The sequence below is a fragment of the Pseudopodoces humilis genome, chromosome 2 (genome assembly GCF_049639895.1).
Source record: "Pseudopodoces humilis isolate 2021_Gansu_Grassland_sample_001 chromosome 2, ASM4963989v1, whole genome shotgun sequence".
In the NCBI taxonomy this organism is placed as follows: Eukaryota; Metazoa; Chordata; class Aves; order Passeriformes; family Paridae; genus Pseudopodoces; species Pseudopodoces humilis.
This window is the reverse complement of record NC_142201.1, coordinates 103,272,000-103,416,178: the sequence shown is the minus strand read 5'-3', so window position 1 is coordinate 103,416,178 and position 144,179 is coordinate 103,272,000. Positions and strand designations below refer to the sequence as shown.

The 144,179-nt window shown below is 37.2% G+C and overlaps 1 long non-coding RNA gene across 1 annotated transcript; it reads left to right on the top strand.

Moving 5' to 3' along the window:
* The first annotated feature begins 68,346 nt into the window (after positions 1-68,346).
* On the top strand, positions 68,347-131,291 carry LOC148184944 (uncharacterized). The gene is made up of 3 exons (XR_015771955.1): positions 68,347-68,401; positions 93,787-93,849; positions 130,407-131,291. It is a non-coding gene; the product is annotated as an uncharacterized LOC148184944 (long non-coding RNA).
* Positions 131,292-144,179: the final 12,888 nt, after the last annotated feature.

Sequence of the window (144,179 nt, the reverse complement as noted above, 5' to 3'; positions counted from 1 at the left end):
CAAATAATTTTGGCTAGGTTCATACTAAACATTACTTGATACCTTTACTTTTCCTTTTTCCTCAGGAAGAGGAAATGACGTAAGAATTACTTATTTTTATGGTGGATTCTGGTCATCCTTCCAGCTGATGTGGATATATAATCTCAGAAGGACATCAAGCCACAATGAAAAACCTGCTTATGAACAGGTCTTTTGAACTAAAATATATCTTGAGAACATCTTCAGTTCAGATGTCACTGATTTGGGATACTGCTTATCCAGTACACATCCATGTAAATGGGAATTGCATTTCAGTATTATGAGTGAAATATTCAGGAATATTGCCCTCGAGTGTGAAAGAAAACATAATTGGCTGCTTAATATTTAATTATTAGAATGTAGTAATATCACGTCTTGCATTATTTTTATGGTCTTTTCTTTCCATTACTGTACTTGTTTTGTATATCTAGAGAAAATTTTGCTCAACTTTCTGCTGAAAAAAAAGAACAACATAGGAATTAAAAAAGGGATCTGAATCCCTGCTTGTAGGATAGTGGAAGCCAGCTGTCCAAACAGACTGCATATTTGGTCATAAATTTATTGAGAAATGAGTGTGTTTTATTAATAAGAATGTGCACTTTTGACATTATCTTTGCAGTCAGAATAGAGCTGAATATAAACTCAGTTAATCAGTCTGAATACTTATATTAGTAGAATGGGAGGGAAGTTCTCTTTTTGTAATATAGGACTTTTTCTTCTGGAACATTAGAAGTTAAAGAAATAAAAAGGGAACAATATCTTTTAGTCAGAATAAATGGATGAGTTGCTGCTAGAGGTGGATATCCTACGGAGTAGTCCCCATCCACCAAATCACATTATTTTTATGGTGTCTGGACTATGTTGACAAAAACTTTCCTGGTTTTGCCAGTAGAAGAAATTGTCAGCTCCCATATTAAAGACAATTTATCTGGTGTGTAAAATAATATGTACTGGCTGCAATATTTTTGGTGTCGATTTTACCCTGGTATTTTATAAGTCAAGAAATCTGCACACTGAATACTTTTGTCAAAAAATTATGCACAATGTATTTATCATTTTGTCTCCTTTGGAGTCCTTTAGTGTTTTTATTCATTATCATACATGGTTAGAAAGTTATCCAGATATTTCTGTTTGGGAAATATTCTTGGAAAAAGACAACGATTGGAAATAATACCTGTACTTCTCCAATCTGATAAAATTATGGCATACAAAAAAAAACCAAAAAAATATGGATTGGTGTGTGTTTTAAAAAAAACTGGTAGGATATACTGATCAAAGTTGAGCTTAGGTATTAGTAGAACAGTTTTCCATTAAATAGGAGGAAACTGGAATAACCCTACTGTACAATTCAAAGAAATCATCCTTTCTTCTTAAGGAAAATCCCAAATATAAACATGCCATTGTTTGCTGTGCATGTGGTGACCAGTCCGGGTTATATTAAGTTGAAGTTAGTGCCATCTGGTGGGGAAAAGAGTGTTATATCCCAACAGTTGGAAGCAATTCAGTCAGGATTACATCCTCTGCACCTGTGTGGATGATGTGTGTGTGTGTATGTGTATAAACAGAGAAAAATACAGATATATCTACATACGATACTGATTCTGAAATAAATTTCAAATATTCAGTGATACAGAACCTGCTGAATCTGAAGTTAGTCAAGGGTAGAGAAGTGTAGGAAAGAAAATAAGGAAAACTTCATAGATAGGAAAGATAGATGTGTAATATTTGTGCTATGGTCCTGCCAGTGTGCCCATATTCCTGTAGTAATACTCCTAATCACAAACTTTGTTCCAGGAATGTTTCTTCACAGCTGGCGATTTTACACTTTTTGTAGTGTTTCATGTAGCACTTCCTACTATAATTTCATAGAATCATAGAATGGTCTGGATTGGAAAAGAACATTAAGATCATTTAGTTTCAACCCCTGCCATGGGTAGGGGCACCTTCCACTAGACCAGGCTGTTCAGAGCTCCATCCAAACTGGCCCTGAGCACTTCCAGCTATGGGGCATCCACAACTTCTCTGGACAATCTGTGCCAGTGCCTCAGCATCCTCACAGTAAAGAATTGCATCCTAATCTCTGATCTAAACTTATTCTGTGTCAGTTTGAAGCCATTCCCCCTTGTCCTGTCCATCCAGGCTCTTGTAAATAGTTTCCATCTTTGCTGTAGACTCCCTTATGTACCCCCTTAATGTACTAAAAGGCTGCAACTAGATCACCCCAAAGTCTTGTCTTCCAAGCTGAACAACTCCAGTTCTCTCAGCCTTTCCTCACAGGAGAGATGCTCCATCCAACCAATTAACTTGGTGCCCTCCTCTGGATCCTATCTTAGAGATGACCACTAATATTGCTGCAGAAACATCTGTGTTAATTCTGCCTCCATTCTTTGCTTAGACTTTCTCTTTGGTGCAGTGAGATTGGTCTTCCTTGAGTCTTCACATATACTTGTGTTAACTATTGCCTGTTTCTTGAAGGATCAGCCCAATAGGAATGGAATTGTATGAATAAAACATCAGGGGAGTCTGTGGGGCATTTTAAGCATATTACATTAATTAGGTTTTCTCAAGCTCAAGCTCTTACATAGGATGTAAGAATCAGTGAAGTGAATGATATGTGAAGTGGTAATAGAAGTGAGATTCAGTTGTGGCAGTATCAAATGTCTATCTACAGTAATAGATTCTTCAGTAACATATGAGAATATGGACACACTGGTGTCCAGAATTTGTTCTTGTTTCATCATTATAGTGTCTTGAATATTCCAAACAAGATTAGATCTGGTTTGTGTACAAATATTAAATAGGTTCTGTCCTTGTCATATGTTGTGTTTTTTCCTGGTGGAGAACAGTACAAGTGGTCCCTTGCTCTTAACATGCAGAATAAATTGCCATTTTCTCTATTAGGTTTCAAAAGTGTATTTTTAACCAGCATATTCAAAGAGTGAAGGAAAAGTTAAAGTGATCCAAGAGTCCCATGAGGTGCAGAGTGGCACAGCCAAACTCCAGGGGCAGAGTAACATTAAAGGCTTCTTTAAAGGGATAACTGAACGTTGACACCCTGTGCTTCTCATCTCTTATGATTCTTGTATATTTTGTTTAAAATTATTTTTCACTTGGTTGATCTTTGCTGCCTATTTCTGGCTTTTGTTTCTTTTTGTCTTCCTTTTTCTGCACTTTCTAGGAGCCAGAATCCTGCCCAGATAACATCTGTTGAAAGGAAAACCATTGACCTTGTCATCCTGTCATTCTGCTTTTAAGACTACATTTTACATGCAGGTGTCTGATTTCTTCATAAGTTTTAGAGGAAGTACTTTTTCATGAATTTGCCATGTAATTGCCTAATGGTTTTTCAAGGGGACAGACACTTTTCACATAGCAAGGTTCTTACTGTGAAGTTTTAACAGTAGGTAAATGCTTGGAACTCAAGACCACATCTTGAACCATCTCTGGCTCAGTCTAGTTAATTATGCAAGGCAGAAAAGCAAAGAGCATTCAGAAGGAAAATGATCCCTGGTTCTCTCTTCCAGCCTTCAACTCAACCTAACTTTTACTTTGAACTGTATTAAAGGAGCACCTAAGTTGATTAGCTCTTGATTACAATACTGGTTGATTTTTATTTTCACTGCTGCTGGTAAAATGACCCATGGTGAAACATTCTTTGAAATCCTGGTGACACTGAGATGCAAACTTTCTGGAGTATCTTGTTCTTTTTGTCTACTGGTGTACTTTTTTTTTTTTTCCCCTCTCTATCCCCTTTTATCCCCTGCACCAGCATAGCTTCACATAAGTATTTATAATCACCAGAGATGAATAAGAAATTTGACAGCTAGATGGTAATTGTGCTCTGTGCTTAGGATAGCTAAACCTTAAGAGAAGGTTTTGTAGGAAAAGATGAAGTAATGAGAGACAAATCTAGGAGAATGTATCTTCTGAACCAAAAATGAACATTTTCTAGTGTGTCTGTTAGGGTGAGATAGAGTTCAAGGTTATATGATATGAGTTATAAAGTCAGAGTTTAGAATTAACTGAAGTATCTCAAATTTCACTTCTTTAAATCAAAACTGGTTATAGAAATGTCCTTACTCAATGAGAAGTTGCTACAAAGATGAGTCCAATTCTTTGAGCTCATTAGGGAGGAAATCAAAACAGAGCACCACAGTGATCACAGCTATCTTTTAAAATCTATGGGGAATTGGATGCACCTTTACAGGAACACTCTGATTGATAGATGTGATATTTATATTTGATAATTACATCTCTATTCTTGGAAGTGTTCAGGACATTCCTAGATAAGCTGCTGAGAAGACCTGCTTCAGATAACTCTTAGATCTTCATTAACAATATGGACAAAGGGACTGAGTGCAGCCTCAGCAGGTTTTGCAGGTGACACCAAGCTGAGGGGTGTGGGTGACACTCCTGAAGGATGGGATGCCATCCAGAGGGACCTGGACAAGCCCAAGCAGTGGCCCATGGGAATCTCATGAGGTTTAACAGACCAAGTCCAAGCTGCTGCACCCAGGACAGGACAACCCCCAGTACCAATCCAGGCTGGGCATGAACAGCCCCAGAGCAGCCCTGGGAGAAGGACTTGGGGGTGCTGGTGATGAGAGGCTGGACATGCCCCGGCCGTGTGCGCTGGGAGCCCAGAAACCCCCCGTGTGCTGGGCTGCATCCAAAGCCCCGTGGGCAGCAGGGCAGGGAGGGGATTCTGCCCCTCTGCCCCTCTCTGCTCAGACCCCACCTGCAGGGCTGCATCCAGCCCTGGGCTCCCAGCACAGGAAGGACAGGGAGCTGCTGGAGCCGGGCCAGAGGAGACACCAAGGTGATCAGAGGGATGGAGCAGCTCTGCCGTGAGGAAAGGCTGAGAGGATTGGGATTGTTCAGCTTGGAGAAGAGACAGCTTCGGGGTAACCTAATTGGAGTTTTCCAGTACCTGAAAGGAGCCTAATGGAAAGATGGAAAGGGACCTGGGGTGACAGGACAAGTGGAAATGGCTTCAAATTTACAGAGAGTAGGTTTAGATGAGATTAGGAAGAAATTCTTTCCTGTAAGTGAAGGGAGGCCCTGGAACATAATTCCTAGAAATGTTGTGGGTGCTCCACTGCTGGAAATGTTCAAGGCCAGGTTGGATGGAGCTTTGTGCAACCTTTTGTAGTGGAAGGTGTCCGTGCCCAGGACAGGGGTGTTGGAATGGGGTGATCTCCCAGGTCCCTTCTGACTCAGGCCATTCTATGATATGATTTCAATATCCCTTCCAAGCTCATTTATTCTCCGATTCCATATGAAACCTAGCCTTCAGAAGAAAAGACTTTCCCAAAGAATGAATAGTTCAGTATGAGATCATACTTTTTATATTGAAGGTAAAATAACTTTAAAACAATTACCTTAATTTTAAGGTAGAAAATCATGGTAATGAACAGTTTATGCACACTGGAACTTTTTCGATTCTTTATAGAGCTTGTCTCCTCAGCCTTTCTAAGGGCTGTTTGGGGTGGTGGGAGCCACTTTCCTATGGAAATTCAAGTGCAAGGCACAATTCTTTTACATAGCTTTGTCTGTGACACAAACATAGTATATGTGTTTATTGAAATAATAAAAGAGAGGTAACCTTCCCAAAGCGTGATATTTTATACTTAGTTTCCCCCTTAGGGAAAGAGGAAATGAACCAACTGTGACAGACACTACTTCTAGTTCATAATAAACTACTGAGGGTACTTTGATAACCTGGTGCTAAAGGCAGTAAAAACACTCTACCTCTAATAGAACACTAAATATTTTTAATGGTTCTTTTTTTGTGTTTTTAAAGCAAATGAATTTAAATATCTTAGAGCATTCAGACTACCAGTGCTTTAATTGAAAATTCTGTGTGCTAGCAATCTGAAGATCAGTAAAATACAAACAATAGTTTCTGAAATCCTTATATCATCATCTCTGGTTTAGAGGGAACACCCTCTCTCTGGGGTAGAAAAGTAATTTAGTGTAGGACGCTAAGCAATTTTGGCTGCTTTTGAACAAATATCTCAAGCAAAAACAAATTTTTCTGTATTTCAAGCTGTTCTTATTCCTGTAATATTCAGGGAACTTCCAATCTCAAGTTGCTCAGGTTAGTTGAATTCAAGAAGCACTTTAAATTTACACCTTGCTTTCTACAAAGGGGATTAGGTTAAGTTCTAGGAAAAATAAGTTTCAATAACATGTCACCATGATGATATTCCTTTCTCTAGTGTTTGTCCTTCCATTTAGAGAGGGGTACACAACACATCTGACTTTAATTTTATTCAATTTTTAGTCTTGCATCTTAATCTAAAATTATCTTTATCCTTCAAATAAGTACTTTATTTATGTACTGCTTTAAAATTGCTGAACAGAAGATGTAGGATTGGTATATTTTATGCAGTTTAAGGTTTTATTTTGCTTGTCTTTCCCTGCACTCAGAATCACAGAATATTCCGAGGTGGGAGGGATCCACGAGGATCACCAAGTCTGATTCTTAAGTGAGTGGCCCATTCCTTTCCTTATTCTCAGAGTACCTAAGGGAGGTACTTGTAATGTCCAGAGCACACCTGAGAACTCTCATGACTCAGGCAGAAGACAACAGGGGGAATGTGCTTTGAATGTACAGAAATAGGTACTCTGAAAAACATCAGTTCATGAGAAGTTTGTTTCAGGTGCCCAAAATAAAGTAACCTTGATAGATTTCTGCCAGTTAAAGCGCAGAGCAATGATGCTTTCCCACACAATGGTCAAGTGTAGGGGTGTGCTGTGTTCTTCTATCTAAAGAGAAGAAGGTTTGTGGAGTACTTGGGTACGACAGTATTTGCCAAAAAACAACTTTCAGAAATTAATAATTGCATGTGAAGATTCAAGTAATTTGAAAAGTATCTTCAGTAAAGGAGTAATAAGACCAAAACAATGTGCTGAAAAGGTATTTAGACAATGACAAAAGTCATTCCTGGGCACAGAGCAATGTCTGCTTAGATTGTAAATTATGTATTGTCCTGGAAAGACTGTTTTGCAATAAGAATATAAACCAGAACTTACCATTCAGGATTTCTGGTTTGTTTGTTTGTTTGTTTTTTAAAATGTGTTTTCATAGTAAAACAGGTGTATGTATTATATATGAAATATATATTAATGTGTCTATATATCAAAATGCAAAGCCTCATATTTTGAAGCTACTTTGAGGTTACAAAGTTGAGCAGCAGAGAATAGCCTATAAATAGGCACATCTGAAAATCAACTATATTTACTATATTTTAAATTTCCTTAATATATTGAATGCTCCAATGCATAATTTTTCTTCTCATGAAAATTATATTGGCACTCAGACTTGGATATAAAATCTAAATTTTCTCTGTACATGATTACTGTGGCAGGATCCTTTGGAATATGTGATTTTCATCAGTTTTAGTATAAGGCTTCATTTTGACAATCTTCTTAGAAATGATGGTTGAATACAGTGTTAAACAAAAATTTGGAAGAAAACAAGTTTGTTTATTAGGGCTTTCAAGTCTGCCAGGAAGGTTATGTTCCTTACTGGAAAGTTAGTGTTTTGATTTCTGAATGGTTTTTAAAATTTTGTGATTTAATTCAGCTCAGCATAATTGTAGTGCAATGGGTGTCAGTAAAATAATTTTTAAGGGATGATTTCAAGGTCAACATGTTTATGTATATATAGGCTCTAACATCAGCACACTATTAAATCTCTACAAGTAAATGCCTCATCATTTTTTATCGATTTTTGCTTTATTCACTGGTATATATGGAGATATCATTGTCTTATTCCACAGTGATCTATATAATTATTATTGACTTGCCATTCCAACTTTGCAAAGGCAAAATGAAGGCTGACTCAGGAAGTAGGTCATGGAGAAAATTGAGGAACCATTAAAAGAGTAGGACATTAGATGAAAAATTGAAACATTTTAGAGCCAAAGTTAGGTGCTTCTCCTCCTTCATTTCATTCACAAGAAGGTCATAGTCCAAAAAAAATGAGAAAATTTGATTTTTTTGTCTGATTTTGCCGAAGAGCTCTTTTCATGGAAGACTACTGAATGCAGAGCTCTGAAAAACCAGATTTAAATGTAAACTAAATAATAATTAAATTAAGGCGGAAGAGGCCACACAGATGACCATGGGCTAGTATTATGAGCAGTCTGAGCATCCAATTGGCACAGTTGTTCTCTCAATTTTTCTAGTTTTGATAAACAAAAATGTTAAAAACGTGATATTTTGCTGAATCTCTAGTGGAAGACTGAGAAAGCAATAGCAGGCCAAAATATAGGTAAAGGTGTTTTTACAGCTGTAACTTCCTAGGACAATGGGAAGCATGTGAAGTAACAGAGAAAAAACTCAGATGGGTTTGAGCATAAGGGTTTGTCAAAGCCAGAAAAGGATGACATGACATAATTGACAAGTAATATTTCAGAATATTTGTTTGAGGATATAGGTGGGAAAGGCCATGCCTACAACTGATGGCATGAGAATCCTACCCTATAAAAATATAGAAGGAAATTCATTAGTCCTATCAGTGGAGGCCAGCCGTTAAAGGTTTAAGAAAAAGAAGATTTTATAAGAGGGACTTCTGTGGGACCAAGTTTTTAATTTTTATTTTAGTGACGCACAGCTTGAATCGATGGCCAGATGTTCATAGAGAGATAACTGGAAAGTAGCGTGTTTAATTTGGATAGAAAAATACTCATTCTGAAAGATTAAATATAATGTGGGATGGCATGAGAGTGTGAGTTGCAAGCTGGTTGTCTCCATGTATGCTTTACAGAGTTGAAGTGTTTTGCTTTTTCACTGATGTGAGTGACATCTAGTTCATTTTTTGATTGGTCTCCCTAGAAGCCAGGTGGAGTTTGAGACACATCTAAAAAAAATGAATTCATCAATACTTGTTTTATAAGCTAATAAATATTTACACAGACTAAAAAAAAAAAACCCTCCTAATGCTAGGAAGACCAGACAAGAGTTTTATAGAGGAAAGCTGTTTCCTTGAAGAGTAAAAAATAAGTTCTGAATAATGATAATGAGAAAACATGCAATGCATTGACTTTGCAATCAACTTTATTCTGAGCTGTTGGGAAATGGCACAGACAGTGAGATGTGGGTCAGGACCAGTGGCAGTTTGAAGGAAAAACAGAGCAGCCATCTGATTTACCAGCAATTCTGAGTTTTCGTGTAGATAACCAGTGCTGGGCAGAACAGGGAAAATGCCTGGTGCTGACATTTATTCATCCTCTCAAATGGAGTACAGAAGATTGCTGGGTTTGGGATTTTGGTTTTGTTTGTTGTTTTGGTTGTTGTTTTTTTTTTTTTTCCAGAAGACATTAGTGTAAATGTTAGAGAAGAGTTACTTGTCTATTTTCAGCAAAGCTAATTTTCCAGATCTGAGCTCTGTTGGCTTCAGTTATTGGAAATGAATACCAGATAACCACAAAAAGCACAAGAATTCAGTGTTTTATAAGAAATCAGTTCAAATTCATTTAACTGCATTTGGTTTCATTTAACTATATTTGAAAACTTTAAAGCTGAGGCTTTTAAGTATGAAACTTCAAGTCTTGTTCATTTATATTAAACATACATAAACTATATATAAACAATTTGGTTCGCTTTTTTTTTTTTTTTTTTTTTTTCCATTTTCCCCTTCCCCTTTCTCCCTTCCATCCAATATGGCAAAATATCCAGTTCTGGCAAGAATAACAAAAATTACTTTGTTTCTCATTATTGCTTGGCTATCCAAATTCACTCTCAGCATCCAAACAAGTTATTCCACTGTGGCAAAGCAAAAACAGTCTCAGCTGCTTCATTGATGTTTTTGTTTTCCTTACATTTAAGCAGATTTTCAGTATAGCTCCATAGAAATAACTGGATTTAATTTCTGTATTCTTGGGCGATTCTTCAGAAGGTAATTGAAGGTAGCTAAGGCTATGGACTGCTTTTATAGCCTCCATTTCATTTACAGAGGTTTGTTGGAAGTAGTGGGCAGTACCAGCACTCAGTAATTTTTGGGAGGTTTGGTCTCTAAGGCAAGTAGTATAAAGACCATGCTACAGAGACAATACAAACTGTGTAAAGTCGATATAAGATGTCAGTTGTATGAAAACATTTTTTCTAGTTCATTGTGTTGCTGTGCTGAGCTGTGATATATATTTGAGTGGGGTCATTTGCATCCCAGAAACCTTGGCATCAGTTTCTGCAGATCTCAGCCAGCTGCAGTCACATCAAGTAAGAAAGAGCAAAGGACTCTTGGTTCTTCTGCTTGTGGGCATTGAGGACATAAATGCAGAGACTGACTGAGTGGCAGATGTATTCTGGACCACCACATTTTATGAATATTGTATTGTTCCAATTTTAGTTGTCATCCCTATCTCCTCAGTGTTTTGATAGATGACAAGCATTGTCCAGAGGGACTTTGGAAACATACCTCAGCTTTGAACTTCGTGTTGAGTACAAGATGGTTATCTGAAGCTGCGTGTGTTAAAGCTTTGAGGATACTGTGTTTAAAAAGCGTAGGTAGGAGCAGTGCTGAAGAGGCAGAACTAAAATAGAAAATAGGATACTTCACTCAAGTGTAGTGAAAACTTGAAGCATAATAATGGCAATCATAGAGGAAGCTGCTGTTTAAAATTAACAACATCAACCTGTATAACCACATGAGACTAGAAGCAAAGAGGTTTTTTTTCTTTTCTAGAGGAAAAAGGTAGAATGGCAGAAATTCATCTTCTAAGGGAAGCAAGTGAAAAAAAACATTGACTACTGATACAAATGTTTTTAAAGCCTTCTCAGAGTGCCCTGGTAATTTACTGTGTGTTTTATCTTCCAGTGAAGGCTGGAGGTTGCCTGTTTTGCATTAATTAAGCTATTTATGATTTTTTCTACCTCTCTTTATATTAACTTATAGGACATGATTACTAGACCTATTTTATTGACTCACAGAAAAGGCAGAGAAAGAAAGAAACAAAGACACCAAAACTGAGATCTTCAAAGTACCCAAACTCCATCAGGAAAGTTTTTGGTACCTTGCTGGTTTGTGTATCTGTGTTGTCAGCTGACAAAGCAGCCTGGACTGGAATGAGGGGTTTGATCTACATTTACCATCTCAAGGCTGGTGCCATAACCAGTAAGAACTTTGTCTGAGTTTTTGTTGTGTTGATCATATATACTTCCTGTAAAATTAAAGTAGCTGGTGTGCCATAATAGCTGCCATCTGAATTGCTATTTGTTTTCCAGATAGATTTCACTAGAATAGTTGTAGAAGAAATTTTTTGCCAAAAGAATTAATTAAAGATTATGTCCAAACATAAATAAAGAAAAAATTCCAAATGGAGAGAATCTCTTTTCCAAAACAGATTTTGATTTTTTCATCTTCTTTATAGCTTCTACCTCTAATTATTATTTTCTTACAAGACCGCGTAATATTCATGATGAAATAGGTGGAACTACCTGACCTTTTATTAAAATCTGTATAATGGCAGCTTTTTTTATGGTTTGAGGGGAATAAAGACCAATTTTGCCACAACTTTATTTTCTGTACAAAGCATATTGTTAAACTCTAAATATCTGAACACCTGAATCCACTTTAAATTCAGATGGACCTCTTTACAATAATGGTGCCTTAATGTTTTAAGTTTCCTAGGGCAATTTTTCCTGAAGTGTGATCATTATGGATAATAATGATAATTATGAAATTTGTTATTTTTTAAACACTAGCTTGCTGTATGCAATGTTTATTAAAATATATTCTGTAGTATAGGTGAATCTTAAGGCTGAGTGGCATAACATACCTGATGGCTATTTAGTGGCATTTTCTGAGAGGAGATGTAACCACCTGAAAAGGAATGGTAGAATTCTAGTTTCCCTTGTTCATAAAGCTTATTTCCTAGAGTAAGATGGCAAAATTACTGCCATCATACTGTACTGCATTCCAATTAGTCTGTCTTTAATGAGGAGAAAAGGAAGGGTTGGGGCAGTGTGAAGAGACTTGCTGTTGCAGCAAGCACTGTTAACTTCTGAGATCTTTATCTAACACTTTATTCTCTAGCCTAAAACCTTCATAGCCATTTCTGGTGTGTGCTGCTTCGAGCAGGCATCTGAACTGCAAGCCTTCATGCAAACATTATAATGCAGAGCCAAGACCAGCTGCAATTAAATCAAATGCATGCTTTTAATTCAAAGGTACATTTCTGAAACCATTCAGCACAGACTGTGTTATGTACATCCTTTGCCACAGAGCATCTCTAACAGAAGAACACATTATATAATGTCTGTATGCCTGCACTGCACAGAGGATGAGTTCTGCTTTCAGATGTGTGCATTTGGCCTGCATAATGTAAGAAAATGTCTTCTCAAGACAAATATGCCACTGCTTGCCTTTTGAAAAATACTCATGGAAGGTCTGAAAGGGTACAGAGAACATTTTCCCAGCACAAACAAAATTCTTGTTATGTAATTTCTTTGGCTTCAAAAATCAAGCAAGCTGTTTGGTTCTATACTGGGATTTTGAACCTGCCAACTCTGACAGCTCCACATAATCATGTAACTGTTGTTTGGTGGTGTCACAGCAAACCTCTCTGCTTAGTTTGCTTTAACCTTGTCCTCCAGATGAGATTCAAAAAATGCTTCAAAGGTGTATCTGTCAGCAATTAATGTGAAAGTCATATCATCTGTGCTCCTATACAACAAGTTACATATGGTTTGTGTTATAAGTGAACAGTAGGTAAGATTTTGAGATTATGAATATAAAGAACAAAAGGAGAAGAGAACTTCAGGCTCTTTTGTGTAGACATTTTTGAGGTTTTGGTTTGTCAATATAGCATAAAAAAGATATTACTGAAGTATACAAAGCATTATAAAAATGTATAGTTATTTGTAAGTGAATTCAGATATTTTTATGACAATTACTCTAAATATTTTTGTTCTGAATCATGCATGTACCATCATTTCATAAAAAGGGCTCCATTAAAATACTTACATGTGGTGTTGGGTGGGTGAAGGAGAAACTTCTTATGTTTTACAAAATTTCCTTTTTTACTTTTATATTTAAAAGGTGCTGTAAGCAGGAGTTGTGTTACACACAATCATAATATTTGAGGCACCCCGCTATAGATTTCAAATAAATATCTCATTAAATGTCTTTTCCAACATCCCAACGCTCTTTTAAAAGAAATAAGGATGCTAAATTAGTATTGTTTTAATTTTTCTCATTCTGCAATTACCGTATTATTCTACATAATTTTATTTCTTCTAGATTATTTTATTTAACTTTTGGTCAGTATCCTCATCAGCACTGTTTAATATCCCAGGAGACCAAGTCCTTAGACCTACTTTACAATAAACACAGGGAAAAGTCCTTGTCAGCCAAAAGTTGTTTTTTGGTTGGTTCGTTTCCTTTTTCTTTTTCCAGTTTTAAACTGACCAGACTCTTCCCACATGGGTGTGCCTCTAAGTCCCTTCCAAATTAAACACAGAGATATAAAACCAGTATGCAAACAATAGCCACAGAAGTGTATCTTATTCATTCCTTCTTGCTTTTCTTCATGAGAATTCTTAAGCGTGGCCTTCAAACATTCCAGAAAAGAGAAATGCATGTAGATGCACATTCTTCTTTCTCATGTGACCTGTATTGATTAGAGTTTTAATTGTAATCATTTAACATTAGAGCACTGGTTCATATTCTTCCTTGAAGTTGTTGTTTTTGGAGGCATTTTGATAAGAAACATATTTTACCCCATCAATTTCTTTCCTTAATTCTGAGGAAAAAAATGTGATTCAACCTAAACTTTTAGAACTTTTGATCTCTAAACATATGTGGTTATGTAGCTTTTTCCCATGCTCTAAACTGGTCCTTTTAACCCCTTCCTCACCCATCCAGAGAGTATGTTGCCTATCTTATAATTATATTATTAAATAAAAATAATTTTCTCATAGTAATGATAGGAATGAAAATAAGACCTATTCCAAACCCTATAGAGCTGAACACATCATATAGGTTTTTATGTACAAGTATCATCCATGAAATTGTTAATTAACTTCAGGAGTATTAGTTTAATGTAGCTGTGAATTCTCGCTGCAGCTAACATCAAAGACATGAAATTAGTTGTACTATTTCTACATGTGTGCATTTGTCTGTAGGCATAAACACATGGCAACTGAAGGGTTCCAAGACTTAAATTACTGTTTTGGGAGCTTTTTCCTCCTCAAATGTGGGATGATCAGATCCTGTAATGTTGAAGAAAAGAAGCGAAAACCAGAAGCCTTAGAAAATATTGATAAACAGGTAAGAGAACAGGCAAGATTTATTTCCCTACCACGACCACAGTGATTTCCCAGGCTGGTACATAAGTAGAATTTTGGAAGACTCTTGGACAGCTGCCATGCGTTAAGGATAAAATCATTCAAGATGTGGAATAATCACAAAAATTATGCTAAACCTTTCAAATTATCTAGCTATGTTATGCTGGAAGGAGAAGGTGACTGTGCATTATAATATTGCAACTTTTTAACAGAAAGCGCCTGGAGCTGATGAACCAGATTGGTGGTTTTTAATGAAAGCGAATACAGTTAATCTGTGTGTACTTTCATTGACAAGGTTCTGCACTTAGGAGTACAGCACAGATGGTATAAGCAATGAATACTTATGTCTGACTGTAACTGATCCTATCAACAATGACATACCTTTAACTGGGTTGTATCACTTTATGTCACATATGGTTAATTAAGTAAGAAAGGCCCAAATACACTAAGGAGATTTTTGTGTTTATGCTTAGAAAAACAGTCTAGACAGGTGTTAATATAAATGAAGTTAGTACTTGTCAAAGGTGAAATTCTCCATATGTAGCCCTGCTTCAGTCTCCAAATAAATATAATTTGGCTATGTCTACATTAGCAAGTAGTGAGTAGTAATAGGACCTGATCTGCAGAGTGAAACAGTTGGTGCTGAGGATCCTGCTTTCCCCACTGTAGGGATCAGTGGGAGAATGGAGGTTCCCTCAGTCTGGTTCTATTCTGATCCCACTGATTGGAGGTCATGGCTGGGTACAGCCTTGGAGGGGGTAATTTGGCTTAGGTTCATTCCCTGAATTTAGTACCTTATGTGTATCTTGGGTAGCTACACCTTTTCATCCATAAAGAAAAGCTTGCCCTTAATTTCCAACATCCTTCAGCCTCAATAAGAAGAGCTTTGCTTCCTGAAATAACCCCCTCCTTGCATGCTTCCTGAATCACCATCACAGACATTAATTGTCTTTTGCTATGTGTAGATGCTTACCCCATGACAGTGTAGCACAACATCATGTAGTAGAGTTGGTTAAATTTTTTTTTTGCATGTGCTGCATATATTTGGATTTGCCCTCTGTTGGGTAGTCTGTCTCTTGTAGAAATACTATTAGAAAAATTACATGTCCTAAATTTTTTTATGAACTGTATTTTCTACTGCCAAGCACACCTTCCCTTTGCTTTGTCCAATATGGAAAATGATATCACAAAATACAGCTTGAAGTGATCCAATTTTGGTCCTGGAGGTCTCCATAGGTACAAATTCTTTATAGCAAAATTCTCTAATCTCTGTATTTATCTTATTTCTGCTCTACATTTGAAATGTTTTACAATAGTTTTACCTGCAAGTCACTAAATGTGTAGTCCAACTCACATATCAGAATCCACTGGCCACAACTGGGTGTCCCAGAAGAAAATCTCAACCATTTTCTGAGATGCACCTACAGTAAATGTTTTTGGCATTTAAATGACTGCTAAACTACATAGCCTTGTTGGCTGATTGTTCTTCCAACAGTTATTAAAACAATTATTCCTACAAAGATTCTTTGCTTTATAAAAAAAAAGGAAAAATTAATCAAACCCTTTCAGGCCTTATATGTACCATTCCAGAAAGTGTAATGCCTCATGCCACCCAGTTCTTTTTAATATCAAGGTAGGTTTTTGTTTTACTTTCTTCTTCTGGACATATGTTTTACTTTTGCTTTTCTCTAGTAGGTTCCCCTTTTTTTTGTAGAGTAAATTCCTGTTTCTGTCTCTCTTTATTCTAAGCCAAATTATATGTTCTGAAAGAGATCTCTTCTGTACCTCATGAGATTTTTACCAGTTTCCCCCACTTGAAAACATTGCAGCTGGTTGAAAACCTTAATTTGTCACTCCTGAAAAACATACTTTGTGGATGTCATGTCTGAACTTTCCCATCCATCCCAGGTGGCTGTGTAATTTCCACATTTTGATTAACATCATCAGTTTTGAAAACAGAAATGTTGATGTCATTCTTAAGCTGACATTAACTTAACTGTGAAAACCATTAGTCTACTGCTAATATTTGACTGATCCGATGTTTCTTTAAACATTGTCAATGTTATAAATTGATATGAAGAAGTTGTGCTAAAAATTATGTTACTAACACCTTGAATTTAGCAGTCTGCTTATTTTTAAAGTGAAAACATGCATAGTTGTTTTGGTTAGGATTGCATTCAGTTTTTAAGTATATAATATCAAAAGCATTATGAAATAGGACACACAAGATTATTGTGCAACATGGGATCTTGTGTATACTGGAGAACATCAAACACTTACTGAATAAAAAGTCCAAACTCCTTCTACCCTTTATGAAAATGAGGTTGAGTAATTATGATACTTAGCCCTGTCACAGAAAGGACTTTTTCCCTAGAGAATATAATTTAATATGTTGAAAAATCCTTGGTTGTGTATTTTTCTTTAACTTAAAGACTAGCTTAAACATCACAGAACATTGACACAGAATTTAGAAATAAAAGTAACCCCTAAAAAGGGAATAAACTCCTAGAGGCACATTTTCATTCCTGCTTATTGTAGACTGTTTCAGATTTAGCTCTTTTATTTCCATCTGTATTTTTATGCTTAAAATTAAAGCAAAAGCTCTATTTTTCTTCTTCTCTGTAAAAATAGCTGGCATTTTGTCAAAGCTTGTACATAGTAAAAGAATAGCAAGCATAGCAACCTAAAAAAATGGACTGAAGTAAATTAATTCCAGATTTAATGGGATGCTTTGATATACAGTCTGGAGAAGAAAATGTTTTGGGGTAACCTAGTTGTGGACTTCCAGTTCCTGAAGGGAGCCCAAAAGAAAGATGGAGAGACTATTTACAGGCACATGGAGTGACAGGCCAAAGGGCTTCAAGCAGAAAAAGTTCTATGAAATTGTTATTTTTTCAGATATTTTTCAGACAGCTTCTAATAATTTCTTATTTAGACTGCTTGCATACTATAAAATATGCCTTAAAGTATCTTGATAAACCAGTTTAAATTGAAAGGTTTGGGAAGCCTCTTAGTAGTGTCTGAGCTCTAAGTATTTCAAAACAACAACAAGTTCTATATTCTATGAAACACTTCTCTATGTTGTGTTACTGCGGGGTCAATCCTTCTGTGCCTTGCTCCCACTGAAGCAGCATCTCCATTGTAAGCTTCCAAATAACTTTAGGAATATTCTCAGCCAGAATCCTCAGCACAGTGTAACACTATTTCTGAAGGAAAGGTGCATGTATGCTCATAAGAGGCTGGCAGTAGGGCAGAAGGGAAAAAATTAGTCTGGGATAATTTTTCTTCCACAAGAAGTACTTTCTTTTCTCTACGTGAAGATGACAACCTAATTGACAAATTCTTGTGAGTTATGATCTTTGATACAAAAAATAGGTTTGTAGATAGATCAACAGACATCTGGGACAAATTTCATATTTATGTTAGCTATATTATATTAGAATATATATTACATATATTTTTATTAGAAGATTATTTTATAATCTTCAAGATATAAAATATTTTGTTCATGAGTAGCTAAACCACTCTCCATGTATATGTTGTGCTAGATGACACAAAGAAACAGTAAGAATGTTATCAAATCTGAAACCAAGCGTTATCAACCTTGCTGCAAGATTGTCTATGCAGTGCAAAGAAAATGCAAACAGAGAAATTCAATGCAAAAGTACAATCAGGAATGAGAGCAGCAGCTTCTGAGTTGAAAGTCTGTGGAGGTCATTAACAAGTAGAAGCAAAAAACCCAAGCATATTTGTCTATTAAGCAATTATTATGATTTATTTGGTGCAATATGATGCTTGTGTTCCTTGGACTCAAGTGAGAAAGAATGAAAATCTGGAAATTACATCTATTTTAGGAAAAAAAATGTAGGATCAGGTAGTTTGGCTAATCTTAAATACTATTCCATGTATCTGTTAAAGATATTGTTGATCTGATATTTACAAAATCATGAATTTTGCTTTGTCATATATTCTTGTTTTGTCCATTCTGCTCCAGTAAAAATAGAAATATTTTCACATTATTTTGTGTGTGTTGATAAGTGAATAACTGATAGCAAAATAAGGAAGGCTTCTATTTATTGTCATGAAGTTGCATGTGCAGTTTGCTTTTAAATATCATTCTATGAAAACATCTTCCACCTAATTATTAAGGGATTCACACTGTTTGAAAGGAGAAGATTCTGTAAAGAATTAAAAAAGAAAAAATATAAGTAAATAGAAACAATGTTAAAAAGAAATATCTATAGGGCATTTAACATTTGTAGTTATTTCTCAGCAATTCTGTCTAGAAAATAAAGAAGCTGATTACATGTGGAAATCTAAACAATTTGGTTAAATATGAATTATTAACTGCTTAGCAGGTTGAGGGAAGGGCAATATAAAGCTTCAAAGATAAGTAACATTTGCAAACATCTTATCTGTATTCCAACAAAAATATTTGTTAGGTCACTTTATTGTCAATTTAAATGGAAAATAACCCAAACAAAGACAAAACAAAACAAATTTCCAACATTTCCTAACACATAAAATGCTGAATAATAGTAAATGGTTAAAACAAGATTTTCTCAGAACTTGAACATGAAATTTCATAATTTTTTAGAAAGAATTTTTTTTAAGGTTGCCACCTTTACTCAGGCTCCACATCCACAGGCTTTTTCACCATTCCAGCTTCTCTCCAGCTTGAGTCATTGTACCTTGCTTACATTTTCTGCCTTGCTGCTGCAAAAATCAGTACCTCTTTCTCTGCCAGTACCTCCTACCCTCTGCTCAATTCTCCTCCATTAACAAGAGTTAATGTGCATGTTCTTGTGCAGCAAGAACCTACAACCTCCTCTTTGAAATACTTTTAAACTCACCTATAGTAAAGCCTCCACCAAAATGCGTAATCTCATCATGAACATGAAACTGCCATTTATTGCAATGTTTGGCAATTATCTGTGCTATTAATTTCAGAGTGGTAAGTTCGAAAGCTTTGTGATTCACAAGGAATAGACTTAAATTTAATGAGTAAACTGAAGAGCCAAGCAAACTAAACCTTTTTTTTTTCTCAATTTCACCGCTAAAATTTTAAATTACTTGGTTTTATTGGTCTTGATTGTATTCTGTGACTTAGTGATCACCATGAGCTCTGGAGCCTGCTTTACTGTGGTCTATAAGATGGTCTTCCAGGTTCTTAATTTCCAGGACAGTTTTCTGTGTCAACCACCATGCTGAAAGAGTAAATCTGATGAGTAATAAACTATCACACCATGTTTATAAGATTTAGTGAGGAATGAATCAACCCTGGCAATGCCTCTTTTATATATTTTCCAAATGATGAAATAAAAAATTCTGGCCCATATCAAAGAAAAGGTGCTCTATAAAAATGAATACTGAGGTAGATAGTCCTCAATAAATGAGCAAACCCCTCTGCTGCCTCTCCAGTTTGAGGAGGAGCAGGTTTATGGACTCTTTCATAAAAATCTTTTTCATAAATCATATAGAGCTGACTAAATCACTGAAGTTACAGCCTCAGGACTTTCTTTTATGTATGAAGAGAAGTAATTTCACCTATTATGTTCATATTTCAGTCGTACGTGATTCATCTTCTTTAAGTGTACCTGAAATAACATTTTTCATACTACAGTAATCTTTTTTTCCTTTTTTTTAACATGAAAATAAAGACTAGTATAATGCAGAACTCAGTACAAGAAAGAACATAGTAATGCTACATTTGGAAATTGAATTTACAGTTGCTACTTTTGTCCCACTTCCTCCTTTCTTCTCTATTCATCCTCCCAGTCACAGTTATGGTAAACTCTTTATTGTTAGGTATAAAATAAAACCGTGTTTATTATATATAAACTTAAAATATAAATTTAGTGAAATAAAACATCAAGAAAAATTTAGGAAGTCACACTTAAATACATTAAGATTAACAAAAAACCTAAAAAATATGTTTTCCAGAACTGTTTGCTATTTTTATCTTCTTGTCATTGTGTGTTGAATTCTGTTTGATAGAACTATCAGAGAACTACTTTCTTAATTTTAAATATTTTTTTTTAATGTTAATTGCTTTCATGTAGAATGGTTTTGGTGGAGGAAGAGCAGGAAATACTTCTAAATTTTTTTTCTAATTTTTCTGGAAATTCTTAGGACTTTTTTCTAATTTTAGAACTCAAGTACAATTGAACCATTACGACTGTTCCATGTGAATGTTGTGACTCACAAAAGTAATGAAAAATGTAACATTAGTTTTAGATCTAAAACATTGCTTCTATTTATTATTTTGCACTTGATGGACTTTCTCTTTCAGCTTCTATTGTAAACTATATTTGCAGAGGTTTAAGAACTTGACCAAAAGAATTTGCTTTGGGTGAGAAACATTCCCAGCTCTAGTGCTTGGAATGAAGTTACTCAAATTTTGAAAAATTTTGTGGGTATGAATTCTGTATTAGCTCAGGATGTTATTTTTTGTTTCTATAACTAAAAAATATATTTATGAACATTGGATTGTTTTTGTTAGTATTACTCAGTATATTGAATAGTCATTAATGGCAATAGAAATTCCAGTCATAAATCAAGAGAATCACAGTAGTTAGACTTAACCAGTTGCCCAACTCTTCAAAGACTGCAATAAAAGAGGCATCTTTTCTTCACTAGATACATGTTTAGTACTGCAAACAAATATTTTCTAGCAAACCAAGGGTAGAATATGTTCCTCACAGAGGTGTCTTTGCAGTTGCATTATTGCACTATGTTATTCACCAATGCTTTCAATATGCTGACCTGTAGTTACCTATTGGGAATGATCTGTGTTTCAGACCAGTGTAAAAACGCCTGAAGTTGGGTGTCATCACATTTGGATGTCCTGGGAGGTAAAGGCAGATCCTAACTGGTTGTTCACATTCAGCACAGGGATCTAGTCCCCATCATTGCCCAGCTGAAATAGTCTGGGGCTGCTCTGCAGGCTGAAGTGCAAACTGATGAGTCAGTCAGGAGTGGAAGAGAAGTCTTTGAACTTGACCTATGTCCTTCCATGAGCTGCTCTCCCTCTTCTATCAAGTTCATTTGGCCATGTCTGTTGACCAAAGAATGTGGATTATCTTGATGGCAGGAAATTTAAAGGACTTTCACAGTTACATGCTGCAAAATTAATACTGTGCCAGTAACACTGTTGTCATATATTTTTATTAAATTTTATTTATTAAATTTAAAAAGTGTCCATGAACTCTTTCTTAGTAAATCCTCATGGAATTCTTTTCATTTGTTTCTTCCCAAAGAAATTAACCATGTTATGCTAGAATGAATATCATGGTAGAATGAATATCAAAGTCATAACAGGTATTAAAATTTTAAATATTAGATATTAGAGATTTTAAAGGAATAGTCTTTATAGCAGCATTTCTGAAGTTCAAAATTCATGATTGTTATGGGTTTACTTATTGATTTAGCTGCTGACCTTAAAAATATCGTTAAAAAGAGTTCTCTTGGGAGGGTTATACTCTGAAGTAATCAAGTTATCATTGGGGTTGGCTTCTTACTGCTGTTGAAGTGGTTCCTTTAAAGTCTTAAATTCACAGACAAATCTTTTTATACATGACGCTGCCATCAAGTGGCTGTTGAGTAGAACCTGTGTTACTCATCTCTAATTTAAATATTTTTCTTCTTTTTAATTAACAGCTTGGTTTGAAAGAAGGGGATATTCTATACTTGCTAATTGAAAGGAAAAAAAATATAAATTTACTGCTCTCTGGACCAGAGTTGTAGAGGTAGATGCTCAAAGATGCTTTGAAAGATTGGGATTTCAGTGACATCAAATTTTGTTGACATTGATTTTTACATCAGCTTCAACAGACATTAAGAATCCCTCTGGTCACCTTATGAACTATTCTGATTATTTTTTTAAATTTTCAGGCATCTTAATATACAGTTAAATTTTCTCTTTTGGGGTCTCATTTTAATTAATTCCATCAAAACTCCAAAATATAATTGTAATCTATAGATTTGGTCAAGGACTTTAAGGTGCTGGATCTAAAAGGCCAGAATTAACATAGACCCTGAAGGTCAAGAAACTTACCCTTGAATCAAGAAGCTGAATGAATAAAGTCATGTCTTTATAACATTCCAACAACAGCATTTCATAAAGTAGAAAAAAGCTTTAGATTTTCAGGTTTTGGGGGGATAAAGACAGCAACCCAGCCCCAAATAACCATTTGCAGTTCATCGGAACCCAAATATTGGTATTCACCAACTACCCTCAGCTCACTTCCAGTGGTATGGGGGGCTGTTAACCAGTTTCAGGCAAGTAACAATAAACATCCTCATTCTCCTGAAGATCATTTGTCTTCTTTCACACTCTAGAAATGATAATAGAAAATCATGTGCACATTTGCATTTGTATTTACTGTGTTTGAATTAAAACTGCAAACAGCTCTGATTCACTAATAACTGACGAAAGTGTCTCATTATTGAGCTACAAAACCTCCAACAAATTAATGAAAATTGCAAATCACCTTGAAAATTGCAGGGTCTTTAGTCTTATATTGAGTGCTGAGAAAACTGCATAAATATCTTTGTTGCTTAACTCTTTCTCTTGAAAAAATAGTTTTCTTATTACATTTTTAAAATGCATGGCTTAGTAAATAAGGCATGACTATGCAACATCTTTGTTGTTGTTGTTGTGTTTTGTTTTCTTTGTAGTAGTTTGACATTTAACATTTACATGACATGTACATGAACATCTAACATTATATTATTGTTAAATATTGCTATGTTTGGTTCCTCTCATATATTTAGGACCATGGATTCTCTGCCACTGATCCTAAGCAAATACTTTGGCCAATTTTGTCTCATGCCCCAAATTAAAGTACAGGATTTTGCAGGTTCTGATTATTTTCTGTACATAATGAATTTTTAAATATATACACCCATGTTGTTTTCTTACAAAATTAAAGCTTAATTAGAAGAAAGTACTTCATGAATAGGAAAAAAAGTCGTGTTGTGTATTTCTTTGTTCACTCTTTGGTAGATTTTTATTCTTTCTGTGTAACTCCAAATCTAAAACTAGTGCATGTTCCTTGTTAGGAGAAAATAATGTATGGGAGGTGATCTCCAGCTGGTATTAAATTTTGTAGCCTCATAGTCATGGAAATGCACTTCAACAGAATATCAGTTGCATTTCTCTAAAAGATAGAATGATTTCTGTAAAGTTCCAGATTCTCTTATATCCCTCCCCACTGTTCCACAGTGCATCCCTGAAATTTGATTTAAAGGAACATACTTCATTTTAACATAGATTCAGGATAAAAAATCAGCAGTTTGTAATTTTGTCCATTTTTCCAATATATGCATCATCATTATGCTTGTGATGAGTAATTTGTCATAGTTTTTTGCAAACAATTGAGATTTTAAAAAAATTTATAAGGCACAGGTGACAATATTTTTGTATGTAAAGCTTCATATAACATTTGTGATAGTGTAGTGTAACTATGGAGTTACACTACATATATAATATATAATGGACACTTAAAGACATTTTTTACTATATTTGAAGTCACTTGACATACTGGAATACTAAAAGCATTTTGTGCTGAAGCACCCTCTAGTTTTTGCTAAGAGAATTTCCAAAATTTAACAAATTCTTTGAACCTCCAGGAACACAACTGCTGCTATTAGTTGGCAGGGGCCTTTTACCAGGAAAGCTTTTCTGTGACTTTCCAAATTGGTTCATTCCTAGAGCTGAATGACCCATGAGATGTCCATCATTAGCTCTGTCCAACAATAGAGCTTGAAGTAGCAAAGAATTGAAGTTTCTGTTTTTCCTGCCTCATTGTTGTAGGCTTGATAAGTGAGGAAATAAAAGGTCCCTTTCATTTTCTCTTCCTCTTTTTCTTCCTTCTAAACCACCACCTTCTGGTTTTTTTCCATTTGTACTTTCTTGGTATTATTAGTAATGTATCCACAATTCTTGCTCATCATTTTCATTCTACTCCACCACCCCAATTTTGGTCCTTCTGCCCTTGGCAACTATCTTTATGTTTGATAGCAGCTTGCTAGACTTTTGCACCAAATGATGAAAGATGAAGTATTACTTCATTTTAGCTTCTTCATGTCCAGTCTGGGGACTCAATTACTACCCCACAAAAGCTGTGAAAACACTGATTTTCATTTCTTTGAAGCCCAGAAAAGATTTTTGCTTTGTTCTGTTTTTATGCCCTCTCTTTTGCATTCACTCCTTGGTCGGTTGAGCAGTGGATACTTGAAACTTTTGACACACCATTTAACTGAAGAAAATTAGTCAGCTTACTGTCCAAGTGTTTGCATGCACTTGTCAGTTTTGAAATAGGTTTTGTTAAATACGCTGAGCATATGTAGGAACCAAATGCACCTGGAGGAACCATCATTTCCAGCATCAATGTGAATGCAGGTGAATTCAAACTGAGCAGGCTGCTGTCTTTCTTCTCTTCTTACTCTGGTTTTTTGGAGGATTTTTGGTTTGGTTTTTTTTGAGAATGCAATGTTTGAAAAAGATTTGACATGTGTAGAAGTTTGTGAAACTCATTTCTCAAATATTGGCTCCTTAAATATTGTGATGTCGGAGGGATTGCTGCATACCAAGATTCTACACTACGAATGTACAGAGTTATAAAGAAAACCTCTACGTTTGATTGTTCATGATACTCAGGAGACTGTAATAAGCATGTGTTCCCCATCAGGACTTGCATACAGCATTCTGATACTGATGGAAGCTATATGTGTCGAGCAGATGGGACAGACCATGCTCACGGCTTGAAAAAGGTTTTGCAAGGCCTTCATCATAACTGAATTCCAGTTTTCTGGGTTTCACACTGGAGTGGTAATTTAACTTCATATAGAGTAAATGTAAACCAACTTGTGATGATGTGACTAACTGCAAATTACTTTTCATAGCTGCTACTTTTTCAGCTGGGATGCAGAAGTTGCCTTAGAGTAAACTTGAAACTTCTCCAGTGACTGTAAAGTGCTGTCTAAAATAACTAATAAAATGCAGATGGGAGTGGAATAAAGCTGTGTTTATACATAAGGAGGCACTGTATCAGGAAGGGTAGTCTCTATGCAGAGGTTAATATTTGTATAAATGTTATTGAACATGAAGTACAAATTTAATCTATGCAAGTTATTGTATTTCATGGAACTTTCACTTGACACTTAGTGGCACTCATGAAAATGTAGAACATCAAAATAGTATGACAAAACTTATTAAGTACATTTTCCACACAGTATTTTATTGCTGTTATTTTGACAAATGATCAATTACTTGCTTTCCTCTACTTCGTGTCCTTGTAAAATCTATTCTGCTGTATCACAGACCTAAGAAAAACTAGGTAATATTATGATTTTTTTACCTAGTCAAGAGGTTGGAGCTGGTGGACTTTTCTCTTGGGCTGTCACAGATGTGCAATAATAAAAGGTAATGGCAAAGGTTCATTATCCACTGATTATTTGTTTAGGTAGTTGTTGTCAAAGACTAAAGGATTCTAGAGATGTACCATTTGTCTTATGTAGGATTTGGAAGAAGATTTTAGGCAGCCAGTTTTGCATGAAGAATAAAATAATAGTATTTTATATGTTATTTCAGTTGCATGTTATGTTTAGTCTACAGGCAATTTATAGGTGGATTTATATTATGCAAATACAGTCTTTAATTTCCAAACCCTCTGATGTAATATTTTGGAAACCCGGCTATTTTGGTGTAGGATGCACATGAACACCAGCTATTTTGATGTAGGCTATCTGAAGAATTTCTCTCCTAGTGCCAGGTTTAATTTTGGTTGTGTCTAAATGTGCAGAAGAAGAAATTCCTGCCGAGCAGGATTTTAAAATCATCAATGCATGCAAATCCCAAGTGGCTTTTTCCTCTCCAAGGCTTGGAATAGAATCCAACACAGGTTTTCTCAATCTCCTGGTGTAGGCAAGGTACTGGTAGGCTCTTTTGCTTGATATTAACAGTAAGTACCATCATGATTCCTAAATGAGGTGATTCCTTCTGTAAGTGGTTAAAAGGCTGATAAACAGGCCCTTCCCCAGACAAGAGCAATGCATCCATTTGTGCTGCATCAGCTGTACTTAGACAGGTGAGACTGAAAAACCAGCAAGTGGTAACTTCTCTCCATTTGGGTTGTGTAGGGTCCTTGTTCTCTAAGAGACATTTTTGTCTGAAAAGTTTATATTAAAAAGTGAAAATATTTAAAGAGTCAACACAGCACTGACTTAAAGGCATAGGCATTGGCAGAGTGACTGGTTATTTAAGCTTTGCAGTGAAGCAAGTAGCTTAAAACTCCAGACATTAGTGCTTAGGACTATCTTTGTGAAGCATGCATTGAAAAACTAAATCTGATGCCCTGTCTCTCCAATTTACACAAAAATGGCACTTCAACCAACCACAAGTTTGTTCTGGATATTCAATTGAACCTTTATTTATTTCTACTCTAGATGAACATTACAGGCAATGAAAAATTGACAAAAAATACAGGCTCAGAAATTGAGTTCATTTACATTCATTTATGATCAAATGCTTTCTTTGATTGCTGCAAAGGTGTTATCTTAAGTCACTTAGCAAGAATTCGTATTTTTCATATTAGTACATTACTTGATTATAAATCATTAGGAACATTGTCTGTTGCAGTTTTAGAGAAACTAAGATGTAGACAACCAAAGGCTTGACTTTGCAAGTCCTTTCACATGCCTTTTGAGCCTTATGCCTTTTCATCAGCTGAAATCTGGAGCAGAGGAGGTTAAGTTATATCCCATGGGGTACCCATTGAGTCAGGAATGGGATTAGAAGCACCAATAATCCAGATCTCTAGTCACCTTGAGCTGCTGTATCACACTCCTTCTAGAACTGCTTGCATCTCAGTACTCAGTGCAATGCTGTAAATAGTAGTGTTGGAGGGATCCATTACCAAAAATCTTCTTCTTGTTTTCTGGTTTGTTTTTTTTTTATTTTTTTTTCCTTATCCTGTTTAATTGCTTTTTAGAGAAAGTAATAGAAAGTAAGTCCATGCAAGATATCTACCCACAAAGGAAAACTGGGAAATGTCTCTTTTTTCTAGAAATCATAGCTACAAAAGAAATTGTGGTGGTGGGAGAACAGAGCTAAGCTTGTGTATGTGCTCAGGGATCTTACGTGCCAACACTGAATTTGACTGACAAAAAGGATGATGTTTGAGACAAGAACTGCCTTTTTGTCTGGCAACACAATAGGATCTACTTCCTTGATGGATTCTCAGCACTACTCAGTATAACATGATAATTGGTCCCAAAGAAGGAATGAGTAAGATTGGATGGTAGTCTTTGGGGGCCCAGTTGTGTTATAGCTAATCTAATTATGTTTGATACTACTTTTTAATACATATGGTAGCTGTTTCCTTGGCTTGGAACTAAGACCTATATGCAAGCTTGATATTTGCTTGGTGTCTGTTCTAAAAGCACACAATTTTTTTTCTTAGGAGAAAACCCAGCTATATCTGTCTCGTGTCATGCTGTATTCTAATTCAAAACTAAAACTGATTTGTTCCAGAAGATGTCTTGAAGCATAAATATGTTGTGGCTTGTGGAAATGTGGGAGGTGTGATGGAAAGAGCAAATGTCTATAGATTGTACTTCAAAAAACCACTGCAACTTGCTACAGAGAAGACATAGTAAGTTATTGCTGCCTTGGAGCAACAATCCGCAGCAGGCATTCACCCTTTTGCATGAGACAATATAAACATTTTAGTGGATTTATGAGCATAAAGGAGCATCTGGAGACGATGGGATTGTGCAAGACTAATTTTAGAGTCTGAATTAAACTAATTCCATAGCTACAAAAGTCACTGCCATGTTTTCTGCTCATTTAAAAGCTGTCTATGGACCACAGCAAGCCCAGATTTCCTAATCAAATGGAGCAGAAATGTCTAGTGCACTACTGCTGGTGGTGGTGTAGTGGGCACTGGCTAACTGAGAGGATTACAAAAATCCTTCATGAAAGATAGTTATGCAATTGAATTTCTGAGGCAAGTTTCTTCTCAGCTGTTAGCATCTGGGTTCCATTTTGCCATGAATAGGTGACTGTCTCTTGGATTTATTTATGTTTCTCACTTTTTATTAGGAAGTATAGCATGAATTCCTGTTTTCTAGGAGGCAACTGTTGCTTTTTTTCCTTTTCTTTTTCCTCTCGCATTTCACCATTGTCTTCCAGCTTCAAATAAGCATATTATAAATGAAACATATTAATAAAATTAGTGTGCTAATGTAGTAGGTAAGGAAATAAATTTGTTTGAAATCAGTTTCAGTTTTGGAAATTTAACTTGCTCCACTGAAGTATCTAAAACACTGAAATGTATGTTCTGTATTGTGTTTAATTTCTTCTTTATTCTCTTTCCCCAGTGACTCTTACTAGTGAAAGGCTTCCAGCCTAGCAGTGATGGTTATTGAAAGTTCAAATAATAGAAGGCTCAGTTTGTGAAGAAATGCACAGCCTTTAAGGAGCTCAGAGACCCCAGTGCCATTGATTTACAGTGTTATGTCATAGTTTTGGCCATCATCTCTTCCAGAAGTGGCTGATGCACAAGTGGAAGCTGGAAGTTACTGATCACCTCACAGTGATTAATAAGTAGATCACAACCTTCACAGTTCTCTACATGCACCATTTTCTGGGACTCCCTGACAATTTACTTAAGGCTTGGAGATGAAAAGGATAAAATCCTGACTCCTTTTAAATCAATTAGAATTTTGTAATTAACTTGAAGTGAGGAATCATACAGTCACAAAGTACTGGGCCAAAACTGTACTTCTAAGCATAGAAGCAACAAGGTTGAAAATAACTCACTCTGATTGAGTAGTTGAAATCAAAACACAAAAAAACAAACAAAAAAAACCCCTTTGAATGATATGTTCAATATGCTTCATACCAGTTCCCCAGTAAAAGAAAGATAGTTCATGATCAGAGAAGCCTATTTTCCTGTGAATCCATTTTTTGAGGTTAACAGAACTTTTATATTTAAAACATTACATGAGTCTGGTGGAAGTTTTCTCCATGAAGTAATGAAGTATTTAGCTCTTTTTCTTCCACAGATTTTCCATATTTACTTGTGGGAATGCCAACAAAATTTCACTCCTCTCTTCATTTGACCAATATTTTTTGTGGAATAGAGATCTCAACACTACTGAGTTTCTAAAATATACACCTGAAACCTCCAATCATAAATTTAATCAGTATTGGCCAACAATTTGAAGAGGTTTAGTTGGTATAGATGCCCATGGTGTAATTGCATACACACTCAGCTCCTTAACCTCAAAATCAAGGGAGGAAAATGAATGTATTCTAACAGAGAATCCTTTTAAGAGCAACCAGAGATTTTATACAACAGGAACTGCAAATATGCTTAGCTGTACTAATGCTTCATTTATTAGATAATAAGAATTCTAAACAGCTTTCTGGAAGGAAAGAGATTTGTATTTGTCACCAGAGTTCTACTAGTTACTGGTTCCAGGGCTTCCCTGTGTTTCTTAATGTGCTACCCAAAGCTGAAAAAAGTGTTTAAAAGTGAAAGAAATGCCAGATACCACCTTCGTCTCCTGCAGCCACCCTGGAGCAATTCTGACAATAGGACCCATCCTTACAAATCAAACAGGAATAAATTTTCAATGGACTCTTCAAGAAGGAGAAGGTTATGCAAGCTTTCTGCTAGTTATACTGTGTCTGAATGAAAAGCATTTGTGTTCCACCCTTGAGTGTATAGTCTTGTCTTCTTTTACGACAGTGTTTAAAGTGTCTATCCACCACAGATTATCTGCATCCTGATCTTGTCCTGTCTTGGATATGTTCCTTGCTGGCTTCACTGAGAACATCCTTCCCTTCCCATCATTTTCAAATTTAGTCTGTTGATTTGGCCATATTATCTTCTCTTCCGCCTCAAGGAGCTGGCAAAGCTTCACTCCAGCCTGTATTTTCCTTTTTATTTTGTACTTCTGTTCTTTTTCCAGCCATGCTAAGTTCAGTGTTGTTAAAGTCTTTCTAGAGATATTGCTGTGGTTTAACATTTAGTGCAGGGCAAGGTGAGATGTGAGTTCACAGGACAAACACCCTTCTTGCTAAGGAGTCACATTTTCTTTAGGGAGCCTTCAAATTCATCTTGTGACAAATATTTGGAGAGAGAGAGGAGAGGGACGGCAAAAACTGTTGTGTTTGCCTCACCTATATGCTATTTTAAGATTTCAGACTTCTCAGGTGTAGATAACTGCATTTCTTCTAGTTTTGTGTAGTCTTGCACATTCTTTCATGGCATTTCAGACATAATGCAGGTCTGCTCTTCTATTTCAATTCTCATGTTGGATAGGAACATTGACATTTTTGTGCTAGCCATTGGTCATTTCATTTGTAACCCATATCCATTTTATGACAGGTTATTTAAGATCTTTCCCAGAATCTTTTCTAAAACTGTTAATGTACTTTAGGACTAGTGGGAGGTGAGGGTAGTTAGTGAGATTTGGGCTTGTGCGATATGAATGACTTCCACTGGGTTTTGGTAGGAAGATGTTGGTGCCAACAGCCTGTGACAGAGCAACAGGCTCAGCTTTTACAGAATAGATTTTTTGGTGGGTTTTTTTTGTGATTTTTATATGTTTGTTTGGGGTTTTTTTGCTAATTTTTTTCCCATTTCTGTTGAGTAATTTTTTTCTCCATTATCTCTGTTGAGTATACCTATTAAATTGGAGATACCCAGCAGTGCTTACTGGAGGCATTCTCATGTCAGGAGCCAGACTTTCCACACATTTTTATGTTAACTATAAAGGGTTGGGTTCATTATCTGTGCCTTTTGCTTTCAGATGGGTGTATTCTTCTAAATTTTTTTATTACTGATTGAGGAAGTTATTGTGGCATGCAGTTTTTGAGCCATCAGCCCTCTGTGGCAAGGTGAGAGGAGACAAAGTTCTGCCTTAAGTACTGTGTCTAAATGTCTTTAGGTGTAAATGCTGAAAACCTCTAGGTGCCATGTTGAACTGTGCAACATGCTCAGTGCTTCAGAAGCATCCATTGATTTTAAATGTGTAAGTGCTTTGTTTCTGTTGCTGCAACTCTTCTTTGACTTTTTTTGAATTAGAAAAGACGTGCCAACCTTCATGCCATACGCCTGTTACTAATACTGCCCATGGTTTTTTCCAGTCTCATGTGCTTTCATATGTAAATTGGCTATCAAATTCCACCCTCAGTTTTAACCTGTAATAACTTCATTGCTTACAGTGCAATTTGCAGTGGTGTAATTTAGATCAGAATCTGGATGCATATGTAAATGTGTGCTGTTATGCACACAAGTAATGCCTGCTTTTTAACATATATATATATATATACATATATGAACTTTCTTTTTACAATTGAAAACGAGAGGGAGAATCTGTTGATTAATTATATACTGATCAATTTTAGAGCAACTAACAGGAGGAAAATAAATCATTTGAAGAAGTAGGTGGATTTTTGGAGTCATGCACACACACCCTTTTCAATGTATTCTGATTGTTGTCTGTCCCAAGCAGGAACTTTTCTTCTTCCCCTGACTTGCAATTCTGAATTTTTTGCGAGCTTTAAACCTCATTTTTAGTTGACTTTGGGGGAAATGGAGGCAGAGATACTGTTTAAAAAAAAAAAAAAAAAAAAAAAAAGAGAAAGGGAAGAAACCCCCCTACTAAACAACTACTCCATCCCCCAAACATGGAACATATTTTAGCAGAAGTGCCCCAGCTCCATCATATGTGCTGTGCAGAGTCATCATGGCCATGGTGCATAGCTGAGAGCCGGAAAGCAAACAGCTGCTGTAGCCTGATTTGAGTTAAAATAGTGTCAGTGTTTAGTCTGGCGCAGTGCTTCAGGAGAGATTGGCAGCTGGGTCAAACAAAGTCATTCCATTGGCTCCCTTCCCAGTAAGCTTCTGCTAGTATTTAGGTACTAGTGCAGCCTAGGCCCCTTTTCTCAGGGATAGCCTAACATCTGACCGCACCCTCTTTGCTTTTTAAAAAATGCCTTTTCACTCTTTAAGATAAATCCTCTATTATACAATCTGCCACTAATTGTGTGTTAAGACTGTTTTTCTCTCGAAAACTGACGCATCCTGCTCTCAACATGGTCTAGAAAGCAGGCTGTTACAGTACTGGATTAATAAAAGGGGCCTTTATGGTTTGTGAAAGAATATCTCTGTGCTTAGGCAGGAAACTTTTTGATCCACAGCAAAGCCAGACGACATCTAGGTAAGGCCGTGTATCAAATCTACTTTTACGGGAGAGTGGGGCAGCAGGCGCTGTTAATTGTAATCGCTTCGAGTTTGCATGCCCATTTTGATAAGCTTTTTAGAAAGTTTAGGAAATAGCTGCTCCTGTGTCTCGAGCCCTTTCTCTCCTCCCTCCTCCTCACTCCTCCTATGCCTTTACTGCTCGCAAAAGCTTGTAACGATCTGCTTGGTTTTCGCTGGAATACACACGGACGCTTCGCTTCTTTTTGGAGAGGGGTTTCTTGCAGAGGCGCAGAGCAAAAAAGTTCTGCTGTCGGACCCAAATGCTGTTAGAAGTGGGGAGAATTTACAGGGAAAGCTTTCCACTGTTACAGACTGCCTGTGCAATCATTTAAAAGTAGTTGAAAACTGCTTTGAACTAACAAGGGTTTAATTACGGAAAAGTTTAACGTGGCGATGGAAGGAATATTAAGTAAGTTGTCTTTGTCTCATACTTTTTAATTTTAGTTGTTGCTTTAGCCTGTTGGGTCACATTTTTTGTCAGCGCTGAAGGCTGCTATGAATTGGTAATGAGGGCCCCTTTTTTTTTTTTTTTTTTTTTTTTTTTTTTTACATGATTTTGGCACTTGGCCAAAATCAACTTCCCAAGGCAAGCTTTCTCTAAAAGAACCTGAAGCATTTTTTTGTGATTAAGAATCATGTCTGAAAGCTGCCACAACCAGTTGTGTAGGCATGTCAAAATGACTTTATACAGTATATCTGAAGCACTGGGGGGAGGGTCTGTTTTTTCCTCGTGTACCAAATTGTTGCTATTATCATTCTAAATTTCCGCAGCTTACTCACCTCCAAAAACCAGGCTAAAGAGAGCTAAGGCATAATGAGGATCGTTGGTATCTTTGTATTTTTCAACATGCCAAAGCAGCACTAATTGTCACATTTAAGTAAGATACAGTATTAGGGGTTGCTTAAAACACTTGTGGACGTAAAGCAGATGAATCTTAAACTTTTAATCTCAATAAATTATGCTCAGTGAACAGTAAGTAATGATATTTTTGAGAAGTTTCTTTGTTTGAATTGTATGAGGGGAGTTTTTTTGATATATCTATTTAAAAAATACATGCCTGGGTCCACTGGGGGGAAATTTGCAAGGAAAGTCCTGGATGTGCCTTTGGATTTATCCCATTTCCTTGAAATCTGGGTATGGGTCTGATCTGCGAGACAGGGAACAGGAGCTGGGTATTCCTTTGTTGTTAAAAAGGGGGAAAGGGAGTTAGTCTAAACATTCGTAAGGAGCTACAAAAGTTCACATTTCAAGAGTGCTTTGAGTTCTGGATTTTGTGGAGTGCAATAAATGGGTTATTATTTCCTTGCTGATATTCTATAAATAAGTTTGGCACTGTAAGTGAATGCATTATTATTGTACACTTGAACGTTCTGTGAATTTACTCTGTGAATTGGAAATTAAGGACCTCCTATTACACGCTGTGTATGCTCTACTCCCGGTGTCGTTTCCACGTGTGTTCAATGTAAAGACAAAATGCATCAGGCAGCCCTTTTAATTTTTATTTTACATTTCTGCACTTGTGGCTGTAGCCGAGGAGCTGCTCATTCCTCCCTATGTGTGTTGTTTGTTTATAAGCAGCACCATCTTTCTGCAGAAATATCGATACGGAACAGCCTTTTTGCACCTTCCCTCCCCCCTGCCCTGAGTCTTGATCCCTTTTGCTGCTGTTAAAATGGGATTTACAGGTATTGTCTTTCTTCTGTTAAACTGTGTTTTCTGTAAGGTGTTGGGGCTGTGCGTGTGTGTGTGTTTCCTTTATTACATAATGCAAGACGCAACTGCATTGGGGAACGCTCGAGCTTTACAGGCTCCTCAGTCGGTACTTTCATCTAACTTGGCTGGGAGAGTTTGTCCATTGTTACATTGCAGCAGACTGAGTTACAGGATTCAAAAGTCTCCCACAAGTTTAACTATAACACCTTGTATCTGCAAGAAAAATTAGCAGACAAGGTGAAAAAGTTGCAAAAGTATAGATGGAGAACTATAGTAAAATAAAACTCACATAATTGTATTTTTTGGGGGGTTTTGAAAAGTTTTACAACAGGGGAAATATACATCACTGTTGAATCCTATTTTAATGTAAAGCACTGCCAGAAAATTATCATACTTGGTGCAAATGTAAATGTGATAGCAGAGTTTTTGCAAATCATTATGGAATTTATTTGCTGGTGCGTGGAAGTGATTTCTCCTGGGTTACTGAGTTAGATACTGTTGATCTAAAATATGCACATACCCACCTTGTTATTGCAAAACTAACTTTAAAATGTTTTACTGTGATATTCCTAGTTTTGCCTAGAAGGTTTTACTGGGAAGTATGAGCACATGCTAATGTACTACTTCTAGAGGTTTTTCTGTTTTTGGTTGGTGTAGGGTTGTGTTATAAATCACAACAAGTTATTCTCCAAAAACTTTGTGAACAGTTTTTAAATCTAGAATATTTTTTTTTTCTGATAGCGTGACTGAAATGTAAAATCTAACATATGAAGTAACAAGTTTTTTCTTAAAAATTTAGAATATTATAAGTTTGGCTTTTGGTTGCATACACCAAATTAATATTTTCCTTCATGAAGAAATCTGTTGTCTATACAAACATAAAAAAGTCATGTTTTCATCAGATAAATAAGAATTCTGTATTCATAAGTTTAAAGTTTGAAGTGCATAGACACTGCATTCTATTTGTAAATCCAAAACCAGTAGGTTAATGTTTCTTTAAAAATCGGTTGGTACATAACTAGTTAGTTACTTTTCTTGACATTAAAAAAGGTGAGGAATATAAAGTATTCTCCATTGTGCCATTTTTATTTTTAACAGCCCTCAGGAATAATGTGACTCTAATCTTCCTACTTGGAGGGCTTTATGTTTTCTATTTGTTTGCAAACACATAATGAAAGAGTGCAATTATAAAGCTTAACTTTGCTGTAATTTTGTATCTTAGATTTTTCTCCATAGAAATGCTGAACTCTCAGTTACCCACATCAGTGCAGTAAATCAAAATATTTTCCATTCAGAAAAAAAAATCTTGCTTTTTAGTTGGTATTTTTACTGATCATTAGATATTAATATTTCATATTTTAGTAATGCAGTGTAAGTGGGGCATATTGCTATGCTTTTGAATAACAGTCACAAATGTATTTATAAAACACTTTCACTTATATGAAAGAAAAAGAACTCTAAACATCATGGAACACTTTCTGTTTATCAAGAAAACACTGGTCTTGTAAAAATAGCTTTATTTCATAGATTCTTCTATGTGTTGTAAAACTTTAGAAGTGAAACAGGGCTGTTTTGTTTTGTCTTATGGGTTTGTTGGGTTTGGGGGTTTTTTTTAGCAAGGATTTAATTCATATAAACTAAGCACTTTGTTCTATATGTTCTAAATTCCAGCAATGAGATAAATAAATTGCTGGATTGGAGGGAACATAATTATTGAATTTTGGCAGAACTTCAGTGAACTCTGCCATGAAAGATTAATGTGCACAGTGCACTCTTAGATTCTAAAGTAACAGAGTAAGATAAGGGGAGTGCATAACAGGCTCCAACCTTTGTGATTTAAAGAAAATAGAAAACCATATCCAAATGTTAACTTTTGGTATAAACTGCTAATGATAATGTTTTGTCATCTGGGTGATAAAAACTACAGGACTAGACAAGAAAATCCAATTTAACACAAATTCTCTCCACTTCTTCCTTTCTCTGCTTCCCATTTTTTCGGTATTAGAATAGACACAGTTGCTACATGTTAGTAGGAAAGGGAGAGCAAAGAAGGCAGGGTACTTGCAGTATCCAGTAATGTAATGTCCTGATGGAATCCCTCCACATCCTCATGTGTCATATGTGGGTTTACACTCACGATTTTGGTTTGAGATTATGGTGCATTGATTTCAGAATACAAGTAAAATTGTTCTGGCTGGATGAAGGCTACATGGATTATTCCCTCTCTCTTCTTTCTCTACCAAACCTTGACTGTTTGAAACATTTGCTTCAATTGACAATTTGTGGTTATAATCACAAAATCTTATTCCTCTTGGCTTTTAAATAATTACTGCACCCAAATAATGTTTTTAATTGAGAACAAAGATGTATTGTCCTGCCAGTCAGGCTCTCTTGGCAGGATCAGTAGGACTGCAAAACCTTTTTAGTATTTTCAGTCAGTTTTCTATAGGGGAGAACAGGCACGACATCCACCGTGCTCTGGGGAAAGCGCTGCCGCTTTGCCGACTGGCCCCTGCTCCTGGGATCAATCCCTCTGCCTGCTCAGCCTCTCCAGCAGCCTGAACCTGAGCCCACATGTTTTCTCTTCCTCAGATATGTGCAGGAGCAAGCAGCAGCCCCTGGCCCCGGAGCTGGTTTCCCGGAGGGCTCAGGGACTGGCCGCACGATGGGCAGGTTCCAGCGCGGCTGCAGACACAGGGGCTGGCCATGGGGATACGGCTCAGTGCACCCAAAATGCCTGGGATCAGAGGGAGTCAGGCAGGGAGGATCCATGGTAGGATTTTTCCTCTGTTTGCTCCTTGCTTCCTGACTGTTAACCTGCTGCTAAGGCTGAGTGTGCTCGGCTCAGCGTTTTAAAATGGCAGGTATCCAGAGTCTTGGATATATTTCATGACTTCAAAGACATTTCTTCTCTCCTTCCCAGTCACATCCTTAAGCTCATGATGACAGCATTACGAGTGGGATAGTTAAAGAGATGTAAGGGCAAGGGACTGATCCAGTGCCCATTGCAGTCAGCAGAGAGAATCCCTGGTCTACGTGTCTGGATCCCATACCTTGTGACCTGGCTGCTCTTCCCCCTCAGTTCCCGATGGCACTAGCGTGACTAGCACCACCATCCTACTCAAGCAGCTTCCTTGTCTTCACTGGCACTCCTCAAAGAGGAAGGTTTACTGAGTAAAAGGTTTGAATGTGCCTTCCTTGTGTTGTAAAGAAGCAGAGTCCAAGTGTTTATTTTGGCTGTTGACAGCCCTTGTCTTTCTCCCCTTCTGGAAATGACTCTTGTTCCTGACCTTGATTTATCAATTCATATCACCATTTCAGGTGGAGTTCAGTATGTGCAGCAGCCTGTCTTCTAGTGTATCCCCATTAAAATGCTGCAGTTGTGTATGTCCATAGTGAAATAAATTTATATTCTAGGCCTATTGTTTTGATAATCAGGCACAATTTTCTTTCGGTAAGGTTGATTCCAAGATACCTTCGTCTTCAAACAAAAAAAGGATACTTTTATCTTTTTTATAGAACCGTAGAGTGCTTCAGCCTTTGTTTGCCCTATAAATGTATTTAGTTGGAAAACCTTTAACAAGTTATATTCAGAGTGTGTCTGTATTTAAAAGTAGACAACGATTCCCTTTGCTTTTAAGTAATTCACAGAAATGATCATTGTTTTTAGCAATGCAAAAACGTTACCACAGATATCTAAAGAATAGTAGTAGGAATATCGTGCCTTCTTTGCATGGCTAATAAATGTATTTGCAGTGTGAAATCAAGTTATGCTTTCACAGCAGTGGGGTTATGGACTGTTAAAATACTCAGTCTTAGAATATTATAGATATTTTTGCAAAAATTGTATAAAAGACCCAGTGAGCACCCCCTATACAACTTTAATGCGTGATAGTTGGCTGGATGTTGAAATGCCTACCAGGTGTGGCATGTGAGGCTCTGAGACGACCAGACAAAAAGGTGCATTCCAGCAAAGCCTGCTGTTCCCTCTCTGCTGGCCTGGGGAGTCCTGCCTGCCGCAGGAGCAGCTGCTCCCAGGGGTGCTGAGCTGGGGGACCGGGCCCCGCTGCCCCGGAGCAGCTGCGGAGTAAGGCGGGAGGGAAAGCGGAGCCAGGGCAGGAGCAAAGCCAAGGCTCTTGTGACTGCACAGAGCATTTGTTCTGCCTGGTGGAGAGGGAGCACAGTGGCTGGTTTGGGACCTGAGCCTTTCTCAGAGCGGGGACAGTGTCTTTCAGCTGCAATCCCAGAGCCCTCGGCAGGCTGTGGAGAAGTTGTGTGGGCAGAGCACTGGGAGAAGGGTCAGTCCTGTGGGGGATCCTCCAGGGCTTCATGAGTTCCAGCAAAATTTAACACCTGAATTATACACAGAAAATATGAGACAGGTGAATGTGGGTTCTTAGATCTGTAACTATGTGGAAACCTTTATTTCAAGCATGGGAATGGATTATTAAGCAGTATAATTTGTACTGAAGAGATGTTTGGGTGCTTTTTAAGTTTTCTGCACATTGTGCAGGTCAGCAGAGCAAATGATCCTAGAACATAATCCGTAAAATGATATACCTTGTGTTTTACAAATTTGCACACCCTGGTGTCCATTTCTGAGGAGTCTGTCCCTGGGCATGCCACGTCTCCCAGGGGCTGAGCATTACAAAAGTTTGACCTTTCCCTTCCACTGGGACATACAAAATTTTGCATGTCAACCTTACGGTCTTCCAAAATACAGGAAGAGTGTTGTGAAGAAGAAGAGTTTTGCAGACATCTGTAACAATTTTTTTTTAATTGTGAGAAACAAGGAACAGCGATATAAAAAAAGCTGTTGTACTTGGGTGGGGCAAGAGGGAGTAGGGGAGTAAGGTTTGAATTCAGAAAACCCAAGCAAGCCGTATAACTTACAATGTTTGCAACCTATGAAAATATTGATGGCAGAATTGAAATTGCATTATGTTGGCAGATCTCAGCTGAAATAGCTTTTTGCGGTCTCAAAGCACAGCTGAAGCAGCAGAGTATTTGACTAAAATACCACTGTATTAATAACAGGAAAGAAACAAGTACTGAAAAGGAATTCTGAATACAAGGTATCTCATTTGGGGACATGCATTAGTTTGGTAAATTCTAATTCCCAGACTGGCAATAATGATTGCTACTGTATACCCTTTATGACTTTCAGAGCAAGAGAGACCAACTTGAAGAGCATGCATATTGTGATACCCTCAGTGGTAAGTACCCTAACTGCAATCAAGTTTATTACACTTTTGTAGAGTGGAGGCCTTTTCAAGACCACACTTGATGCAGCTTAGTCACACAACAGCTTCAAATGGCATTCTGGAATAATAGGGCAGTAATGTGATACCGTCTATAATGAAAATCAGTGTAAAGCACAGGTGGTTGCAAGCATTTGTGTGGTCAGATATAAAACCTTTGCTATGGGTACAAGCTACTGCTTTCCCACTTGAGGAAAGTATAATTAAAAGTGGTCTCCAGATGTGCTGGCACACATCTGCTGTTTTTAAAAGGGAATTTTGAAAGTACAAACCAAACTGTATTGCATTCATCATTATAAAGCTGTTGATGGTTTTTCAGGTAACAAAAAGATTGGAGGCATCAACAGTCCCACTGTAAAATTGACGTGTCTTTAGACAACAGCACTTTTTGTTCACATTGTGTTCTTAGGATTTTCCATGAGTAGTTCATAGATGAACTGTGACAAATATGGAAAATTTTTCTGGACAGAAGTTAACACTTATTTCATGAAAATATGAGAGTTGATTCCTTGCTAGTGATTTCATTTTTTTACCTGGTAGATGTAGAAATTTGTATGGTTTTCAGTGCAGTGAATAAAAGATATTATAAAACATTAGAATTCAGTTTCTTTAAACAAATTTTTAAGATGTAGTAATAATCAGGAAACAAGAAAAATATGATATGTTGAAAATAGACCTTTAATTTCACTTCGCACAGAAAGCAGAAAAAACTCTAAGTTATAGGCTTCCATGATGCATCCTTAGTTGAACTATCTGGAAGAAAATAAATCAGAAAATAATTAGAAAAGGTCATAGGCCTTAAAATGTTACTGAGAGAAGATTACAGATCTTTTGTTTTAGCTAAGTAAACAACCTGTTCATCCTAATATCCCACTGATTCTGGTAAAGCTAGTATTTCCCCTGGAAATGTTGTTATTAAAATAAAACCCCTATTTCAGAAGTAAGTTTTTTGCTGTTCCAAAGTTTTAGTTACTGCTGCTGCTTGGAATAAGCACAAGGGAAGACTATTGTGCCCAGCACCTTCTTACTGACTCTTCTTCTAGCATTGCAGAGGTACTTATAACTGGTTGTGAGTTGGTTTTGAAAAAAATGAAGGATGTGATCTACTAGTTTGGAGGGTCTTGGGCTATTGGCTGGGTTGCTCAATGATGAGAGAAGGTTTTTTAGGATGTCCTGTCTAATATTGCCACACCTCTACACATATTTTCTTTACTTACTTCCACATATGTGACTTGCAGCCTCCCTTTCCAAGTGAGTCTAATCCTTAGCAATTACCTTAAGGAAATACTGACACTGAGTAAATCAAATGGATTTCTGGATATTTCCTCTTAGTTGGACTCTTCCATACAGCAGTTGCTTTTTTCATTTAAATCTTTCTTTCTTGCCTAAGCAGAATCTAAAATCTCTTTTTAAGTGTATAAATGTGAGAATAATTTGCAGAAGATTTAGTCAGAATAATGGCCGGAGAGATCAAATAATTTTTAATATAAAACTTAATATATTGCCTGTACTTAAGTTTTTGGACTAGCTTTTCTGTCTGACACCTTTTAAGTTCTTAAAAAGACATTGATGGATTCAGTGAGGGATGCAAAAAACAAACTCAGTAGGAAATTGTCCTGTGTGTTTGATTTTTCTGGAATAACATAATAACTTGCTGTGGTCCTGGTGCTGCTAAACAAGAGTGCTCTGGCCTTAACAATTTCATACCCCTGAGACAAAAGGTCCAGATCAACTCATTGCATCTGGTCTGTGAATGGGGTCTTCTTGAGAATGCAATGAAACGGATGACAATCAATAAGAAGGATATTAATAATGTCATAGTGAAAATGCTGATTTCATCAATACTGCTAGTACATCTGACCTTTTTCTTTTAATGCATATACATTGTGATGGCTACGGTATATTATAAATGTTCTATTGTGGCATAAAGACTTCAAATTTGTGCTTCCAGTGATGGTTTTACAAGGGTATATTTACTAACATATACACTTACATTTAATATGAAACCACATTTAAATCACTGCTTGCCCAGGAGGTACGATTTTAGCATTGAACCATTATGTTTGGGTATTTTTCTGGCAAAATGCCATTTGACATGAGACTTAGAAAGGTCTAAAAGAATACAGATATTTAGATGTGAAAATGTGCAGAATGAACACTACCTGGCACTTAAATTACATTCTGCTGCAATTAAGACTTGTTAACAGTCACTCCTTTGAACTGTCTGCTCGCATCAGAGACAAGCCCTGGCCAGACCCTCACAGTTTTGTACATAATCATTTTGTAGAGTTAGTTTCCATAGAAGGTCAGGTGGATTAGACAAAAGAAGTAGCTGACTGAAAGAATAGATTATTTAAATGTTGGGCAGGTTGCATCCGTGGCAACTGCAGAATTTTGAGTGCTTCTTGATTATTCACATTCCTATTATTTGAAAAAGTAAAATGCTGCCCTGAGCAGGGGAAATGTGGAGAAGTGTTTTGGGGCTGTGCATCAAGGGGCATGGAAAAACCATTTCATTGGGTGGCAGAGATCCTGCCCTGACCCACAGATGCAGGAGACAACCCCCCAAAGATGTATCACCCCTCAAGGGCAGCAAACCTGTCCAGTGGAGCTCAAACAGATGAGGCACTGCTCCTCTGGGGTATAAACCTCTTCCAGACATACAGTACAATTCTGTAAGAGGACAGAGAGTTGCTGACTGTGAGTGGAGAATCTATTACATATTTATAATACCATTGCTACTATGTATTGCCAATTTGGAAAGGATTTCCTCTTCTGAACATCTATATCCTGTTTTGGGGGTAGTATTCTGGATTCAACAAGTGCAGTGCTCACTTTTTCACCCAGAAAAAAAGAATTGGGAGTCCCAGCTCCAGGTTGTATTTTATCTTTATTTAGAACACTTTTTTTTCTTTCTTGGGTTTTGAACTTTTAATGTTAATATTTTCTTGTAAATCAGGAGCATTGGCAGCACTTTTTATGCCTCCCAGATACCCATTCTTCACCTTAAATTAAAGACTTCTGGCTGTGGGTTCGCAATCAGTTCCTATAATAATATGGTTTACAAAAGTTTAGAAGTCTTGGCTAAAGCCTTGGGAATACTCAGCTACAGGGAAGAAAAAAGAATACTCTAATATTAGGACTGATTTTTTAAAAAGTATGTCCCTAGAATGAAAAAAATCAGGGAGGAGAAATACACATTCAAAATATTGCTAAATATAATATTCAAATATTTTGATGAAATGACTTTACAGAACTTGAAGACAGATCAAAAGTAATTATCACGTGTGTCAAGGGATTTTTTTAAGTTTCATAACTTTCAGATCTCTGAAATAGAAAAAAGATAAACTATAATTTATCTTATAAATAAAGGTCAAGAGGAAAGTGAAGCAGATCAAGTTACGTATTTGCTATCCGAATATATTGAAATATTTCATTTTGTCTTGTTTTTCTACATCTATATTGGTCTTTGGGAGAAAGAAAACCAAAAAGATAATTTTGAACTTTAAACCAGAACTTTTTGTCTTGAAAATATTTAAATTGAATATTCAAGCAATTTTGAAACCCTCTCTGCTTTTTTAAATGACAAGTAAATTGACACATTTCCTTGAAAATAACTTTATTTTTAAAGAAACAGTCTTTTCTTGAGGCAAAATTGTCTAAAATATTTCCTGCTTACTCTATCACGTGATAAACATATATTTTGCACTACTTCAATTGTTGCGCTTGTGATTTTGTACAATGTGAAACATTAACTAATTATCAATTTAAGCTGATGAGTTTTCAAATTCATTCTTAGAGAATGAAGTACATGATAGTAGAAATATATGGAAAATCTAGTTTCAAAGGCTTTGGCTTTGGATAAGCCTCATATGCTCATGGAAATAAGACCCCTGAAACCATCAGAAGTGGAGTGCTTAGTGATTTACTTGGTGTCAGTATGTGTTGCACCATTATAAATATCTTACACGAGACCTGCGCACAGATAGTTACGCTGCAAATAATTTGATTACAGCCATGCAGTAATTGCTGCCCTGAGCATTCCTCCTTTGGGTTTCCCCCCAGTGCCTGGGACACCTGTGCAGTGCGTGGCTGTAGCCAGAGCAGTGTGAACAGCAGCGAGACAGAGCCCTTGGAATACCAGAGGTGTTCTCCAGGGAGGCCACATGTCCTGCTGCCCAGCCGGGTGCTGCGATCACTCACCTTCTTGCAAAAACATTAAACTGGGCTGAAAGCCCTTGGTATTCTGCTGCTTCCTGACATCATCCTGCTGAAATCTTTCAGTGTTAAGGAATGCTTAAAGACACAGCTCTTAACAGGGTTGTCATCTAAGTGAGTATGCTTTTTACAGGTCTTGTGAAGGAATATCTGCTTTCAGACAGAAATGTGAGCGCTGCGCCTTCTATTCTTGTGCAGGGTCATCAGTTGTGGCAAGAGTACTGCAGATAAATATATCCCCTCCTCTCCTGTCTTGCATAACTATTTATATTGTTTGCTAATCGAGTGCTTCAGAGTTGAGGTTGTTTCTGATCAGGGCTGGTTCAACTACTAGATGTACAGAAAAGAAAATATGTTCTGAATATTATTTTCATTTTTCTGTGAGGCAACTAGGAGAGACTTTTATTTTGAACTATTCCGTCTCTTATAGAAATTATAGAAGGCATATATATATGCCTTCCAACTCCAGATAAATAAAAGGATATTGTATATCTCTCAGAAAAGAGCTTTAGCTGTTCAGAGACAAAACATGAGTTTCTCTCTCTGTCAGTATCCCAGTGAAAATGCATGTCTGTGCAGTGTGTGCAGTTGCTGTTGACAGACGCTCCCTGTTAGCTGGGACCGTGTTGGTAGTCTGGAGCATAATATCCCATTTTGGGCACTGGATAGCAAAAAGGGGGCAAGGTACAGTGACAATAACCAGAGATCCTGAAGGTCTGATTTACAAGGAATGTTTGAATCAAGTGGAGTCATTAGCAAAATGTGTTAGGAGGGACAAGAGTAACTGGTGGTGCCTTGTGGACACATAGAGGTTCCCTTCAGCCTATCTTACTGTTTCCTTCACCATTTTCCTCATACCCTATTACTTCACTTACCCTGCCTACACCAACACATACAGTTTTCTGTCTTTTCAATGGGGATTTATGCACAGTGCTTCTAGTTGTTAAGCTTGTAAAGAGTTGATCAGGAAAATTTAACCTTCGTTACAATTAACATCTCGTGTTCAGCAAACTGGTTTGTATGGCAGGAGCTACTTAGGCAAAGACAGTGTTAAAAAAAGTCTTTTCAGCCTTTATAATTTCTCCTATTTCCAGCTGTATTTCCTGGTATAGTGCCCGAATACTTCCATTGCTTTCTGAAATAACAAGGAGCAACCTTCCTGAAGCCCTTGATCCTGGAAGAAATTCTCTGTGCTTTATTTTTTTCTCCATCCATTCTTCCCATGGGCATTTGAAATGTACCACTGAAAATTCAGCGTGAAAGTCTTCCTTCAGAAAAGGTTAAATAATGGGAAGTTCTTATCTAGCAAATTCTGGATAGATGACAAAAAATACCCAAACAAAACCAAACCAAACCAAACCAAACCAAACCAAACAAAAACAAACAAACAAAAAAACCCCTGAACAACCCAAACCTCTAAAACCCTAACCAATTATAAATATTTCAGCTTCAGCATGGGAGCTTCCTAAGTGGCTAAGAAAGTGCCCATGGGAAGATCCTGTACTTACAGAATAGCTGAAGATAAATTGAGATTTGAACATTGTGGTATTTTTGTTTGGATTTTACTTTAGCCTTTTCTTACCACTAAGTGAAGCAGACATGTACAATGCTAAGAATGTGTGTCTAATGCTAAACAAATCCCTTTGTACATAAACCATGAGTACACAAAGTCTGTATTTTGCCAATGGATTCAGTAACATACTATAATTAAGCTTTGAGAACACACAAATGACAAACCCTTGATAAAAATGGTGACCTGTAAAGTCTTACTGTGTAAGTTAGAGCTGCTAACTAGGACACTGTATCTTCCTTTAAAATATGATGGATATTGCACAGACAGAAATGCATCAAATGCCATCAAAGTTATATAGATAATTTCTTGTCAGAAGTGTTCAAAGTAATGTTCAGATTTTCTCTTTTGATGTGAATGGGGGAGTTACTAGGGCAGAATATGTCCCATAACATGGTAATAATCACCTGTTCCTCCTGAGCAACCAGGTGTCTTCCTCACTAAGTGCTGACTGTTTGTCTCAGTGCTCTACAGAGCAAATTTACAGACCCTGTCTGCAGGAAGTTCTCAAACTGGAAAGCAAACATAGGAGGGAGACAAAATACACCAGGGCATCCAAACCAAGTCTGGTAGAGCAAATAGAAAACATCAACAAAAATAAATGGAGTGAGGGAGCAGAGGGTGGGTTGGAGATGTTTACTTTCTTGAAGAAAATGAAGTTCCATTTTGCAGTGTTTTGAATACAACTGAGGGGGAAAAAAAAATGAAAAAGAAAACCCAACTCTATGAAACACATGAAAGAAGGTGGTAAAGTAAAACGATGCATATAACATTCATGATGGATTGAAGACCATGTGGTGTTAAAATATAGCAAGAATGTGAGCAAGATAAGCATCTTAGAAATAAAATCTAGGTAGAAGCAGGTTTCATATTACCTACAGATCAGGAGGAAATGTGAGGCTACTGAGTAGAAGGTGTGCACTAAAATCTCTGTGTGCACTGAAAACTGGAGTTTTCAAAGGCAAATGGAACTCTTAGCTGTTAAAGACAAGCATAAAGACATATCTAGGTAACATTAAAACATGACCAACTGATCACCAGATCCTGGTTCATAGTTGGATGTAAATTTAGTAAAATTAATCTTGTTGAAACTGTATAGTAGTACCACAGAATGTCAAGAGGAATCTTGGAAAAGAGGTTTTCTAGTCAGTACCTGCTTATTTTTAAGCAGTGTAATCCACTTGAAGTGGTGTGGACTTTGAAAATTCTTTTATCTTTTCATTTTCTCAGGTAGAAAATTTTATGTTTCTTTGGCTTAAAAAAAATAAAAAGTAATAGAACAAACTATTTCATTTCATAAACTGTTTGATTCCTTATCAGCTATAGCCCTCTCAAGTTTTTCCAACTTTTCACTGCTGAATTCACCAGAGGTGGGTTTTTTTCACATGTTAGACAACACATTTGCTGTTGCCTGCACCCTGATTTTTTCTGGTGTGTTGTTGGTTTGCCAAGGTGCTGAAAACTTCAATTTGAACAACTCAAGATGACAAACAAGATCAAAATTATGATACAATCAGTGCAGGAATGAGACAGTATCTGATCTTGCTGCTGCTCTTTTGTGCTGGGTTTGTATTTAACTCAAAGCTTTTTTTTCTTGCTTTTTTTTGCTCTTTTTGGGTTTTTGGGGGTTTTTTTTTTGTTTTTTTGGTGTTTTTTTTTGTGGTGGCAAACTGTTATTTTTATATTGCTTTTAAAAATAAGGGAAATCTTGAGAAGACTTGTTATTGCCAAAAAACCTCACAGTGGATCAGTATCCAAGGCATCAGAATTTAGAAATCTGAGTTTACAGTGGGATTTGAAGGACAAGGGTGTCAGGCTTGTGATGAGATTGTAGAAACTGAGGAGCAGAGAAGGAAACAAATAGGGATCTGTTGTGACCAAAGTTATGAAGGAGAGAAGAGGAAGGGACACCACAAGGAGATGGCTAATCCTGGGTAAGATTTCAAAGTTTTCAGAGCACACCCAAATCTAACATCTGTGGTCCCTGACATTTTTCCTGTTACAAACCAATGCAACATTCCATCCGAGAAGTGTATGCTGAAAAATGTGTTTTGAACTGGAATACTTCATTAGAGTGTGTTCCTGAGTAATGAGCCAGTAAGGGGTGAGGAATTACACAGCCTAGGAAGTGATTATGGTGGCATGGGAGCCTGATGATGTACAGCTCTCAGACCAGAAAAACTGTTGGATGAAATTAGAAGTGAAATTGCTGCTTTACTCCATCTCTGAGGTGGCATTTTTGCAAAACAATAAAACCAAGATTTTTGGTACTAAGAACCTGAAATATGCTTCCCCTTGCTCACAAAAACCTCAAGTAAAATGTCAATATTGCTTTCAGATATACAATTTTTAAAATGTCCTGGAGGGAATCATGTGTCATCTTACATCAAGTCTTCCAGCCAGACCAAAGTAATTTTCATCCTCACACACAATATGGATAATGAGACATAATGGAAAACAGGAAAACAGCTTTCAATGGAAAATATAGGAAATACTTGAAAAAATATTAACAAAACAGAAGAGGAGGCATCAGGCCCATTATCCTACAATTAAAGTACTATTAATTTAACTATTTAATTACTAAAGTTCAGTGGTTTTCTATCTTTTCTATGAACATTGCTTTCTGGTTTTCTTCTTGCTATCTACATGTACCCCAAGCCTCAGTTAAAACAAGAAAACAGACTCTGATTTTTTTGTTCTGTTGACATGTGTAACAACTGTTCTCAGCAGTTTAATATGATATCACATTAGCTAGAAAAATGACCTGTATAAGATTGTGTGCACCATACCCTGGTGGAAAATACACCAGAATAAAGATGAAAGGATTTATTTCCAATGCGCTCCTTGAGAATCAGAGAGGAGGAAATAGTGGTCTTGTTATATACACGATTTTCATTTATTTGGGTCTGCTGATGATCAAACACTTCAGGCTTTACCTCTGAGAAGAAAAAAGTGGTATCAAAATGATTTTTACCATTTTGTTAGCAGCAGGCAAGCAAAAGGCCTTGGTCTTTAAGAACTCAGTTTTGAAATAAAAAATTTCTGTATATAATTCTTATGGGGTTTTTATAAGATTTCTTTTTCTAATGGTTTAGTTACTGCTCTTACTTCTGTTTTTCTTTAGAGCTCTGTCTCCAAAAGAACAGTGTATTTAAAATTCAGCATTAAAATTCAGCATTAAATGAATCTACCTGCCATAGTAGAAATCTGTAGTGGTATCACACTTGTTGTTTTTTTTTCTGTTGACCACATCATTCTGAAATCCAGTTGGGAAGTGGTTTTCCTGGATTTTGAAACTGTCCAATGCTCCCTGTAATACCACTACGGGGCATCTAATTTTTGTCCTGCTTCCATCTTGTTTTTTTCTGCTCTATCCCTTCCTATTGCTCATTCCCAGTGGTAATTCTGCCTCTTTTTCCATGTTGGAAATCTTTGGATCACACATGCACTGGGTACTTCTCTCTTGGTTTACTAACCTTTGTTGCTTTTGCAAAGGTTTTGCTAATAGTGGTTATGAGACATAGCTTTGGGGTATTTTTTAAATAAAAAAGTGCCATAAGGCTTTTCTGTTCAATTATGTTATTTGAAGTTTATGTTTATGCAGGTAATTAAATGAGATCCTTGTGTCTTTTACTTAAAATGCTTTCGTTCAGCTGGGTCTGTCTTTGTTCATGCCACAGAGCATTTTCTAACATTTTAAATTCATTCCTTACTCTTATAGTTCAGTGGTAGCTTTTAAAACATTTCCTGTGGTTTCTAGGATTAAAAGTTTACTTACTGTACCCTCAGTGGAGGCAAAGAAGTAGAAATTAATAATTATTCATTGAAATATTTTATTTTGTTATATTGTTCTTAGGTACCCATTCTTGGAGAGTTTGGTAAATATTTCTATAATCTGATGTTAAAAGACACTACAGAAAATGAGGGAATTGGAATTTACCTTTGGGAAAGCCTCTCTCTGTCCATTGATGGGTATGGAAATGTGCCTTCTTAACAACTGAATTAGGTACCAGAAGCCAAGCTATAGGAAAATCATTGCCCTTTGTTTTGAGCTCTTGTAACCTGTGCTATTAAGCTTGAGGAAAATTAGAGGAGGATTCTCATCAGTGGCTTGAAATAAATTTCAAAATTCCCACCTCACTTTATTCTCCAAGAGCTGAAGCAGTGCATAGTCTCCTTATGCTTTGAAATCTGAATTGCCTTTTATTTAGGGACAGTCCTGCAGGATTCCAAACAATACCTTCTGTATTTTAATCTGGGAAGAACAAGTTCTGTGTCTTAGAGAACATATTGTCCCATGATATTTGCTGGAAGTTTATACATAGCAAGATTTTCCTTTATGTATCTTGGCATACATTTTAGTCACTTTTATTCCTGGAGACCAACTCCTACATCATTTTAAGTTCTATTATAAATCTAAGAAAATGTCAATATTCCATCTGAAGGACAAAGCTAAATGTAGAAGTTGGGTTGTGCTTTACACCTACAGTGCTCATCCTATGCGGGATGCAAAAGCTGACGATTTTGTGTCTTTCAAAAAATAGCCCAAGCACATAAAATAAGAGTTGAAAAGTAGATTTGCACTCAAAGGCTTGTCCTTTGCCCTTCCCACATAAAGTTCATTCCCTCTTTTTTCTGCTCATTATGAATACACAAAGGGCATCCTGCAAAGCCTTCTGTAATGCATTTTTTCTGAATGCCAGTCAGATAATACAGGAAGAGCTCTGCTTCATATCAGAGATGGGACTGGAGGTGAAAACCAGACATGGTTGGAATTGCCCTTGTGTAGCTGCAGAATGGCATTTCAGAGCCATCTGGCCTCATCAGAACCTGGGAGCACATTTAAAGTATCTTTAGGCAGCATCTCTCTCCAGGAACAGTGATTCTCTGTTTTTTTTGAAAGAACCTGTTGTATTGCTTGTAAAGAATTTCTAGCATTTCATTATTGTGATATAAAAAAATAAGTATTTCTTCTTTAGGTCTGCAGGCATAAGGTGCAGCTAAAAACCTCCAACAGGCACAGGTTGTGATAAATAATGCATTATAAACTGCAATTTCTAATTGTTAAATCATCAAACAAACTATATAAACATTTGGGAGTGGCAGGAAAATTACTGAGCCTGTGAGGTGTGTATATAATTTTTATATATTGCTTCAGCAGTGTTTTCTTGATTTTTTTTTTCTCATAAAAATCACTGTTTTCAAGACAGCTTAAACTAATGGATATCCCGAACTTATTATATGGACTCTTGGAAGTCAAATTAGCACACATTTTGGGAGTTTAATTTTTAAATTATAATTTCATGCTGTGTGTGATGACTTTCAAGTTGTACAGAGCTTATATTTACAGGTACAGGTTGGGCGGCAGATAGAGCTTGTAGCTGTGCTAAGTTTTCATAAATCCTATAGCAATAATTTAAGCTGATCTGCTTTTTCATGCTAAACACGGTTCTGGGATTTCAGTATGTTTAGAAACATTGGCTTCATAAGCAGTCATGTGTTTCTAATTCAGCAATTTTAATTACAGGAAATTTAATGATAATGAATAGTAACAAAACAAAATATAAAGGGAAAAAAGACAAAAGAGAACTTAGTTTCCATCCCAAGAAAAGAAGCCTTTTGGAAATATACTGGTGGCTTTACACTGGAAAAATTCATTTGTTGTATTTTGAGCATATATGCTAACTGTCAGCAGCAGTCTTTTATTTTATTTTTGCTTTCCTTTTTGTTTTCTTTTTGGTTCCCTTTTTATGGCTACAAATATATATTTAATAATTGGGAAAACATGATGGTAAGGCCTGATCCTAAACAGGAAGGCAGCTGGTACATTAAGAGTCTGGTAATAGGATATCAGATTTTGTCACTGCCATAAAATCAGTAAAGAACTTAGGCAAGATTTTGGCCCTGTTGAACAAGAGTTTTGCCATTTATTTCAGCAGAGTCAAAATTTCATTGCTGGGGTGTGATAAGTAATAGCCTGAGTCAGAGTCTGTGGCAGGCAGAGGAAAGCTGCCTCTTTGGCTTGCCTTGGCTGAAATGTTTGTGGTCCCTGTGCCTGTATCATAGCAGGATCCATCCTCTGCCACTTGTGCCTTTCCTAGCAGAGTATCTGATGAGGGAACAGGCACCGTGGTTCTCTGCTGTTGGGTTGGTTTCCTTTTGTTTTCCAAAAGTGTTGGGAAAACTGTTTGAAGGAGTTGCTGATGCTGTGTTCTCTCTGCTTTAACTTTTAGTAAAGGCTTCGGTATCTCGGTTTTGTAGGATGTCAAAGAATGAAATAACTAAGAAAGAAATCTTCAGCAATTGGCACCAAATTGAGCATGAGGGTGGTAAAGTGTAGGATCCTAGGCCTGGAAAACTGGCCAGTTAAAATATCAAAATATCTAATTAGAAATAAAAGACAAATTCGTGCCATTGTTGGGGAACTGTGGAGGTCATTTGTTCATGGTGATTCATTTGGCCATGAGCAGGGGCAACCTCTGTTAGACAGATTTCACTCAAAATTATCTTTCATATAGATCATAATCAATTAACATATCATAAGCATGTCATAATTAACATTAGCATAATTATGTCAATTGTTATAGCTGATTAACTAGCTTTACCTAACCCCATTGGTAGATTTATTTGTGGGCTGCATATTCTGGCAACATACATAGATTTAGGATATTAAGAAAAAAGTGAACCGCTAAGTGATGTAGCAGCTTGTCTGGTAGCCACTATTTTGGAAATAGAATCATCAAATTTCAAGAATACAAACTTTCAAAATACTGCAAATTTCAAGTAGTGCCTGACAGTCACATACTTAATGTGACTTACTTTTTTAAAGGCATCTATTGAATTGATTTTCAAATTGACTGCAAATTCCTTTTAAGTTCAATGTAATTCTACTTCCAGTTTAAGAGATATTTCTTCATAGCCCTTCTTTTGGAATGTTCAGTGGCAACAATGATGTTAGAAACTTTAAATATGGTAAAATTTTGAAACCTATTTTGTAGTCCAGAGTGTTGTTTGAAGAATAAATGAAAACCTAAAGGGCTTATTTTTCACACCTGAAATGCCTTAGGTTTTAAAGAAATCTCAATGCTTTCCTTTGAATCTTACAAAAAAAATCTGATATTTTTAAACCCCAAGGATCTAAACTGAATCTCACCCAGTCATTTCTGGTTTCCCTGTGCATACTTATGAGCAAAGATCAGGAGACTAAGATAATGAGGATTTCTGCCATCTTTCTTTTTAAGTTAGAACATCTTGATTCGTTTCCTTATTTTGTTGTTCTTGATGTCATGCATGCTAAAAGTTAACTAGAAAGATGGAAAGGCATGTTTGCAAGCCTATGAACTTTAGCCATTTTAGTTTCTGATGTTTAAATACAGCACATTATGGGCATGATATGTGTAGAAAATTAATGATACAGTACAGAAGATGGAACCAAGCTCTTCTCAGTGGTATTCAGTGAAAAGTTGATTAACAATTCTATTAAAAGGCAATTTGAAAAAATCACATATTTATACCTGGGGGTGGGTCAGCACTGAAGCAGGATGCTCAGTGAGACTGTGGAGTCTTGGGCCTTGGATCCTTGGAGGTATTTAAAATCTGATGGACACAGCCCGAAACAACCTGCTCTGACTGACCCTGGTCTGAGCTGACTTGGCCCAGGCAATGTCCAGAGGAGCCTTCCTGCCTCAGTTTTCTGTGTGAATCTGTAATACTGTCTTGGCTAATGTAATAACTTTAAAAAATGAAGGAGACTGTAAGATAATAGTCTTACAGAAACACAAATCAAACAGATTCAGAAATGGTATTAGTTTTACTTACGATATAAAATATATAGATAATATGTATTTAGGGGAGCATTCAAAGCCAACCTTAAAACAGAACTTGATAGTTTTCTTCCTAATTTAAAAATCAAAGTATTTTTTCATTGTCATCTAAAACAAGAGGATTCTGAAGAGTAAAACCATAGAAGTTGAAAAAGCAGAAAAGTCACAGAAATGTTAATACTGTGTTTAAAACCATGTCCTAGAGGCAGACATTAACCATAATGCTGAAAAGCACGTAAATTAGGATCTTTTTAAAATGCTGAGCTGCACAAATCATTCATAAAATTGATGCATGTTGACTTTCCACTTTTTTTTTTTTTCCTCTTCCATTGAAAGTGTGTTTTCCCCTGGAAGCTGCCCCAGTATTTTAGGAGCTGCGTTCTGTCCCTGATTCTGGAAACTGGTGTGTGTTTTTGTGGAGAGCTAAAGATTTCACTGGGGTCCAAGTGTGATATGATGATGTTGTTAACAGACTTATTTTTGTACTGGTGTGGCACTCAGAGCCTGAGCCTGGAGCCCCTCATTGTGTCAGGTACACTCAGCACAGAGCAGGGGACTTTCCTGCCCAAGGAGCTTCTCCTCAAGCACACAGTCAGGGTGAACTCCCCAGCAGCTTCCATGCATGACATTGTTAAGCTCCACCTTCCCCTAGCTTTCTAAGGGGCACTTTGGGGTAAATCTTTCCTTGGATTAATCATAGTTTTTTCAGGGAAGCTGTTCTTGAAGGTAAAAGGTACAGAGAAGAGACGAAAATAAATTAGGGAATGGAGTTATGACACATTTGCAGCATCAGAATGAGCAGGTGGAGGAGTGTGTCTGATATCTAACACTTTATATAGATATATAAATAGTGTATTTGCATGCCAAAAACTGCTTTAAAAATGTTAAATTGTTACGTCCTAGCAGTAGTTGATAATGTAAAAATTAATCACTTTTTTCTTTTTTTTTTCTTTTTTAATTCATAGGCACTGTATGCTGATAGCCATGTGAGGCATGGCTTCTAAAATGGTGCCCTTTCATGGCATCATTAGCTAATGTCCTCACCAGTAAACAAAGAAAAAAATCCCAAATTTATAAATAGTTCTTTTGCCTTTAAATTAGCATTGCATATGTAGTACGTGTTTGTTTACCTATTTCCTTTTTTTTCTTTTTTCTTTTTTCTTTTTTTTTTAAATTATAGTTTAAAGCAATAAACCAAAGCTTTGAATAGCATGCATGGACATGTTTTAATATATTCATGAGTGATCAAAATACGGTACAGAAATCACATATGCTGCTCTGTTGCAACTTTCAAGGTTCAATCCATCATTCTGGAACCCAGGGGGCTGAGATTTGACATCCTGCCTAGAAACCATACTTCAGATTGGCTGGAACCGTGCCATCTCATGTTCAGGTTAAAAGAGCAGCTGTAATTTGTCTGGGTAGCACTTTAACTATGCACAGCAAATTGTAAAACCCATTTTCAGTAATAAACTGGAAGATAAAATAGGTCCATTTGCTTCATTTCCTGATCCATACAAGATTTCCATCATTTTGATACAATACCACTTGGAGTTTGATCTTATAATGATGCAGATTTTTATAACAATCTTTCTCAGATAAGCAGCTTTATTTAGCCTGTATACACTAGGTAGAAGATTTTTCTTTTGGCATTTAGTAGAAGCCTATTTCTATTGTTCTTTGGATCTGAAAATATGAGAAAAATTTCATAGTAGGAGTTAACTTTATATGTGATTGCTACAATAAATAAACCCCAATTGTACTCTTTTTCAATTGTAAATACCATTTCTCTTTTTTCCCCTTTTATGTCTTAGTATGGCTTGCTTGCAAGGAAGTAGCAAATGTAAGTATTCTCAGCAACACAGTGAGATGTTACATATATTTTTATTTATGGCTTCAGCTTGTAATTCTTTTATATTTCAACATTTAGGGTTTGCAAGCGTGACTTTGCCTGAGCAGCAGGCAAAGAAGGGAAGGGATTTTTATGTGTCATCTAGGACCCCAGGAGAATTCATCCCAGGATAGACTTTCCTCTAGGGATTTGCCAATTTGCCAGTTGTGGGCAGCCAGACCAGAGGCAGCCCCTCTCACCTGTATGCAGAGGCTGTGGGTTTTGTTTCAATTCCTTTTGGATGTTGCACAGTTTGAGTTCCAGCTCTTTGTTTTGATAGAAGTCTGCAAAAGCTTTGCGTGCCCAGGGACTGTAAGAGACAGCTTTAAATACCATTCTACTTCAGTAAACAAGTAATGGCTTGACCATAAAATAATTAGCCAGTCCCCTCTGAATCCTTGGTACATTTACTTCACCAACCTCCCTGTAAGTGTAAGATTGCTGGGTTTTCCTTTTCACAGAGCTATTTCTCTACCTGCATCTCTACTTGGACTGCTCTCAGCTCCACAGACCTCTCTTTTTGGGGTATGTTTTCAAGTCTTGGAGTTCGCTAAACCAAAAGGAAAACACCCTGACACTCTTCCTAACCTCTGTGCCCCACCTCTGAGCTGAGGAGTCCCATTCACAGACACATCCCTGGGTGCTGCCCATGCATCACCACAGTAGCACCAGGGAAGGCTCTTCCCCTTACCCTTCCCTCAGTACCGTGGGCCTTTTCGATGCTGTTGGCAAGACGCTTGTCTCTGTTCCTCCATTGTTGTAGCTCAGCCTACCCTACTGGAAATACATTTTTGCAAGATGTTTATTTGCTTTAGCCCTTTGAAAATGCCTCTGGATTAAGAATTTATGCAGTTACACTGTACCTGTATTAGGTAATTTCCTGGGGTAGCCAAGCCAGGGAAAATGAAATGTGTTTCTGCATATTCCTTCTTCCCCTACCACAGTGAAGTGAGAACAGGCTGCAGGGTAGCATTGTGTGTCTTGGTGGCCACACAAGCACTCAGTATTCACTGGAGACTTGGAGATACGACAGCTGCATATAAATATGCATAGTTGGAGAGATTCGTGCTTGTGCCTCGTTCTAGGCCTGATTGGCTGTGGTGCTGCCCCTGCAAATCAATGAGCGTTTCCCTTGTCTATCAGCTGCTCCCTTGCTTGGAAGCAGACAAAATGGTTAAAAAACTAACAGCCCACAGAGGGCTCCTGAGTGAGGGAGACTTGTTTGCTACAGCACTCAAAACATTTCCCTGAATCTACAGTAGCTCTCAGTAGATGAATTTAGCACTCAGCAGATTAATTTAGCTCCCAGTGTGCTGGATTTAGAAAGAAAAACTAATATAGATGAATACATTCTGTTCAGCCAGCATATTTTGTTTTGCAACAATACACATGTCTTATTTGAACTGCAATCTGGTTGGAAAGCGTTTTGCGAATGGTGCATTGGTCATAAAAATGAGTCATGCTTGCTCATTTTTTAAAAAGCTCTCATCTACTGCAGAATGAGGAAAAAGGTATTGAGCAACTCACTGGAGAAAGTATTGGAATTCCAGCCATCTCTGATGAGCTCTGGGCAGATTTTAAGGTATTCATATTGTGTTGCACAAAAAAAGTAGCAGCTTCCCCTTTGTTACCTGTGTGTCTCAGTACGTGATGTGCACCACCCTGCTCAGTGTGGCTGGGCCCTTCTGCCTTGTGGGCAGCGTTTCCCTGCAAGGATTTACAGCCTGGAAGCTGAAGGGCTGTCCAATGGCTGTTGGGAAGAGCTCATGTGGGTTAAAATCAAGATACAAAATCCATTGTTTCATGACTTCACTTTAACCTTTAGCTTTCTTCCTTAACCTAGAACGTGTCACAAGGAAAGTGGGACTAGATTGCTTATGGATAAATAACAGGGCGGCTACTTGTTTATGATAACAGTAATGTTTACTATTTCAGGACCTAAGAAATAGAATAAAAAATAAAGATATAAACTAAAAATGTAAAAAAAAAACTCAAAAAAACCCAGGAGTTGATGAGATCATTTGAACAATTTTATTTGAACATAAAATGGTCAAGAAAATGAAAAGAAAAATGCTGTGATATGATGAGCTGGCTTTCAAAAATATTATCCTCAGTAAATGAGTATCTTAAAGGAAAGACTATCTCCCAACACAGATTCCAGAGCTTTTCTTCACAAAGTATTTCCACTACCAGCAGCAGAATGATGGTTATAAAACATTCTTTCAGTCTATCAACATTTTTAAAAGGAAAAAAAACCCACATTAAAGAGTGGGTTGAAGAGCAAATAACTCCTTTCAGTTGAGTTGGTGCTGTATAGTGCAGATCTAATTTACTGGGGAGGTTCTCTGCTGCTGCCATGATGATTGCTTTATAGTAGTGATTTCCAATCCTATTTGATCAAAGGACTACTGAACCTTTTGGAGCACACAAACCAAAGACCTTCCTCTTAATGAAAGTGCAGTGGTTTCCTTTTACCAATAGATAAAAATGAAGCAAAACTTCAGAAGTCCTTATGGGGTTTGTTTTCCCCACTTGCTTGTGTACTGCCTTGCATGAGCAGAAATATGCATATGTTTTCTTCTCTGTTTTTAAATCCTACAAGATTTTTTGAGTTTATCTTGTGATATCTGACAGGCTACCAGCAGCTTTTGGTCAGAATGTCAAGGAAGACCACAGAGGGCTGCAGGCCTGGTTCCTATGTTTGCCTTGCCCACCAAACCACAAAGTGTTCTGTGCACAGTTGCTCTTCCTTCTAGAGGAAAAATTCTGCTTTCATTAAGAGACTGGAAAGTGGAAATCTCTCAGGCATCATGTGGGATTTTACCAGTTCTCCTGTGAGGAGGATGAGGCAAAGTGGTGCTTCCACAGGACATGCAGGTAGGCAGCAGTGACTCACCATGCCTTCTGGCTCCTCTCTTCCAGGAGGAGTGGGAATGTGTTAGGAGAAAATCTTACTACTGCAACAGGAATGAGCAACCACTATCCCACATGGACCACACTGGGAGCTGCAGGAAGGGGCTGGAGAGAGATTGGCACCACACTGCCCTGGCAACCCCTTGCCCCTGGCCTTTGCCCCTGCAGCCCCCACCCCCAGTGAACAAAGGATGAAGATACAGAAGACAGGAATTTTTCTAAGGGGTGAACAGCAATGTTTGGGTCACACTGGAAGCAAGGAGAAGCTTCTGCTGACTGAGGTCCAGCTTTTTCTTGGTGCTAGTTTTGAGTCACACAATCTCCTTTTCCTTGGCCCTCTTTAAGGTTGTTTTGTAAATAAATAGGAATCACGGAAAGTTAATCGTAAGTCACAAAGATGCGACTGCACTTCTACAAGGACTTTGTGAGTGCTGCAAGGCTGAGTACCCTAGAGCACTAGCCTGTGCAAATGTATTGAGGGGGGATTAGTAGTTAGCTTTACTTTCAGTAGTCTGAGTTTTTTGCAAATAGACCAAACTTCAGTGTCTCCTCTGCCATGGGACAACACCAGACAATCCTGCTGCTGCAAATCCTTACCTTCCACAATCCACTTCATTCATCTCCTCCTTTCAAGGTTTTTTGTGTTCTTGGCAACAGCTACAGAGGAAATTAAAGGCTTTATTTCCAGACTATCTTCAAACATGGAGGCCAGTTTGTGAAAATCCCATTGTAAAAGCTTTAGTTTTTATTGTTTTCTGTGCTTCCCTGCCAAGATCTCCTTGCTGTGGCAAAATACCACCACCTGTAAGATATATCAAACTAGATATATTTTAGTGCATTGGTACTTGAGAATACCATACGGTCATCCATGGCCGTGTTATGGTTTAATTGTGCCAGACTTCACAACGTGCATGCTTGTTTTAAATGTTTAAGTGGTTTTTTTTCTCTTTTGGTTTAGTGTGGCCCAGCTTAAAAGGTGCAGCTTGGGACACATCCATGATTTGGGCTAATTTCATCTAGATCTATGATACATAAATGGACAATGGGGCTCTGATGTGCACATGGAAACAAGGGATAACATATATTGGTACAACTCACTTGTCTGTACATTGTAAAAGTATAATGTGTCTCTGTACATTATAAAAGTATAATGTGTCCCCAGCAGTGCAGCAGTGGTGCTCCTATAGATTCTCATAAAGAATATTTGCTGCTATAGTATTTATAGATGTTAATGGATCTCAAAACTTCCTCTTGATCATTACAGTAATATTTTTTACTTTTGTACAAAAACAGTTTCATGATCATAGTAAATGAGTTAGGAAGACAGTTATTTCTTCCCTGGATCACAACTTGCCATTTCTTCCTCTTCCTGTGATATAATTTTAAGCTGGTATTTTCAACATTCTTGATATTGCTTAGCAGGTTATAAATGATAAAGTGAACTAAGTAAGAGATGTTTCAGCTGTACACAAACCGTGCTTTGTTATGGGAACAGGACCAAACAACCAATATAGATGCAGTTGTTTAAAAGGACTCCCCATTGTCAGGTATTATTTTCATCTTACCTTGAAAAGCTTAGAGAATAAACAATAGACTGAAGATGACTAGCTCAGTACATGGGATGTGGAAGGTATTTAGTATCAGTGAAGCAGATATCCTGTTTAATAAACTTGCTGCTATTTAGGAAAAAAATATTTGTGTTTTTTTGAAGCTCATATAAGCTTGGATATAGAAGTTTTACAGTTTTAGTCCTAGGAAACAGAAATCTTGTTTAATGAGGAACAAAAACATTTTATCTCCTGCAGTTTTACTGCTGCACTGGAAATCATTTTTATTTATGATTTTGTCTGCATTAGGCACATGATTTACAAGTAGTGTTTGCCTTCATCACCTTTTCCTCCTCATTCTCCTGTCTCTTCCCCTCACTTCAGCAGACTTACCTGTCTGATAGAGATAATAATTTGTAATAACTCTATATCTGAGGAGTTGTACTGGCAAAGTCATAGTGGCTACCTCTGGCTGCTATCTCTATGTAGGCAGTATTTCTTCATGATATAGTGGAGCTATCTCATTTAAACAGACTCAGGTGCAGAGAGAAAATCCCAGTCTTCAGTATAGCAAGTGGGTATCACTGTCCTGAATACAGAAATGTTTAGAATTTTTATTTTTTGCTCCCTATTTGATGAAAGCTTTGACCAAGGGTGTTGAAAAGTATGGTGCAACAGGACATAATTTCCCAAGGAATTAGAATAAATAAGATGGTACATAAAATAGCATGGATTTCACAGTTGCTTTGGAATTCTGTACAGAAACCACACATAGTATGTTTCTTTCTTCTCCCCTTTATTCTGGCTTTTTTTACTTTTCTTTAACTGCATATGTTAATAGGTATAGGAACATAAATTTTTGTATCAAAGACTTAAAAATGCTGCACACAGCAAAATACTACTGGCTAACCAATTTCCATCTAAAGGTATATAGGGGGAGGAAAAGACACTCCAGTTTTTGTTCTCAAGCCAGACAAGCTAGCTCATTTCTGCACAGAACATTCCAAGGGCAGCAGGAGAAAATCTGCATAAGATTTTCTGAACCCTTATCACTCAGGAAGTGGGAGGAATGGTCTTTAGATTGTCATTCTAGTCTGGGTTATCAGAGACTTAGTCGTGGTTCCTGACTTATCGCAGATATCCTGATGTTAAGTAGCATAAGTAGTTTTCCTATGCCTCAGTTCCCCATCAGGTAAAAATAGGGATCTCTTACAGGGCTGTTGTGGGCATAAATACCTAAAGCTTGTTAAGTGCTTGGCTTATATAGCAATGAAGCTTGTCTAAGTACCTCAAAGCACAGTTTAGGCTGGAATGTGTATATTATGCTGTATCCATGCACCAGGGATTCATTAATATCTTGGTAGACAGAGGTACAATGCACCTTAGAGGATGGAAATATCAGCATACTGAACTGCTCTTGTGCAAGAACCAAGAGACACTTCTTGGTGGAAGGCAGTTCTGTGAGCTGTGCCTTGACATGACCTAAACTGAAAATTATTGAATCACTTGGTCCAAGGAGATGTCAAGGAGTGAGAGAAAGCTCTTATAAAATTCTCCATTCAGAGAAGAGGAAGTAGAGGAGCAACACAAGCAAGTACTTTATAAGGGACAATATTTCTAGCATGGATGCTTCTTTTGGAAGTCAGACGTACAGGAACAAAAAATGGAAGAGACTCAGGCAACAGGATGCAACAACAGAAGGATTTTTCTTCTGTTGCTATAACTCAAGACATTAAAGGGGAATTGGAAAAGGAGAGGGAGAATATGTTGGAGAAGAGGGAGAGAGTAACAGTAGCAGCTACTGAAATACTGATGTATTTAACTAGTAAAACACTAATGTTGTGGATGAACTTGTGCAGAGGACATCTGTAGATCCATCCACAGAAGGATTAGAAATCAGAACATTTCTAGTGTGCAGCAAAAAAAAAAAAAAAATTTTGTGTGAGAAAATTTCTGTATTAGAATAGTAAGAAGAACAATTATTGAAATACTTCTCTCCAGCTGAAAAACCTCTGCAGGGATTCTGTCTGTATTAGCAGAAGGAAGAAGGGTGCTCTAGAGATAACAGAGCTCTCTCAAGGTTAAAGGCAGAGGTCACAGTGGTGCTGTAAATTCCACCAGCTCCAGTTGTCTGCTCTGGGCCCTGGGAGGAGACCTGGGGCTGGCTGTGAGAGGGAGCCAGGCTGCCCATGGGCGACAGAACCACGGCTTGTTCCTCAGTCAGGATTGCACAAACTGCATTGCAAGTAAGTCTTTGGCCATGGAGGCAACAGGCTCCTGATGTAAAAATAGTTATAGGTGGGGGATGTGACTTGTGTGAAAAAAGTCTGAGAGATGAGGCAGTCAACAAAAAGGAAAAGCAGCAGAAATACTAGAGCTGTACCGGGAAAGATGAGCTGGAATTTTTCTAAGAACAGAAATCAAAATTTTAAGGTAGAGAATAATCTTTAGGATAAAGTGTAAGTACGGAGAGTATCTGACTGGATTTGGAAGATGACATTTTCAAGAATTATCTTTGAGAATCTCAGAGATTAGAGGTTTTTTTCCTTGTTTTGTGCTTTTCTTTGCTTTGCTAAGACCATTCAGTTTCATAGGAAAAAAACAAAAGTATAGAGTGACATGTCATCCCCTCTCACCTCCTGTATTACAGTACATTCGGATTGATTTGCTAGCTGAGGTTTTTGTTTGGTTTGTTTGAGGGGATGAGCAGCAAACAGAATATAAATTTCTCCTGTTCTGTCACACTAGTGAAATAATGAACAATTTGGCATTTAGCTCTCAGGTCTATGTACTATTCCTGTACAAACCTTTAAGAAGGTTTTAAGTAAATACCTTAATAAATATTGAAAGCATAAAACATCTGGAACATTTTAAAGATGCACTGAAACATAATGTGATTATTTTCTATTGGGCTAATTATACCTATTATGAATTTTTTAAAAATCCACTTTGCAGCCATTGTTATGCAACTTGTGGCTTTTCTGTTCTTTGAAATTTAGTTTTCCATTCATGTGGTACATTAAAAAATGTTACAAGACAAACAACAAAGCTCAACTGAAATAACACCAAAAATCTTAACCAAGTTACTCTACTAGATATATAACTAATATAGTGCTTACTGTTCTTCAGTTTTTTTTGTTTGGTTAGTTTCTTTTGATTTTTTTTTTTTTTTAATCTAAAAGAAATGCTAATGTAGTAAGCCAGAACTGAGTGGGATGTGCTTTGTTTCTTCTGGTGTATGGTTTAATGGAGCTGCTCTGCACCTATAGTGAGGAAATTAAGATCAGTTTGTGAGCTACTATTCCTGTGTAGTATTTTGTACTCACCAGTGTGGAACAGGATATTTTTGCCTGCTGCCAGCACTTGGATGAGGGATTTCTTCTCCATTGGAAGACACTTCAGACCCAGGAGAAGCTGCAGGGAACAGGAGGAAAGCAGAAATTTGCTGTTTGCCTACTGAAGGCAGAGGGAGAGGAAGAGGGTGATTTCCAGGGGGGTTGCCTGGCTGTAGATCTGCTTTGGGTGCCCCTCAAAGTAGCTGCCATGGGGAGTGAACTGCAGGGAATGCTCACTCAGTGGGAGGTGTGGATGTGCCTTCCAATCCTCCTCCAAATGCAGTGGAGCTTTTACTTCTCTCTTTTTTCTGCTAAAATGAGTTTACAGTGCAATTCAACCCCTAGCAAATATATTAAAATCAATACTGGTTTAAATATTTTAGGAGGAAAAAAGACTCAAAAGACTTTGTCCTTTCTTTGTGTAGCAGTGAGTGAAACTACTAATAACAAAACAAAAACAGTTATATAAGCTGTATATTGATAAGTTGGTCATTGCTTGTGTATTGTTGTAGGAACCTGACTGCAATTAGCAAAGCCAATGTTTGAGTCTAGTTCTACCCCTAATTTATGGACTGGGGTGAACTTGAAGCCTTACAAAGTAGAATAGATCTCACTGGGAATAGAAGAGTTAAGTTTTTACCCCCAAATCAGTCATAATCTGCAAAAAACTTGAAGAACTCAAATCCGTTTAATAAAACGTTGGATTCATGTTTTTGGATTATGCTCCTGAGTATATTTTATTATTCAGAAAATTATTTTTTATTTAGAAATTTGAAAATCGGTATAATAAAAATGCCTCTAAATAGTTTGTGTTTTTTATCACACAAATGCATGAGAAAGAAAGAGATTTTGGTTCCTGTCATACCTTAGTATTTACCTGAAATATAAAAAAATACCATGAACACATTTTTTTGCCTACAGAATTATCCAGTCCAGGTTTATTAGTATCTGAGGTATTGGTAGGTGATTTCTTCATGGCTTTTTTTAATTAAATATGACTTCTCACTCTTCTCAGCTGGAACTGTTCAGTTCTGTTCAGAACTGGAACAGCTGACTCTGTTCAGCTGGAAACATCCATTAAAAAGGGGTATGTTTTTAACATTTAAATTCTATGATTGTCAGCATTTTTGATGAAATTTAGGGGATTTTATTAGCTATTTTTGCATGCACTTATTACGACCTCCAGTATTATCAGCCTTTTCCTCCTGAAATATGTAAGTTTGTTGAGTAAAGCTACCAGTGTCCGAGGAGCACCAGGGGAACACTGGGAAGGCTTGTTAGGTTTAACTGGTTGTATTCCAGGGAAGTGCTACAGATAAAATTGGGAAAATAAACATCATGACCCCAAGAGTGATGTATCATGGTATATCTGAACCCAGTTTGAGAACAGGAGCCCAATTCCAAGCTGGAAAGCTGTGGGTAGCTGACACAGGGGTTAAAACAGTTGCATGCTGAAAGGCAGGAATCTGCAGCCCTCAAAGTTCACTGGACATATTTCTTATTGTGTTTGTAACCAGCCAAGTGTGTTGCTGGTGTTAAGGTGTATGAAGTCCATTGCAATGTTATACAAAAAAAAAAAGACCATAAAAACACTGTGCAATGAATTCTGTGCTGTCCTGAAATGCCTTGATGCTACCACAAAGATATTCAACTGAGATGCTTCCTGTTTCCACAACTTCTTTAAGCAGGAATCTAAACTGATAAATTTCTTTTATCCATGGTTTGGTGGAGGATGTACAAAGCCATTTTTTATCGGAAGACTTGAGTCCAGAATAATAAAATAAGGTTGATTTTAATACTTCCCAAAGTCTTTAATTATCTAGTGTGCATTTCTGTGGGCCCTCTGTTCTTATTTCTTGTCCATTTTTGCATAAATGGGTGTGGAATGCGATGGAAGAAGTTCAGGCATTAAAATGTGCATTCCAGGATTGTTTGTGCTGAGCTGATTTTAATGTCTACAGGACTTGGGTCAGAAAAAAACAGTCTAATTATGTACAAACAAGAACTCCAGCTACTGATAAAAGTAACCTCAGCCCTGATGAGTGTTGCAAAATAAAGACCCCCAGAAACCCAGATAATGGCATCTTTGTTCCTAACCCATGACTTGTAGAAGTCCTGATACTTCAGGTTTAAAAATTAACAATGTGGACCTGAAGTGAAAATAATACTTTGAAAGTGGGGATGAAACAAACTCTTCCCTTTTCATCTTTCCCCAATGATTTGCAGGCAAACACCACCCCAGGCAACTTCCGAACTTCCATAATTGCATTGAATTCCTTGTTAATTGGGCTTTTCCCTTGCTTTTGTGTTCTTTCTTGGGTAATGCCTGCTTTATAATCATTTGTGTGCAGACAATAAAAATAGATATTTAATAGGATGAAGGCTGTGGCTCCATATAAAGATATTTAGCTCTTAACTCCCATTGAAATCAATGCATTTCCAAATCTCGTTATGACTTAAAATTAATATGCATAAAATAGGATTATTTTTAAATGTTTGAGGGATAAAAAGATAATAAAAACACTGTTCTCTTCTAAAGAGATTGTGAAAATTGAATCTTTAGAACTGCATGATAATTGTTCCTGTAACTTGATGCTTTTTACATCATATGTGATCAATCTGAAAATAAGAATTTGGTGACTGTGTCTGGAAACTAGAAGAGAAACTTGCTTCATTTCTTGCTTGGAGCTCATCACAAGTTAAAATACTGTCCTTCATTAGACTCTTTATGATGCCTGTTCCTCCAGAGCAATTGGGGATAACTTTGTGATTCACTAGAATGTAAAGAATTGAAATTGTTTTCTCTAAGCAATGCAGAGATAAGTTAACTAAGGAGGAGTGAGCAGTATTTACTCTGAAACAGGCTGTGACGCAATATATGAGGCAAGTGGAGATGCTGCTTTTTTTTTTCCCTGAGCAGAGTTCTGGGTTCAGGGATTTTGTCTGGTTCAGGAGTGATGGCAGCAGTGTCAGCATCAGCAGGGATGAGTGGCCATCACAGTTGTGAGACCTGGCCAAATCTGCAAAGTGCATCCCATCTCTCATGAGAGCATTTACTCTTGCGAGTTATCGTGCACATCACGTTGTTACTGAAAGGAACAGCAGAAGTACCCACAAGTCTAACAAGGAAAGATAGTTTCCTCTCTAATACTAAACAAATGTAATGATCAAGAGCATCCATGCTTGGTTCTGGAGTCTAACCATGAGTGATTGAGGTTGGTGGGACATAACTGGTGACCCAACAACACTGTCAGGAAAAAAGGGAGATGGACAGTCGTTGGCAAAGGTTGTTGCCTTTTAGTGCACATAGTGACAGCCCTTCTCATGCAAACATGGCTTTCTTAAACAGAACAGATTCTGGTTATGTTTTCTGTTGGTTTTAGATTTGGAGCTTTTTGGTAGGTTTTTTTCACAGTAAAACTCATTCCAATGTAGGACTTCAGAATAAAGGATTATGTACAGCAGATCTTACAAAAGCATACTCACCAGATTTTTTTATGTTATCCCATCATCAGTCATCTTTTCCCTGTTTTTTGCATTTGCTCAAATTTTCTTGCTGTTAAACTCTTTTCCTGCTCTTAGATCTGAGCAGAGAAACTGTTTTTTCTATAGTTTGCACAGTCCAGTGGTGCAGATCCAGTACCAGGGCTGTGGTTAGGACTCCCATGATAAATCTTTCTGAAATGAGATAGGTGTTCTCAAAAGTCACAAACAGGCAGATGGCTGAGGAAATGGTGAGGACATGACCTTTTCAGTTCGATGTTGTTTGACCTAAATCACGGTTTCTGAATTAAGATCAACTAGCCTGACTTCACCACGAAGATGCCAATATAACAAAGAGAAACCTTTAAGCAAGATGTACTCTAGGGTTGGCTGAATACTGGGCTGATTTGACAGGGTTTACACATTGTGCCTTTTCTTGTTGCTGTTTACTGGTTCATTCCAAAATTCTCAGCATCATAGCCAATGGTTTCCCTTTTAGTGAAAAATGTAAGGCATGTTGGCCAACACACATGCATGGAATGATGTTCCATATGCCAGAAACTGCTCTCTCAGATGACTGGTAGAGAGGTGCTTTCACTGTGTTTCTGTGTCACCATAATCCTTTTCAAGAGCCTTTTTTTTTTGACACTTCCAATTATAAGGCTCAGTTTCCAGAGTCCAGGATTGTAACTGTGTTTCTTTCTTTGGAGTCAATAAATGTCTGGTGAAACAGTCCCAAAAAACCCTTCTGTCACACCAGTATGAAGAAAGGATGGCATGTGCTGTCAGTTGTTCCCTGTCCTTGAGGAGGATCATCTGCATCTTCCAGAACTAGAGCTGGAGATAGTGGTTGGCAGATATCATTCTTCCTAACAGAATTTCTGAAGATTATTTCCAATCCAAACACGCTTCTTAGATATTTACTTATCAGGAAAATTATTTGTAATGTGCTTGGTGGTTTTTTTGCAACTGAAACCTCTGAGCAGGGCCTTGAATATATGAAGTCTGGTATAATGCTGAGTCCTCTGAAAGAAATGAGCCTGTGTGACCCAAATTAAGTATTCATTTTTCAGCCTGATCTCTTGGCACCAAGGTACTCCTCTGGCACAATGTTATTCCTGCAAAGGAATTTGCTGAACTTGAGTTGTGCAGTCTTTGCAACACAGTTAAAAGCATTCATGATTAGAATATATGGACCATAGCAAAATTATCATATTTTTCTATGAGGATCTGAATACTACTTGTTTAGTGTCTCTCCAGACCACAGGTCAATCAAGGAAATTTCACAAAATATCAGTGCTTGAACTTCTTGAATGTCTGTCTGTGCATGGGCTGAAGAGGATTTCCCATGGAAATACTGTGCGACCAAGTGATTAACAACTGTAGCATATTCTGTACTCACTGAAGAAATAAAAGTTGCTCAGGAAAGATAAAAACTTGTTATTTTTTGATGTTAATATTCATCACATAACGGTCTTAATAATGTTCTTTTGACATTATATTTATTTGAAATGCTATAGTAAGTACAGTAACTCTGTATATTTCAGTGCCCTAAAGAGCATTTAATGAGAAATACATGCCTTTTTTTTTTCACCATCTGAACATCTGAGTATCCTTTGTTATGATAGTTATACATTTGGATTTGAATAAAAATACACAAAAGTTGATACCACCTATGTAACAGATACCCTTAAACCTTCCTTTGAATAGCATGGTTTGGTATGTCTGTTGGGTTTAGTTCTGTTTATAAATGTAATCCTGCCACACAGTCAGGAATTGTCTGAACAAACAGGGACCTGCTAAATTTTAAGAGGCTTTTCATTTAGAATGATTTTGCTGCTTGTAGTTTCTAAATAAGAGTAACCACTCATTACTAAAATTTTCATCAAAAATATGAGAGAGATAAATATATAAAAATGTATTAAATATAAATTAATAATAAATATATATATTGTTATATATAATATATAATGAAGCTTTTTTTCCTCTTTGCAGGTGTCTTTTACAATATGTTCTGCTCCAGCCAGTGAATTTTGTTCAACTGGCCAGGTAAGCAAATATGCTTATTTATGCTTATTAATGTGCTTATTTATATGTCATATTTTATTTTTTTTTAAGAAAAATGTTTTCCAGACATTTGACAACTAATTCTGAGAGATTGGTGTTCTGAATTGTTGAATAAGATTTTCAAAATTTATTATAAATGTATTCAAAAAGCTTTTGTTAGTTTTTGCTTAAAAAAACTCAAAACCAAAACAGTTAAAATTTTAATAGGTCTATAATTTTCAATTAGAAAATTTACCACATTTCCCAGATGCTTGAACTTTAATTGTTTGTCTCCTTTCCTTTTCTTCTTGTTTCATCACATTTTACATTGATATTTATGGGATTTTTGTTTTTTTCAAAGTCTTACAACTGGAGCTTCTTTTTGCTATCAATTTCCCTCTACCTACCAGTATTTCAGCATTGCAAACAAAAACGACTGCTGAGAACTCCAGGGTTGGTATTTTAACACCATGGGAATGGCAAAACAATGCTCTAGTGACAGCTGGGAAGTAGAGATGGCTTTGGAAATTTAAAAACACCATTTCTGAAATTAACAAAATACAATTCAGAAATTAATGAAATCACATGTAATGACCTGGTTTGATTGGCACCAAAAAATTAAGGTAAAGCACCAAATTACACTCTTACTGTGCCTAGATTTGTAGGCTGAATTGTGGGTTTTACCTGTGAAGTTTCAGTGTGGCTGGCTGCTGTTGTAGGTAGTTTGCAGAAAACACCAAATTTGTCCAACTCTTTTATCATTATGAGGGAGTTGGGCAGCATCATTTGCATGCAGCACAGCTTTAATGTTGCCTACACAAATATGATACATTTTTTATGCTTTTTTTAATAGAATGATATGGACAAAATGAATTAAAGTTGCTATTTTGGATGGAATATTATGTTCACAGTATATATATATATGTGGTTTGCCTTAGATTAAAAGTTTTGTGCATTCTCATAGGCATATGTTAGCTGTGGCTAGAATAACCAAACACAGCCAAAATAGTAAATAATTTCATGGTGTTCCTTTGCAAGTCTTTTTCTTATTTTATGTTGAAGTAGTCCATAGCTCTACCTTGTTATCAGTACTGTTGATCTCACCTTTAATTTAGATAAACTGTTCTTTGATCATCTTCTCATCACTCTAACTTCTTGACACTGGGTTTTTCTGTGGTGCTGCCAACACTTAAAAAGTTTTCTCAGTCTCAGTTCATGAAAGAGAAATTTCATCCCTTTGGATTTTCTCATTAAATCTTTTTTAGACAAATTGCTCCCAATACCTTTTATGTCCTTTAAAAAATGGATGTCAGTTTCAGCTACTGCTGCCTTTTGGGTTTGCCTAGTGTGATATTCCTGGGTTTTGTTTGCAAGTTAGTCTGCAATCACCCTTGCAAGGAAGGACAAAATCTTGGTTTAAAAATACCTAGTGATTTCAAATGTTAGTCTTAAGAACTTTTCAAATTAATTTCATATTATAAGTTTGGACAACTGATCAAAGAAGGAAAAAAAATATTATTTTCACCCCCAAGATCTTTGCTCTCTTTTTCTGGATCTTTGGCATATCCAAATTAGTAATTTCTCCAAGATTCATTACTCTGGTATTTTATTATGGTATTTTGTTCAAAACATTGTAAGATATAAATATCAAAAATAAATTAATCCATTAATGTAACTTTAACAGCTCTAGCAAAAAGATGGCTGTTGATATTGTCTGATCTTTTTCTTCTTATATCAAAGTGTCTCCTGCAGAATTTGTCCTGGTGTTTGCCTTACAGATATAAATTGTAATGAAATTGTAACACTTTGATTGACTCTGAATTATAATCGGTTTATTCATCAATATGAGATATCCAAGAAAACAAATCATTTTGATTCAAATAGCTAATTTAATTTATTTTTTAACAGTCTCTGTTTCTTTAAATATCATTAACCATTTTTCTGAAACAAAAATCAGTGCAATTTAGAGAGATTTCTCCAAATATATCTTTGACAGGACAATTTTTTAAAATTATTTTAATTAAAAGAGTGAAATAAAATTCATCATCAAAACTTTATTTTTTGTGAATAAATTATTTTCTCCCACCCCATCCCTGCACCTTCCATACTCTCTTTCTTTGGCCACCACTCTCAAAGATTGCCTGGTCTATGTTTCTGGATAAATGTGTCTGGCAGTCAGTGCCATTTTTTTCAAGACAACAAGCCAAAAGGCAGACATTAGATCCCCAAAAAAAATTTTCTCCCACCCCATCCCTGCACCTTCTATTTCTTTGGTCACCACTCTCAAAGATTGCCTATGGTCTATGTTTCTGGATAAATGTGTCTGGCAGTCAGTGCCATTTTTTTCAAGACAACAAGCCAAAAGGCAGACATTAGATCCCCAAAAAAAGTTTCATACAAGCTGGACAAGCTCAAAAGATCTTTGAGATCCCTTTCAATCCAGACTATCCCATGATTCTGTGATTCTCTGAACTGTTTGCTCTCCTTACTGACTTCGTTTATGGCCTCCTTTGCCCTTAATGATGATGCTTGTAGGCTTTATGAAGCATAAAAAAAGAGCTAAAATAGATATTTCTGCTCCATGAGCATGATATGCAGGTATTCTGTATATTTCCACTAATTAGTTGTATCCCAGCTAACAAACATGTCTGTGATGAAGTAACAGGCTTGGCTGAGTATGGGTGATGATCAGGAGCTCGACATGGAGGGCAGCACTGGTCTTTAACACTGGTATTGAAATGCAAGCTGATCTGGCACTTCTCATATCTAATTACCAACTTAAAATGTAAATCAAAGTATTCTAAAGATTATTCATGTTTTTGATGTGTCCCCTGCTCTGTCGATATTTGTGGGGTAGGATGCTGTGAGCCTGCATGCCTGCCTGGTGACTGAGTTATTGGGTTGCTGTTGCAATTCTGCACAAGAACAGAATTTTCCATAGATTGTTGATCAGCAACAATTCTTACAAGAATTAACACTCTGACAAATAGCTGTATTTTAAAGTTTGTCAGGCTACTGGCATTCTCAGAGGCTTTGAAAGCCTTCTAAAAGTATGGTTGCATTGTTATTACAAAATTCCAATGCAGTGCACAAATTGAGAACCAGGAATTACCTATAACAGAAAATGCAACAGGAAAAGACTTAATTTTTAATGTTCTCATTTTACATCTTTTGAGCAACCGGTGGCATCTTATATTTTCATTTCAAGGACTAAATTTGGGTTCTGTATGAAACAATAAAAAATAAATAACTATTTTGAGGCAAAAAATATCTTAGAAGTATATTCCAACAAAGTTCTAGTAAATGGCATGGCAATCTTTTCAGAAGTTTTTTGTACTCCAACAGTGCCTTTTTGAAATACTCAGAGGGTTTAGTAAGTTAGGACTATTGTAGCACATGAAATTACTGGCAGATACAGCACAAACTAAGGAACAGCCATAAGTGAAAACTGGATGCACAATTTTCACAAATGGAATATGGTTGCCAGTGTTACACTTGAACAAAAGCACAGGATTCACCTAATTACTCTCCACTCAGGTCTCAGATACAAGGGGAGATCTATTCACAAACTATGAACCAAAAGACCTACAAGTTGGAATTAAATAAACCAGTGGTTCTCTATTAATTATGCCTCACTTAAACCTCGTAAATACCTGGTCCTGGCTCTCTCAGAAACCCAGTTCTGGACTTATGAGCCCCAGGATTCATCTCTTGTGGTGGTTTCTATATTGTTATCCTGAGGTCTTGTATGGCATAAAACTGTGTGTTCCTTTCTGTGCACAGGGATGAGTTTCATACAGAATCAGTACAGATGAAATCAGAAATTTCAGTTCGTCCCTGAAAAATAACAACCATAAGAAAAACAGGAGTAGTTTCTTCACTAAGTCTAGGGCTTTGTAGGCATTTGTACTCAAAATTTCATAAGTCTCTGAGTGAGGGCAAAAAGTCCAATAAAAGGCAGAGTTTTATTAAAAAAACTATTTAATTAGTGTGATAAAAATTTTGACTATTGAAAATAACTTAATGAAGAGAAATTTTTCATAGTGCCCAGCATTAAATAATTGCTCTTCTGGGCCCTTTGTTTTAATTGGTTACAAGAACATATGAATATGTGCATTTTTGAGATTGACTTTAATTTGTTAGGCTGTTTCTTTTTCAGATTAGGTATGCAATAATATGAACTTTAGTACAAGCAATTATGAAAAGGTCTCTTGTGGGTTTTGCTGTTGTGGCATTTTGGTTTGCTATGAGGGTATTTCTCTTCAGTTTATGTCAGTAATGGAAGAACCCAGAATTGATATTAACTTTGCATTTATATTTTTGTTTGCAGTATTTTTATTTAAGTAGTCCTAAATTAATTTGAATTTTCCCTTCTTAATGTATTAATATCTGCTGGTCAGCTATACTAAATCCTGGGGACGACTTGTACGGCAAATCTCTCCAAGTTTTTTCCTACTCCTGAGTGACTTTCTTCAGGGTGTTACCACATATAACCTCCCTTTTCCTAGCAGGAGGTTGTCACCAGAAATTCCCTCTCACTTTGGCCACATATTTGATGTGTGCTGAGTCAGATCCTGCACCCACACAGTTAAAACACTGTGTTAAAGTTAAAACACTTTAGTTTAGGTGGACCCAGCCACTCCTGTGCAGATCTCACCTTGGTGGGGAGAGGAACCTCCCCTGAAGAATAAAAGGAGTGTGTGCCTTACTCCTCAGGAGGGAGATGGTTAGGGCAGGGAAATCCAGCCTTTATTCTTGGATCAGGAGTGTTGTCCTGGCCCACTGTGTAGACTTAAGAAGTCAGGATCCAAACCCCTGTCTCCCTTCAAGCAGCTCTGCCACTTTCCTTTCTTGAAGGAAAATAAGATTATTTTGAGGTCATCTGAAATTAAATACGAGCCTTGGAACAATAGGTACTAATGTGTGTAGAATGCATGGTGTCACTTTTTGTGCTGTGTCTGTAGACCTGGGAAAGTCTAACCATAGAGCCTTAAGCTAACTAACCAGCTAAAATGTTTTTAATATTCCTTATGCAAAGTTCAAACAAAGTTTTCAGCGTCCACATATACGGACTCTGCTCTTGGAGCTACATCCAGACAGAGCAAGCCCTTGTTTTCAGCAAAGGCAGATTTTGACAGATTTTAGTATGAGCACAGGAGGCCACTTTCAGGGTCAGGCTCTCAGCAAACTTGGCAACTCTTTCTCTCCTGCCATCAGTCTTGCAAAGTTTGATAATTTCATTAATGCTTCATCGGTTGGGTGTGAGTATGAAAGAACTCCTCCTTTCACACTCTCTTTAACTTTGTAGCCTTAGTAGCTAAAGAGGATGTTTTCAAAGACTCATTCTATCTTCAGACTTCAAATATTGTTTATAAAAGAAAGAATAGCCAAGACTCAAATATAAGTATTTTCTTTTCTTTTAATATCATCATCTATGCAATATTGTTACAATTGTTGCTACAAGGAGAAGGAAGGCTGAAAAAATAATTTCACACCTTTTGAACAATTGTAAAGCAAGTCTTTAAGTCAATTTCTTGTTATGCCTTTTTTCTTCATTCTATATTTTCTTATTTTGAAAAGGAAGTAGCAAATGAAACATAAATTATTGTTTATCTGAAGTATTAAGATTTCAGCAGAAACATCTTATTGATTTCATTCTAGAGAGCTTCCAATCTACTTTTAGAAATTAGTCAGACATGTAAAAATGCGGTAGTGTATGTGATATTTTTTTTGCCCTCCAATATCTCCAGGCAGTAGAATGTCATAAGTTACAGGAGCTGAGAGCTACAAGCCTCATCTTGGAACAGTAGAGACATAACTATTGTGGCTTTGGCATTTTCTCAAAATGAATAATTGGATGAGATAATAACTTGCTTCATTTTTACAGCATCTTAAAAACTGTCATATGTCCAAAGGCTTAGCTTTAAGTAGCTGTTCCTGGAATATTTAAGGGAAATTTCATCTAAATATACTTGCAGTATTATTTTGTAGTTTAAATTGGTATCTTCAGGATGCTATTTCTATTATAGCATCTTTTATGTCTGAAGGTTTTTTTATTCATTTTTATAATATGTAGCAAAAGTGAACAGCTGTTCTACGATTTTCTTGTGATTTCTCAACAGCTTCATTTTTCTAACCCTCTCTGGGGATAGTTTTTACACAGTATTGAAAACTTTGTTTTCTGATCTATTTAAATGAAATTAAGTAAATAATAAGGAAGAAAATTCCAGAACTGATGAGGAGGGATAGCTTGATAAGAACAAGTTAAAATATTTTCCAACCTTTTACAACTGCCCTGTTGGAAAGACTAACTATAATAAATTAAATAAGTAAGATTATAGAGTTTTTCCTGCCAATTTGCTTTTAAGATGTTAGTATGTCCTAAAGATTTTATAATGGTTTTAAAACAAAACAAAACAAAAAAAAGTTTTTTTAGCAGATGGACCTAATTCTTCTTAAATAGAAGCTACACTGTGAAGAAATTATGTTCTGAGGAAGCTGCTTATGTTACAAAGGGAAACATATTAAAGCCAGTGAATGGCAGATTTACAGGTCTAAATCTGCTCCCCATGTGTCATTCTGAAGATCTAAGGTGGCAGGGACCTGCTTGAAAATGATGGTGTTCAAATTCATACTCATATGTGTGTCTTAGTCTCCTTGAGTCCCAGTGACTGCAATGTTCTCTTCATGCTGTTAAGAGTAAACTGAGTAGAAACCTTAAATATTGCAGGGTGGTTTTGCTTATAATGGTGGGGCGTGGAGTACAAGAAAAACATCATGGCTTTGTCAGTCTGGGCTTACAGGATCTGTGGTAAAATTCCTGCTTCCCACTGCGAATGGGTATCAAACTATAGCCCAAAATGCCAACATCTAGAAGAGAAGACTTTGTTCAGATTGATAATGAGATCAGACACATACAACTCTGGGGTTTTTTGTCTATTTCTATTGAGCATTGAACTGTCTGGACACAATCCTGTGCCGTGTGCTCTGGGATGACCCTGCTTGAGCAGGGAGCTGGTACCAGATGACCTGCTGTGGTGCCTTCCAACCTGACTCATTCTGTGAATAAAAAGCATAATATTTTTAAAACTGGAGAAAAAAAGAATACAGCCACATTTCACATGCACCTAATGATGTACTTCCTAGGGAAAAGTGGAGAGAGCAGAATGGAAGAGGCAAAAATGTGCTAGGAACTACATAACACCGAGCACTAAGGGCATATATGCAGCATTGTGCTTTGCTTTATTGTTCTTCATCACTGAGGTTTTCTGTTTGGGCTTTTTTTAAGTTTCATAGTCCAATTTTTAAACTGTTCTGTACCCCTTTCTTTCTCACCTCTTCTGCAGGTTGAAACAGATTTTGGACTTTGAGCAGTTAGATAACAGGCATTATCCAGAGGAAGAAGAGTCATTTAATATACTAATTATAATAATATATATTTAATATATTTGAGGAAGGGGCAGAAGGTAGCTTGGGACAAGCCTTCACATGGCAAGTCATGGTTTCCTAGAACATGATGTGCTTGGGATCTTTCAGTTGTTCCCCAAAATCTTCATGCCTGTCTCGGTTGTCTTGATTTTGAGTCATTTATTAAATTGAGACTCCAAATGTCTGTGATAAAGAGATGCAAGTGTGCTAGACTGGGCCCATTGAATGTACAGATGCCAGACTTATTGGGAGTGACACTGTGAAATTAATATGTACACACTGCAATTTAAAGGATAATATTATGCAAATATTCCTAAGCATGACATGTTAAAAAGTAGTTACATTTTAGACACATCCATTAATATTTTCTCTTGAATATCAAGTACTTCCTCCCACCTGCCATCTCTTCCATGTTTTCACATGATATGATGGTTAAATGTCATAAAGCTGTCATAACGCTGTGACTAGGCTTTTTGGTTAGTAGAATCGAGCACAATCTGCATTTATATTGTGCTCAGCACTTTAAAAACAGATTATACATTTCAAGCAGTACAAAAAAGACACATTTTTAATAACTTTTTCTTCCTATGGAGCCGATTCTGAATTGCTTTTGCTGTTTCTAGCATACAGCACTACTATGTTTTGCCCCTAAGCAGCATATGGGGAAAAAAAAAGAGGCTTAATGGATCATTCTGTCCTTCTTGTACTCCCACTTCAGACTTACATTCATGAATATGATGGTGTCACTCCCTTTGGAAAAGAAGCAGCAATTCTAGGTGCTCAGGCTTGGGCCATGCCTTCCTACTCCCCACCCCAGCCAGTCTCACACAAACATCCTGTTCATCTAAGTTTGTGAACTGTTCTTAACACCTGGATTTAAATGCCAGAATTCCACACAACAACCAAACAAGCAAACTAATTGACAAAATTTGCAAACAATCACAGCATTTGTAGAACTTGGTAGCATCTGAAACTCAGTGTCTTATTTTTCTGCTCAGTGCTGCCCATTAATAGCAGTGCACCTGTGCCCTGAAGTGCTAGGATTCCTTCCCCCCATTTGTTATTTTTATTGTGAAGTACTGCAGAATATTGTTCACATTCTGCTCACAGGGACATTCTAGGCTTCAATTCAAGTGCATTCTTTTAGACAAATTATATAAAAGTAATTGTAGTTTAGAAACACCACAGTGATTTGAATTAAGAAATCCACTGGCAGTGGAGAAGTCTTGCTTGGAGACTTAAATTAACCAACAGTCTTGGCTATAAGCACATAATTTTAATGGCAACATTATGAAAATATCACCAGCAACATCATGGTTAGATATATTAGGATTTTCAGTCCAAGCAGGATAAATATCCTCTTACACACTTTAAGTGATTGAATTTTATCTCTGAACTGAAAGAAATATATTATGTGGATCATTACAATTTCTAGTGTTTCTCTATCAAATTTTGTTAAAAATGTACTGCTCACAAACCTGCTTATTCCTCTAGGAAAAAAAGAAAATAGGAACACTGGAAAAAGCACATGGATTCTATATAAAACCAAACAAAATTATTATCTGCAAATATCTATAAAATATTTATTTAATATTATTGAAATTATGTAAAAAATTAATAGGTATCTACATGTAGGATATAGATAAAAGATTATTACTTAAACTTTATCATCTATTATCTTAATTCAAAGACATGCAAAAAGTTTTTATTATGCATATACTGAGATTTCTTGTTTTGTACTCCAATTAAAAGGTAGGAATCTTTAAGGACAGATATCAGGTGAAGTTAAAATATGATAGAAATCTAGATCATTAAGTACATTTGTCACTCGAAAGAGAGCAGAGCAAAAAGGAGGAAGAAAATATTTAGATTAGATTATATTCCACCAAGAAAAAGTAAGCAGAAAAAGATCAAATGTACATTTCTAATCCAAATAAAACATTTTAACGAGAAATTATGAAATAGAGACCACATGGATTATTGAGCAGTGTATTTTTCCCTGCACACAACTTTTTTAGCATAACAAGCAGATAAAGTACACCTCATATTAGCATAGAGAGTAGGTATTTGTGTGGTTAAGTGTTTGAATGGAAATTAAATATTCCTAGAAGTTGTTATGAATATAATAGACCTGATTATACAGAAGAAAATAATTTCTGTTAATGATGCTGTCATTTAAGTACTACATCATAGATGTACTTCCAGGAAATAAATTCCTTCAAAGTGCAAAACTCCAAATTGGGAATGAAAATCAGAACTGATAATGATTCACTTTATTCCACATAGTTTATTATACTCCTCTTATCATCATAATATCTGATTACTTTCTGGTGGTGCATTACACTATGGGATTGTTGCTCAGCACTCTGCCATTGCAGGATGAGACCTGTAGGCTTGGGGGAAGGAGGACTAGGAAAAATGTGAAAATGTGCTTAAATATTAAAATATTCTGCATGTGTATATACTAAATGAGAGGAGGAAAGAGCAGTAATGAAAATGAAATCTAATTGGGTGGAAAAAACCCACATTGACATGTGCTGGCTACCACAGCAAAGACTTTTGGAAATTTAGGCTATCAAGAGGTTGATGTTGGATCCATGAAGGTTGGTATCTGTTTCAAGAGTAGTTCAGAAAAGTCTGACAGATTGTTCGAAGGTATTATATTATATTACAACCTAGAGAAAATGCCAGAATTTTCAACTCTTGGATTTTAATCAACTCAATATTTTATTTGGAAAGGAAAAAAAATTCCAGAATATAATATCTTTTTAGCTCTTCTGTGAGGTTATTCCCAGGGCAGATGGAGTTTTGGAGCCCCTTTCCTTTGTTAAATGCTCCTGTGCCCAGAAAGGATTGTTGTACCTGGGAAACCTGTGACCTTGTGTTCTCACTAAGTGATGCTGCAGAGGTACCCAGACAAACTGCAGTCAGAGTATACTCAAAGGAAGATTTACAGGGAGACTAAGCAAATGCAATTATTCTAAAAAAGAAAAACAAATAGTAAAATAGAAAAAACAAATAAGAAAGAAAAACCAAAACAAACCAAAACCTCAGAAAACCAAAACTATGATCAAACGAACCAAACAAAAAAAACCAATCTCTCCCTAAAAAAAACCCACAAAAATAAAACTGTATTTAGTGCCCAGAAAAAAAAATAAGTTGAAAATGTATAAGCAGTCAGGCTGAGAGGCCTCTGTAAATAAACACAAGCTAGAAAACTATGGCTTAGAAATATATTAAAGAATTGAAGGGACTCTTTCTACCAAATAAACTGAGTTTTATGATATTCAAAAAACATCTGCAATCCTGATGCATTTTTGTGAGTTTCTGCAGGAAGGTCCAAGAAAATTTTGGTTTACAGTAATTGTTTCAATGAAGAAAATCTCTGAAGAATTTCTAAATTTATATATTTAAAATACCCATGCACAGTATGTGTTAAGGAAATGCCCAGTTAATTAAATGGATAGTTCTTCGTCTGTATCAGACTTTGAAATTAATTGATTAGTTTATATTAACCCATGTCTAATTGTTTACAAACCTGTTATATGCAAAATGAGTCTGAAGCGTGTTGAGAAAAGGATGTCCTGGCATTGTTTTTATTTTGTGTTGCAGGTTATTTTGTAAAGGTTGCAACTGGCTTTCTTATGGCCATTACAGAGTTCAGAGTTATGTCAAATATCAAATGGATGTTTCATTTTGCAAATTTTCTATAACTAGAAAGGGCACAGCATCTGAAATAACAGTGTTCAGCCTGCTATAAGTTTAAATCAGAAAATAATACATGGCTGGGATTTAGTCCCAGGGATCATATACACCCTGTGCTGAATTTTTATGTAAATCAGTTTATAATCATGTTTTCACAAATCCTGTAAAGGCAAAGCCTATTTTCCTAGTTGTAATACAAATTATTTGCTGATTTGAGTGGCCTGAGATATTTAAGAGGTCAGATAAAAGTAGTGTAACTCAAGACTATAGGTGGAAAAGGCATTCACATCTGGGCGTGTTATCAACAGGTAGTTGCATCACAGTTTTCAAGCATCCTATGTGTGTAGTACCCTAGGAACTCACAGTTTAACCTTACCTGAAGCTGGACTGATTTCTGCATAAAGATTTTTACAGACTTTATGATTTACAAGGCACAATATGATATCAGTAGTAGAATCTGCTTTCTCAACTGCAGCAGCTTATCAATCACTCTTCCTCTCCACAAGTGAGTTTTTTTAGTTGCAGCTTCTTACAGTGCTGTGGGGATGCAATGGCCAATGCCAAAATTAGAAAAAATATATTACTTACCTTGTGTTACTGTTATACGTAAAGAGCTTTAATTTTTTACAGCACCCACAAATCCATCCTAGTCTCTCTTGTGTCCAGAACCTAATTCCAAAGAGGACTTCGTGAGAGAGAGATGGGGGATGTGAGAGAGGTGAAATATTTTTCTGTCATACACTGTACTCAAGAGAGTAATACATGTATCCCATTGCCAAGCAATATTTTCTCAGGGGTTCTTTGACTACACACGTGTCTGAATGCACACACACGCACACACACTGCAGTACCTGCAGAGGAGCTCAGGATGAAACAGACACTTGTAGAAGAGAACTTGCACTGCTGGCAAGTAACTCCCTAATACTTAAAAGTGACTGGTGGCTTGTCACACCACATTCAGTCAAGAGGCACTGATTTTTTGGGGACAAAGTTGCCAAAATAAAGAAAGGAAATAGTTAATATATAGAAAGTTGCAATGTATAATTTTTCTCCCACAGGAAAAAAAAGAAACCAAAAAAAGTTTTCAGAGTGAAAATCACAAAAAGAAGTTAAAATAGCGCTGTGGTAGGAAGCCTTTTTTGGTGAAAATTCTATTTCTTGTGATATTCTTGGTTTACAAACACTTCAAGATTAGGCTTTACATTGTGACTGAAAATGCATGCAAATACTATATTAATTTTCTTTCTCATTATTAGGTATTTGCAGTATGTTGCCAAATCCTTTGAGAGCAAAGCAGTCCTTAGGCTTATTTATTTAGATTGGTGGGGTATCTCAGGCTCTTCATTAGGCATCCAGATATACAGCTATGTCCTGAACAAGAAAGATTGCTGACACTTTTGAAGACAGATGGAAATGGACGAGGAAATTCAAGTAGACACTGCTCATGTCAAAAACAAATTTTTGCCATGTAGATAAGGAGGCCATTTATTAGATCCTTCACATATATAGAAGAAGCCACTTGGCTAGTTATTTGAAACTTGTACAAGTTGTCAGTAGATACCAGCATAACGTAATGATCTGAGGTAGTCAGTGACATATTATTGGATATGAACCATATCTTGGTTCATCTTAGTGTTATATGTTACTGTTTAAATCATCTCCAAAGACCTCAATGAAGTATTTTAAAGGAAATTTACTGCACTAATTCTTTGTTTATGTAATTAAACCCAATATCTGCTGTAAGTGGCTTTGATTTTAAGGCTTCCATACTCAACAAAGCTCTGCAGACTTGCTCACATTGGATGGTTCTTATAATTTCAGTGAGAAGGTTAATTGTAAATATCAGTACAAGTGTAAGAGTTTGCATGATTAAGGCCTAGAGACATCATACAGCCCCACTCCTCTCCCAGAGCATGGAAATAAAAGATTCATCATGGGACATACTGTGTGAAGACAAGGTTTCTGCATGCTCTGTGCAGCATTACAGCATTCAACCAGGTATACATCATTCAAATTGATATAGGATTTTGGCATTCCTTGTGAAAGTTTATTTCCCTTGAACTAGAAAAAAAATTCTTTACTGTGAGGGTGGTGAGGCACTGGAAGACATTGTCCAGAGAAGCTGTGGCTGCCCCATCCCTGGAAATGTCCAAGGCCAGGTTGGATTGGGCTCTGAGTAACCTGGTCTAGAGGAAGGTGTCCCTGACCATGGCAGGGGAGTTGGAATGAGATGAGCTTTCTATGATTCTATGAATTCACCATGCCATGGCTATTATTAATCCTCTGAGAACAGAACTAGATTATGCTTGCAGAACTTAGCAGCATTTTAACTAAGGGGACTGGTGCTTACATGTTGCATTCTGCTTCTTTCCTGCTAGATAAAAGCTATCCAGAAATGCATTCCAGAAATCTGGTTGCTTGGTTTCATGCTCTGTGAGCATTAGTTACCATAGTGTTTTAGAAAAATACTTTTTCAGGAAGCAGAAGCATAATCAAATATAGTCCACTGGAGCTGTGGTGAATGAACCGTCTGTTAACAAATTGAAAGCAATGCACTTATAGATTTAATGATTAGTAAATTTTAATTCCCTGCTACAATTAGAAAAATATAAAAAAGATAGCATGTCAGTAAGTCCAGAAGTATTCCTCTAGGTACCCAGCAGCTGCTAACCCTTTGAATATACCTCCTTATGATTCTCCTGTGACTGCTGTAAACTGACTCTCTTCAGCAACCAAGTCTCTCTGGAAAGCAAACCAGACAGTTCCCTCCACCCAAACTGTACACTTTTCTGTAAATACTTATCTCTGAGCTACTGGAACAAGCCCTGCCTCACAGTTTTTAAGCCAGGATATACCTGGTACTGATCAAAAGGTGTCCATTCTATTCATACTGGATTCCTTTTAACCAAATTTTACTTTACATGTTTACATGTTTACATGTTTTGTAATGAAAAATGCAAATTCTTGACTTTGATCCCAAAGACCTAGGTACTGTGCAAGTTTACGTAAAAACCCTTTAATATTCCCAGGTTCATGCAGTCTGTGTAAACTAGTGGTTCAGAACTCCAGACAGGAGCTGAAAGACAACTGAGGACTCTTGTCACAATTTGAAATAAAAATAAAGGTTTTCTACTTATTACTAGGAAAGAAAAAAACATCATTTAGGTACATGACACTTTTTGGTCCTCTGAAATCTTTGTTCTGGTCATTCATCCAGTACTGGAATTTTCAAACCAATGACTAACCTACTGTGCTGAGTGGTTTTGGTTAATGGTTCAGCATATTTCAGGTTCTTCAATTATCATTCTGTGCTTATTTATATGTCACCCTTTGTCCAAGCTGCAGCTTTGCTGTCAAGTGTGAACTAGAACAATCTCTTAAAGTCAGATGTGTTTTCAGCTACACTATGGTAATCTTGGCTGTGATGAGGCTCCTGTCTCTCCACCAAGAAAATTTGGATATAAACATGAAATTCACAGTGTGTGAATATATCTGGGGCAGAGGAAATATGTACTATAGTAAAATTCAATGAGCTGTGGAGTCGCAAGTTACATGAATTCATGTATCACTGCTGAATCTGAATTCTTTCATTAATGTACACATAATGTTTGGTATTTATTTTTATGTAGTTATTCAGAATTTTCTGAGTAAATGTTTTTACCTGATTTTCCAAATCAAAACCTGAGGGCAATAATTCCATTTTTTAGGAAAAATTCAATTAAAAATGTTTTTTGTAGTACAGAACTTAATTCTGATAGAGACAGATAATCAAGTAACTGAGGATCTGGTAACTAAGATACTCAACTGATTGCATGATAGCTGATCCTAGTGCTGATTTTAATATCCTGTATGGGAAGATGTGAAAACTCTTGTGGAAGGAAGTCTGCTTGTACACAGGAATATTACCAAAATGTGTGAGGCAAAAGCTAAAGAAATGCCCTGATATGACTGCATAATGTGAATTTTACAAAGATAGTATGGAACTGTAATTTGATAAAGAGATAAATCACTCTCCTATGAAGAAGGGCTGAGAGAACTGGGATTGTTCAGCCTGGAAGAGAGAAAGCTCTGGGGTGACTTAATTTTGGCCTTCCAGTACCTGAGGGGAACGTTCAAGAAAGATGGAGAGACTATTTACAAGGGCCTGGAGTGAGAGAACAAGGGAGAATGGCTTCAAGAGATTATGACAATGACAGAGAGTAGGTTTAGATTAGATATTAGGAAGAAATTCTTCTCTGCGAGGGTGGTGAGGCCCTGGCACAGGTTGGCCAGAGAGACTCTGGCTGCCCCATCCCTGGAAATGTTCAAGGCCAGGCTGGAGGAGGCTCTGAGCAACCTGGTCTGGTGGAATGTGGCCATAACAGGGATTTGGAATGAGATGATCTGCAAGGTCCCTTCCAACCAAAACCATTTTGTTATTCTGTGATTTTGAGTTACGTTTCACTAAATTTGCCCCAAAGTTAGTATAATTAGTTTATCTTTACTTAGAACATGAGTTTTCCATTATTCCTGTGAATTATCACCTCCAAATAGCACAATATCTTCTCAGTGATGACACCCACCAGTCATTGTGTGCCATTTGTCAGAAAGAGACAGTTCATTGAAAAGAAAGCTGCTTATATTAACAGCATTTCCTATTGGAAAAGGGAATTTTAAAAGATACTGCCTATATATTTTCAACTACTAAAGTTAATTTTTGAATTTCAAATAACTTTTCAGGCCTGTAAACTATATTTAGTATATAAATAGTTCCCTCTCTACAAGTCAATAACCTGTAAATTATACATGTATAGTGGAAGAAGGAGTTAAGATCCAGAGTCCTCTCTTCCCTGCCTTTGATCACACATAACCTGCTCAATCTTACAAGAGAGCTCTGTGTCTTTGATCTCCTCTGCCTCTATCTCTATGTTGTTCAGGTTATCTGGGGATGTTGATTATTTTGAAGTGTAGGTTTTGCTCACAGAATTAAGTCAATTTAAACTAAAAAATAGCTGCAAATGTAGCCATTTGTACTAAAAACACTGAAGAAGTCAAAATTTAGAATGAATATTTAAAACATTTCAATGTACAAAGTGTTAATTACTTCAATATAAAAGTACTTTAAAATCTAGATTTGAGGTATTCTGCTGTTTGGGGTGAGATTATTTTGGAGAATCAAGAATTCACAGTAGGGAAATTGAATAGTGCTATATTTAAAACAGTTCTAACCATTTTTACTTCAAAACAACTTGATACTTTGGTCTGCTGAATCAAAAACACACCTTGCATTGGACTATAATGCACATGTTCTTTCTTTTCAACTAAGAGTTTTTTTCAGGCTAACTCAGCCTGCTGGGAATATAACCCAGCAAAGTGCATGCACAGATCCCATATTCTTTTTTAATTAAGATAAGAAAATGTGTGGGATATTTTTGGGCATATGTGCATATGTATCTACTGGAAAGCATGTTTTGGAAAGTACTGTCCAGAACTGTAGAAATATAAGGACCTAGAGATGTATGCCATTTCCTTCCTGAAATTAATTATATTTCAAAAATTTGTATTTTCTCTTTTTTCCAATGACCTCTGCCATATTGAGGTGTAAGACTATGTCATTTATAGGAGTCAGGGGATAGGTGAAACACAGCTTGTGTTCTACTTTTGATTCAAGGCAGCTAAGCAAAATGCTCTTCTTACTTAACATTTTATAAGGTTTTGAGGTATGAGCAGCCAGGATTCATACATGTTCATATGGGAAAATTATGAAGTTAAAAAAAAAATAACAACTCTTTATCAGTGACAGACAAATCAATGGTACAAAGAATACCCCTCTGACATCCTTTATATTACCAGCCTGCATTCAGGTCAAGAATGAGTCCTAAGAAAAATAAGTGGCCTTGTGGGACCCTTGCTACATAACCTGCCAGGCAGTAGGGAGCAAGAAGTCATCTGAGCCTTCTGCAGAGTTCTTTCTATCTGTGCAATCCCAGGCCCCTGAGGATTTTTCCTTCTGAAGCTTGGGAGAGGATTGTTGTTGTGATGGCGTTTTTTACACTCAATGAAGCATTACTAACATTTTTCAAGGGGACCATTGGGACGGGAGTTATACTGGGACAGGTTTAGGCACTGGGCATGCTGCTGAATCAGGAAGCAGTAAAAGTTTCTGGCTTCCATTCTGGTTATTCTTGTCCTTGTTTTGAAGAGATATTAGGAAAAGAAGCACGCATTTCTTTCTTTATCTCAAGTAGAGGGCATATAAGGGGTTATTTGTTGTTTGCCCTCTTTGCTAGCTGATTCTCTGTGTGCACTGTCTTCCTACTCTTATGAACAGGAACTATACCAAGGTACCTTCAGATTTCAATTTTCAAAGGTAGTGGTCAAGTTGGTGCAAACTGTGTGGGTGGTATTTAGAAATTATCTAATTCAAGGTAGTATTTATGATTTAGTGCAGTGTACTTAACACTGAGCAATGTCAGTATTCTGCACTCAGTAAAGTAATGTTGTCTCTGAAAACAAGTTAATCTTTGGTTCCTTTGCCTCTAGAACTGGTAAAAGCATTTAACTGCCATGGTACCAAGGAATTTTGAGGAGTGATATGCTAAAAGCTTTTATATTTAAGGAAAAAAAAATATAAGTTTCAGATTTTTCCATCCACTGAATGGTTATGATAATGCTCAGTCATATTTGCACTTAGAGAGAAAAACAAGGTAAAGAGAATGTAAGTGTTTTTCTACATCTACGACTGGGTGTATGTGAGGAGGTTGGATGTTTTATCTCTTGCTGTGAACTTACTTAACATTTCTGGAGTGACAGTAGTGAAATAAATTGGAGCTGAAACAAGTATGTTGAAGGAAATGTCTGTGGCAAAGAGCTTCCTAGCATCTGCTTGGTCTGATAGAACACCATGGCACTTCTACCCGAGTCACTGTTGTTGCTTGTGAAGAAAGGAAGTGCCTCTTTGTGCCTGAATTATCACATGTAAAAGGCTAATTTTCCCTAAGGGGCAGTGAGTATCCAGAGAGCCTGGCTTTTTCTTGGGCCTTGCTATGAACTCATCTCCAAACCATCTCTCCTGTAGCCATGCTGTTTATTCTACCACAACTCTGCTTCCCTGTGGAGAAGAGAATGGTGTCTCCTGTTTGCTCCTGGTACTTTCTTTATACCATGCAAGAGTTACTGGAAAAGGCTCATCTGAATTTTCAGTAGCGGTTTCATTTCATTTTATTTGTACCCTTTGTTGTTTATGAATATCTGCACACTTAAGGGAAGAGCTAATCTCCAAAAAATCTATGAACAAGGCTTTTCTTGCATGAACAAGAGTATTGGAAGTGCATTATTCAGTTTTCTATTGCAATGTATTTCTAAAGACTTTCATAATCCCGTAGCAAAGCAGAAAGAAGGTTGTAAAGATCTGGTACCCAGCCATACAGCCAAAGGCCAAAACTTATTTAAGTTTCAAATAACATAATGAAAAGTTTAGAAGAGAAGGAGTTTAAAACAAACTGGTTCTTGGAAATTTCAGAAAGGGGAAAATTAGACTTAAATTTAAGAGGAATGACATCTCTGGCTCTTACCACAGAGCATCTTGCTTAAGTCTCTTAATTCGGTGCTGTTAACCTTAAGGCAGAAAAAAACAGAAGGCATAGTGCCATTTGGGGATAAAATTAAAGTAGCTAGCAGATGATAACTTTTAATTTGCATGCATTTTACAAATAATTTTTGTCACCTCTATACACTAGGGCCTTTGAGAATGTGATCTGCAGAGCAAGACCATTTAGTTATAAAGTGTTATGCCGTGCAATATAGTGTGTTAAAGTTATCCAGAAATGTGCAATATATCCAGCACTTGCATGTCCTCTTCACTTTGTGTGTTTTCAGCTTTTAACTTGTAGTTTTAAAGTTTTAAACTTGCTAGTTTGTTTTTTTTTTTCATGTTCAAGAACTGCTATGTAAAGAGCAGAGATTCCCTTCATACTTCTCCCTTCACACCGGCATGGATGCTGTTTCCTTCCCAATCTCTTTCAGATTTCCCATCATATCTTGTGTGGGTTGCCATGCCCAGGGAATACTCTGATTTTTCCTTTCCCATTGTTTATCCTTTTAACCTAAGAATTTTGGGGTGATGGTTGTTCTGTGGGAACTGAGTACTGTACAACTATATTTGTCTGTGACCAGATACCCTCGGCACGGTCCAGGTTTCCTGTCCTCCTTGCCTCCCGAGTAGAGGAAGGATCAGTGTCCTCTTCTCCCACTGAGAGGTTGTTTCTGTGCAGCTCCCTTCCACCCGGCCTCCCTGCCTCCTCCAGCTGCACATGAACAGGGCCAGGCACTCCCACAGACACAAGTTCTTGGTTCCCTTTGTGTTGCCCATGAATTAGTTCATAGGCAAAGCACTCTGAGGTTCATCTACATCTCTAATTGTTGTCAGGCACATATGCAAGTGATATTTTAACAGCTTTTTAACATCCTTCTTGAATATTGGTGAAGTCAGTATTCATTATTGAGGGCTTGCCACATATTGAAGTGTTTTTCCACACATGGAAAAACAAAAAAAGCCTGTCACCCCTCAAAAGCTGCTGCTCAGATTTGCCCAGTTCAGACTGTCTATTATTTGTAATTATTGGAAAATATCCTTCTGAGATCTGAAGGTTCTCTTGTTCTTTGTTCTCTTGTCCTTTTCACATCTCACCACTGAATAATAGCAGAAAATTTGAACAGTTCAGTGTTCAACAATTCACTGTTGTTTAGTAGAAGGTTTTTACTCAGTTCTAATGAAACTCTTATTTTTCACCATGGTGCAAAATGCACCTGGGCATATGGGTGGTTCTGTTGGAGATGTATTATGGCCTAAACATTTTTATGGTTAATAGTAAAATGTAAGGTGGGATGAACTGAACTTGAGTCCCAGGTGTCCTGTTAGGAAAAAAAAAAAAAAAAAAAAGAAAAAAAAGTAAAATTGGTTTGATTTTTGCTCAAATCAGTAAGAAAACTACTAAAGTGACATAAATTGAATCTCAAGTTTCAGTTTCTACGTAACTGTTATTAAAGACATTTGGCTGAATTTTTTGAGTCTGGAAAAATTAACTTAGTTCTAAATAATCTCAAAGATATGTTACTAAATCTCCAAGACCTTTACAGAAGAATCCCCTCTTGCATTGCTTTTATGGCTGAGAGGCAATGACACACAGAGCTTCTTTGTGGTCCTTGGAGGTCAATGTGATGTTTCTGATCCAAGCCATGGGTCTTAGGGCAAGCAGCTGGAGTGATACGCAGCATTTCCACTTACTGGTGGCACTTGTTCAGCCATCCTTAGTTCATAGTGAAAGGAAAAGGATGTCTGGATTCAAGACCATGCACATGGCACTGCAGTCTGGAAGACCGTGTCACTGCACCAGAGGGCTTTCCTCCAGCTGCTGGTCCTTGAAAACTTCCAAAGCTGAAAAAGAGGCAAACTAAGCCAGGAACTGATTTTCTGGGGCCATAACAAGTTTCTCTTCTGATGGACAGCTCCCACCAGTTGACCAGAGCAGGGCTGACCCCATACTCAGCAGATGGAGCAGGGTCACTTCCATCCCCTGATGTTGTACCCAGCACTTCCCCCCAGCCCCTTGTCCCTGCTGGGCTGCAGTGGGAGTAACATCTTCCCATCCTCTAGATCCCACCAGCATCACCACCACCATCTGTAGAGTGGTTCCCCCAGTGTTTTCTGCCTCCCAGTCACACCTGCCTGCCCAGAAACCTGGGTGCCAGCCTCCAGGATGTGCCAGGAGCCAGGCAGGGTGGGACTCGTGCTGCCAGGCTGCCACGTGCACTGTCCCAGTCCCAGCTAGATGACAGCCCCAAGACCTCACTCTGAGGGCTGCACCACCATCATAGCCATCTTCCTCTACTTCAAAGCCCTCTTTCTCACACTTCCTTCCTTTGGTAATGAGCCTTCAATTTCCTCCAGGTAAATAAAGTGAAACTGGAAAGAACTGTAAAACAAAACATAAAAGTAGCTGAGCTGGAGAGTTATAGCCTGCAGTGTCCCTGGGAATGCGTTTTCCTGTCCTCACACTGCAGTTTCTAGCCCATTGTTTGTTTGCCTTTTCTTCACAGATTTTAGCTGTAAAATCTCTAGCATGCAACCTCCACAGGAGCATTTGGAGGCATGCTAATTAGGTAGAGAGACTCCTCCCACAGCTCCATATTTTTAATGGGAGGATCAGAGAAATTGCCACTTTTTTAACATTGCTTTTTGCAGTAGCTATTAAAGTTCATGGTGTAGAAACAGTAAAGTTAGTTTTTGACAGCACAGTGCTCTGAATTCTTCTATATGAGATTTTCAGGTGTGGGGAGAGTATATGTTTGTTGCTCAGTAAGTTACGTGGTATTTTCATTTAGAAGTGACATTTTATGTGACATTTTACTTTAGAACAATAGCTGGGCAAAATCAAAATTTCAGGTCTGTAGCAGAAGAGTAGTGTCTATTACTTTGTCTATTTAGTAACTTGAATCATTTATAAATTCTGCCTGACTGCATCTCTTTTCACAAAATCCAGTTTAAATGCATTTTGAAGAAGGGAGGGTACTGGCTGGTTTCAAATGTGCTGGTTTGCAAACTTGCAGACTAGCTGTCCTACTCACTGGTGAAGATAAGAGGGCTCAGATGAAGAGTTTTGTGCTGCTGGAAACACAAGCAGTTTTCTCGGGAGACTGCACTGAGGGAGATTGCAGCAATGTTGCAGCCCCACCGTTATTGGTGGGTATTGCCGCATTCACGTATAATTTGATAAAATCAGGAAGTAATAAAGAAAGGTAGAAAGAAGGGATGAGAGATCTGCTGTGTAGAGTCTTTTCCTTTCCTTTTCTAATTTTTTTTAGGGAGAAAAAATGTCCAGGGGATGCCACATTAATTTGGGGAGGAGCGAGTGCTGCTTTAAGTCAGAAAACTTGTTTTATAGCAAGTGCTTTATTTTGGGAACCATTTCGGTATGTTATGAAGGAAAGTTGCAGACTAGGCATGTTTACTAGACCTTTAATTGCTACATTTAGGAGAAAGGCGCTTTTTTTTTCCCTTCTACCCTCCCCCCTCCCCTTTTTAACGACAAGAAGCCAGAGTTTGCTGTGCAAATGAGGCAGGCTTTGCAAGAATCAGATTCACTTTGGACGACTCTTCACATTCCTCGTCATCGTTACATTAGGCAGCACAATTCCATCTCTGGTTGTTGGGCAGAAAAAGTGGGCAGCCTGCCAGGTAGACGTTTCCATGGCTCCCAACCCCCAAAGGTGATGCGTTTTTCAGCTAATTCAATGAAGAGTGGGCTGAACTTTGGGTATAAACTAGACAATAGCTGCCTTCGCAGTATCAGCAGAATGGTTTATGGGAATGCACTCCACATTTGGCACAGCATCATGTGACCTTACGGCTGAGATTTTGTGATGGTGCCAACGGAGACTTGGAAAGCAGTGCCCGTTCTGACTTTTTTCCTCTTTTCTTACATGGCTCAGAAAATGGTGGATCTTAATACTTGACTTTAGCCAGACTCAGCAAGCGATTGAGCTTTGAAGCACAACTTTGCCTTTATTCTGGCTTTTTTGGCACACCACCAGGAGGCTGTCCCTTTCACGCCTGATAAATTCTGCTTCTTATCTCCAGATAGAAAAAAGAAAGAAAGAAAATATAAGCAGAATAATTATACTTCATAACAGCATTTTAGAACTACACGTTTTATTTTTTTTTTATTGGTGACGTGTAGCTTAGAACAGCCCTCCTGAGTGTCGGAAGGATAAAAGTTATTTTTTTATTATTTTTCTGGGGTTTTTGGGGAGGATTTTTTTGTTTTGGTTTGGTTTGGTTTTTTGTGGTTTTTTTTTTTTTTCCTTCCTCCTGTTTAATGAACAGGCATTTGAACTGGGCAAACGGGGCTACAGCACTGAACGTGAGATCATTGCAGCCTAGTGTAGCAAACTGGCACCCTGCCTTTTCACCCCTTTGCTCCGGCACATTTGTGCAATCCCCGTTTATAAAACCGGCGCCGGGGCGAGGTGAATTTTCTGGTCTCTCCCCACCTCTTGTCCTGGGCAGGCATTTGTGGCAAGGATTGGTGCAGCTTTTGCGCAGTGCTTTGTGCCTGGAATTCCGAGAAGAGCAAGAGAGAGAGAAGACAGGCATCCTGGTCTTCTTCTGAGAAAGAACAGGAGCCCTAAGAAGAAGAAACAAATCTGAGTTTGTCCTACATACAAGCGTACAGAAAAAAAAAGTGACTCTCCTGCTTCCAAAAAAAATCTGGCATGTTTCACTACAGAGGCATCAGGACGTGTTAGAGCTTCTTAAAACAGTGTAACAAAATGAGCATAGGAGATTGTTTCTTTAAGTAAAAAAGAAAAAAAAAAAAAAAAAGGAAAAAGAAAGATGGAATTAATTTTTTGTTTGTTTGCTTGGTTTTTTCACTATTGCTCACATAGCAGTATTTGGCACTGGGTGAACACGTACCTTTCATATCAGGTATAGCTTCTGTTTCTTTTTTTCCTCTTTTTCTTTTTTTAAGGCTTTTTAAACATGTTTTGCAACTGAGTTCTTGTGTATTAATTTTAATGTAGTCTTCTCTTCACACATTTTAAAACTAACTTTTGGGGGTGTGTTTGATCTAATGCTGCTAAAAATAGAAAGTAAACAAAAAATCGAGGGTCTATAGAAATAAGTGGTTAGGCACATTTTGTCTTAGCTAAGCACTGGAGTTATGCAAAGACCTTAATGTTATATTTATTCTGTCTAAGCTTTGGTTATCTCTAAGAAAGTTGTGGGTATTTAGATCTGGTTGCTAAGGAAATTAAATTCTTTTTTTACAGTGTGACTCATGCTTTCAGTTTCTAAAGAGGAGAAGTGAAAAAAAAAAAACATGTTAAGCTGCAGGAAAGGATCGCTCTTGTAGCAATATTAAAGTTGCTACTGAGCTAATTCATATATGAGTTTCTTACAGTTTGCATCTAAATCTGTTGCAAAGAAATCAGTGTGATAAGCACTGGAATAAAAGGCACATTATTGGGACATTCATGAAGCACGCCTGGTTTGCAGCCAGTAACAGTAACTATTTTAAGATATTTGGAAAAGCCGCACTTGTCCAGGAATAGCTGAAAACAGTATTTAAGATACCCATTCAGGATGTCTGTGATAAGCGCGTGTACAGTTAAAGTAAGTTTTGAGCATATGACACTTTAGTAGGGCCTTTTACTTAAGGCATTTGTCTTGTCTGTTGTAACATATTCCTAAACAATTAGAAGAGTGTGTAACAAAATTCATTCTGAGTGACAGATTTTTAAAAGCTTGGCCAAATTGATGTTTTATGTAGTTTGGATATTTTTAATTTTTTTTTATACTTTCTTAGTCTTTTTAATTTATGTTAAAAATACAGATGTTCTCGTCTGGAAATTACTTTGAAATTGCAGTGTCTCTTTCATCAGTGTCTCTTACATTTGTTGGTTTTTTCAAAATGTTCATGATACGTGTATCCCTAATAAAAGGCTTTATAAATATGCCTTTATGAAATAGAACTCTTTTAACATGTTCTTCACTTTTTATACATTACTGAATAGAGAGTAATTTCTAAGATTATATGCTAATTTTGCCACTTCATATTTTTGTTGTTCTGCAATGAATTCTGGGAAATTTGCTGAATGGAGACCTTATATATATATATGACACATACACCTCCATATACCCATTTTGGACCAGAAAGTGTTTCTTAGATTTATGGTGATACTGCCCTCCCCAACAGTTAGCTGGAATAGTTTTGTTTGTCATTCATACCTAAGCTAAGAAAAACCAAGGCTTGCATTAGCTTAAAATAACTTTTCAAATTTCTCTATCTGGTCAGACAAATCACTTCCCCCACCCCCCCATAAGTTTTTGCTTGATTTAAGCCACTTAGTTTATGCCTGTATATTCCTGAAGTTCCCTACCAAATTACCTCATTGTGTTTACGGCTTGATAAAAAGTATTACTTTTTGTTAAGTTTGCTCCTTCTCTTCTGAAATTCCTAATTGATATTAAGTATTTGTAGGTTTAAAAAAAGGCTAGAAAATAGAAAAAGAGTCCCTTTCCCAAAGCGTGCATGTTCACAGCATGTCTTCCCATGTCCCTGAGGAGGGGCATCAGCAGTGCCGGGTTTATATCTTAAAAGCATAATTACTAATTTTGTGTATGTTTCATGTTCAGAAAACACTTCACATAAAACAGATATTTCAAAATCTTTGTCTCACTGTTTTTGTTGTTTTGTTGGTTTCTTTTATTTTAGTGAAAGAAAAATTAAAATGAAAAAGGAAAATGAAGAAATTAATTATACCAGATTTCAGCGAAGGTAATACAGTGATCTTAAATACCTTTTTTCTTTTTTTTTTCTTTTTTTTTTTTTTTTTTTTGTTATACAATAAAGCTATTGGCAAGAACCTGAAGCAGTTCAAATTTAAAAACATATTTCATTAAGAAGGCCTACAAATATAATTTTAGAGATGTGTATTAAACTTTTGCTCTCATTATTTGTTGGGAATGTTGCAGTTTGTGTAGCTGTAACTGCATAAAGATGTAGCTTTATACTGTGTGTTTACATGAAGCTTAAGAATTAACTGAAAAATCAAAACATAATTTGTTCTTTGACTACACCTAGCAAATATACAAGATACATATATATGACATATATTTAATAATATACTCATATTACTAATATATTTGTAGTACATTTATCTACTTGTTACTATGTAACTATAATACAGTGACCAATTATTTTTCAAATGTGGAATATATCTTTTATTCACGAAGACAAAAAAGAGAGAAGAAAGTTGGAAAAGCAATTTTATAGCACTTATTACAATCATTCAGTAAATTGTACATGCAGTCTGCAAACTTATTTCTGATACTAGGATAACTATTCTAGTTTGAGGGCTTGTCTCTACATATTCTCTTCAGTGTCAGCAGAAAGCAGTTATAAAAATATCATTCCTTCTGAATGCTGAAGTGTTGCATAGAATGTGAAAGCAGGTTTTAAAAAGACTTTTCTAGAAAATAAATAAAGTTTTTTTAAAATGCAAGAGGGTATGAACATGCAAGATTTAATCCACTAAATTAAAAAAGAGAAGGGAAGGAAAGGATATTTCAATAATGCTCAGCTGTCATTATTGAACATCATTGAATATGAGAAATACATATTGAAGTCTGCAAGGAAATGAAGCATTGGCCTGGTGAAAAAACTTTGCTATTGATAAACATTTATTCTCTTGAAAGGTGTTTTGCCTAACTAACAAAGAATTAGGACTATGGTGAGAACTAGTGGAAGGCATTAAAATTTTATTCAGATACAGATTTCAGTTACCTGCTTAAATCAAAAGAAACCTTTATATGGCGCCTGGTTTTAAATTTATACCTTCATGTCACGGCTGTGTTTTGCAAATGCCTTTGCATTTATGTTGTTGCAAGTTATTCCAATGTGTCAGGTGTTGTGCTTAAAGGTGCAGAGTTTATCAATGCATTTGATTAGAGTATGAAAGTTATAAAACTGTCTGTGTGTCATCTTTCTGAATTACTGGATTTTGCCCCAGAGGAGCTGTTTTCAGTCTGTTGTTTAAGGTACCGTACATTCAGTGTGGGATAATTTTTATTGGATTCCTTGCTGGTCACAAGAAGGATGGATTTGTTGTAGGTGTTAACCCTGAAGTTTTGCAAAATTGCATTTCCACTTGCATTCTTATTACTAGGGAATTGCATTGATGGGAGGGTTAGTGAATAAAATACACAAATTAACTTAGCTTTGATTAGTGGCTTTGTTTGCTTTGACTGTCAAGCAGTACTTTAGTTGTGGTGTAATGTGAAGAAATAGCTACGCAGTTTTCACAATGTTGTGAACTCCACCGTGCCTTGTTGCATCTCAGACTGGTGGGGTGAATTTTATTTTGAGTTGTAGTACATGATATGAGCTCAGACACAAAGAAAACCTGTACTTTTCACTTCTATGTCCAGTTATTGATTCCAATCGAGCACACCATAGTCATATGCAAGTTGGGAGTTGAGAGTTCATCAGTAAGGCAACGAGCGCACAAAAGGACATTACTTCCTGACAAAGACAAAACAATCTCTTGCTGTTAATCTGCTAAAGGAAAAAAAGGAAATTTCTTCCATTTTCAAATAGAAGCTAGTCACAAATCTTTGGCTTGTTTGTTGCCTCCACCATTTATGCAGTTAAGCTTGGAGGAGCCTTCTTTGCAATAGATGGTAATGTCTTCACTCTTGAATACTCGTTCTCACATCGCATCCTATGTTTGTTTAAAGTCTTCTGCACTCTCTGTAAGAGGAAAACCCTGACCAGTGATGCCAATTGGCATAAACCCGTAGATCCGATCTTGTGTTGAAACGCACTGCACAAGCTCGCTTCTATGGGTCTGTGTCAGTGTGGTGATCTGGCAAAACTTCATGCAGCACCCACTGCAGCCGTGTTTGACAACAAGCCCAAATGAGTGTACAAAACCATGGACTGATTTTGGGATTCTTCTCTTGTCCATTGCCTTCCAACTTGACTAAGGGTTTTGTTCTTTTATAGGTTGCTTTAAGCATCTTTGGCTTAATATCTTATTAAAATTTAGAATGAGGAGTTAGGGAATCATAGGGTTTCCAGTGAGGGAGTGTAGGATATACAATTTCCTGGCCTTATTAAATATGCCATTCCACAGTATTACACTCAAAAAGAAAGGTAATTATATTTTATTCTTATTTTAAAGACAAAATACTCATTTCTGTCCAGATATGCTCTGGGCTTGCATCATCCCTATCAAATATGTATTTATATATATATACACACACCACACACATATATATCTTTATACATATGTAAACAGGATAGAAAAGAACTTCTACCGCTGCAGTTGAAACACCTATCTCAGAATACGCCTTATTGTCTTAAAAGTGGGGAATAACTGCAGTTGAAAGCCTCCCCCCAAGGGAAAAATGTAGGCCAGTGGCTGCTGTCACATTTCAAAGAAAGGCTGAAGAAATGAAGAAGACTTTATGGTCACCGTCGGAAGCTGTGTGCATCCGGGTTGAGGTAGTAGGTTGTATGGTTTAGAGTTACACCCTGGGAGTTAACTGTACAACCTTCTAGCTTTCCTTGGAGCACACTTGAGCCATCGAGGAATTCATCACCACTTTAATCTGATCAGGGAAAGTATGCAAAAAGGTATTGTTTCATGGCTGTACATAATGATCACTCTGAGGCTTTACTGATGTTGAAATAGTCTTGATTACTTGATTATTTCATTTAAATCCTGTTATGAACAATGCTGACACATTGCCTTGATGGACCGTGACTATGTACTGCAGACACTTAAGGAGAGAATGATGATTATTTTAATTCATTAACAGGAAAGCTTTAAAAGTTATTTTGGTTTATTAACTCAGGAAAATACCAAGTATTTAATGCTTTTTTCTTCCTTCAGGGAATAGCTTACCTTATACATTTGTTTTTTGTTGCTGGCATTATATAGGTTTCTATTTTTTTGAAAAGGAAAAGAGCATTTTCTTTTGTCCTTAAAATATTTTCCAGAGCATCTTGCATGCTGCTGCTTGGGTAGCAGTGGCAATGTCACAAGTTGATACTGATGTTCCCTGAATTTATGATATTATTCCTTTGTGCCTGAAGAATTCAGTGTTATGAGCACAGATCCAAATGACCAGCAGGCCCACCTGTGTTCCCACCTTCCTGTGACTCACTGACTCAGCCCAGCCTCACTCTGGGGTCTCAGCACCCATGACCAGCATGTCAGGCCAAATGTCAGGCCAGGGTCAGACCTGACCCAAAATGCCCCTGTCTGTTTTGGTTCTTGGTTCATCTTTGTAGCTCAGCAGGACTAGGAGAAATCACACTCCCTGTGCAGATGGTTTCCAAAATACTGGAATCTGCCTTCAGTGCCTCCACCCATGTAGGGTGCGTGCCACAGACAAAATCATCCCTCCTCAGTCCTGGTGTTTTTGGGTTTGTTTTGTTTAGTTTTGTTTTTTGTTTGGTGGTTGTTTTTTGCACCAAGGCGGGGCTGGGGAGGGGGAGGGGGGGGGAAATCCCAATCTGACTCTAGAGACAAAATTTGGCTTGTGGAGGTTTATACCCCAATTTGTATGACCCCCATTTCATTCTGGTTTGCACTCCTCCTCATCCTGTCTGGAAAAAAAATGTACATCCCATGAGCAGGTATCCTATCAAAAAGAGACAAAAAGAGTGAGTGTTTCCACTCCTAGAAACAGCTGTGAAGCAAGAGAGATAAGAGCTGTGCCTGTATATTCACCATGATTTTTTTAAGTGAGGGTTACTTCTGGAACTGACCTCAAAGATGAGGCCTCCCCAGTGAGATGGAACACACATTATTGCCAAAGTCAGAACATCTGGACCAGACAGTAATTCTCATTCCAAAATAGTTGGGAAAAAGTGATACTGTCTTTTTCCACATATTTTTCCATAAAAAGTGAAAAGGAGTATTATTTTCAAGAATAATTTATCATTAAAGACAGCAATAGTGACAATTTTGCTGGAAAGTGATTTAAGTTTGTTTATGTAAAGAAAAAGAGTGGAGCAACACGCCTGTGGTGTGGTCAGGAGCAGATCAGACTCCTATGGGAAGAGAGGGTGAAATGTGGCTGTTCTACACAGAGGTGAGGGCTCTGTTCCTGGAGCTCCCATGTTACCAGCAAACTGTTCTGTTTTCTGGGTATTTTGAGCCCTGAATTTCTGACTTTACTTTTACTGGAGGCGAACATAACAAGATGTTTGATATTTCCAATATTTAGTTATTTGTGTTTTGCATCAGCAAGGACAGTTAACAATGTTTATTTTAAGTGGATTTGAAAGTTGATTGTATTTTGGTTGTGTTTTCTTTCCATGTTTCCATATTAAAAAATCATTTGCTCACAGGTCCCTATGTTTGTCTCCTATCAGCTTAAGGTTTACCTGAGCCCTTTTCTAGATAAGGAATAACAGAAGGAGATGAAAATGGATTTAGTTTATCTTTTTAACAGCACTTATTTTCAGTGATTAATGTTTGTGATAGGAAATTGATAAAGAGGATCTGCATGACAGGAGGATCCAGACTGAATTTTAAGTCTGTCTTAAAGTTTAGGGACAGAGCAGAGATGAGGTTGAGTGAATCAGAATTGCTCCAAGCTGATGGAAAATGCTTAAGGGAGCAGTGGCTAAATGGGAGGACAGAGGGGAGACCTGCATCAACCAGTGAAGCCTAACAGGGACCACTCACAATCTGAGTAAAAACTGCAATATCGTCTGTGGGTTCAAAAAGACTCTGGCTACCAGTACATTTTCTTTTGTTATTTTAATTTTTTTTTCTTTTGTAGTTTAAGTTCACTGGAAAGAAACATTGTAATTGCTGGTTTCTGCCAACAGAGCAACAGGTGTTCAATCCTTTTATATTAATTCTTCAATTAGTTGCAAAATAAGGGGAATTGTTTATACTAAGCTGAACTGAATAGAAATGACTGATGCAGAAAATGTGGGAATGTTTCATCTGTCCTTCAAAGGCATGATAAATTTGTAATTCTATTAGGCCTAGTTGCAGGTTGCTATGCAAATTTTTATTGCAGCATCACCAGATTTAATGAATATACATTTTCTCTATTTCTTTCTCTGTTCTTTAATTTAGGTTTTTTACCCTGTAATGTGCAATACATTGTTTTGGCAAGAGTTATCAAGTTACAAGCAAAAATGAATGAGACTGTGAGGTAATTTTGAAGTGGATTAAGGTAGAGAATGAAAAACAAAAGGGAAAAAAAGCTCTATTAGGAACAGCTGGATAGAGTTAGGTCTTCTGTGATTTCATTTTAAAGTCATAAAACATATTGTCTGTTTTAAGTGAAGTCTGACATATTTTACCTTTGCAGTGCAGTTGGAATAAAAGTGTGCCTTGTAGAGTCAGCATTGCACTGATGTGATGCTTCTGTAGGAAAAAAATGCACTTTGGACGTGGATAAACTGGGATGGGTTCAAACCTAGGGCCCATCTGAGTGTTTGTTCCTGTAAGTAAGACAGAACATTGTCATTCTTGTGCCTTTACTTTGCTTCTTGCACTTGGAAAAAATCTCCATTAAGATATTCAGGGAAAATCTGGAGATCCAATGGATCTGCAACTCCCAGTTGTTCCTTCGGTAGACATGTCCCCAGTGTTTCACAAAGAAAAGCTCCAGAGGCCCTGACCCACCCAGCACCCTTTGGCTCACCACAATTTCCTTGGTAAAAGTTAAGTGTGATCCATGGTGAGCCCTGATTCCCAACAAAGGAATTACAGCATGGCAAAAACCCACTGCAATGCCAGGTCCTACCTGTCTTAAGAGCTAAGTCACTTCAGAGAGCTGGAGAGAATTTGTATTTTCTTCTGCAACCACAGTGTCTTTGTCCAGAGGCACATCCAAAGAAAACAGAGTTAGAGGGACATTTCTGATTTAACAACCATTATTTGGAATCACTGACAGAACTTGGGTGTTTAGGGCTCAGCCATTTTGAGACCTTCCCCTGTACCAAAGCTGCTGTTAATCCAGTTCATCAGAAAAGGTAAAGTAAGTTATCACTAGTTTTGTGCTGCTGAAATAGCACAGAGTAGTCAAAAATATATGAGCAAATTTCTGGTTTTGTTATTCTACTCAGCAAAAGAAAATGCTGAGTTTCACTTGGTCTCATCCTTTGTTTAACTTCCTTGTCTTCAAAACATTTGAAGTTCTTTAGAGATTTTTAGGTAAATAATGTGTTAAAATATTTAAAAGCAAACCCAGAAAAGGTTTTCCTCACAAATCTATCGCTTAAACATGACAAACAGCCTTTAGTGATCTCCAAAACTTGTTTATTGAAACTCTTCAGCAAGAGACCTGGGATAAGGTTGCTTAGCTGATAATGCTGGAATAGAAGTGCACTCAAAATTTTTCAAAGTTTTTCACATCTTTTAGATGTGGTTTCATATGACATTCATTTATCTCTTCAGAGCTGCTTCTAATATTTTTAACAAAACAAACATTAAATATATATGATGGGCTCTGTTTAAATATGGGTATTGTTTTTATAGCACAGTTAAATACAAGTTTGAAAAGCTAATGCTTTTGTATTACACAGTACAGAAGAATGAAATGGTTTCAGCTTTGTCCTTCACATAGTAAAAATATTTACATCAAAGTGATCCTTTCAGTAGAGTTTAATTTTGCATAATCCTTCTGGATATTTCAGTCATAATCCATTGTAAAATGTATCATGTATATGAAAATTTCAGGCTAATTTTGTTTGAGATGTTTTCTACTTCACCTTTTCTTTCATGCCACTTCTAGAAACAGTCAGGGCAAGCTTCACAATGATGAAGTCTTTTCAAGAATGCTTGCAAAATCTGAGTAAAAACTCAAAGATCAGGCCTCTTTTTTTTTGCTTGTTTTCTAGAGCGACATCCTCATGTTCAGGAATTCCTGTCTCCTTATCCCTTCTTTTACAAATATGTTTGGCACAGCACGAGGCTTGATCTTAGAGCAAAACAGGCATGGATCCCTTTGCTCTGTATGGACTTCACTGTACCTCCTTTTGAATGATCTCTCCCATAAACACCTGTACTTGGAGGTTTTCTGGATAGGGTAGTTGTCTGGTTTGAGTGAGACTGGCACCGATATGCACCAACCATTGCTCCAAGAGCCTCACTGAAAGGACACAAATACAGAACAACAGACTAATCATTTTTCTAAGAGTCCTAACAGCCTTGTCTACTGCTTTGCTTTCATGGTTGGGGAAAAAGGCAGTGGCGCACACTTTTCTTGCATGAGGTTAACATGTATATATTATGCTTGCATTGCCTTTATCTGAATGTTATGAGTCACCTCAGCTAAACTTTATGTCCATGGTTGAGAGTGATTTATCTGAGTTAATCTGTGGTTTATCTGGGAAATGCAATTCCCTTCCGTTTATTTTTGGTCTCCACACATATTTCCACTGGTAGTTTTTTGATTCTTCAGTTACTGACACCGTGATGATCCTGGCAATGCATGTAGAACATTGCAGATACACTAGCAACAGGAATGGATTGGGAATGCCCTGATGGCTGGAGAGAAGAATGGGATTTCTGTCATGTTTATAAGGTTAGCAGAAACCAAAGTTTACTCAAAACATATTTTCCATGAGTCCTTTGTGTCACAGCTCTTCAGCTTGGGAAGGAGAATAAAGCTATTTATTACTATCACCTTTGTAGGTCTGCCTTGAGACCATGGGGTTGAATTTGCTCAAACTCTATGTGACTCATTTTTCAAAGTCCCTGGACAATAAAAGCAAGGCTCACTTTTCCCTTACAAAAACTCAGCCTTGTGGTTACTGCAATATCAAAGCAGATTTGAATGTCTGAGAAAAGATGACTGTCAGTCACATGTATCTTTATGTGTATTTGCTGTTGGGGATTTTTGCTTGGCACTACACTGAAATGAACAAAAGAACACAGTCACAAAATTCTGCATTTCAGCCACTTCAGTTAGTTTGCTGAGACAAATTTGTTCATTTCCCATGTTAGGAAGAAACTATCAGATGGGATCTTGACCATGACAAATTCACTGTTGCTTGAAAGGTCTTTGCTTTAGACTATGGATAGCAGCTGGAGCATGCTAAATCCATGTAAATGGCTGGTTCCTTGGAAAGTTACCCAAGAAATTTGTTCTGTCTGGACCAGGAAGTAGATTACATGGTAGCCTGTGATCAGGAGAGATGGAGACATGGCTTGAAAGTGCCTCTGGTATTCAAGTGTCCTGGGCTGAGGATCATTGGCTGCTATCCTATATCACAACTTGTCCAGCAAATCTCACACTTTCAGAGAGTATTTCCATCTCCACCTTTTCAAAAAGTCTGAGTGAACTTAGTTTGTACAAGTGAAGGGGATTTATTGCATAAGTTCCTTGAACCCATAGGTTTGCCTGTGTCAGCTGAGCCTTTTAAAGAATTTTTTGGGGTAGAATTTTTAGTAAAGTAGGATTGATTCTATGTTGATCTAAGCTGTTTGAGAGCTGCTGCTGAGGCTGACAGCCCTGTGGGAGGACATCTTTCTGAGCTGTGGGACAGGGAACAGTGGACCAGTGTAATTGTTCAGCTGTTCAGCTCTATGCTAAGTTCTTTTGTCCAAATGCTAACTTTTGATCTTCAGGCTACTTCTTTACAACAGTATGTATTTTTCCATATTCACTTCTAATTTCTTCAGCTCTACTGCCCAAATATATATTTCCATGTTGTATATTGTAAAGAACTAAACTCAGACCATCTAAATCATGTATTGCACTTGTGTCTCATCACTGCCTGGATATGAAGGCAGTGTCTGAAAATTCCCAGCTTCTGCTGTTTATGGCCCACACACACTTAGAGATGAGACTGAAGGCTCAAGTCCATCTGAGGTACCACAGCTGGAAGTTTGGCCTACAGCCCTAGGGAGGTTTCTGCTTGAGAAAGTATTTTTGTCTTTAGACAGCATTTACTCAGGATGTGACTTGTGAAGTACGTGACTCCTGTGGTGATAAAGGCATTTTTGTGAGTGATTATTATTAAAGATTGCAAAGTTTATTGCTCCTCTAAAATGTTTATCTTCTGATGCAGGAAGATTTTAGAGGTATTTTCATCATTTTTTTTGGTTTTGAATTATAGCTGTAACAGAATGGACAAAAAGTAAATTTTAGTGATGAGTCTAAGAACCTAACTCATACTTAGTGTAACATTTTGAAGCAATCCTGCTTTTTTTCCCAAAATATACTGGGCATTTAGGAGCCAGCATCCTATTGATTTACAATATCTGGGCAAGTTTTAAAAGAGAAAGCTCGGGTGCAAAGGCATTTATACAGCTTTTTGACCCAATGACAGGATGTTAAATATATAAAGTGGTTGGAGCTGCCTCTAGGTTGTGCTTCTCTATGTGACACACTCAAATATGGAGTGCCAATACTTTCTTAGCCACTTTTATGAGATAATAGCACCTTAATTTCTCTCCTCTGGCTGTTGTAAAGAAAGGTAATATAAACAATGAAGCCAGAGAAAACAGGCACAGCTTGCACACCTGATACTATTATTGATGCTGCTGCCAGCCATGCAGGTGCTCCAGGGGGACATTTTCTCCCCTTGCCCTGAACTGTGGGAGGAGTTGTCTGCCCTGGGAGACAGTGCTGTCCCTAACCTCCTGTTTTTAGGGCAATGCTGGCAGGGAATGCTGCCAGCACTCCTGGCTCCATCCTGTCCATCGGCACCGTCCTACCAGGGGCACCAGGGAGGCCTCATGCACTGCTGAGCAGGGGTGGCTCTCACTGGAAGGGGCTGCAGTCACCACCCCACCAAGGACGTGCTGTGTCATGCCCAAAAGGAAGGAACTGAGTGTAGCATTGAGTCAGTTTGGGGTTTTCTTGGCTAAAAAAGTCCAAGTGTTGGTCTTTGGAAGTAAACACTCAGTCTGCCTAATGAATGTACTATTTATTAGCTGTGTGTGAGCTGCTGGAAATACCAAAGCGGATAAGGGCTGTGATTCAAGGCCACGGAGCTGGGCCCACACAGCTCCCTAAGCCAGCAGCCAAGGACGTGGGAATCCTCACCAAGGGGCGACCCTGGCAGTCCGGAGCGAGCTGTGCTCATCTCCAGGCAAGAGGTTTGTGTTGAGGACCCTTCTCATATGTGAGGAGTGGCTGTTGTTTGTTATTGTGTAATTTGATTTGACTCTAATTTAATGACAGTTCTTAGCAGGCAACGTGATTTGCAAGGCTGATTTCAATCTTTTATTGATTGGGCCTTTAATTTACTTGGACTTGCACTCAGAAGCTTCATCGGGGATTTAATGAAAGTCAGCAAAACCACTTGGTAAGGAATTTTTTGATGGAATTTGAACTCAAATGCTTCAATAACAAGTCATTCAGGTGCAGTGTGTAAATATTTTAAGAAATAAAATTCTTAGTTAAACTTCACTTTTTAAATAACAGGTTGGAAAATCCATTAATTAAAACCCACCTTTCTTGTGGATTCCCCCCCCCCCAAATTCTCACATTCAATATCTATTCAGAGGTAAATTAAAGATTTCCTTTTTAGATTTTTGCATAATGGGCTTTTAAAGGGGACATCTTGGAGATTGCAAAACTTTCACTGAAAATAAGTAACTTATAACTTCTGGAAACATATTATTTTATTCATTAGTAAGAAATTTACCAAATGCAGAATAAATTCTGTAAAACCAGCTGCAACAATCTCCTACTTATTTTCATGCTGCAGGTATTTTTCAAAGCAAAGACTGAAAAGCATAAAAAATAGATTCTATTATTTTGAAATGTATGTCTCTATTTTAATACATTTCCCTATTCTATAAAGACAAGCTTTCTTTTTAATATTTATAAATTAATATTCCTAAATTTTAGAAATGAATGTTCCAAACAGAGAGGAGCTAGGGAGAGGTTAATTCATGACAATTTTTGTTACCTTTTCCGAAACCAAACCTTTGCACTTGAACTAATGAATGAAAAAAGGAGCAAGAGACACAGAGTGTATCTGTATGGTAGGAAGGAAGTAATAGGGAGGATGAATTATTATGTGGTAAGAAGTGTAATAGGATTTAAGGGAAGGAAATTGAAGCTGCACATGGAATGAGAGGCTACAAGGAATGGAATTGCAGTCACTGCTCATTGGCACTTAGAGGGGCTCTGGGCATGTAGGCACAGGAGTTCAGGAAGGTGAAAGAAAAAAAGGAACTTGAAAGATATGAAAGGAAAATGAGGAAAGGACATGAGGATGTTGTAGCTTCACATTGTTGTGCTTCATTCACATTGGTGCATCTTGGTAACTGTGAAATATTAAAAGAAAGAAAGATTTAGAGGCAAAGCTTCATGTTTGTAAATAAACAGACTATTCCCTTATTCCTTAACTCCTAATTCCACTTATTCACTCCTGGGAATAAGTTTTTGTATTTCCTGGTCAACTTCTATTTCTTTTATAACCAGAAAACCCCATCATAAATTTGGAGGGAAGTACCTATGAAAATCTGAGGGTAGTACACATTTCAGACATATTGAAACCATCTCAAAATTATCCCCCACTACTGAGAATGAGGAACTCAAAAATATAAATATAAAGAGAAACTGAAAATCCAGAGTGAAGGCACACAGCCATAAGTCTGACTAATACTGACACAGGCAATATATTAATGATGCTGATTAGTTCAGTTTAGTCTAAGACAACAAATACTAAATGTGATTATATTATGGCCATATTATATCTGCACAATGTCATCATAAGGGAGAATTAACTCATGTGTGTGCCCTTCCCTTGGCGTCTGCTCAGTTTATTTGCGTAAATGAGAAATAATATAAAATTCCCAAAAGCCTGAACCAAAAAGAATAAGATAACACCAGGTTTTATATGAACTGTAATTAATTTGTAGCCTGTTACCACAAAACTTAATTTAAGGAAATTCCTAGTTAGAATCAAGAAAGTTAAACATTTGTGTGAATAAGAACAGTATGTGCAGTGGCGCTAGAAGTAGCAATATTTCTGATTCAAACCATGCACTGAAAAGTTGTTGAGGTTCCAGAACTTCTTTCCCTTTAAAATTATGAGAGAATGGAGTTTATTGACTGCTGATCACTTCCAGACACAGAACGGTGGTCTATTGGTCCTCTTCAGAGTGTAATAGCAGTTCCACATGACACAAATTAATGGAATATCTCATTAATTCCCTAAACATCACTAAACTGGTCAAGTCATTATAAGTTTCCATCTCCTTGAAGTAAATTTAGCTGCTTCCAATTTTTCAGTTCTGTGAAAACATCTGAAGACTATGGAATCTGTTAAAACAGCAGGGTCTGCATTGGGAGACACCATGATCTTCATCTGAGCTATTTCCATGAAGGAGATCAGCTTATTCAGCATCCAAAAAGAGCTTGAAGATTTACATTCAAGCTTGTTTTGAGGAGAATTTGTGCCTCTCTATTATATACATGAACACTAATTTCTCTATCCAATAAAAGGAGGAAATGTGAATATTTATGGTATGAGATAAAAATAATATTATTAGGTATTTTCAAATTTGAGTTTGTGTTACAAGGTTAAGGTTTATTGTTAAGTCAAATGGCTAACCAGTAAAACAGGCTTTTGCTATGGTTATGAAATGGTGATTTGTTCTTTGCCTTAATCTTCATGTAAGGTATCATCAAAGCTTTTGCTTTAAACAAAAAGTAGCATCACTTCACAAAGTGAAGTGAATTGTATTCATAAGCACTTTAGTGAGGGGAAGCAAAGACAATGTTGTCTTCTAGAAGACAATCCTGATTTACCAGATAGTAATTTCTCATTGGAGAGAATTACAGTAATTTTTCAATGATTTTAACATTGCATTAGAGGATTCTAATGACTTGTCTGATCAGTTGTTTCTCTTCTCTCCATTTGATAGAACTACAATATATCAGTCAGGACTCAATTTACTGCTGCTTTCTGTCAGTGCAATTTATATACTGCATCTCCAATGCAGCTTCCCATAGGGGATGCTACATTTTTAAGACCTGATAGTAAATTTCTCCCTGAGTGAAGTCTTGAGTGAAGATTTATTTCAGAACTAGTGATCATGAAAGCAGGATCCCTACATAAAGAGAAGTGTTTACTAATGTAAGTCTATAGTTCAATTAACATATATTAAATTAGGAAACAATGAGAAAGTAAAATTCTCAAAATGTGTTAAGTACATTGCTTTCATTTATATAATTTTTTGCTCACAGGTTTTCTCTTTGAATGTGAGTTGATCCTCAATAATACCTTAAAATACCTTAAGAACCAGAAAACCTCACTACAAGAAGAAATGGATAAAATCCTTGCTGATGTTAAAATATTCAAATAAAATCAGTCCCAGTCACTTTTATCAGTAGAGTCCATAGCACAGTTTTGGAAATACTGAAAATGTAACTTTCTTTGTTAAGTGCAATAACATTTGAAAATACTTGTTCTAAAAATTTCTGTATGGCTGCAGAGCTACAGATGACTTCAAAAGCTTTAGAGATGCTTTAAACTTTAAATCTGTGTATTGAAGCAAATGTGTATAAATATATTTGACAAATACTTATGAGTGTTCATTCATGAGAGCATGCACCACACTGAGTTAGAACTTAATATGTGCAATGTAAGGGAGCAAGAACATTTCCTAACATAGATGATGTGGGGGATTTTGTTTGGTTTTTTGATTGTTTTGGGTTTTTTGTTGTTGTTGTTGTTTTGTTTGTTGGGGTTTTTTTGTTTGGTTTGGGGCTTTTGTTTATCTTTCAGAACCTTGATCTTGAAGATTTGTAAAAGAATCTAAAGTTTTTTTAAAAAAATGGTGGGAAGTGATGTAACCAAGAGGTTACAAGGATGCAAATTCATGTAATTTATACTAAATTTTAGAATCTTCATGTTTCTTATGCATTTACAGCTATTTAATAAAAAAACACTGTGTTTGTTCCAGGATGAAATTTTCATGAATATAGTTTCACCAGTTCATTACTTTGTTCACATAAAAGTTTCTTCATTTATTCTTAAATAAGAACAAGGTAAATGATGAAAGATTGAGGGAACAGAGTGAATTCTTGTCCTTTCTTTAGCTCCAAGAGCTGTTCTATAAAACTGAAGGCAGGAGTTCCCTCAGATATCAAGAAACAGTTGCATGCAGACAGAAATTATTTCTGTGTTTTATGGAAATAGTTAAGTGAAGACTAAATAAAGAGCATTACTAAGGAAAAAATTGAAGTATAGAAAGTGTACAAATGAAGTCTTAACAATGTCAAGTTCTTTCAGGGACAAAATAATTGTTCAATTTAGACCTTGTTGCTATCAGTAGAAATACTCAAAGGAAAAAGAGAAATGAATCATTAATGATCATCTATTAGACAATTATCCCATGATACTCAACTCAGTAGTCCTAAAAGTCCTTGTACTTACGTGTCTTAGCATCTTCAGAATAACATAGTCCAAAAAGTGTAAATATTAGTGTTCATTTGAAACTGCACAAAACCAAAGTAAATGAACAGAAAAACATGAAGGAAAAGGGAATAAGTATAAAATGGAAAGCATAATGTAAATCATCTTTATAATTGTTCACCAGATAATATTTGCCAGCTAGTTGTCTGAACTGTTGCTTTTCTGCTAATCTATATGTTTTGTGGGATACAATCTATTATCTAAAGGTAAGCCAACTTTACATACAGCAGTTCAATGGTATCAATAATTAAAAATATTACTAGCATCAGTATATGGAAAAAAGTAAATCTATTTACTGCCATGGCTACAAGCCACAGGATTTTGAGAAATTCAACATATTCACAATTTTCAGTAGAATAAATATGATGCACCTTTAAGTGATAAACATCCACAAATAAGTCATTGCAATTACATTAATCAAGTGTTAGGGAATGGTTAGAAACACAGGCTAATACACAGTCTTTCACAAGTCCCTCCTCTTCCATGATAACATCATTGAAGTCTTTAAGGGCATTTGAATTCAGGAAAGCATTCAGATTTGCTTTGAAAGCAAAGGTCCTTGTGTCTTTCTCCATTCATATACCTCTATTTAATTATTTTCCACAGACAGCTTCTAACAAACAGGATGTACCTAGGTGTGTGGCATCCTTTGTGACATGATACCCATGGTGAAAAGCTGGAGCTCAGAAAAATTTAATAGTTTGTCCAAGTTCATGCTAGATGTCATTGTCAGCATTGGGATCAAGGGATGAGCATTCTGGTTTGCCAAAATGATGGCTGGTCCAAAATATATATTTATGAAAGTGCTTTCTGGGCAGTACATTAAAGACTTAGTGCCTGTGTTCTGAGTTTCTCACGGTTTGAAGGATGTGGAACACGTTGGAATGTGTTTTCTCTATCAGTGTGATGTTTTCACATTGTGTTTTATAATGTAGTAATTACACAGCTTGCCCCACAATTCTTCTTGAAATTAATGCATCTCTTGTATTTAATAATAACACACATTTAATAAGACTATTTCATTGTCATAAATATTAAAAGCTACATAATATATGCACATATAAAGACTGCAGTAATGAAGGTGTTTAAAATAAACAACACCAACTGAAATTCAAGTGCTGAAGCTCAGTGGATCCTGAAAGTAAAAGTAGCTGTACAAATAAAACTAAAATTGTCTTTGTTGATCTTCATTGTCTGAGAGGAATATGGCATAAGAACAAGGAGAGTGAACAGTGATGGCAAGTTCAAACTTTTTTCTTTAAATAATCTGCAGCATTGACTTTCCATTAAAGAAGCTGAAGAAACACCCTTGCCAACAGCATTTAACTTCACCTGGTCTGTATCGTGTGTGCCCAGGCCCTTTTTCTATGTAAAGGACCACTAGACCTGCCAGACATGGCCCTAAGAGCTCCAAGTCCACCTAGGGAAGAACTCTGCTGTGGAGGGAAGCAAGAAAATGGCCATTAGGTGCCGTTTTCTAGGCAAACCCTGAGGCTGCAGGAACTCTGAGTGTGCTGGACAAACTCCAGCCATCACTGGTGGAGCTCATGGGCAGCTGAGTGTTCCCTGCTCAGACCTAGGTGGACTCAATGAGACAACTGAATTATGTGAGGAGATGCAGAGGAGCCCAGGATAAAGGAGCCTCAGAACTGGATTATATCCATTTTACTACAAGGTGTGAACAGTATGTTCTGCACCTTAGGAATGAGAAGTTTAAAGTATTTATGTGAGCATTGTTCTCTTAACTCTTTAAAGGATGTGGTAAAAAGCCCTACGTAATCTCAAATTGCAATATTCAGATACGAATTTTAAGGATCCCACAGCTGTGGGTAATGTTTGACACTTAAATGGGAAAGGGTTCAGCTGTAAAATTCTCAGTTCAAGACTATAAAAGCAGAAAATCAGATAGGTTAGGATCAATAAGTGTCTAGGAGTGTGGATTCTTATTCTGATTTGAGTGACTTTGATTGTTACATTTGGATGCTAACGTAATTAAAAGGTCTCAATCTCTCTGGTCTGTACTTCTCCCTCCTTTCATTAAAGAAATGTACTTTTTGGAATAATGTGATAAAATATATAAACATTTCTTATTTATATGTGGCCAAATTTTAGTTTCGCTATTGTCAAATCAAAGAGTAAAAACTCTTCAGTACTGAAGAACTGAATAGCCCTATGACAAGTTTTCAGAAAACTTACAGATTAATCTAGTGAAGTATATTTCTGCACAATAGGAAGAAATAGAGATTGGGAAATAGAGAGGCTCTGTTTAGAGTAAGATGCTGAAATACTAGTATCATAGCTACCAGGTCTTTTTTTTTTTAAAATATATTAATTCCTCACTATTCTATTAGCTTTTTTTATTTGTGCCTTTTCTTTGTTAAACCAATTATTAGAAAAGACGGGAAAAATGAATCAGCCAACATAATATTTGGACTTCAAAAATTTTCCCCACAGGAGCAGCTGTTAAGGAAGCTAATCAGTCACTGGGGGAGAGGAAAATCCTCATCATGGGGTGAAAATGGCTGGATGACAGTCTAGAGTAAAAATGTATAGTCGTCCTCCTCTGTGACTGAAAGATTAGAGTGGGCTGCTCCACTTCTTCATGTTATGATGTTTGTTATTTAATACATGGAAATTAATAAGTTAGGCAATGAGATGGCAGCACCTGCAAACGTCACAATTAACTGGGTTACTCAAACCCAAAACACACTATGTGGGGAACTTCAAAAGGGAACCCTGAGATCTACAGCAGTGGATGACACGATGTCAAACAAAATTCAACAGTATGAAAGCTAGCAGGCATCGAAAGAAGTAATTAGAGCTATTTATGACCTCTCTTGGGTTCTAAATTAATTTAGAAATAACAGAAAAAGAGATCAAGTCATTATGGACAACTCAATAAAACCTGCGATCTCTGTTAAAGTTTCATCAGCATTTACCCTCCCCTTATAAATTCTCCAAATAAAAGGATCCCTTCACCACCAAACAAGAATCAATGGCAACATGATCCTGTCTGTGTAATAAACTACATCCAGTACAGCTGACAACATATAATGCAGCATCATGTCTTATTATGACTGCTGTGATAGAGAAGAAATAAGCAACAAGAGGAAGAAAACAACCTATTTCTTAATAAATATGTTGTGCCTCTTTCTAAAGTAGAATGAGTGAAAATTTGGCAAAAGTGAGGGGACACAAATTTTACTATATAGAAATAACACATTTTTTTCATTAGATAAGTAACTGAATGCTAGCCAATGCAAGAAGGTTCCAAACTTGTAGGTGCTTACATTTGAGAAGTCAATTTAGATATGTAAAGTCAAACTGATATAAAAGTGCTTCTAATACCAACCATTACAGAGTGTTGAGCATCCCATAGAAACTCTTCTTTCTTAGAAATCCAGAGAAGGGAGGTGTCAGTGAAGGTCTTAATTGAGCCCTTCTCTCTTCCTATTCCCTCTATGGGGCAAGATTTACCCTGCCTGCTACTGTTGAAAAAGCTGAGGGATTTCTCTGGACAGTCCTTGCTCCTTGTTTACATTTTAGTTATTATTTAGCACAGCTAAGGTTTACAGAGTTATCCCTGTAATTAGCCCGACTGCATCCTCTGCATCTGCTGGTGTCTCTCTCCAGTCCAAAGGTAAGGTTAATAGTAAATCTCATATGCTATAAAAAATTAACTACACAGTTGTAAAAGAAGCATGCCAGTGTTACCATGGACAGTCACACACTCACCGTAGGCATCTTTACACAGTGTACCTCCAAGCACAGCACATGGGAGGAGAGGAAAGAAAAAGTAAAATGAGTAGCCTCCTTTTTTTTAGTATTATGTACAGAGCTGATTAAAATAGATTTCAAGGAGAAAAGTTTGTCGTGCAGCTGCTCAAACAACTGTGCTTTTAAAAATATTTAGAAAACAGAGGATTTGCAGGAATCCATTCAAAGGTGCTCATTAAGGTGGCCATGATTCATTCCACTGATGGAACTTCTGGTGCCAAAGATTGCACAGGGGCAGAGGCAGGAGGTCAGATGCTGCCCATGGAAGTGGTTGAGTCACCGTTCCTGGAGGTATTTACACTAATGTGGAGATGTGGCACTGGGGGAAACAGCTTAGCAGTGGACTTGGCAGTGCTGGATTAACAGTTGGACCTGATAATCTTAAAGTTGTTTTACAACCTAAATGATTCTCTGATGCTATGATTCTATCGTCCTTTACTAAATTGGTTTGAACTTTGTATGAGTTGAGCATGCTGGCATATATCTACTGTTCAGCATAAAGAAAAGGTACAGATTTTACCTATGGTCACAATGCTGTCTAACATTTTTCCAGATCGTTCCATATCACAATTGCAGCAAAGAATCTCAGAAAAACCCCAAAACCAAAGAAATTAATTTAAGTCTTTTAATAGTTACCCTTAACTACAAGGCAAATTCATGTATCACTCTATTCTTTGTCTTCTTACTGGTAGTTTTGTCCTATGTTCTTTTATATACTTGAAAATTCCTCTAAATTACTAAATACTTTTCAATATCAAAATGTTTCATCATTCTTTTTTCATAGTCCCCTTAATCTGTAATTACTTCCTGTTCTCTTCAACAGTTTACAGTATTTTCATATTGTCATAAAAACCTCAATTCTCTGGAAGGGCAGGTTCCAGAATTCTCGCTGTGATGTTGCTGTTGTGATCTTCTTTTCAGTCCCTCTCAAGGCAGGTGAAACCTTGAACTGCTGCCATGCTCTGAGGTGCCTGCTTTCTATTGATTCTCACCACTGACATCACTTTTTGACTTCCTTATTTTCATATGAAAGCCCAGAAAAACTAAAGCTAAAAGTGATCCATGTTGCTTTCTAAGCCAGTGAAGGATTAGTCCCTGCTCATGTTTGGTGTAAGCTAGTTTTGTACATTAGCCATTATCTTGAAGGAGTGTTTCATTGTGAAAAAGAATTCGTTCTTGCACAAATGGAAATTTTTATTTCTGTTCTTACTCTATTCTCAGTTCTACATAGGACTCTTTAGGGAAAAACTCTGCACTTTTTCTGTGGAGGTATTTCCCGAAAAATACTTGTAGGCTGCTGTGCAAGTGCTTAAAATATTTACTTTCTTGACAGTACTTCTCCAGACTATGTTGGCCTAATCAAAATTTTTCTTTTTTTTCTTTTTTTTTCTGAAATCCCTTCACATTATCAAAGTGTTTCTGGTAACAGGATCACAAGAATGGGAGGAGCTAATAAAAATTCATTTGACTGGTACATCTCATTTTAGGCTAATTTTGGCTGTACCCCAGTTGCAATGGTAAATGAAAAAATATTCTCCTACGCTTTGTTTACATACAGGTTACATCAGTGGAGAAAATTCATATAGGAAAAATGTGCAGTGCAAGCTTGTGGTTCAATGCCAGTTTGGGAAAATTCTGACCATAGTCCTGAAGCAGAGGAGTCAGAGGACCTTAATGAATTACATGACTGGGTTTATACGGAAAAACCCTTTACTTGAGATCCCTTTGTTTGAGATCCCTTCGCTGTATTTATTTTGAAGTGAAATGTGCTCTGTGAAAGAAACATAATAGTTCCATCAACTTTATTTATAGTATACCCTTTGGATAGTAAGCTGAAGTGTTACATAGATTCTGTGGATTTCACTCCCACACCAACTCTGAAATTCTTACAAATCAAAAGAAAATTTCCATATTCATTTTAGACAATGAGTCAAATAAATTTTGTCTCTTAAGAGCAGAATACAACCTGGAGGAACTTAAGAGTGAGAGGAGTCATGGGTTCACAATCATCAGCACCAATAATCATAACAAGAGTCCAAATGAATGAAAGGGGAGTGTCATTTGATACTGTTTCATTTGGGTGTCTTTGTCTGAACAGACAGGTGTCTGCTTAAGGAAAGCAGAAACCTCTCTTGAAATGGAAAATAAAAAAGAATTGTAAACCACCTCCTCTTCATTACAGATTATTATAATCTTGAAATCAAGGTGCTTCCAGGCAAAGATATAGGAACAGGAATAACAATTCTTTAGTTAGGACTTTTAAAAAAAAATGCTTAAATTAAAAAAATGTACAAAAATGCTAAGAAAAAAACCAACAACCTGACGGCCTGTTGGTCAGGATGTTGGTAGCAGTCCAATTAAATGGTGGCTGCAGTCCTCCTGGAGTGACAGATGTGGTTCTGTTGAAGCAGTGATCCTGTAGAAAGGTGAAGCTTTCCTCTGAAGGTCCAGGGGTGGTGTAGATGGGTCTGGTCTCTCCTCTGGGAATCCAGTGGAGGAAGGCTGCCTGTGGTGTTCTGAGTCTCAGATTATATCCAGGTAGGAATGCTTGGCTCCTCCCCTGGGTGGAGCATCTCACAGTGGGATGATGTAATTTTATCAGTCCTGCAGTGAGACTCAATGGCCCATTAACAGAAGAGATCCCCCTGGAGGGAGGATGGGTTGTAGAAGAGATAAAGAACACTGCCACACCTGGTTTTAACAGATGGTAATAGAATATATACTTTTGGTTACATCTTGCATTGCAACCCAAGACATTGAGCTGGGTTTTTTCCTTTAAATATATGTTAGTTTCAAAGGAATGCAAGATAATTTCTTTTTCCAAAAATTATAAAAAAGTATTAATAAATTAGATTAACAATGAACAGAATATTTTTGGTGTATCTTTACCCAAAAAAATCTGGGAATACAAGAGCATAAGTCCTAAGACAGTTTGAGAAGCTGTTTTCCCTGTGAATAAAGGGAAACTGTGTGCTGATGTTGCGTAATGTACTGCACATTTATTGAGGTGTGGATGCCTGGTGTTTAAAATTAAAGCTGCTGCTATAAGTTCACTAGCTAAAGTAGTGACAGGAGTGAAGAAGAAAACTTTAAACAACTGAAATCTGTAAGAATTCATGGAGAGGTAGAAATTATACATCTGTCCTTGTATTGTTTGGCTCATGCTTTCTGATGCTCCTCACTGAATAATGAAAATGCCTGTTGAGTTATTTACTGAATTCTAAGAATGAAGCAAGTATAAAGGCAGGCTGAAAAAATACTGTGCTTCAACTTGCTTTTAAAGAACTCTGATATCAGCAAGACTTTAGAGGGCCACTTTTCTGTGGAAAAATATCACGTGGCACTCTCTTGCAGGTGGATTTAGGAAAGCAGCCTGCCACTTCTGCATTGCATTGAACCACTTCATAAATCTGGGGACTTAGACATTTGGCTAGATTACAAGTTTTTGTTTTCAGCCCAGGAAGTCTGCAGTTACCTAACTAAAATCCACAGAAAATTTTGGTAATTAATTTTTCAAGTAACTATGCTTATCATGTCTGTACCCTGTCCAGAGGTATAATGTTTCTGTCTAATAAAGGAAACATATAAGAACTCAGACTATAGGACTCTCACTTGTTGGCTCAAGGCTTTATAAAGAATTTCCATGCCTCAGAAATGTAGCATATATTTACTTAGCATCCATTTTATTAGTGGAGTATCTCTCCTTAAACTTGTCAGTTGTGTATTTGGCGACATGTAGGCACAATAGCTTTTAACTGTGTTTATCAGACTCATCTAGAGACAGTATCTTCAAAGTGGCTTTCTGAACTTTCCAGATGTAGTTGAAATATGTGATCTTGTCATTAGGAGTTGATTTATTACTTTTCTTTCTTTGCAAAGCTCCCAAAATGGATTCCAATGTATATACTGGATAGAGAGAAAAAAACCCAAATTATTAAACATAATTTCTCTTGGTTAGCTGTAGTTGCTGGGTTTTGTTGACTTTGCTTCTCTGTCAGCTGGTAGCTGCACTCAGCAGACTCCAGGGTCTGACTGTATGAAGCAGTTCCCGTTTTGGTAACAACAGATTCCTTGCACAAGAGAGCTGATGTTCAAAGCCAGTGCAGTTACCGCTGCTCATGTTGAACAGAGTGTGGAATTTGACCTTTATGAAAGGATTGCAAAGAGGCTTTGAAATCCCTGTAATGATATCCACAGAAAACAGAGAGGAGCTGGGAACAGGGAAGTTTTAGTGAGTTTCAGAGAACAGCATATTATGCCCCTCCCTGTCCTATGTACCCTCTGCAACCCTTCAGTTCCTGAAGAAATGTGACTACAAAATTCTGTGATATTTATTTTTTCCCACTTCAAGTCTCTCTTAATAATACACAAACGTGTTCCTTTTCCTTATAGTCACCTCACAGTCTTTTGTTAGAAGGATCATCTGTGCTTGTCTGATTCAAAGGAGGACCTTTGGCATCTATTTATATGCAGTGTTGAAGACAGGATGCTGAGCAAGAAGGCTCTTGGATTTAACCCATTATGGCCATTTTTATGTTACATAAGGCATTGAGAGTTACATTCCATGCAGGTTATCCTACAGGCATCTCTCCTGCTAGCATGGAAGCTTGTGTTTTCAAAATGTAGCACAGCTTTCCACTCTTCGTGGAGAAAACTCGTATATTAAGAAGGATTTGCTCAATGTCCTCGTATTGCTGTCTGAAACTGCAGTTTTGGATCCTGGGAAGGCAAGACTTTGTACAGATGGATTTCACAAAGAGAGCTGTGCCTTTCAAGGTGCCACTGCAACCTAATAATCAAAAATGAGGAAAAGATAGAAAAGATAGCTGTATTCTCTGATGCCTACATCTCCCTAGGATTATACTCAAGGACATATTCTTCTGAGGATATGCAAATGAAGTGCTTTGAGCCAACATTATGGGTCAGATTGACTTTATTACAAAAGCAGTTATGTTTTGGGGGCTATTTTAAAGGTAAATGAGCGTGGACATGGGAAGTTTATTTTCTCTCTGTGTAATAATTCTTTAAGCTGCCTGGTAGCAGATGTTGCTGATCTCTTCCAGCCAGCTGGTGGGCTCCCAGGCAGAGTCTGTCACACGCTGGCATCACATGGAGCCCCCATGCACTTGCAAATGCTCTGATCCCTGGAGAGGCATGGGCCTCTGGGGGCTGAAATGCTCAGTCATTGTGCTGAGATGTTCTGCTTAGGAATTCAGGGCACAACATAAACCTAGCTGTGGATTGTGCCATTCCACCTCTTTTTTTTTTCTTTTTTTTTTTTTTTCCCTCCTTTTCATAAGTCCTGGATGTGATATGTTTCACAATGATATGTTTCGTCTTATGTTGTTACTCTCAGATTGCACGTGTGAGAACACAGCATCTCGAAAAAGATTTACAAACACGGGTGCGGTGACTGATGGCACTTTATTTGTGAAGGAAAAGGCATATGTTTGCCTTGTGGTGTGTGGACCAAAATCCAATGAAAAGTGAACTGACTACATCAGTAATAGGCATGTTATTTACCCCTTCCCCTCCCCCGCCCCCAAAATAAAAGGCAGGAAAATGCTGAATGCTATGTGGAGATAACATACAATTTATTGATTCTCTCTGTATGCTTTATGGCTATAATGGACTTTATGAAAATGCTAAGCCTGTCCATTTTATCTTTGTAAATAATTGACTGAGAACACTGCTCTAAATTGGATAAGTGTAATGAGATACATGCAAGAAGAAGAGTGTACAAGTAATTATATGTATATGGTACATTTCAGCCTGTTTTGGCAAAGTTCAAATACATTTCTTCATAGTGTCTGAAAATTAGAGATCTAATTTTTGGCTCAAGTCTGTTGTCACAACTACCCTTAGCTCTACTGTAATTTGCATTTCAAGTGTACTAGAATCTCTGAGCACCGCCTCTGCATGTTGTATGATTACTGTTAATACTTGATTTCACAGTTATTTACAGCTTTGATGTATTGCTTGACTGTTGCTAATATCTCATTTACTATTCTGACCACCCTGAACAGCCCTTCTACATGATACTTCCTGGAGTGTCTAGTCTTTATCCCCTGGCTGTAACTTCTAATTTCTCTCTGGCTGTAAAACAGTCTCATACCTTTGCATCAGAAAGTATTTTTAATCTTGTGTTGCAGGGCTCAACAAGGATACCAGGGAGCACAGCAACACTTCATAGTCAGAATATGGGGACCTTTAGTGTCTTAAGGAGTTGACTTGGAGAAGCCCAGGTTCACATAGCTCCAGGTTCCAACTAGGTGTAAGGCCACATATATTCTGCCTAAGTTCAGGTTCCCACTGAAAGAAGAACTCCATCCTCTTGCTAGTGGTGTTTATTTCCCCCTGGCTTTTTGTACTGGCACTTAGTTTATGTGACTGTTAAACGATCCAGACGAAAGATTGATCCTGCTGCAGACTAATCTTGTATTTCTTCTGGTTTGCTTTTTGGGACAGTTTCCTATCCTGCTTTGGGATGCAGCTGTGAGAGGCAAGTGTCAGCACAAACAAAGTGGAGGAAAAATTGACCCAGCTCAGGAGGGAGCACAGAGAGGACCATCACTTAGATGTCCTGATATATGCTACAGGTCTTGGTTTACACACTCACTGGGAATTGGCAAATGGGAATTGCTACCTCATATGACAGCAGGAGTCTGCCAAAAAAGTGATTGTCAACATTGCTCATCTTTAAATGGCAGCAGGTTCTGTCCCCCTGTTCTGTTCCTATTGACAAGCTCTGTCTTTAATACCGGAGATTATGTGAAGTCTGGCACTCTAGGCTTTGTAAAATGTTCATCCCTGCTACAAGCACCCAGTGGTACAGGTTTCATAAAGTACTCTTTGCAATGTAAACTGGCATAGGTAAATGCCTTACAGAAGATAAGCATAATTATTGAAGCCCTTAGGCAGAAGAACCCATAACATTCGCCAAACAAAAATGCAGATAATTGGAATATCTGGTTTAGCACACTCTGAAATTGGCCTTTGGGATCTTAAAATCAGAGATTCAGTCTTCCTAGTTTGGTGAGTTGGATTTCCAGTTGGGAGATTCTTTTAGCAGAGCTTAGGTTTTAAACCAGATATATACTGAAACCTCTAAAGGCTTTGCCTTGGGATCCGCCATGGGAATTATATTCCTAGATAAATCAGAGTACCATCTGTACAGCCAACTGCAATTTGAGAGAGTTAAGAGAGGTCTTTAGTAACCAAAGGCAGCTAACAAAAATAGGTAACACCTCCCTCCAGGCTACTTTACTTTTCCTAGACTGTCACAGGCCTCCAAAGAGGCGTTCAGATTGAGACTTAAAGTTATCCAAATCTAACTTACTTGAAACTCTAGGCAGGCAGGCAGGAAACAGGCAATGTCACATCATGGACCATAGATGATGTCTCAGTAGTAATGTCTGGATAATAAATCCTGATAGAGATTTATTATCCATTTGCCTATTGAGTCAAATAGTTTTCACAAGACAGAATCTGAACTACAGAGGGCTGCTGCTGGTGAAACAAAAGAAATGGGTGGTAAATGAAGTTTATGCTGTTAACTCATGCTGATGATTTTGGCAAAGTTGATCATGGTGAGCCCTGCAGAGCCTCACTCACTGGGCACTGATGGCTTCTGTTCCCACAAAATTCACTTCCTTTTGTGACACATTGGTTATCAAGAAAAAACTCAGCCACAGTTGCAGGTAAATACACATTAGGAACTGAAGGCAGAAAGCTTTCCAGAAACACAGCAATTAACTGAAAGCTAGATACTTTTAATTTTAGAATGTTTATGTGAATCTATACATGTTGGTGGACAGAAATGCCTGTCTAAATACTCTGAAGTTTGCCCTGGAGTGATGTGGTAATTACCTGGTTATGAGTTGTGCATGTTAATTTCTGCAGGTGATTTATCTGGTTTATCTGGCTTTTAAAGACATTACATTTTCCTTCTTTATATTTTTTTAATGCTCCTATTTTCACAACAGAACACAGATAGCATTCCTATAATTATGAGTGAAGGGGGAAGTGCAGGCAATAGCTGACAAAGAGAAGCAAGAGCTAAAGGTGAGGTAGCTTCTCAGGTAATCTGTGAGGAGAGATAACAAGAAAGGCAATAACATGAAGCAGTGCAGAGATGTGGCCAGAGAGGCAAGCAGAAAGGATACTTTTATCAGCATTGTTTCAAAGCAGCTATTACAGTAAGTACTAAAAGAGGAGAAGAAGCAATTAAAGTAGTGAAGCGTAACTGAATTTTGAAATGCCTTTCAATAATTTGCAGGACAGGAACTACATCTTTACCTGAGCAACTGGGGCATGTTCTGGATGTGTCTTGCTTACCTGCTTTCAGAGAGAAACACAAATACAGAGACAAATTTTAGTTTAATTTATAATTGAGAGTACATGCTTACAAATTTGTAAATAAGACCTACATCAGAACTTTCAATGTTACAAATGTTTTTGGTAGTGGGGCCTGAGCTAGGACAAACCCCTTCTGTTGTCAATGTGTTTGAGTGCTTGTTTTGTCTGAAAAGTAACCAAAGATACAGATTATATGAGATTTTAATATCCATTATTATTTACCTCTGAAAGATTCAGCTGGTTTGCTTTGTGATTGCTTTTGTAAAAGAAATGCTGCATTGTAATCAATTTGCTGTGTGCGGTTTAAAATGTCAGGGACATTTCTGTTATTTAACCTGCAGACTCCAGCAGTATGGGATGAGGCAGAGTTTTTGAAGCAAGGCTATTTTAAGGACTGATTTCTAAGAGATTTCAAGTTCAGCATATCTAAGTACAGTATATGCTTTCTTATTGTTTGTTTTCTTTTTAATTTAAAGTCAAGATGCTTTTCAGGCAGCATCTAAGATACATTAATTGAGGTGGTTTTTTTCACTACACTGTTTATCCAGTCATTCTTTTAAATGGGATAAATACACACACTATTGACTGTGATCACTTTGAGTATTGACACTGTTTGAAAATTCATGGGAAATACTAAATATTTCTTTGTTATCAAAACACATATTTGAGCATAGAATTCAATTTAAATGTCATAATCAAAAATAGTTAAAGAAGCAAACTGCTCTATGCACTAATTTGAAGAATAAACTTTTAAAATTAAACTCCGTGGAGCTTTTTTAGATATGTAGGCCTCTCTTCACTGTTGGTTGAGTTTATTTAAAGAGCTTTTCTAGTCACCTTTGAACCTAAATGATTTCTCCAGATGTACAGAAGTGAACAATGTAAAAATCTTGCTGCTTCAGCAGAACAGGATCCAGCTGGCAGGGAACTGGATCTGCAAGTCATTGGTTACAGCTGTGTTTCGATTTATGTGATGGTTGAAAAAATAAATTACTGGATTAAATGGTTAGAAAGAGGACTCTTTGTTTAGCCCTTTTGTGGGGACTGAAAGTGTTTATGGTGCTGTTTTCTTCAGAGCCTTTGCAAAGTAAGCTGGACAAATAGACTTATTCAAAACTTGTCTGAAATGTTGTGCATTCAGCTTTATTTCTTTACAGAAGAAACTGTATGTTTTCGTATAATGCTGTCAGCCAGTAACAATTTTTAAGGTCTCTTGGCCTTTGAGAGTGGCAGTGGCATTTTAGCAATGTCTTGTAGGCATTGCAGTTTATCACTGGAAGGCAGTTTCCTTTCGTTAAAGGTTCTCAAATGCATGTCTTGGCGTGAACACAAGTACATGTAGGGACCCTGTCAAACTCATAACTTTTTAATGGGTTTAATATTTCAGCTTTGTATACCACTTACCTTTTGCTCTACATAATAGTGCTGATGTAATTGTAAATTGGGTGCACAATAATTTACAGAGCAGCCACAATGAAATCAGAAACTAATGCCAAGTACTGGGATTATCGCATATCTTATTTTAATGTTCTAACTATGGTGGTTATGTCTTATTACCTGATATCCTGATTCTGCAAAGATTTACATGCTTAATTTTACTGAACAGTTCCACTTTGTTTGATAGGACTGAGTGGTGCATAGAGCCCATCACTGCTTTGTTAGCTATTTCAATAGGAAATGTGTTGGGGTTTTTAAATCTTTATGCAATTAGATTTTTTTAAAATCTCACAAACTGCCTTTTCTTACTGCAGGTATCTTGTGTTGAAGGAGTTGAGATATAATATCTTCCAGTGAAGTCCCAGCTCCATTGAAGTCACTGGGCATTTTTCCACTGGCTTCTTTCGGGCTACATTTTCACTTTTAAAAGTAGATTTTAATGCTTTTACTTGTAACCAGTATCCCAAGACCCACAAGTGATTTTTCTTAAGTAGTGAAACTGCTAGTGAAGTGTTAGTGAAGTGATAGGCTACCAAATGTGAACAAAAGATCATATATTAGACCAACAGGAGTTTTGAATGCTCCTTGCAGGAGCTATGCAGAGCAAAATAATAGCATAGAACTTTCAGTCATAGCAGACAGTGAGCATATAGTGCATTTTTTAAAGATTTAGCTGGCTTTCAGTATAATAGTTTGCAAAGCCAGGAGCTTTTTAGCACTTATATCTGTTTATTCAGCAATATTTCCTAGTAATTATTTTAGGCTGACCATTAGTTTCCTTTTACAGTCATAAAGCAGTCTGTAACTGACGCCAAGTATCAGTTACATCAAATTTATTAAAATATTTCTAAAATGGTGCATAAACATGGAAAATTATGGTCGTGATTAGATCATAATTGTTGTCCTATCAAGATCTAATTACTTTTTTTAAAAACAATTTGCACAAATTCTTTTCAAAAGCTTGCCTTTTTAAAATCCTACAAAGCACTGATCAAGGAGAGCTAAATACCTGAACAGGAGTTCCAAGGCAAAAATGAAATCAAACAAGTTGGCCAAGTTCCATCATAAGCCACCCTCAGAAATACCAGAGATAGGCTTAAAATATTTTAAATATAATATTTTCCCTCCCCCTTTTCTTTTATTGTTGTCCCTGAGCAGCATTATTACATTAAGAGCCATGCGACAGAAAGTCGTGGTGATGCAGAATAAATAACCATAATGTATCAAAAGCAGACAAAGGTGTGATTGATCTGTCTGGAATTGGCAGACTCTTTCGCTGTGTCAGGCTGTTTCTTTGATCAATGAAGGTATAGCCTCTGACCTTTAAAAAAAATCAATGAGATTGATTGAAAGGAGAGAGAGAACTATGAGAATGCAGGATAGCTTTAACCTTCACTGTCTAGAAAATTTAAAATATTCTGGTTTTTCAGTCATTGAACCTATTTTGTATTTTCTTCTTAAAATGCTTTGCTTTTCCCCAGACTGCTTTTGAAACATCTAAAAACAAGGTTGTAGAAATGTTGTGTCTGAATGTTTCTCACAAATGTTTATCTTTAGATTGCATTGTTAAGAAAATAGGAGTGTTTTGTCCTACAGCAGAATTCTCTACATTCTCTTAGTGTTTGTAGCATATACCAAATACCCTTTATTTCCTTTTACAAGCTCAGATTTTTATGTGGCAAATACATACCCCAGAATCAGTGCCCAGAGAAATGGTTCAGGTCATTTCAGAGACATTATCTACCCAAATAAAGGGACTTGTACTGCCCTATTTCAGGATCGGGCCCACTGGTGATTGCAACAATAGTGTGTAACCAGCATGGAGGGGTGACTTCTGCAAATAGACAGAGGTGATCTAGTTCTATGTAATCTTGTGTTTTTATCAATTATATGTGTGTGTGTGTATGTATGCAGGTGTAATTACAGGTCAGGAAACAGTAAAAATGTCATACTGGAAAATTTACTACGAGGAATTTTTAAAATAGTGCTCAGCACTTTACATCTTTCTTAGTGAACAGACTACAAATGCAGACCCGGCTGTTTAGGCAGAAACAGGTTTTTGAACAGTTGGAATTTCATTTTTGTACCGGGCCTTTCCTTTCTTCACATTGTGCTGATGCTGTATCAAGTAGTAACACAAAGCAATTAGTGGAGTATAAAAAGTATTCATAAATAGAAAAGTTCATTCATTCATTACTTCATACTCTCACAGCTCAAGGAAACAGAGGTCAAAAAAAGGTGTACCTATCACAGTGGTTTGTTTTCACAAATAATTACCTTTTTAATTGAAAGTGTCAGTAAAATCAAGGTCTATTGAATAGAATTCACACAAAAAGTAATTCAAACTGCAATAATTTCTGCTGTCATATGTCTGTGTTTTAATAAAGGGCAGGTAAATTGACAAGTCAGCAAGGAGATCGTATAATAGCATTCCTTGAGTAAGATGGAGCTTGCGTAGGAAGAGAAGGATATTGCTGATTCTCTGTAATTTTATTTCTGTGATTTCCTTTCTGTAATAGATTGTGTAGGCTATATATATTTTCAATACTTCATGATCAGGTGGGAATTTCAGCTAAGTTAAAAAAGGCACTCTTACTAAATTACAAGATGAATTCTGGATGTAGCATTTCTAAACAAGAAAATAGGAGGGTAGATTTTTTTTATAGCAAATCTGGAACTAGATAGGTGTGGGAATTTTCTGAAGTATTTATCCCCTTGCTGTTTATCAACGAGGTGAGAAGGTGCTAGGGACAATCATACAGAACTATGGCGTAGGTAATTCCAACTAGGTACAGGTCATTCTAACAGTGTTATTCTTCTAAGTCATTTAAATGCTACATAAAGAGAATCTTTATTTTATTAATATCCTTTCCATGTGCACTGTGATGAAGAAACTTTTGCTTCTAGAAAAAGGAAAGGGATGAGTGTGTTATCTCCCAGTTCGAGCACACTGAGGATATGAAGATGATAACTGTAAAATCAGAATAACATTTGATATTAGTGCATTTCTCTCTTCTCATTAGATATGTTCTGATTTTGCTCCAATGGTATCTAATTCTCCTCATTGCATTCTCTTAACATTACTATCTGTTATTCCAGAGAGTCCTTATCTGTCACACAAAGTTTGCATTAATATTGCAAATCATCTCACTCTTGCTGCTTAAGAAACAAAAGGCTCATCCTGTATTTGAGTAGATTTTGATATCTGACATGCATGTCCAGCCTCACCTCTCCTCTCTCTCCGTCCAGAAGCAATAATCCAGGAAATATCTTCTTTTTTCTTCTCTCTTTCTTGGGTTTTTGTTTTTTTGTTGGTGGTGGTGTTTTTTTAAATTTTTGGGTGCTTTCAGCAATGGCTGCTCCCCTTTCTGTTCCTCACCGACACTAACTGCATCTTTCCAGTGTGGATGTGGATGCTGTCCCCTTGTGGATGATGCTCACAGTCTGAGCTGCTGCCTGCAAAACTGAGCAGTGCCCTTCAGCCAGTTTAAGGTGGTGTCTGGTGCAGTGCATTCATTTAGCATTACTAAGGGACAAAATTAAGGTTCTTTTTGTTTCTTATCCCCCTGCCAGCTAAAGCTTTCCCAGAAAAGAGGCAAAGATGAGGTCATTTTTTTTCCATCTGTGAGGGGTCAGTGACTGCAACCAAGCTGTTCCTGGCTGAGGTATAAGCCTGTTAAAAGGCACCTATGCTAGCAGCTGAATAATTTTTGAGACCAAATTTTTTATATTTTTACTAATGAAAACAGCAGGTCATTCAATCCAGCAGTCGATCTCCAATTATAACGTGTTTTAGACAGCATGGAGCCCTGCCCAGACCCCTGGCCTTGGCCTTTGCTGCTGCTGTGAGACCCCTGTTTGCTGCCCCTGTCCCATACCCACTGCTAGCGTCTCTAGGAGCACAAATTCCTCCCAAAATACCATTGCCACAGCTAATTCTGCTATGTGGTATTCTCAGTGCTGTCTGGACTGGGGCTGTGCATTCGGTCTATCCAGATGAGGAGCAGATCTATGGGTAAAAAAGGTGTGGTTCTGCTTGGAAACAGAGGCAGTGTGTACAGGCAGTGATGTAAGTGTAAATGTAGCAGTGTTTTCTTTTGCTATTATTATTGAAGTCTGACAGAATAAATCAGACTTAAGAGACCCGAATTCTGGATACCTGCTGCCTGGATTCTTTCTTTCCTCCTGAGAGAATGAGAGACGGATATGTGAGAATTGCTGGAGCATTTTTATGAAAAGCTCTTAGATCTTTTTCTGCACAGGAATAATAATAAAATAAAATGTTTAATGGTTGACATTTAATCTTCATACAGCAAATAATAATTACAGGCATGAATTTAAAGTGGTTCTGCTCATAGTCAAGCCTGATGGTTCTTTTCTCCTTGCATTGCATGAGGATTTACTGTACTGGTGATGGAAAATGTAAATGATGGGCAATTCTGTGAAATTCGGACATGCACACAGAACTGTCTTTCCAACTTTTTCACACTTACCTTCAAACTGAAAATGGATTTTCCTGGTGGCTGATTAACCAGAAATGAGTTGTTTCTAACTAGGTTGTGGGGAGGAGGGTTCTGTAATATTGGATTAGTGAAATGAGTGAACTGCTTCAGTTTAATTCAACTAGTCTTCTATTTTTAATCTCCAAGGAAACAGCTGAGTTGAATGTTAATTAAACAGCAGTCTTTGATCCACCCAGACACTCCCAGAGGCATAATAATAATATATAAGTGCACAGCAGCACATATATAATAGGTACACTTAAAGGAGTGCATCTAATCTCACCATATTCACATTTAAAACATTTCTTGCTGACCCACTCTTATATTGTTTAAATAGGGAAAGGATAAAAGAGGAGAAAATGCTAAGCTAAACTTTGATGGTCTGAAGGTAGGGCAGCAGAGCAAGTGTGCATTCCTGTTATGAGGATGTATAAGGGTTAATGACTAGAAGAGTGGAATCAGGAAAGACCTTAAGCCCAGATCTATGACAGTGGTAATTGAGCTGATTGATTACGACATCTTGTTTCAGACGACTATTGATTTAATCTAGTCTGCAATCCCATTGGCCCCAGAGGTGCTCCCGAGTGAGGCTCAGCACTTGAACCTGGGTACTCTTCCCTACTCACCGTCTGGATATAAATTTCCAGAATCTGAAACCATTTATAATTTTCACTCATCTTCATCCTTTTATTCAGAAGCTTCTAATTTCATCAGGCTAATGTTTTTAACCATTGAGGGGGGAGGCACAGGGGAAATGAAATGGCACAGACTGAAAAGGGTGGGTTTTTAAAAAAAAAAAAAAAAAAAGACAAGGCAGAGAGCCGGGGCTCTGTGGCCAGTATTTGCATCTGTTGTCTCTGATTCGCAGAGCTAGCAAAGGCTGCTTTTGGAGGCAGTCCACAAAGCTGGGCTATCAGTAGGCAGTTTGCTGTACGCACACGTTCAATTATTAAAATAGTAGACTTTTTTTCTTTCTGATAGCCATAGCGAGGTCATGACATTAATTTATCCAGGGTATTGTGGGTAACTATACAGGAAAAAAGCATAAAGGGCACAGATGCTGGAGCAGCAAAAAATGGATGGGTCTGAGCAAAAGGAGATTAAGAGGCGATGACCAATCTAATGTACGTATAGCAGTAAGAAGCCGGCATCCGTCACAGACTGTTGATGGCAATAAGTATTTTAAGCCATGCTGTGCATGTGGTAATTTTTATTTTTTTTTTTTTATACCTCAGTGACTGCTAAGCTGAATGCTGTAATCCTGTATTTTTTCAGTTTCCCAAATCTGATTTTGGTCTTGTTTTTGTTGTCTCATGCTTGGCGTTCTTCACTCGCTCTCTGTCTGTGGGTGTATGTCTGTCTCCGTCTCTCCCTTTCTCTGAGATTACAAGCTTAACTGTTTCCTAATTGTCTACTTTCCTTCATCCTTTTCGTAAGAAATTAATCACCATCACCACGACTGGTCCCAAGCGCGCACTAACTGGGCTTAGGGCGTGTACCCGGCGTTTTGGCTTCCTTCCTTTATTTGGGGCTGTGTAGCATTTTCTTTTGGACCTTTCCTGCAAGTGGATACCCTTCCCGTTCGCTGCTGCTGCCACAAGGTTGCCAAAAAAGGCTACCTGAGCCGGGACTGCAGCGCTGCACACTGGGACCTGCCCGCCCGGCTACGCCGAGGGCTTCCACGGCAGCAGGCAGCTCTGAGAATAGGCTGGTGAATTGCGTATCACCTGTCCCCCCTCTCTGGTAAATAATTTCTATACTGCGAATCACAGTGGTGTGGTATTGTCTGGAAAAGTAATTCCCAAATACTGTTGGCGTAAAAAAGGGAAAAGCTGAAAGACTGTCAACACCATAAGCCATTAAAGTCCCTTGCCTTAAGAACAAAGGAACAAGGTAAAAATGCACACAATGATTATGCTCTGTGGATTTTCATAGCCTGTCAGACAACTTGTGCCTGTGTTTCAGTTATCAGCCTTTGTGCTTTGTTTTGTGTTGTGTATTTTCTATATGCATCTTGAGTTTCTCCGTGTGTGTATTCGGTGTACGTGTATGTGTTCAGACTCCTCTACCAAAATGGAGCAAATACCATACACAAAAATACACAAGTGGGGCTCAAACATTCATTTTCAGTACTCAGTGTGGTGGTGCGGGTGTATTGCCATTGTTCTCTTGCAGTGTTCCCTCTGACGCAAGCAGCTTCTATTTTTTATTTTATTTTAACTAAGAAGTCTAAAATAAAAGAAAAGAAAAAGAGGAAAAAATGTGCATAGTCCAGTTAAATGCCAATTGAAGCCCAGAAACTCACGATTTCAGCACAGTGAATGGTGATTCAGACCCTGGCAGGGTTTTGGCTATGAGACAATTCCTACTTATAAAGAGTACAATGAAGCGGGGGGGAAGATAGCATTAATTTTGAGGAAGATTAATATTAGTCTTTTAATGTTCATTATTTTCTGAAGAAGTGAATTCTTGTAGCTTTTGAGAGCTAGTGTGTCCTTCCCACTGGTATTTATTCGAGCAAAGGAAAAAATGAAGAAGGCGTAGAATAAACTCCTAAGACTGTTCAAGAATTACTGGCATTATTTCTCTCTACATCACGTGTGAGCCTGGGTTGCCTGCTATTCCTGAGGCAGAGGATCGAGGATGAAAGTCTGTGTGTCAGAGCCTGTTTTCACAACTGCATTTGGAGATCTGTCTTATTGATTAGGAAAAAAAGGGGGTGGGAATAGGAGTGTGAGGTGAGGGGAGGACCGACTGACTACTGGCTTATTGCAGCTCAAGACATTTTCTTCCGGAAAGATGTCAAACAACTGAGACACAGCAACAGAGGAAGTAGAAAGGTGGAAAAATAAGAAGAGGGACCCTTTGGAAGAAATGAAGGCATTCCTTATGAGAGCCTTGAGGTTTTTTTGTTTGTTTTTTTTTCTTCTAACATCTGACCCACAAGGGCTAGAGTGACAGCGTCATGCAAATGCTGCAGTCCAGCAGGTCTGAGAGAGGGTGGATTCTAGAGAGTGAGTTAATGTTAATGATGAGTGCAGTGAAAATACCAGCCGATACCACCCCCTCCACACACAACTGCTCTGAGTCAGCATCCGCTGCTTTGCCGTGCCTTTCTGTGTGTGTGTGTGTGTGTGTGTGTGTGTGTGCGTGTGTGTGCGCATGTGTGTGTGTGTGTGTGTGTGTGAGAGAGTGTGTGAGTGCTGTGACCGTGTGTGTGTGCATGGAAGGTAAAGCCAGTCAGTCAGTGAGAAGCAAAGGTACGTTTGAGAGCAACTAAAATCTGACTGATTTCCATCTTCAGAGCATCAGATGTATTCCCTAAAGAGGATGGGTCTATGCGATGGGGGTGGTATAATTATGTTAATGTCATATTTATAGAGGGGAGAGATTTTTCATTCTAATTATTGATTTGAAAGCTGTGGTCAAAATTGTTTGTTAAATCATGATCAGCTTTAAAAAAAGAAATTGAATGAAATCTAGGGACTGCTATACATATATCTCTCTCATATATATATATAGTTTGTTTCATTTAATTATTTTGTGTCTGAGGCATAACTGATTGAATGGTGCACAGTGACAAAGAAACGGCTCTTATATAATGTTGCATTATATCATCAGCTGAAATAATATTGTAAATAATCCAAAATGTTCTGAAATCTGAAGTATCAGTCTGGAGGGGAGGGTGAAGGGCAGGGGTGGGGGTGGGGGGCATTGGCAAATCTTTTCTTCGGCAGAGCACTCTGTACAGCTTTCTTGTAAATGGATGGTTCACCTGTTCGACCAGCAGAGATTCTAATTCTTCCCCCCTCTTCTCTTTTTTTTTCCTTTTTAAAGCTGAACGGCTTCCCGAGGAGCTCTGAGTTTTCTATGCCAGATTCTGCTCCAGTGGCTAGGACCTTTATGGCTGCTGTTTCTTTTGCTCTGGGATCTGATGGAGGAAAAAAAAAAAAAAGCCACGCTGGATCCTGTCCCTAAAGTAGAAATTTTATTTTTCATTCTGCAAACAAGGCTAAAGATCGGAGGAGAATGAATGCAAAAGTATTTCAGGATTGTGGTCATGCCATTAAAAGTGTTCGGCTTCAGAACAGAATTATTTGGGAAATCTGAGCATTTCTTCTTACTGTACCGACAGTATTTGAAAGTTATGTGTGCTTTGAGTAAGCTGGTTCAAGTGACAACAATCTCTGCATGTCAATGTTTTCTGCAGCTTATGGAGTGAAGGCTAGTTTTGTTATTGGAAAGGAAGAAGCTTTTTCTAGCAGTCTGTAGAAGGATTAAATCTTGAACATGGGGAAGAGGCAAAAAGTGAATACACGCCCAAAGGTTATCCCTGCACCGTGAATGGGTTTAAAGTACTTTGTAACCCAGGGCCCACCTGAACACCAGGACTAAAAGTATAATGGGGAAATATTTCAATTAGAACCCCCTTAACAAGCATTTAATCCTTCTTTCAGGCATTAAGAAAATAGAATAAAATTGTTACTGTACAAATCTGCTGGAAGCAGATTTTAACCCATTTGTAGACGCTTCCCTCTGATGCATTTTAGTAACATGGCTACTTGCGAGACAAGGCAGTGAAGATTTTTATCCTGTGCTCTTTGTTTTTTCTTTTCAAAAGTTCAGGACTATACTCTCAGCAAAGTCTGTTCGGTCAGCTGATACATTGTTTGAATGTATGTATGCGTCTTGCCTGCTTATTTGATCTTTTCTGCCCCCTACTTGAAAGTGTGGTTTGTTTATCTGGGGGGAAAAAGGTGGTGTTGATTGGGGTGGGGGGGGGGGGACACTGGTTTTAGGGTTTCTTTTGGTTTTGGGTTTGGGGTTTCTTTCTTTTTAACAATAGCAGTGAAAGTTTTGGTGACAGCGATTATGACTACTAAACAATTCAGTTTATTGGAAGACGAATTCTACTGGATCATATCGGACTTTTCCTAGTCCCTGAGACCCTAACTTGTGAGGTTTTTTAGCAACAATCACAAGTCAGGCTCTTGGGACCTAGGCGGAGGGGAACCAGCAGCTTTGGACTGTGATTGTTTCTCTGCAGAATTTAGAGAACCAAAGGAGCTTTCCTTGCCTGGAAGGGTAAAAAGGAAAATATTCTTATTTCAAATGTTAAACATCAGACCTGTTCCAAAAGAAAAAAAAAAAAAAAAAAGAAAAAGAAAAAAGAAAAAAAATAGGAAAAAATCTAAACAACTGTTACCAATTGTGCAACATTAGGATGTTAGATATTTATATGTTTAGAAAACTGGACTAGATGTCATGTAACATTTAGAATTAAAATTTAACCTGAATGTTAGTTTGTACCTAAAAACTCCCCCCAAACAACAAAAACAACAAAACGCCCACTCAAAAAACATACTAAAATATACAAAAGACTTTCAACCATAATATTAACACTCATATTATTATTATTTTTATTGTAGACAATTCTGATATATAATTACCACAAAGTATACATTCATCCTTACTGTTATAGCATTAATTGACTTTTAAAAAATAAAGCATAAACATTGATGTTTGAGGCCTAGAAAACATTCATTCTATTGTTTGAATAATGATTTCAGTCTACAGGAAAACTGTTGCTTAGCTTTTCCTGTAACATGGAACAAAGAGTATTTTGTCGTTAGTTGCCATCCTTTTTTTGTGTCCAAGTGAGAACACAGTATGTAATTTAAAATATTCTCTCATTTAAATTTACATTTTAATCTGAAAGAGAATATTGGTTTAAAAATCATACTACAGCATTAACATCCCTTTGCACGCAGAAACGTATTTATTGTACCTGTTCAGTTTAAAGTGAACCACAATACTCTAAGCACCAGACTCAACTTCTAACTTCTCCATCACTTCTTATATTTTTTATCCCTCTGAAAAAAAAAACCAGTGTGAGCTGTACCTTGCCCCTCATGTGTTAAGTTCTTCCCTGACTTTGCATAAGCAGATTCACAAGCACATGAGTTATTCTGCACTGTTTATTTGTCTCAAAAATCTGATCTAAAACACATATTCTGATTTGTATTTCTTAATATTTTATAGGTGAGTTAGTTCTTAGTAATTTTTCTCTGTTTCCTGTGTCTAAACAAGATGCTGCAGGACTTTGTTGATACATCAGACTTCACTGAAACAAAGGCTTCACACAGATCAGGCATCTAAACTATTTGTTCATTTCAAAAGTGGTATTTTGGCTGCAGTATATTTTTTCCACTTGTGTGGGAGGAATTGTGTTTTATTGTAAGCATCAACACTATTGTTAAAATAAATTGTTCTTATCTGTTAGTATAATACTTTTTCCTCTTGTCTTGTTTTCTTAAGAGACAGAAATTATGCTCAGTACATAGTTTTCAAGTTGCTCAAGATATAATTAGTCTTTAAATAGTCATAAAAAATATTGCCTTAGCAATTACAATGATGATACAGTTCCTGTAAATATGTAATTCTTTTCTTCATAAACTGTCAATCCCACATGCTAAGAACACCCAAAAGAGCTACTTGCTCTTTAGATAGAGAGGTAACTTTTTTAACACAGATGTAATATTCAATGTTGACTTCTGTTTAGGCAATATTGGAAAAGTAGATCTGAATGTGTAGAGGAAAGACAAATGTACCCAGATGGGTGCTACACTCATGAAGCATATTGTTAGGAATTTACACATATTCTGTAGCAGTTTTCAATACTGAAAACAGGTTATTTAAGATACTGATCAGGTGAACACATATTCTGTTCATTCCAGATATATAATGTGATAAAACTATATTGTGTGTTGGTATATATATGTTAATATACAATTTAAATTACACATAGTATTTATTGAAATAAAAATACTTATAGATTTAATCAGCTGTATGATGCACCCATCTGTGCATATTAAAGGTTGTCATTGCATTTATTTTTTGATCAACAAAATTTATTTGAATGAGGATAGTTCACATTCAGCACTCTGAATTAATTTTTCATTTAACACTTTACGTACAATGAAGGTAAAACTGGTGTGAAACGTTTTGTCTCTGTCAGTCTGAAGATTTCAGCTATGCTCTGCCCTGCACTGGGAGTGAGAAGAATATGAATCTTTAGAAACCCCAGCCTGGCGTATTTGGTGCTCCAGTTAAGTCGTGAATGTGCAGTCCTGCCTCTGCATAACTGCTTGAACTGTGGTGACTTCAGTGGCTCTGCTCTGCCCATCAGACTCACTGCTGCCCCTTGCCATAGTGATGGGAAAGTTGGTGCACTGCCTGCCTTTTTTCCTGCTCCCTCTTCTTCTCCAGTCTCAGGACAGCCAGCCCGACCTCAGGTACACAGGAAGGCCAGAGGTGAATGGAGGGGAGAGAGAAGCAGGGCTTCACTCAGGCAGAATTTCCACCAAGATCAACAATGTGTTTCCATGTCCTGGGACTGCCTGACAATGCCTACAGAGACCATGCAGGAAGCAGTCCCATTTACCCAGTGACAGTATATGAAAGCTGTCTTTATTAGCACAAATAAATAGAAAGCATCATCTTCAATATGCTATGCTTAGATATATGTACAGCATTATGATACATTTATAGAAATATAGGAATCATATATTCCTAAAAAACTTGGTGTTGTTTCAGTGCAAAATGCATTTAAATGCTCTTTAATAAGTGATTTCAGAGTAATCAGCTTGTGCTACAACAAAAACAAAAACCAAAAACACAAGCTCTCGCAAAGGGGGAGGAAGAGAGAGAGAGAGAGTGAAAAAGATGTGTGGTGCATACAAAAAAGGACTGATATTAACAATTCGATGGGTTCCTAGTTGGTAGAGCAGACTGAGCCAGACGCATATATTAGCGGCTGTCTGCTGCTGATGGGAGCCTGCTCAATGCGGTGGAAATGAAGGATCACCTAGGCTCTGACACCAGCTTATTTGTACATTTTAATTTTAAAAAGGAAAATAACTGTTTTACATAAACATCTTAACCTCTACATGATTTTTTTTTCTTTTTTTCCTCCCTCATACTGTTTGCTAATTTACTGTCAACTTAAAGTTGTAGCTGTTTAGCTATAGCTCAACAAAACATCAGTCAAAAAACAGAGGGAAGTATTAGCTTCTCTTTTGTCTGCCCTGTACAATTGAGTTATTATTATGATAATTGTCTACTTTAATTTTTAGTCTTCATGGGAGATGCAACAATTTTCTGGAGCTTCATTTTTGTGACATTTTAAGTTTCAGCAATATACCTTTTCATATTTCAACCAAACAAAGCAAAAAAAAAAAAAAAAGCTCATAGCTCAAGCTGGGGTGATTTGATCAATTCTTTTCATTAACCTGAAAGTCTTTAGTACCTTTGTATAGTATTACATATATGTGACAGGATTTCTTTTACAACCATATAATGTCTAAGATCCATTAATACAGTGCTGAAGACTGCTACATGAGTCAAGGGAATTCCAATCCAAGTTAATTACTGTTGGAATTAGAGGGAAGAATTTTTTACTCAAAGTTGTATAACAAGAATCTACAATTATCACATTTCAGGGCATTGCTCTATTCATTTGATAAAAAATTTCAGTGAGGTTTAACAGAAGATGTTCTGCATTTCTGTGGGTAATGAAAATCAGCATATCCACAATAAGCTAACACAACATTTTCAGGGTGTTAATATGCAGTGCAGCAGAAATTTCTGTAGGCAGTAAATGTAGCCATCATTTCGATTTGCCCATGTGATGATTATGTTCAATTCCTGACTAGATACATAATTTCACACTGAAAAGCAGTCATCTCATCTTAGGGACCAACTGTAGCCTACAAAAAAAATTTAAAAAAAAAAAGAATGACTGCTGTCTAAGGTCTATAAGTAGCTAGGTAGTCACACACTACAAAAAACATACCTGAAATACCATAAAAATGTCAGCTGAAACTGTATCACTCAATTAAAAGTAGATTTATTTTATTATGTTCATTTAAAGTGGTTTTGTCAAAATAATGTGTCTGAGGCATTCATCACCTTGTTAAGTTTTTTCATTGTTTGATGATTACAATAGGCATCTTCAGAGTTTGTTGGATGCTGTGTTGTTGCACTCCTTGGCAACATTAGTGTGATTCTTATGCCAAGTTATATTCTGACTAAAATCCAGCTCGATTGATAAGGTTCACTTGCAGTGCCTGAGCAGCAACAAGTGGATGGAAGCCTTAGAGAGTAAATGAATGTCAGATTAATAAAATCAACACTGATAAAATTATTTCATCTTTAAAAACATCTTTAACCTATTAAGTAGGATTTAAAATTAATCACAGAATCTTCCAGTTGATTATAGACTAAAGTTTATCTGGTAGGCTTTCAGATGTGCAATCTTTATGCCTGTTTCTACTTATTTAGGAGTTAAGGATTAGTCGTAATTGTGGGATAAACTAGATATGGTAATGATAGCTTGAGCAATATGAGTATCCTATAGGGAAAAGGCAGACAATATATTGTACTTTTCTTTTGTTAGCTGTTGCACTGGGGCCGTGATTCTCTACAAGGAGCATGTTCATTTATTTAAATGGCCAAGCAAATCAACAAGGTTATGCTGAGTAGTTTAGGGCTGGTAATTTTGGTTTTGGTTTTGGGTGGTTTTCTTCCACCACCACCACCCCCAACTTCTTTTCTTGGATGTGTACGTGTCATGCATGGGAAGGTATGAAGGAAAAACAGCTATTCAGCAGAGACACGTCCCACCCCTTTAATTAAGCTTTTCCTGGACTATGTAAAAACACTGGCAATGTGTAAATCCCATTTGTGTGTTTGTTATTATTATTTTAAGAGATTCCTAAGTATTATATTAAGATACCTCAGTGATGAAATACACATGAAAATAGTTGCATTAGTAAGTCAGTGGATACCAAAAGGGTTGGATGGCATCGGCACAGAGCCAACTGGAAGATTCTATTTTTCATTTAATTCCTTTCACCTAGTAGGCTCCCTAAGCATTAGGCAGAACCCAGTATGTGGCTAAGTTATTGCTCTAGTGTTCATCACACAAAAAGCACAGTCTTAGCATTTGTAAATTTTCTTCAGGGAGGTTTCTAATCTAGACAGCATTTGCGTTTGGGGATTACACCACAGTCTGTTCCCCACCACCTCCCCCTCCAACATGTAGCCCTTTCAACTTCTTCAAAGAAGTGCGGAAAAGTAGGTTCTTTTATTAATAGCAGAAAACAAACCGACTGCTGGACTTCCGTGGCAGAGCTCACATAATGCGGCAGGGTGGGAACTGTAACAAAGAATGCTTGAATGCACTAAACGTATAGTGAAACCCCATTTACATTCACTGATGGGGCTTAAAGTACAATAAATGAGAAGTTTAAAGTAGAAATAAGCAGGGCTATGAAAAGACTTCAGTGAAGGTAGATACTTCTTGAAAAGTTGAGCACAGGATTTAATTTCAAGCTCAAGCCTTTCCTAGTAGAATGCATTTCTTCATAGTGCATCCCTTTGCTTAAAGCATTTCCATCAAATAACAATAAATGACATGAAGTAAATGCCTCCAAAGCATAAGGAAGTAGATTCTGTTTATCCAGTTTATATTTTCATATAAGTGAGACAGTTAGCAGCAGAAAAGTCTTCATGGTTCGTTGTCTGTTCCTCTACACTCTCTCCCCTCTGCAAACTGCCGTTGAAGCAAATTGTGTCCAGAAAAATTTGATTGTGGGATCCTCACTCTCTCTCTACTACTAAAATGTTTTTGTCCATGTGGGTGTAGGTACACCAGAGAATGGGACAAGATGGCTGCTATTCTTCTAGCGGTGGTTGCTAAAGTTATTCTGTGAAATAGAATCCAAATATTACTAGTGAGTAACAAACACCTCTCCCCTTCTTCTCTTCATCTCTTTGTTTCAGCCCCTTCCACAGCCCCACTCTAAGGCCCTACAAGATGCTGGCTTTGTTCTCCTAGGAGTTTAAATCAGCCTTGCTCCCATTGTTTGCATTTCTCTCCACAGTAGTTCTTCATCCTGAACATGAAGGATGTATAAATTGCCCCTTGTAAATTTTTGCAGACTCTGCATCTTCTCCCTTAACTCCGTGCAGAAACAACCAGCAGTCAGACGTTTTATATTAGGTTGTTGGTTGTAGTTTTCCAGGTAAAGCTCTTCTTTCTCCTTTTCTTTTGAAGATGGTCATGATGGTCTTGATCTCTGCTCAATCTGAATGGAGGTTCATTTATGGAACATCTGATTTAATAACTGTGATTTAGGAAAAGCAGGCTATGGGATAATTTGCTCTGCTCTGTTCAGAGGTAGTTTCTGCTGGTGATGTGCATGAAATTTTGCTACCAGCATTTAGCCAGATTGATATTTCCAGGAGTTTTGACAGTCTCAGGGAGCCTAGTTCTGCTTTGGGCCTACAGGAGGCAGGTCCATAGACTCTCACACTGCTGCCATCCTGCAGCAGCTGGCATGAGCCTAATCCACACACAGCACCTCTCCATCCCTACAGCACAGTGTCCCAAAAGCACAGGAATCAGTGCTCAGGAAGCCCGGCACATGAAATGGCTGGCACAGCCATTTTGTGGTGGGATTTATAGCTTTCCACTGCAAGCACAGGGTTCACCCCTCTGTTGGGAAGATTTGTCACAAGTCTGAGGATACACAGTGCTTATAGCTCTTGCTGGTGTTATTTATGTACACATACTAGAGTATTCAGGGAGTTAGATTTGTGAGATTTTAAATAAACATAGGAGACTGTGCTTTTCTGTTATTATGTTGGCATATTATTTTGGATCTTAATTCTCAAACTTATGTCTCCTTCCGAAATAGAGGAATATGGTCAAAATATTGATGTTTTAGGAGCCATTGGGGCACCCAGTTTTTAAACAATGGCTGGATGTTTAGAGGTGAAGCAGGTTACCAGTGCAGCATTGGGAACATCTCCTGGCTGACTCAGAAGGTTAGATTTCTGGTGGGTGTTGCCAGTATCTGAGTTTTGAGGTTTGGTTGGCTTTTATGAGTTAATAAATTCCAAGGGCTACAGCTTGGCTTTCTGAAATTTGGTAATCATTCCCGAAATGCTAGTGGGAAATCAAAATTACTACATGCAATAACTAACACTTTTAAAACCCTTTGAAATGTTTCCAAACTGCTGCCTACGTGCTCTTCTTTGCTGCATCGATGGCTAAAGATTTAGGGTCACTTCCTGTCACCCATCATGAATGCAGACAAGTTCCTTTGAGCCTTAACTTTCCTCCCCTGCCATTTTCCCAGTGCTGTCCAGGCAGACTGTGGACTCTTTCATGTGGGGAGCACCACACACTAATGGGAGCACAGCGACTGTCACAGGGGAACATTGACTTTTATTAGAGCTCTGAGACCTCAGTATAAAGCAAATATTAGCAAAGCAGGAGGTCAGGATTTAGTGTGGCAGTGTGAGGCAACATTTTATACACTTCTTTTACCATCTTCTTTCTGCTCTTTGTCCTTCAGTTGTTCACAGTAACTTCATGCAGTGTTTGGAAAGAGAGGATTGCATTTGAAGCTATGGGATGTCAGATCCCATTATTCAATTTATCTCCACTGAAACTGTTCAGATTAATTTTGATATGCACATTTACTTTTTTCAGATTGATATTTTTAATGGTCCAAATGATCTTCTGCAAAAGCAAGATGGAAAAGGAAGAATGGAAGGGAGGAGCCCCACAGCTCCTGGCTCATAATTTTTGTATAAATCAGTCTAATGTGTGTGTCTCAATTCTGTGTGATTTTACCATGGTGAAAATAAATCCTTCAGGTTGGATCATGGAACAACCTGAACTTAATACCTGCAGAAGTCTTCTGAGAGGGCTTGTGGGCTCTTCTGCCTGTGGTAAAACCTGTGGCTGAATGCTTGATGGCATGAAAGCCATGGATGCTTTCCTATATCCTCTCTGCTTCCAGATACCATGTGCCATTCACTAGACCAGGAAACTTGGTACCACACAGGACTTGCACCTTACGTGGGCTAGGCAAGAAATACAGCCAGGCATCTCTTTTCTTTCTTTCTTTCTTTCTTTCTTACCCTCCTTTTCACTCCCCCTTGCTCTCCTCCCTTGTGTCTCCCACACACAGCAGAAATATCCTGTCTGCTGCCAAGGCAAACTCAATCATCCAGTCTGACTTCCTCTATAAAACATGCCAAAGCATTCACCAAGCAGCTCCCACATCAACACCAACAATTTCTGTTTGGTTAGCATGTATATTTAGGATTTGGGATGGCAGCGAATCCATAACAACCTCCTGGAACAGCATCCCAGTAGTTTAATAACATGAATATTAAAAACATAGGCTTTATTTCTAATTAGAACTTGTTTAGCATTAGTTTCCAGCTACTTTTTTAGTTTTCCTGACAATTTAAATGGTCATTTGCTTCCTTCCCCCTCCTAGTATCTTCAGTGAAAAACTAATGAGATTGTCTTCATTGTCTTATTCTAAGTTTTTTGGGAAGATCAGATCATGTTGCTTGTTCTTGTTTGAGTCTTTCCCATTTTGTCAATATCTTCCGCAAATACTAACAGCAGAATGAACAAGCTGATGTCAGGAATGGTATTATTAGCTTGCTAATAATTCTTCTTTTTTTTTACTTACTTATTATCTTGTTTATTCTCTTCTTTGCTTCACTATACTGAGATCTCAAGTATAGCTAAAGGAATAAAGAGAGAAAATTATTTGGAAAAGTATTTTTGAGGTATTCAAAAGGGCCCAATTCCAGCTAAAATTAATAGGAGTTTATCACCTAAGCTGTTTAGTACTTCTGTTGCCTTTATTTAAGCAAAACCTTATGTCAGTGGGAAAAATAAAAGAATTAGCTTATCAGTCTTTGAGTAATTAGCCAGGTAGTTTTTGACCTCAATTAATCTATTTATTGAATAAATTGTGTTTAATTTCAGAAGGAAATGACAGCAGCTGTATTATTCTTACTATTTGAAAGCTTGCTTGGTTTCAGCATTTTCAGTGTTTCTTGTATGCTCGAGTTACAGAAATAGATCCTGCAGATGGATTAAAACATACCCATGTGTTGAACCCAGGCAATCAGTCTCCCATTTTACAGGTAGCCATCCAAACAGCTAGGATATAGCTAGCTGAAGGATTATTTTTAATGTGTTTCTCCAAAGTTCTGTGACCTAGTCCCTTCACAAGGCTTATTTGTCTGATCTCAGTAAATCTTCAAGCCTATACGTTTTATCATTTTCCTATCATGTGTTTGGGGAGGAGGGACTGGGGGAAGACTGATCTTAGATAAGCAATGCAAGTTGGTTAAGAAAGGAGGAGGCTGTCATCTGTATCCTTTCCAGAGACAGCTGTACAGTTCCAGACAGTCACCTGAGTATTATTGCTCTGCCTCAACTATAAATCACAGTCTGGTAATGGCCAAGTCTGACACCCTGACATTTTCAAGAAGAGTAAAAGTCCTGATTTGACTGGAAATCAATTTCATTTCACAGATCTTGGGACATTCCAAAAATGGTCTTGTTTATTTTGTTTTTTGTGTCTTATTCAGAATTTCCTTGATTTTGTTGAAGGATTAGCTGTTCTGTACAATGACTCTGGTTTCCTACACAAAGTTTAAAATTACAGAAATATGTGTGTGTGCAGTGCATCACTGGACCTGGTACCATGGAGAAAGTAACTGCCTTTTCTGACAGCCTCCTGAAGGTGATGGGCACGATGAACCTATGTTACTTTTTCCCCACCCCAAAGGCAGTAGCTGCACTGGAAGGATGTTAAGGCAGGCTCAGAGCATATGATGCCACAGACCTGCTTTCCTGCATGTGAATTCCCATGGGGTGCTTCAAAGCAGTGGCAGTGTTGGCACACCAGGACTTCCCATTGTACAATAAATTGTCATGCTTGTAATAGCTTTTCTGTAGCAAAAATGGCCCAGAAGTTCTAAAAATTTCAGCTGCACTTTTTATTATTTGAAAAGACAAAAATAAACCTCAAGCAAATGGAGTTGAAGTGGATTTTCTCATTTTTAATTTTTTTTTTCCTTTTGCCTTGGCTGTAAGAATGAATTGTAAACACAAGATATCCCCCATCCAAGGAGGGAAGGGAAGGAGCTTAGTGAGTGCAATACCCATGGAACTGTTGCACTAACAAGTGTAAGTAAATACAATCCCAAACGTCCTTGACTCAAACTGCTCTGATACATAGCACAACACCCCCTTTGGAAAAAGGCCACTGCCCAAGGTGAAGGCTTTGAGGTGGCTTCAGACTTCCAGTGACTGAAGGTCTAAAACTGACCTGAAATGTTCTTTCCAACAGTTTCACAAGGAGCTACCACTCTCTGCAAAGTTTTGGTTTTCCTACTTGGCAAAACAAAACCATCTAGAGGACACTGGTTAAAAAAAGGAAGGTGGCATAAGGTAATGCATGTATGAGAATCTACGCCAGTGAGTAAGCTGTACCTAAATTTGCCAACAGATACATTCCTGTGTGAAACTGAGAAGGGAGAAGCATCCCTAGCATACAGAGGATTAAAAATATCTGATGGCCATTCCATGTTTAAGCCCCTTAAACAGGATAGTGCGAAACACATTGTGGTGTGCATAGCAATAGGTGTGAAATCAAAGGTAAGGATTTTTCTCTTTTTGTGTGTCTATTGCCTGCTGCACAGTACTCTTGGAAATCTTGTAAGAAGCTCATTAAAACTATGTATGTATAATAGACCCAGTGCATCAAACGACTTTCAAAGGCCTTAGTATGTCTAGACACTGTCCATGGGCTTTATCACAGCACATCTTAAGGAGCAGTAAAACACATCTGGTGTGGAAAGAAATGCTAACAATCTAGCAAATTGCTAGCATCTAGCCCAGAATCCTTTTTCTCTGACAATAGCCACTAGGACATACCCAGGAAAAGGATAAGATCAGGACAAGTAAAGTGATACTTCTCTGTTGTGGTTTGGTGGGGTTTTTTTTCTGTCTCCTGTGGAATTCAATGTGGTGACTAATAGCTGGTACCAACCTATTTAAGCATCCTTGGCAGAATTTTTCTTTTGTGAATGTGTTTCATTACTTATGCTTTAATTTTCTGAATCCTTTTGGTGTGATAACAATGGTATCTTTCCTTGATTACCTATGTCTCCATGTTCTGCAGATTCATTTGCATCCAAGGAAGACTGAGAATATGTTGCAGCTGTGCGTAAGTAGTTTGCACGGATTTCCAAGGTGCAATGCCTCTGTGTAACCTGCATTATTATGCTCATTTAATATGTTTTCTCTAAGTGTTTCCCTGGTAGGGAAAATTTCTAATGTTCAGTCATATGACAGATTTTACCTGGGGCTAATGCTTTTCTCTGATACCTGTAGCTTATTGGCAAACTTTTCCAGCCACACACTGTTCTGAACAATGGAGACTTAAAGGTGGATTAGATCAGAACCATGACATTTGGCACTGTGATGTTCTCATGACTGTTTTTATCCATGCAAAGCATGTCCTGGAAGACAGAGGCATCTTGCAGCTTTGTAGTTTCCATAAAGGAATGCTTTGGCCTTGTTAAAGTCAAGGGGAACCTTTGGCTTCTGCTGCTTAGATGTCACCATCAAATTCAAACATTTTGAAGAGTGGCCACCATCCTTACATGACACTTACTTAATCTATTTCCACTCTCAAAAAGCTCCACACTATGAGCTGGATTCTTTTGTGCTTAACATATCCCAAATTACATGGGGGACAGTGCAATGAACCCTGGAAAACATTTCCCTTGTCAGAACATCGCGCCTACCTAGTCACGGGTTTCATGAACAACATGAGAAGTTTACATTGAAGATTGCACCAAAGTAGAATGCTAGCTCTGGAAAAAAGAGTCAAAACTCTGTATCCCAAGACTGAAGCATTCTGTTTAGATTCAGCCAAAGAAATGTAATATTTAGCTGGTTTGCTCAGGATCTAAAAACTGCAACAAAAATAGAAAAAAATCAAGTGGGCTCACTGTGTATCATTTAACATGATGCAAAACTACCCTAGCATATTTTTAATGAAACATGAGTTTAAATAGTACCTGCTTAGTTTAAACACAGATTTGAGCTTTTAATACAGAAACTTTTTTGGATGATTCATGTCGACTATACATGATTTTTTAAAGTAACTAAAGCATCATGATTTGTAAATTGTATGATATTACCAAAGACTCTACCTGAAGCAATTCACAGTCCTCATTTTTTAACAGAGTGATTGAGTTCTCATTTCTAGAACAAAATATAGCATCTGATATTAAGTGCTGATTTTAGGGGGATTAGATCAAGTAAAGCCACTCTGCAGTATAATGCCAATATATTAGGGCATATTTCAACCCAGCTGATGAGACAGATCAAAATGGATTCATGTGGTTACTTGGCATTTAATTCAAACCTGACTGAAATTTAGTGCTTGGGGACTTTGGAGGAGCCATAAGTGATTAGAAATGTTTAGAAAATGTAAAGTTACAGTTGCCATTTGCCTTAGGGCATCCTATTGGTGCTACTCCAGATATGGAGTAAGATGGCAAGTTCACTGGAACTGTGTGACATATCTGCCAACCTCATATTGATGTCTCAGATGCTTCAAGTCATCACAAAAGGCAACAGACATATGATACACAGGAAATCAAGTCCTGCGTTACCTGTCCTGTTCTATTGTACTCTTGAGAACTTTA